At 38.2% G+C, this 144,179-nt stretch overlaps 1 protein-coding gene across 2 annotated transcripts; it reads left to right on the plus strand.

Moving 5' to 3' along the window:
• Nucleotides 1-1,113: 1,113 nt before the first annotated feature.
• On the plus strand, nt 1,114-59,551 carry KCNS3 (potassium voltage-gated channel modifier subfamily S member 3). 2 transcript variants are annotated; one of them, XR_016464851.1, is made up of 2 exons: nt 1,114-1,195; nt 59,278-59,551. XR_016464851.1 is itself a non-coding variant. In XM_031611095.2 (2 exons), exon 2 carries the CDS (start codon nt 20,993-20,995, stop codon nt 22,475-22,477), a length of 1,485 nt encoding a protein of 494 aa, XP_031466955.1. In that variant the 5' UTR covers nt 1,117-1,195; nt 20,949-20,992; the 3' UTR covers nt 22,478-22,624. The 2 variants fall into 2 exon arrangements, 1 of the variants encoding a protein (XP_031466955.1); XM_031611095.2 differs by lacking the exon at nt 59,278-59,551 and adding an exon at nt 20,949-22,624 and having other exon boundaries at nt 1,117-1,195.
• Nucleotides 59,552-144,179: the final 84,628 nt, after the last annotated feature.

Consider the following 144,179-nt stretch of genomic DNA (forward strand, 5'->3'; position numbering starts at 1 on the left):
ACGCACGTTGTCTTAAGATCTCCACCCTCCTCAGTCTCAGGGGTTGGACCCCAAGAGGTCCCTTTCCAACCATTCTGTGATTCTGTGATTCACAACTGTGAGGATTCAGAATTATCACTGGGAGCACAACAGTGCTAGAGCTTGGTGAGCATTTAGGTTGACTCGACAGCAAGAGGCCATGCTTGTTAAATATCCTTGATAAGTGGAATTCTTTGGCTTAAAGCATGAAGTGAATTCCACCAAGCAAGAAGGAAAGAAGGAAGAAGGGAAGGAAAGAAGGAAGGAAGGAAGGAAGGAAGGAAGGAAGGAAGGAAGGAAGGAAGGAAGGAAGGAAGGAAGGAAGGAAGGAAGGAAGGAAGGAAGGAAGGAAGGAAGAAAAGAAAGAAAACTAAGAAAGAAAGAAACTAAGAAAGAAACTAAGAAAGAAACAGAATTTACTGCAACATTTTTATGGTTTTTTTTTCCCCCCTATTAATTAGGAAAAAAAAAATAGAAATAGTTACTTTTTTGTTGTTTTCCAAATCCTGAAATGAGTTATGATAACACAGATTTAGGGGGCTTCCTTAAGGAAAAGTTTGGAAAAGTTAATGAAAAGTACAGAAAATCGTCCTTTTTTTTTTTCTTTTCCTTTTCCATCTCCTCCTTTTTTTTTCCTTTTCCATCAACATTTGTGAGGCATAAACCTCCACAGCATTTTTCAAACCAACACTGGAATTGACAAGAGATGAAATCAGAGAACCACAGAACACCCCGTGTTGGAAGGGACCCATAAGGATCGCTGGGTCCAATTCCTTCATGCCGCTCTTTACCCAACTCTTCAAGGTCCGGGGCTGTGCCCCGCGGTTACACAGGGAGCTGCCCTCACTTCTCGCTGCCGCTGGGCTTCGGGTGAGGTAGAAATAAGACAAACTTGGTGGCACAGCACCGAGAGGAACCACTTCCCCCCGCAGCACGCGGGGACCCATCACACCTCACAGCAAAGCCGTCTATTCGCCACTTCAGCAAATGAGCGGCGGCGAATCGATAGCGGATCAATCCCGTTCGCGGTGTCACTCAGCGCGCCTTGCCGCCGCACAAAAGCGGGGAGGTGAGAGCCGAGCGCTCACTTCGCAGCGACCCGCGGCGGAGCGCGCAACCTCCGCCTCTCGCCCGGCAGCATCCCCGACCGCGGAGCTTGGGAGCGCGGGGACTGCCGGTAGGTGGGCTGCGATTGGGAGAGGCGGAACGCGCTTTTAGGACGGGACCCGCCGGGATGCGGTGCGGTACCCGCACGGACGGCGGCAGCGCGGCTCCGCCCGCCCCGCCGGGAAGGTGCCGGGGATGCCCGAGGCCGGGGTGGGGACTCTCCGGAGCCCGCCCGCCGCCTTCCCGCCCCCGGCAGCTCCCGCGGAGCGCGGCGGAGGCGGGCGGAGCGCGGCGGAGCCCCGCGGCCCCAGGTAGGCAGAGCCCCGAACGGCTCGGATCGCTTCTCTGTGCGCTTTGCGGGACGAACGGCCGGCGTGGAGAAGGAGGAGGAGGAGGAGGAGGAAGAGGGAGGCTGCAGCTCGGTGTCGGGGAGCCCCGCTTCCAGCCGAATGACGCCCGCCGCTCCCCGTCTCCCTCACGAAAGAGGCGGCCCCGGCGGTGGGCACCGCTTCGGCTCCTCGGAGGGGAGGAGGTGATGCCGGGCGGCCACTTCTAATGGGCTGTGCGGGAGCGGATCGATAGGGAACGTCTCCGAGTCTCTTTCGCATTGCAGAGCTCTGCCTTGCCTTTTAAAAATGCATTTAGATAGAAAAGTGAAGTCGTTTTGAGGAGCCGTGGATCACTAACTAGCCCTATGGGTGCAGAAATGGGAAGAAATCTCTTTACATGGCCAATGTGAGGCAGAGTTACTGAGTTGGAGATAGTTTCCCTGATTTTAGATCTAAGTGGATCTTACCATAATAAAGACTTTTCCTATGTGCTTCTGTAAGAGTGCAAATCCTCGCTGCTCCGTCTCTGGATTCTCAAGCAGTGTGAGCTAGCCTTGTGCCAGTACTCTTTTTTACCTAACTGGTTATTCTGCACTGTGAAGCACATTCAGCCAGGCAAGTTTGACCTCAGGTTCAGAGTAGTGGCAATGTATTGATTCAATTAGCAGAACTTGCAGATCTACCCTCAGATCCCTTGTAACCTAGTTGCTTTCTCAGAATTAAAGTTCTCCTCGGAGCATCCGTCTCTGGTTGAGGCCAATAGATGGCATAAGTTATTCAGACTAACATCCAAAGATCGAGGAGGTAGGAATACACTTCATACAAGAGCCTGAGTGTTTGGTGCAGTGGTGACTTTTTAACTTTGTAGGTTGTATTTGCTATCTCCTTTTGAGAAGAAGCTGCCCATCACAGTGATGTAGAGAGCAGTAATCATTTGTGATGAGAATTGACTTTGTTTTAATACAGAACTGCATCTTTCAAAACCCTCACAGTCCCTGGAGGTTTTCAAGGAAAGGGTAGACATTGTAATGAGTGATGTTGTTTAGTGGTATGGTGGTTCTACTAGTGGTCTTTCCAGCCTTTATGATTCTATGATCTTCTCCTTGTTAACTTATACTTGTCCAGTTTTCACTGTTTCAGAAAGGTTGCACTTGGGGCAATGGAAGACAATTGACAAACTGGGAAAAACATCATGGATTGTGTATCTGAACTTCTGCTGAGACAGCACTGTGGATAGGCAAAGAGAATTTTATGTTCTGAAATTGGGTAAATGATTTATATGTGTGTTGGCAGCTAAATGATGATAAAAGAGCTTTCACTGGCAATATCCATACCTTGCTTTTGGGCGGTTCATGCTTTTGAAAGCATTTACTTTTATAGAGGCACAGTATCATTAGTTCTCTGTTTTTTTGGTGGTGGTGGTGGTGGTGTTTTTTTTTTTTTTTTTTTTTTTTTCAAGAGCAGGATTTGAAGATTGGGAAGGGTCCAGAAATAATATCATAGTATCAAAGAATAGCTTGGGTTGGAAGGGACCTTAAAGACCATCCAGTTCCAATATCCAAGTTGCCTGGTTGTTTACTTTGTCTATTAAGCGTTCCCTATACTGGCTGAAAAGATTTGCTGAAATTGATCTTAAAATAAGTGAAATCTATATGTATTGACAACAGAGGATGTTACAGCTCTTTTTGAAGATACTTTCCTCCTTGAACACTGTATCTGAAAGTCTTATCAATCTTGGTGCTGAAACAACCAACCAAAATAGTAGGAACATTTCAACTTCCCATTTGTGTTTGTGGACAAAGAAGCAGATATCAATAAAAGTAGAATTGATGCAAACTTCACTGTGATCCCTAGGGAAATGCAGTCTGGATGTTTTCTTAAAATGTTCCTTATACAAACGTATTATTCATAAGTAAAACATTTCTTTGCTCACTCTCTCTAGGACCATGAGACAGGTTGAGCCTTGGAGCAAAATGAAGTTCAGCAGCGTCTGAGTTCAGCTGCAGGGAAACTCACAGGGAGATGGCTGGGCTTTCCCTGTCCTGAGCATCTGGCAAGTCCCCAGCACAGCCTGTGCTGGGCATGGTGCTGGCCCTGCACTGGGACAGCTGCCAGTGCTGCTGCCACTGCATGCTGTGTGCTGGGAGCCGGGTGCAACCCTTCCTGTGCCAGCTGAGTGCGCTGAGCCCCACATGCTCCCAGGTGTAGCAAATGCCAGCTAGCAAGGAATGCATGTGAAAGACAGATGCTCTTTGTAAACTGACCTGAGCTGGGGTTGGAGTGAGCAGCAGAGTTGGGCAGCATCTTTTCTAGCAGCCTGTCCATTCTTCTGGTTACTTGCAGGTGGGTTGTGGCTAGGTTTGCTTATTCTCCTGGAATCCCTCTCTGGCTCTGCCTAAGCTCATTTGTTTGCAGCATGCATCCTAAAGGCTCTTGGTTTAAAGAACTTGTTTACTTGCTACTGGGGCACATATATTAAAAAGCCCTGCCCAAGGCTAATGACTAGAAACAAGACTCAAGTCTCCAAACTCGCATCATTCTCTGCTTTGCAAATTTTCAGTTACGGGATCCCTGCCAAGGACACATAATAAAACAGAGCTCATGAATAAATGAAACGTATTCCACTAACCTGTGGATATTTTCTTCTAATCTTGCCATTGCCCTCTCTATATATTCTTCTTTCTTGTTCTCCTTCCATACTTTTCTATTTAGCTTCTTTCTTTTCTGGAATTTGCATTCCCCTTTGTTATTGATGAGATCATCTTATTCCCTTGCTATGTTGCCTCTTTATTTTCTGAGTGGAGAACACCTGGACAAGCTGGTGTCTGATTGCCCTTCTATGGTTCTGTGCAGAGGGACAAATCCTCAGCTGAGAGCCACCATCACTGACCTGTTGCAGTCATTGGCTCTGCACCAAGTCATCAGCTGCACCAAGACATGACCCTCTTTTGCTTCTCCATTCTCCATCATTCATTCTTTGCTATACCTGATTTCCTTCTGTGCCTGTTTCGTTTTCTATATTTTACTAATACTTCTTCTCTTTGCACTCTACTTTCCATTGTATTTGACTCTGTTCTATTTTGTTGTGTCTTCTTGTCATTCATAGCATATCTGAAGTCTGAATAGTAATGTGCCAAACTGCTGGCATCTGTTATTTGTGGATAACTAATTCATTTTTTCGTAAAAGGAATATTCTGTATATGACAGTTGCTTGTAATGGTTTTGCTTTGTTTTTCATTCTGCTCTACATTAGGTGACTGTTAAAATATTGATCTTGCTTGTCAAGGGAGGAGGTGTTGACTGTGGCTTTAATTTCTGCCAGAAGAGGTGCAGGTTCGATACTAAGAAAAATTTCCTTGCAGATTGAGTGGTGAAGATTGGAACAGACTGACCAAGGAGGTGATGGAGTCACTGTTCAAGAAACATGGAGATGTGGTACTGAGAGAAGTGGTTTGGTGGTATGGTGGTGATGAGCTGATGGTTGGACTTAATGATATTGGTGTTCTTTCCAACCTTAATAATTTTATGATTCTATGATTTTCTCTTCACAATCTTTTTATCCACAAGCTCTCCAGCTCATTTTCTCACCCTTCATAGTGAAATGCCTCACCCATTTTGCCTTCACATTTCTGGGAGGTCTGAGCTGACAGCTCCAAAGTTACCCTCTTACAGATGTGAGGAGTTGGGAGACGGCCCATGGGGAGGCCCTGATGGCTCAGCTCTTGCAGGTGCTTTCACCAGCCCTTAGGATTTCCTGCTGTTTCGAGCAACCAGCATGGGAGCTCTGGATAAGACTCTGTTGGAATAAAGGCTAATCAATGAACTTTTTTTTTTCCCCCTAGTTTTTAGAAATGTTTTGGTCTTGCCAGTCTCTTAATAAAAACAACAAAAAGAGGCACATGGGCAAAAGAGGGTGTGGCTGCTTTAAGGAGGACAGGTTGTTTATCGTGGGTTGTTTATCATTTGAAATAGAGTTTTGCTTCCCCTTTTTTTCCTCCAGTGTTGTGCATTTTTGTCCTTTGTTCATCAGTGCAGACAAGCAATTTAGATGCCAGCTGATATCTTAGAAGCTGGTTAACTATGCTATGTATTTAATCATTCCAGTGCAGTGCTGTTCTCACACCAGGCTCGGAGCTCAACCTGTGCAGTGTGTGGCTGGCCCCTCTCCTACAGTTCTCACTAAAAGCAAAGCAAAGACAGAGGCTCTGTAGCTTTGGGAATGCTGAAGTAGAACACACTGACCTGCTGTGTGACACTGAACAGGTCACCCCTCAAGTCTCATGTTCTGCTTCCAAAACGTGGAGCTGAAGGCATCTGCCTCCCAGCACTTCTAAGTTAATAAAGTTCTACGAGATTTATGAACAAAAAGTATCTTGTATGTAGTAGTCTTGTAAAACCTCATATTACCAATTTTGATGTCCCATAGAGTGGGCATTTTATGTTTCTCTGTGCTTTATTTTTATTTGAGCCTAACAAATTGATCGCTGCTGTTGATCTAACCATAGGTAGGCAGAGAACCAAGAAAAAATCTATGAACAGTTTTGATTTGCATGGAGGAGTTAAGACACAGTCTGGGTAGTTTGATGATAATTGGAGACACTTCTGATAACTCTGTGCTTCTCTTCTACCTCCTTCCCTTGAACTGATGCTGTTTCCAGCAATGCTAACTGCTGTGCAGGCTGCAGCTTGGAACCTCTCTGATGCTGGGGGAGGAGGTACTGCAGAAGTGACTCTCACTCTTGGCTTCAGTGGGAGAAGGATTGACTTCATAGTCTGTAAGATGCAACGACTGCTTTACATTATTACTTTAGTGTACAGTTGCTATCAGTTTGTGTGTGTTTGTGGCCAGCAGGGAGAGGAATTGTTCCCTTCTCCTCTGCCTGACTACTGACTACTGTGGCCAGGTCTGGGTCCTCCAGCACAGGAAGGATATGGAGTTGTTGGAGTGGGTGCAGAGAAGGGTGATGAAGACAAAGGGCTGGAACACCTCTCCTGTGAACAAAGATTGAGAGAGTTGGGCTTGTTTAGCTTGGAGAAGAGTAGGCTCTGGGGAGACCTCACTGCAACCTTCCAGTACCTGTGAAGGGAGCTTACAAGTAGAAGAGGAAGCAACTTTTTACATGGTCTGATAATGATAGGACAAGGGGAAATGGCTTTAAACTGAAAGAGGAGAGATTTAGGTTAGATGTTAGGAAGAAATTTTTTACTTAGAGGGTGGTGAGGTGCTGGCACAGGCTGCCCAGAGAAGTCGTGGATGTGGTGTTCAAGGCCAGGTCAGATAGGATCCTGGGCAGCCTGGTCTAGAGGATAGCAAACCTGCCTATGGCATGTCTCCCCCAATTAGGTTGGCCAAAAGGCCAATTAGGCCTTTCTATGATTCTGTAATTTAAATTGTGGTGCAGAGGATCAGATACGTTCCAAGGAAGACTTATTTTATAGGAGGTTTTATTGTATATTTTCTCTCTGCAGATATCTGAATCATTGCAACTGCTGTTTTAACTGGATCACAGTTCCGAAGCTGCTTTGTAATTTTATGAACTTTGTTTATTGCCAGTTGAAAGAACAAATAGAGCCATAAGTTAGGTTTTGATTTTGACGATAGCCAAGCCACTACTGCAGCCCAAATTTAGATCAGTCCTTGGCGTTTAGTGCTAGCTAATGACAAGAACTGAGTGATGGCTTCAGCATGACATTTTAGTGGCACCTTTTCCCTGAATGAGCGGCAGAATGGATGCTGCCTTGTACACCCTTCTTAAGCTAAGAAACTCGATGTACCTCCCTGTCCAGCACAATGTTGACACTGAAAAGGACAGCCAGTGTGGATCAATACTGCTATTTAATTCATCTGTGAAACTGGTAAAAGTTTGAGCTGAGCAATAAGGATAGCATGGGTCCTTGGTGATATTTTATCTCATTGCCTTCAGTCTGGAAGTTTTTATGTGTTTATGGTCACATTTTCTTGTAAAATGTTATTTTCAATGAGATATATTTTTTCTCTTACTGTTTTCTGTTATACCAGGCAAAGAACTATTTTCCCCCTCATTTTGATTAATTGGTTGGGATGACAAAAAAGTGCAAAGTGAAGGACAAGCCGGTTCCTTGAATTTCCAAGTGTATTTGACACAAGCAGTCTGTGGCATACATTGAAACCTGTGAAACTTAAAAGAGCTTAATATTCTGGCACAGGCTGCCCTGAGAAGTGATAGATGCCTTGTCCCTGGCTGCGCTTGAGACCAGGTTGGATGGGGCCCTGAGCAAACTGACAAAAGGATAGCACAAAGGGAAGTGGTTTCAAACTAAAAAAGGGGAGATTTAAAGTCTGGATATAAGAAAAAAGTTTTTTACAGTATGGTGAGGCACTGGCACTGCTTGCCTAGAGTTGTTTTGGATGCCCCATTCCTGGAGACAATCAAGGTCAGTATGGATAGGGCTCTGAGCACCTGCTGGAGCTGTAGACGTCCCTGTTCACTGCAGGGGAGTTGGATTGGAAGCCTTTAAGGTCCCTTCCAACTCAAACGATTCTATTATTCCATGATCTGCTCTTGATTTAGTGGCTGGCAACACTGCCATGGCAGGGTATTTGGAACTAGATGCTCTTTGAGATCCCTTCCAATCCAAGCCATTCTATGATTCTATAATTCCGTGAATGTGCAAGCACATGAGATTCCTCTGGCATCTCGGATGGTTGCTGGCCCTGGACTCATGACTTGGATCTCAGAGGCATTCAGGCATTTTTCTCTCAGCAATAAATCCTAGTGATTACAGCTGGTAGCAAGTGTTTATGTATTCAGATTCAAAGTCTGAACGTTACAGGTTTTGTTTTCATCTGAGGTAGTGTTAATAGAGTTAAAAACTCTATTGAGTACATGGTGAAGTGCTTCATTCAAATGTCAGCCACAAGAAAGGTAATGTCATTTGCCTTCTTCCTTCTAGTGAATTGTACATTTGTTCCGCTGCTAAAGCCAAAAAAACCAAAGGGTTTTGCTTAAAGTGGTGCTTGGTGGTGCTTTGCTTTAAGCAGCAGCCTATAAAGGGAAACTATCAACTGAAAACAAATGTGTATTGTTCTTAGTTTCTTCTGATGCACTGAATGTGCTTAATTAAATTTAATTCTTGCTCTGAAGCTATTCTCTACTTCAAGACTTCTACTTCAAGGAAAATCTCTGAAATATGAGTTCTTTCAGCTTACCCTGAAAATGGAAGGCACTGATCTCACAAATGTTTGTGTCTGCTTGTACTCATGGATGTGGGTAGTGAAGCAGGAACATAACACTGCTCAATTTAACACAAAAATTGTGGTAAGCAAAACACTGATGGAAGATTTATCTCCTTTTTGGGAGATATGTAGTCTGGTTCTCAGATCTTTTTCTGGATTTGTTGGTAAGGAGCTGCCACCCTGACATGGCTCCTTTGAAATCCTTGGGGCTCTTTGTGGGAGGCTATGAATCTGTCTAGCTAAAGTGTAACCCAGGCAAAAACCTGAGAAATCCCTTGTCTTTTTGCAGTCTTCAACAAAACCTCTGCTGATTAAGGATTTTGTTTAGCCATTTGTATGGGTTATCCTAAGCATTAGAAAACCATGTTTGTAGAAATAGGGCAGGAGTAGGCAGACAGGGAAGGGATGCTTCTGTCTTCTGAAATTCCTTCCGATTTGGTTTGTTGTCCAAAAAGTTGTCCAGAAAGTTGTTCCAAACTTTCTGCCATTGAATGGCAATGGTAAAAATTTCCTGAGTAACTTCAAAGGGCTCAACATTGAGTCCTAGGTTGAGTAGATGGTGATGCTCCTACGAGCTGTGTAAACACATTTGTTAGTGTTGCTAGAATGAAGCCCATTCACACAGTGCTTCTAGTATCTCACAAGTGGTGCAATGTCAGATATAATTTTTCATAAGTAAATCCAAGTGTTAGTAGCTACTCAACACTTCCTTTAAAAAAAAAAAAAAAAAGATGGATAGTAATACTGACAGCTGCTGAGATGGATTGCACTCATAGGCTAATGCTTATTCAGAGAAAAACTTATTTGCTGGCTATCCTGTTTTTTTGCATGCAGGAACAATGTCTCAGCTATTTCTCTGAATAGTCAATTGAACACTTGTGCAGTGATGCAGTTTTATATCTTAGCCTGTGATATACCTGCTTTGTACCTTTTCTGGCAAATATTTTTGCTTGTTAAATGCTATGTGAGGACAACCAAGTTGAAGTAATCAGGACTGAAATGGATAATACTACACCTATATGCTGAAAGGATGCTGTTAAAAGGAATTTCAGCTGCCTGGAGAAATTCCATCCAGGCTTCAATAATCCCATGCAGCAGTACAGTCTAGGGCACAACCAATGTACCCAAGTTGGAAAGAAAGAGCTTCTGGTTAGACAATAGGGAAAAAAAAAGTCATTATAGGAGGAATCATACATCGGCACAATGTATGCCCATCAAGTTTGAGAATTCTCTGTCCCTGGAGATATTCAAAATGCAGTTGGCCTTGTGCAGCTTGCTATAACTGGACTTGCTCTGAACATTGGGTTGGACAAGATAGCCTCCAAAGGACGACTTCAAAGCAGATTACTTTGTGGTACTACTTGGAAAGTCTAGGAGAAGGGGAAAAAGTGCTGTCCAGTAGCAGAGTGGTGGACTAGAATCCACGATCCTCTGGATATTCCTTATCATAGAATATTAAATAAACATCTGTTAAAAATTGTTTAGGAATATCTGATCCTATCTTGAGGGATGGGAGGATTTGAATTAGGTAGCTCTTCAAGATTCATTCCTGTCCGAATTTCTGTAACTGCTGGTATATTATTAACACAACTATTTATTCATAAATAAAAAAGCTACATACTCACAGAAATATTGTAAAGAGAGACTATTTAAAATACTTTATCCCAAAGCTAGAACTTAGAATAGAATAAAACTAACATGGATTCAAAGGTTACAGGTAGTCAGTTCAGTAGTTGATTGCAATGCCATCCACAGCTGAGCTGTCCTTTTTGGTATTTTGATGGCTGTGGGTGATGCACTGATGCTTCACCTAGTGAAAGTGTTATTGCTAGCTCAGGCAGGACTTACTGCAGATGTCTCATAAGAGGTTTTCTTTCTTTTATGATGTCCTGCAACACGGTCTTGGGTTTTATGCTCATGTTTGCCTCTTCCCAGCATAAGGTGGGAAAATCTTGTTTTATGGGGTGCATGCTTTATGGTGTATGCATCAGTACAGGTTAGGGGGGATGATCTGCTGGAATGGAGCTTTGCAGAGAAAAACCTGAGGGTTCTGATGGACAGCAGGTTGGCCATGAGCCAGCAGCGTGGTCTTGTGGCCAAGAAGGCCAATGGTATCCTGGGGTGCATTAAAAAGAATGTGCCAGCATGCCGAGGGACATGATTCTCCCCATCTACTCTACTCTGATAAGGACCCTGACAGAGTGATGTAGCACTGGAACAGGATGCCCAGAGAGGTTGTGGAGTCTCCTATGGAGATATTCAAGATCCATCTGGATGCTTCCCTGTGTGACCTGCTGTTGGGAACCTGCTTTACCATGGGGTTGGACTCAATCTCTAGAGGTCCCTTCCAGTCCTTACAATTCTGTGATTCTATGCATAGATTTGTCATTGTTTAGAACAACTGACTGTTGCAATTTGACTTTGTGCACTTTAGAAACATTGTCTTGCTTCTGAAAAATAGAAGATTAGGAAGAGTTAATCTCACAAAGCATAAATGATCAACAGTCCTGTGGTGTCAGAAGTCATCCACACTAGAAAGCAGAGGACAATTCCTGAGACTTCAAAATGAGGAAAAATATAAGTTTTTCCTTACAATTACAAAATCTAGGGTAGACTAACAAGTGGATATTTTGAATATCAAGGTCTTCCTTGTTTTGCAGTGAATTGAATCTTATTTTTAACTCTCTGTTCCCCTTCTATGAGAGGTAAAAATAATCTGAACTTCACCAAACTCCTATTTCCTTTCTTAACATAGGAGAATTATAATAGCTGATTGAAGGTGTAACTTGCCTCGGTACAGAGGCTTGTGAGCAACTGATATGCAGATTGGAAACTCAGGAGAGTCTTAAGTGGTGCATGGACCTCTGTATTAGAGAAAGAGAAAATATGTCTAGTTGCTTACGCCTTTATGTCAGGCCTAAGAGGTTGCAGTGGTTGGACAGATGTGCAGTTTCTCACCTCTGCCAACACACTGCACTGCACTATGAATGTACGAGTAATATTTACATTTTCTACTGTAGCTAAATGTGTTTGGTTATTTTCTTTTTTTTTTTTTGTTAAGTTTATTTATTTATTTCCCCACTTGGCTATTTGCATCATCTTATTTACTCAGGTAATAACCTTTCAAAGCTCAACTATCTTTATGAGTGAAATACCATGAAAATGAAGCATTATTTGTAAGAAATATACCAATGTACCTTTATTCCATGAATTTTTTCCTTTGTGGAAAAGTATCCGATGCTGGGATCATGTATCAGAAGTTTTTGACCTTTAATGGTAACATAAACTACCAATGTATTTTTATTGTACTTGTTGGAAAAGTTCTTGAATGGGAACAATGTAGGACTCTGTAGAAAATGAAATATGGAATATTGATTTTAAGGAAGGGAAACCTATAGAAATTGTGCTCCTTGCAGAGGTGCTTTGACCTAGAAGTTACAATGTTGTGTTCAAATAGTACTTCTCGTTTTGAATCACAGAATGGCCAGGGTTGGAAGGGACGTCAAGGATTATGAATCTCCAACCCCCTGCCACATGCTCGGCCACCAACTCCTCATTTAATACTAGACCAGGCTGCCCAGGGCCCCATCCAATCTGGCCTTGAACACTTCCAGGGACGGGGCATCCACAACCTCTCTGGGCAGCCTGTTCCAGTACCTCACCACTCTCTCCGTAAAGAATTTCCCCCTGACGTCCAACCTAAATCTCCCTTCCCTCAGCTTAAAACCATTTCCCCTTGTCCTGCTGTCACTCACCCTTTCAAAGAGTTGATTCCCCTCCTGTTTGTAGGCTCCCTTTAGGTACTGAAAGGCTGCAATGAGGTCACCCTGCAGCCTTCTTTTCTCCAGGCTGAACAAGCCCAGCTCCCTCAGCCTGTCCTCATAGGGGAGGTGCTCCAGTCCCCTGATCATCTTCGTGGCCCTCCTCTGGACCCTCTCCAACAGCTCCCTGTCTTTTTTGTACTGGGGGCTCCAGACTTGGACACAGTACTCCAGATGGGGCCTCACAGGAGCAGAGTAGAGGGGAACAATCACCTCTCTGTCCCTGCTGGCCACCCCTCTTTTGATGGAGCCCAGGATACCATTTGCCTTCTGAGCTGCAAGGGCACACTGCTGGCTCATGTTAAGTTTTTCATCCATCATGACCCCCAGGTCCTTCTCCACAGGGCTGCTCTCAAGGACTGCTCCTTCCAGTCTGTAGGGATGCCTGGGATTCCTCCGGCCCAAGTGCAAAACTTTGCACTTTGCTGTGTTGAACCTCATCAGGTTCACCCGGGCTCACCTTTCAAGCCTCTCGAGGTCCCTCTGAATGGCATCCCTTCCTTCAACTGTGTCGACCGCACCACTCAGCTTGGTGTCGTCAGCAAACTTGCTGAGGGTGCACTCAATTCCATCATCAATGTCATTGATAAAGATGTTAAAGAGCACCGGTCCCAAGACAGATCCCTGGGGGACGCCGCTCGTTACCGGCCTCCACCTGGACATGGAGCCATTGATGACCACCCTCTGTCTGCGGCCTTTCAACCAGTTTCTTATCCATCGAGTGGTCCACCCATCAAATCCACATCCCTCCAGTTTGGAGATAAGGATGTGGTGGGGGACCATGTCAAAGGCCTTGCTCAAGGCCAGGTAAATGACATCGGTCGCCTTTCCCTTGTCCACCGATGCCGTCACTCCATCATAAAAGGCCACCATCTGTACTTCTGATGGAAGCAGGATGCCAAGAATATGATGTATCACAGAAAATTACTGTCCAAAAGTTAATCTGGAGAGAGTTTCTTTTATCACCAAACTATAGCAATGTTGACTTGGTTCTAGTAATGCCATGTGCATCTTCTCATCTTAAATTCTTCTGTGAACTTCAGCAATTAGGATAATATAGCTCAAGGAAATTATTAATATCTTCTGCTCACTGTGAAAACTGACAGGTGTCATAATACAACATTGTGACTGCTTAATTGGTGGAGATGTACAGTTAGATTTTCAAGCAAACACATTTTAATCTGTCGATTCCACATAGTTAAGGTGGATAATGGTCTTTTAATTTTAACTGAGCAGACTATAAATTGCTGAGCTGTTGGGAACATAGAAAGTTGTCAGACTTGTTAAATGTCAGAATTCATGTTATCCCCAGGAACTTTTCAGGTTAGGATGAGGATTCCTTTTTCTTTTTCTGTCCTTTTTTTTTTTTTTTTTTTTTTTATATTTAGTATCATTTTACAAGATGACAGTCTGATAAATGGAATTCTTTTTATGTAAAACAGTTCAGACCACAAACCATGTTTCCAAGGAAGTTTATGTTTTGTTGATGTTACAGCTGGCAGCTTTCACTTGCTCCTTTCTTATGCCTGCCCCTTGGCTTATACTCAGTCCTTGCCAGCATTCTCACAGTGATAAACAGCCAAATTTCACTTTTTGGGAGGATTGATTTTACCTAATGCTAGCCATACCCAAGTCAGACATCTTACAAGTCATCTGTGCTGCTTATCTAGTTAATATACAGAAAATTACTTTTCTAACAGGTGATTCACCATGCCTGAAAGTATGTGCATAAGATCTGTGGGATAAACCATAGTCTGGAATGGCATATTCCTGTATTGTTGCTTATGTTCTTTCATTTTGAGTTGCAATAGTTCCATTTCTTCCTTGCAATGCAGTCTTGTGAGAGAGGTGACTTTTTAAAATGAAAACAATGAAAACTTTGTTTTGAAGACTGTTTTTCCACAGGTACAGATGTTGAAATGATTTTACATTTTATTGCCAGTGGTGCTCTTAGCAGCTGCTGTTCTTTCTTTCTGTTTTCCATTTCATTGCAACGATGAACAGGCATATGGTGCAAGTTCAATTTCTGAAAATCTGTTGACATAACAAAATCGAACCAAGGATGAATTTGGCCAAGTAGGTTTACATGGTAGTAACTTCAGAACAGCATTGGGCCCTGGAGATTTCAGTGCAAACTTCATTTACCTAAGGTCTTCTGGGAGGCTGAACTTAATCCATTTCAAGAGAAATGTAGCTGCATGACTCAATTATTTTCAGTGCATTTTACTGTAATATTCTAGATAAAGGTTGTCACCGCTAATCGAATATATGAAATAAATTACAACTAAGCAAATAATTTAGCTGATGAATTTATCCTCGCTGCCTCACAGTGCATCCATAACCACAGAATGGTTTCTTTGGATGTTTGTGCTGTGTGTGCTAAATGACTTATTTTCTTGTAGATTCACTTCTGCCTTCACAGATTCCAAATGATTTTTGCAGTGAACTTTCCAGAATCAAATATTACAAAATGGAGTTGGGTACAGCTAATATCACAATGAGAGAGGTTGCACCAAGTAATATTGTATCTTTTCAGACTTAATCATGTGTGTTGAAGCAGTTATGACTATCCAGCTGACAGGCATTAACTTAAGTCATATTAAATGGATTTCAATTCAAACTTTAACTGTGATTGATTAAGTAAACACACTTAGCTGTTCTACTGTGTTCAGTGGGTCAGAAAGCATACATGGCACTTTTAGGTGGTGTATTATGCAAGTATTTGCTCTACTTAGCGTGGTTCTAAATCCAAGCTCTTCCAAATCTGGTTAAAGTTTTGATTCTGAACTGAAGTTTTCTAGGGTCATATACCTAGTTTTTAAAAGTAGTTTGATGTCTATAGATGCACATATGTGGCTACAGTGTTTTGTCAGGAAATCAACAGAAATCAGAACCTGTGTAGTTGGTTTGCCTCCTTCATGAAGAGGCAAAATCTGTTTCCTGGTGATAACCAGGTGCCCAAATAAGGCACTTTAGAATGAATTTCTCAAAGCTCAGTTGTCTGAACTTAAAACCCTAAAATAGAAATCCTATAAGATTATTAGATTCTTTGAGGGGAAAAACATTCCCTGAGCTCTGTGCAGAGTTTTTAGAGTTATACGGATTTCCCTGTACTCTAATTTCAGGTTGGTATTATAACCCTCTGACTTCCATGTGAGCAGTTCTTGAACCTTCTGTATTTGTAACCTTTATTCTTAGAGAAAAACATTATGAAATGTGTTTTTTACTCTTGAAAGTTTTATGAAGTGCTGCTTTGTTTCAAGATGGAGGTGAGGCTATAGGCAATTTAGCCATGACATAAACTGGTAGAAAATACGCAGAGATGAGCAGTCTGTAAGTGTTTTATGTAGTGAAGTACAGCATAGTCTATCCCACCATGAGTCAGTTCAACTTCCTTTCCTTTGTGCCTGGATAATCACAGACAGATTAGTGCTAACAAAAGCAGAAGTTGTCCCAATTTGGAATTACCAGTAGCTGAGACACTAGCATAGTTAGATGTGCAGTATGTCATAAAAGCTTTCATGTGGGACCTCTGACTACAGGGACTTTTTGTAAAGAGTGTGTGAAAGAAAACTTAGAAAGAGAAACTTTCCTAACTAATAAATTTGTGATATGGGGTTTACATCCTCACTAAAAACCTTTAAGGGATTTGATCTCAAAGAGGTTGAAAACCACAGCCCTTCACTCCAAGTTGTACATCTGTGGTGTAGCAATCTCAAAGGGACCTTGTATATAGACTTTGTCCTTGTTGCTCTTCTTTTGTAGGCTTTAGGGATTTCACAGCATGCTACAACCCCAGAAATGTGCTATCCCTTTCCAAGCCAGACAATGGGTCTGTGGCCTCACCAACAATGTACTACTGCAGAAGCGCTGGCTAAAGCCCATCTCCATATTGGATTGGGAAGAGCTGAATCCTGTTGCTTTGTTTTTTATTCTAATGTTTATAGCCTTTTCACACTGCTTTCCTTATGACTGGTTTTTATTTGGCCCTCGAGCTTAACATTTGGAACTTCTATTGCATGGTTTTGTTGGTTGGTTTTTTTTTTCTTTTTTAGCTTCTCAGAGAATAATGTTGATTGTTGCAATAAGCATCTTTCTTTCGTGTTTCATTTCATTTTCTATTCTATATGAGTTCTTACCCAGTAGCTCATCAAAACAACTGAATCAATTAAAGCAACCAAGTAACTAACATCTGCTATGTGTTTGCTTCCTCTCTAAGACTCTCTAGGGCAAGAAGTGTGTGCTTTGGAACGGTTAGCAGTTTATTATGTTATATATGAACACTTGTTTACAGAAGGTCAGATCAAAGAAGTTGATGATGTTTTTGAAGTGGAGAGCTGCAAAGTTTGTGGTAGCTCTGTGTTCTTAGGAGGATCGTGATGCAGGCTTTTGCACTCCAGGAAAGCATTGTTTCAAGCGGAGCACAGTTTTATCCTTGGATAAAAAGATGAGTGAGTAAAGGACTCCCTTGAGTAGAGAGCATGTTGTGCTGGGAGAGAAGTTGCCGTCTGTGGTCTTTGCCCCAGAGCTGCTTGGGGCAAAAACTTGCTTTCTTTTTGTTATAGTTATCACTCACTCCCAATAATTTTAAATCTTGCCTTTTTTTACAGCATTAGCTTACATTCTAGTGCTCTCCTCTTAATGAATTGCTGAAAGTGGAGTTTTACTCACTGAAATTAATCAATGAATAGAGTCAGCATGGTATTGAATCTACTTTGACCTCCAGTTACCCCAGACCCTGAGAAATGTTGGGAGAAATTTATACTGATGTAAAATCACAGCTTGGCTCTTGATCCTGATTGAAGCTAATTATCAGCTGATAATATCCTTCTGCCCTTCATCTCTGAGTGGAAATCAGTGCTTTTATTTTATGTCTTAATCATTTGTAAAAGCTGAGCCTTGGGAAGCACTTGGAGCAACTGTGTTTTACAGTCATACTGTTAGCTAGTAAATACCTGTCTTCAAACTACATTTTAAGTTGTAAAATCACTTTTATGTACCTAGTTTATCATCCTGTAAAAACTGACTGCTCTCTGTCTTGCTTAGTTGGAAAGCAGTGTGTCTCATACATTTTTCTTTCAAGAACTTTATCTTGACTGCATGATAGTCTATGCATAGTAAAATTTATGATGTTTCCAACTAATCTGGATTTAAGAAAAGTTTAAAGGGGCTTGCAGTGTGGTTAAAAAAAAAAAAAAGTGCTGTTTTTCAGTTTTCAAAATAACTTTCACTACAGAAATAATGATTACTCTGGATACAAACATGATTTTTCAGAATTAATTTCCAGAGTAGATATTTACCTGCAGCATCTTATGTGCTTGGTTTTTGAAGTCTTATAGGTGTCAGTAGTTGTTGTTATACACAAGAAGAATGTCACAAGGTTTGCAGTAGCTTTGGTTTGACTGAGACCTGTGAACAGATTAAAAAGATTAGGAAATACATGCTTTTAGCATTAGACCCCACGCTCCTACTTACATAAGGAACTGTGGAAAAACAATACAATGAAAGTACTGGAAAGAGAACAGTACTGAACAGATCTCTAACAATGTTTGTGGCAGTCCTAAAAACAAACCCTTGCATGTGAAGATGCTAAAGGTGAAGGGAATGAGAAGCTCATGGCTTGGAATATCCTTTGGAACCTTCCTCTAAACACAAACTTGAATCTGTCTTAAATCATTCTTTGAAATGCTGCCACTGTAAGATCCTGGTGATCTATTTTCTCTGTTATTCCTCTGTCTGGAGTGGCAAGCAAACAAAAAAAGTCCTTTCCTTCATGGAAGTTGCAGGGATCATACAATCACCGAGGTTGGAAAACACCTCCAAGATCATCCAGTCCAACCCTCCACCTATCACTAGAATTTCCTAATAAACCATCTCCCTCAGTACAACATCTAAACATTTTTTGAACACCTCCAGGGATGGTGACTCCACCACCTCCCTGGGCAGCCTATTCCAGCACCTGACCACTATCAGAGAAGAAGAATGGATTTGCTGCTCTCCGAAATAACAGGTGTTCTCCGTCCACCACAGAGAAGAAGAAATGATTGCACTTTACAGGTACTGCAAGATAGTCTCTGTTGGAGAGATTCAACTTCTGGTTGATAAGACTCTTCTGGGCACTTTAGTTCTTTTTCACTCAGAATGATCTAAATCTCAATTTCCTTCTTCTATTGGCATTTAGTAGAAAGTTTGAATCCCGTTTTGTTGAGTTTTCCCATTTCATCTTTTTGCTGTAATCAAAATATGATAAGGCCCACATTGCACATGAGACTTGACCCTACAATGAGACAGGATGGTATTACCTTAATACAGGTCCTTCTACTGTAGGATGGAGAAGTTCTGTAGTTCTGTGGAACCTTTCCTCCAAGGCAAGCAGCCTTTTTGGATCCTCTTACATGGTATGACAGACTTAGGGTCACTGGAGCGTGGTTCCATCTCCATAATGCATCCAGTTCAAAGTCAATTTTTTTTTTAATATAAGAGAGAAGTCAGTTTTGCACTAGATGGAAATGCCTATGAAATCGCAAAGCAAATTACTTTGGGTGACTGACAAGGCTGTGGCTGGCAGTGGTGTAGATGCAGACTTATCCCTGTTCAGGGTAGTCACAGTTGATTCATACCAAGAGGACTGTTCATCTCAGTCAAACCTTCACCACAAGACTCCATGGATTTCATCTTTTATGTAAAGCTACAGCAGTAAAACACAATATCTTTACAGATTGATGCAGTGGGTCTAGATGTGTCAGAGGAACTCATCTATTAAGACAAGTACCCAAGGCAGAATGAATGTTAAATTCTTTTAGCTGACAATGAATAAAGGTTGTAGATTTTTTTTTTTATTATTATTTTTTTCTTTTTTTCTCTTGATTCCTACTTGTTCTGGTGGTATAAGGTGGGACTCATCCTTGAGATCCGATGTCTGAATCATCCACTTTGGCACTTACTAAAGACCAGGAGTGATTTCTATTTGAAGAAAGTGCCCAGGTTTCTTTAACATAGAGAAGATGTTCCTGTCTAATGTTTATGTACAGTGTGGTTGCAGACATGGTGCACACACCATGAATGAGGAAATAGATACAACCTTCCATAGATATAAATTTAATGACCTTCTTAACTGAGTCAGGAGACCTCAAGGAGCAGCAGAAAATATTCAGACTCAAATCAAAACAGATCTCACATCTGAATAATAATTGAGACTAGCGCAGGAGGACTGAAAAATAGACAGGTATAGGAATTGTGAGTTCACTGAGTAGCTTTTCCATGTCATTATAGAGCAGCAGAACAATATTTTTGCATGATATGAATCCATCAGTTAGCACTGGAGAATTATAGTGCTTTCTTGTCATAATTAAAATTAATTGTCTTCCCTATTAAATTGAAATAAATTAGCTTAGTACACATTAATTAATATATAAGTGTCAGAGGTCAACATTTTTTTTAGCTCCTGATGATCAGAAGTTATATACAATCTCATGACAAGTATAAGAACTGCAAGCTTTTGCCTGAAGACTATGGTTTCTTAAAAGGAAAGCAAGAGGTAAACTCTTCTGGAGAATTTAACATGTTTTCTAGTAACTATAACTGCATTTTTTAAATGCTATCTGCAGATATTCATGTATGTGCTGAGGTAAATTTTTTGTGGAAGTTCTATCTCTGGAAGTTTGTTTCCAGAAATGGCATTTCAGCACCAGCTTCCCAGCATTACCATAGTGGCTGTATCCGTACTGTGGCAGAATGTGAAGAGCTTCTGGAGCTGACCAAGGTTGTAAGATTTGGGACATTCCAGGTGAATAAGAACACAGAGAACAAAATGCAGTGAGGGAGTGCAGACACCCAGATATGGGCATGACAAAACTCTGAAGTCAGGGATCAGGAAGCTTCAAATACACGTTTGATATGTTTTCATGAACACAGAATGCTCTTCTGTGGATGACTCCAGAAGGAAATGAATTGGTATTACAACAGAAGTAATTGCAGTTCATGCTCATGTGGATAATGCTGAAAGTAGTGGATTATGAATTGCCAGTTCATTTAAATCAATACAGCTCTACTGACACCATAATTGAGATGCCTGCTCTTAAGCTTTGCCCTAAGTGTTTTGATGGATTGTCAAGTTTTCTTTCTTTTAACCAAAGATTTCCAGCTGCATTGCAGTAAATCTATGTCAATGTGATAGTAATACAGAGACTGATTTACTAATAAATTAGGCATTCTTCCACCACACTAGAAAAGTTTGAGTGTTAAACTTGAATCCATGGCTTTCAAATTTTGTAAAAGCTGAGTTAAATCATCAAACTAAACCCACTTCTGTGAAATGCTTAATAATGGTATTCATCATTTTTGTCTTGTTTCATTTTGTTTTATTACAGAATTTCATAGTAGTTGGAGAGGAAAAAAAGAATGTCACAAGAACAAAACTGAACTAAATTATCTAATAATATTTTATGTTCTTTTTAGGTTCAATGTAATCTTATTGGGCACCAGCAGTGGAACTGTTCAAAATGGTTTATGGTGAATTTTTCCGCAGACCTGGCAAAGATGCAGAACTTATCAATTTGAATGTGGGTGGCTTTAAGCAATCAGTGGATCAAAGCACTTTGCTCCGATTTCCTCATACCAGACTTGGGAAACTTCTCAAATGCCATTCAGAAGAGGCTATTCTAGAACTATGTGATGATTACAGTGTTGCAGATAAGGAATACTATTTTGACAGAAATCCCTCCCTGTTCCAATATGTTCTGAACTTTTACTACACCGGCAAACTTCATGTCATGGAGGAACTTTGTGTCTTTTCCTTCTGCCAGGAAATAGAGTACTGGGGGATAAATGAGCTGTTTATTGATTCCTGTTGCAGCAATCGGTACCAGGAGAGGAAAGAAGAAGGTCCTGAAAAAGACTGGGATCAGAAAAGCAATGACAGAAGCTTTGACTCCTCTAATGAAGAATCATCCATATTTGATAAGGAGCTGGAAAAGTTTGATAATCTGTGCTTCGGTGAAATAAGAAAGAAGATCTGGGTCAGAATGGAAAATCCTGCATACTGCTTGTCTGCCAAGTTAATTGCTGTGTCCTCCCTGAGTGTTGTCCTGGCATCAATCGTGGCCATGTGCATTCACAGCATGCCCGAATTTCAAAGGCTGGATGCCAATGACAGAGAGATTGAAGATCCTGTGCTGGAAGCTGTGGAGATTGCATGCATCATCTGGTTCACTGCTGAGCTAGTGATCAGGCTCATCACTGCTCCAAGTCAAAAGAAGTTCTGGAAGAAACCACTGAATATCATTGATTTTGTCTCTATTATCCCATTTTATGCCACCTTGGCTGTGGACACAAAGGAAGAAGAAAGTGAAGACATTGAAAACATGGGGAAAGTGGTCCAGATCTTGCGGTTAATGAGGATATTTCGCATCCTGAAACTGGCCAGGCACTCTGTAGGACTGCGGTCTTTAGGCGCTACTTTGAGACATAGCTACCAGGAAGTTGGACTTCTCCTTTTGTTTTTGTCTGTTGGGATTTCTATTTTTTCAGTTCTTGTCTACTCAGTGGAGAAGGATGATGACTCATCAGAACTGCACAGCATCCCTGTTTGCTGGTGGTGGGCAACCATCAGCATGACTACCGTTGGTTATGGGGACACTTACCCAGTTACACTTGCTGGAAAGCTTCTCGGCACCTTATGCATTATCTGTGGGATACTAGTGGTAGCACTTCCAATCACCATTATTTTCAATAAGTTCTCTAAGTACTACCAAAAGCAAAAAGATATTGACCCAGACCAATGCAACAATGATCGCAAAGAGAAATGTAATGATCTACCTTATTTTAACATTAGAGATATTTATGCAAAAAAGATGCACTCATTCATTTCAAGCCTTTCCTCAGTAGGAATCGTAGTCAGTGACCAAGACTCAACAGATGCCTCCAGCATCCAAGACATGGAGGATGTTTATCACACAACTACTTTAGATAATGGTGCAGGAAAATGAGTGGAATCACTTTCTCTTTCCCTTATTTTTCTTTTCTGAGTCCTGGTAAACATGGACTTAAAGACTTCAGTGAATTTATTAAGTGCATTTAATTCTCAGGGTACTTAACTCTTAGCCATATTTGGACATTCTTTGCTCTGAGGATGCCATACGAGCTTCGTCGGTTATAAGAGGCTTTAAAATACGCCTCATGTGGTAGTTTGGTTTTTACACAACTAATGATATGTATTTTCTTTGAGGAAAAAAGTCAGGAAAACAGTTTTAAATGTGAGGTCATTGTTTCCTGCAGCAATATGATAGCTTACACAGAATCTTGCTGCTGTTCGAGTAGATGTATATTGCAAACATATTAAACCTATGGCACATCAGTGGAGTTTGTACTGAAAATATATCAGAAGAAAGAAGGAATTATCTACATGTAAAGCAGTGCTCACTAACACATTTGTGTAATCCTGGAGTTGGGAACCAACTTGGGACAGAAAATGTATTGGTACATAGTGTTCTTACTCCATGGAAGCATAATATTTATGAATTTCTTTCCAAAAGCACAATGCATTCTTATTTTGTTAAAATAAATTAATCCCATTGTGCCTATATTTTTCCCAGTGTCCCACCTCTAGCATGGACAAGCTCTGGCAAGTCCTGAAGGTTCTAAACCTCGTGCAACAGGATGAAACTTGAGGCCTAAGGCCAGCCAGGAGTTTATTGTACCTTTTAGCCACCATCTCTGCCATTGCGAACCTGAGCTGTTTTAGAGCCTGGAGAGGATCCTGCTGTGATTAAGACCACCCCAGTGGCTTCCTTTGCTTTGTGGGTACTGAAGTGAACTGCCACAGTGGACTTTAGAAGTTACTGCTGCATGCTGTCAGCTCTGCTCCTTTGCTGGAGGATGCTGCCTCAGTGGGTAAAAGCAAACATGAGCAGCATCTTTGCTGCAGTGGTTCCCAGTCTAGGGCTGTAATGCCAAGCATTGGAGATGTGTGGAAATGCTCTCCTCTACCATATATTGCCCCTCAGAAGTAGAGTATGAACTGCATGTGGGCACCCATATGTTAACCTATTGCAGCTCATTTTCTGAAGCTCATCTGTTGGGGATGGCAGCTGTCCTGGATTGTTCTATGGGCTGGGGCAGTGCTCACGGCCTGGCAGAGCTCTGCAGCACTGTGTGTTCCCCTCCTCTCCAGGGATTTCTTATGCAGCCAGCTAATCCTGCTGTGGTTCAGACTGCACTTTCCAGGGGTATCTGAAAGGAAAGCTGGCACTGGAAGCCCCCTACCAAGGAGTGCGTAAGAAACTTGGGAACCTCAGAAGTCAGTAATACTTCTGAACACTCTTTTTTTTTTTTTTTAAATAGATGCTGGGCAGTGAAGAATCCAAGCTACTGTGATGTTTTGCTTAAAGAAAGACTTCACTGTTTTTTTGTTGTTATTATTATTTTTTTTTTAAATCATTTAATCTCTAATGGGCTGAATCCTGGTAGCCCTTAGTCAGTTTCTATGCAGGCAGATCAAACACAGTAGGAGCTGACTTCAAGACTGAGTAAACCCAGACGGGAACCTATTTCTAGCCTCTGCAGAGTAGCTCAGAGGGCTGTTTTTTCAGGTGTGTATCACGATTTCTGTTGTAAAGTACATTGAGTAAGCAGCTGAGTTGCACTGATACTTGCTGAGGCACAGAGCTCCAACCTCTTTGCAGATCAGTGAAACAAAAGAGAACTGGATGGACCAACCTATACCTTGGAAAGAGGTGTTCTTCAGGACGGTTGTGCACCAGTGTAGTAATGTGAGACTAGGGAACACTCTGAGTTTTGGAAAAACTTCAGAAATTGGCTTATTACTTGCTGTGTCTCATAAGGGTATGTGATGCTTCACAGGTAATCAAAATTAATTCTTCCCATTGTAAATGCAGGAAAACCAAAAGGGAAAGTTAGCCTACATGTGTTTTGTTCTTAGTGAACAGTTAGCATTACAAAGATGCAGTGATATAAAATAATAAATATGTATGTGCATATGAATGTAATAGGAACCAGCAGAATAACAATATAAAAATTGCTCTGTCCAAAGAAACTCTCTCGGTATGCTCCGTATATAGATCATGTTGTTGAAATTTAAAAGCAATGAAAAATATTGTAATGCAACAAAAATGACAAGAAATTTGTATTAAACAGCTGAAAAAATCTAGTATTGAAAAATCTCTTTTTGTATATTAAGCATTACACAGAAATGATACTGAATATTAATTTGTCATAAATTGAATGGTCACATATGGATGTGGCACAAAGTTTCTCTGACTCTTTCCACATAAATTGATCTTGCAATGCAGTGAGGCATGTCTTTTAGACTGTGTAATAAGAGGGAACCCTTGTGCCATGCAAAGTGCTATTTTGATATCTGGGATGACACCAGAGCTGTGTTCAAATCAGCTGTGTTGTTCAAAAAAGGCTTTGTTGTAATCTTTTTCCTTTGCTGGAATATTTCCAGCACCTTGCTTTCCCATAAAGGGTGTGAGCCAAAAGGTGCTGCTCTCAGAGCAGAACGTCAAGTCCTGTAATGTGCACTGGTATGAGAAAATGACACATATCTTGAGTGCCATAAAAAGCAGATGAGAGTAAATACAGAGATGCTGCATGCTCTTTCTGCTAGTGGAACAGAAGAATTTTCTATAAAAAATTGAACATAAGAGGGGACTTGTTTCCTATTAATGTCCTTTTTGTCTTGTGTATTATCAAGAAATAGCATCAGTGGAAGGCAGATTATCTTTAATGCTTTTCTTATTCCTGTACCTTTTTCCTGTATGCTTTTCTTTGTAAAAATGCTGCTTAAATTCTCTCCATCCAGCTGCTGTTTCAGATGAAAAAGCACAGAAGAGGTTATGTTCGGATACGTGTCCCATTTTGCATGGGAGGGAATTGCTGGTCTTTATACAAAACAGCTTCCTGGCACATCATTAGTTTCTTTGTCTTGATGGCAAACACCGCCTTTTGCTATTCAGTTTTTCCACAGCAGTGTCCATCCTTGTGTAGTTCTGTCCCAATGCACTGTAGGAAGGGTTATGGCCCGTCATGCCCCAGCTCATGCTGAGAGCAGCTCTGCACTGCCACTGCTCTGGTGTGTATTACAGGAGCTGAATGGCAGATGTGGAGGTGTAAGAAGGAAAGCTTTCTGAGTCCAGAAGGACATCTCTCATTCATCTGGCTGGCAGCAGGTAAAGCTTAGCTGAGGTGAAATGAGCAAACAATCTTGCTGTATATATCAGCACCCTTTGGGGTTGTGCTTTTTTTTTTTTTTGAAGAAGAAAAAGTCACATAAATCAGCGTGGCATAAATCAGTGGCAGAACCTAAACACCAGCTAAATAAATGATAGCACATCTGTGCTAAGCAAAATAACAAAATATCTGCTACTTGTTAAGTATAATTAGTGTCAGGCACCACAATGCAAAATATTAACTATTTAAAAATCAAAGAATGCTGAAAGTGTCAGGCAGGTCTGTCTGGTAAGTGCAACATGTAGTCTCATCTGGGCTGGGATTTTGTGTATTAATGCATTTATTAATTTCCACACATCGTTAATGAGCAGAGCAAGTGACAGAAAGACACTAAGCTGCAGAGAGCTTTTCTAATGTTTTTTGATTAGCTGACAGTGTTTGTGAAGCTGCTAATACCTCTTCATCCACAAAAGGACAATTCTCAAACAAAATGAAAATAACCCTGTGCTAGAAGTGCAATTTGTGTTTGATAGCAGTAGCTCAGCTGCAGTTGGTAAATACTGCTGTCTGGTGCTCTATAGCTGCAGTGCTGCTGCTCGTATTGCTGAGATGTTTATGCTCTGTCAATCAGGAGACAGCAGATGCCATTAAACCGTCTCAGCACTTTCCCACTGCACCATAATTGCAGTATCTCTTCTAAGCATAGCAAAGATTCACAACTTGCTGAGACTTCTTTTTTAATTTCTGTAAAGCTGTAGTTAATCTTTCATGATGGGCCTATGGTCCAAATATGATCTAGCAGAAGAAGTCACTGTGTGCCTCTAGATAGAATCACAGAATATCCCAATTTGGAAAGGATCCATAAGGATCACTGAGTCCAACTCCTGGCTCCACACACTACCATCCAAAAATCAGACCCTATGCCTGAGATTATTATCCAAATGCTCCTTAAACTTTGACAGCTCAGCCCTGGGGAGCCTGTTCCACTGCCTATGCCAAGGTCTGGCAATCAGTGGATACTGCACCTACACATTCATTCTTACTTTTTTGGTATTGGGGTGCTAGTTTATTTCAGGCTTCTGAATGTCACACACAGAGATAGTCACAAAACATGTACAAATGTGCTTTTCAGAGTTCTCCTTTGTATGCACACTAGAAGCATGTGTAGGAATGCCTGGCTCATTGAGTAACTGGAAGTGCTTGGTATAGGTTACAAGATTTTGCTATTTATTTCCAATCTGGATGTTACACTCCCACCCAGCTGGAAAAGGACAAACAGCAGTAATTCTTAGTTAAGGAATAAAAAGCAAAGCTCCTTTGGCTTGTTCAGTATAATTAGATTAAATATCAAACATGACTGCTTCCTTGAGGAACAACCTACATGTCATTTCTTTTTAATTAATGTATTGGAGAGGGAAGTTTTTGCTTGGGATATTGGAAGAAATGCAGATCAAGGGCTCCTTCATCTATGTACACATCAATTTCCAAAACCTCATACACCAGTGGGACAGGTAGACTTTACAGGACCCCTGACAGGCCCAAACCTGCAGGCCAAAGACATGCTGAGGGCTGGTTGTGGAGGAGAACTCATCTCTGGCTCTGGCTTCAACATTGTGCCAGGAATGAGCAGTCTTAACCAATTCTGTGTTCTGCTGATTAAAAGCAATACCACGTGGTGACATACTGACGTAATCTGCTTTCACTGTTTCTTTAAGACTTTTCACAAAAGGACCAAAGAATGTGAATTGCAATGTAATAGCATTACCATGGTTTCGTCTCTAGTTATTCTCTACTATTTAATAGCATATGTACTGAGTTTCCTAGTTATTTTATGACATGCATTGCTGTTTCCACTGCACAGCTTGTTATAACTAGCACACAACTGTGCTGGAGATTGTTATGGCCTGATTTAGTGTCATTGTTCTAGGAGCTCTTTTGAGTCAGCACAGACAAGGGCACCCTGGGCTGCATTCGCTTCCCCCAACTTCAGCTATTGTGTGGCTGGTCCTTTGGGCTTCCTTTGCCAACAGACAAAAACAGGCCTCCTCAGGAGACAGCACATTTGGTGTGTTCAAAGGTCCTGTCTGAAAATGGAAGAAATGTCTCTGTTGGATATGCAGTAAGAAAGCAAAGCAATGGCCTCAAGTTGTATCTGGGGAGGTTTGGATTGTATATTAGAAAAAATTTCTTAGAAGGAGCAGTGAGGCACTGGCACAGACTGCCCAGGGAGGTGGTGGAGTCACCATCCCTGGAAGTGTTCAAGGACCGTGGAGATGTGGCACTGAGGGATGTGGGTAGTGGGCATGGTGGGGATGGGTTGGAGTAGATAATCTTACTGGTCTTTTCCAACCCTGATGATTTTATGACTCTGTGATTCTGTAAGGATATACGATTTTGTTAGGCTAGATGTCTGGCCTTTAAGTACCTAAAGGTAGATGTGGTGCATTCTAGACCACTGGACTATCTACTAGTGCTAGACCACCACTGATGCTGCTGTCCTCCTCTGAGCATTGTGTGTGTATGAAGGACTGTGTTTCTGATATAAATCTCTGAACCTGGGTGACATAGAGACAGACACAGGAATTTATCCTGAAGTCTGAAAGCTGCTCAGTGCTAGCAGCTCAGTAAGCATTAATCCAGTGTAGCATTTCTGAAGCCAGCTTCCACTGCAAGAATCTTTTCCCCCAAATCTTTGCTAGCTATCTGTTAGACTGGAATAACCTGCAAGTTGAAGTTCAGCCTCCTGTAGTAATTAAAAAAATAGACATAATAAAATACCAGAGAGAGCAAACTTGTGTTGGCAGAGGCAGGCACAATATGCTGACAGTACTTTTGCAACTCAAATTTGCATTATTTCTTGGCTTCCTGTAAGCTACATAAAATATTCTGACTGCGCCATGTGTTATAAAGTCTATCCCTGTGCACTAATATAAGTATAATAATGGAGCCAAATCCCAGTATTGCAGCTGTGAAGCCAGAAAAAAAATTCTGAGCTTGGAGAAACTGCTGAAATATTGCTTGGCTACAACTGCTAAGGTTGTAGCTGTCTCAGTGGTGGGGAAAACAAGGGGCTGTGCACAGGTGTCAATAGGTGGGCCTCCCTTTTCCTTCTTTGCGTATTCAGTTCTGAGCTCTTGATGGTGCTGAGGGAGCTGTGTGGCACTGGGGACCACTTCTGGGGCTGTTAAGTTTGTGGCTGTCTGTGCCTAGGAAGGGGTGGGTATCAGTCAGAGAATTAGAAGGTCTGCATGAAATAAATAGCACTTTGGAAGATAGACTATTATCACTGAATTCAATGTCTGTCCTCCCTCCCTCTTCTCCCTCCTCCCCCCCCCTTGTACCCCTATGAAGCAACCTGGGAGAGAAAGCAGAAATGAGCTCAGGGCAGTAGTATTTAGTTGCAGCCATTTGGAGGCTATTTGTTGGGTAATCCAAGTACTTTTGGGGAGTCACAGGTAGAGGTTTGTACACAGAGTTAAAGCCATTCCATTAGCTGCAAGAATATATTTTGTGTTGCAGGCACAATAATTCTCGAGGGTAGTTTCTGGATGTGATTCTGTATCTGCTTTTCATGTTGACTGGAGTTTGTACTGTTCTGAAGCGTTAACATGTGGGTTGATGGTTGGACCAGATGATCTTATTGGTCTTTTCAACCTTAATGATTCTATGATTCTATGATTCTACATGCTATAAATCATCATTGCAGATTCTACCTCATTTCATAGAAATCTAGAAACTGTGAGCATGAGGGGGTTCCGTCAGTTTCTCTAGTCCAGCATTACTTTTGACAGCACAAAAAATGTGTATTTCAGAGGAAGGGATTCTTATTGATAGTGAATGGTTATAGGACAAGAGGACATGGTTTCAAGCTAAAAGAGGGGAGATTTAGACAGGATATAAGGAAGAAGTTTTTACAGTAAAGGTAATGAAACACTAGCACAGGTTGCCCAGAGATGTGGTGGATGCCCCATCCCTGGAGGCATTCAAAGTCAGGCTGAATGGGACTCTGAGCACCAATGGAGCTGTTCAGTACATGGGGGTTGGACTAGGTGGTGTTTAAGGGTTCCTTTCAACACAAATGATTCTACAATTCTGTGACTTCAGCCTGCTTTTTATCAGTTATTTAAAGACCAACTTTGGCCGTTCAGCAGGCATATAGATATGTCTGGCATTTAATTCTGGGTGGCATAACCCCAACTATAAAAATAGCTATCCATCTCTTTTTTGTTTGTTTGTTTGTTTGTTGTCGTTGCTTTGAAAATGAGTTTGCAATCTTGCATATTTGGGTTGTGGGAAAAAGTGTGGTGAGTAAATAGCTCACTGTGCAAAGAGCCAGCTTAGTGCTTGGAAGTGTGTGCAGGAATTCTGTGTGAAGCAGGAGGGTGCTGGTGTTTGGGGGCATGGCTTCATGAAGGCTTGTTTTTGTTTTGTTTTGTTTTCTTCCTCTAAGTAGGTTAGGAGGATATGGAGAAACAGTCTCTCTGTGCTGTGGTAATAGGGTTGAATGAGATGATGGGCGCACTGAAGTTAAGGCTGTTAAAAACTAACACCAATTTTTTAAGTAAGCACCCCCAATCCCCTGGGACAATCAGTTTTTATGCACCATTCCAACTTTTTTGATCACTGTTCCAAGTTTTATTTCAAGCACAAAAACAACATACCAAAAGCACAGCAATCTTTTTCTTTGCTAGTTATTTTGAAGATTAAATTAGCTGTAGTGATAGGTGTGGAAAGGGAAATGGCTGGTGGGCAGGACGTGGGGGGAGGTTGAATATTTAGAAATCATTTTGAAATTCTGCGCTTTTGCCTTTGGCATCGCACACTTCTTCATTCTTATTTGTTTTCCATAGTGACTGAAGAATCAAAATAAATAACAGAAAATTAATATATATATTTTTTTGGAGATTCTTTTTAGACAATTGAGCCTGAAGGAGAAAATAGAGCACATGTTATATAGTGTAGTCAGCAGGAAACAGAGTTGCCAGTAGGAGCAGGCATGTGATCCTTCCCCTGTACTCAGCTCTGCTGAGGCTGTGCTGCATGTAATGTGTTCAGTTTGGGCTCCTCACTGCAAGGAAGACATGGAGGGCCTGGAGTGTGTTCAGAGAAGGGCAGTAAAGCTGTGAGGGGCCTGGAGAACTGGTCTGATGAGGAGGGGTTGAGAGGGCTGGAATTGTTCAGTCCGGAGAAGAGGAGGATCAGGGGAGACATTATTGCTCTCTATAACTACCTGAAGGGAGATTGTGGAGTGGTGGGGGTCGGCCTCTTCTCATGTGTAACAGTGATAGAAGTTGAGGGAATGGCCTTAAGTTGTGCTAGAAGAGCTTTAGGTTGGATATTAGGAAAAGCTTCTTCTCAAAAAGAGTGATGATGCACTGGAACGGGCTGCCCAGGGATGTGGTATGGTCACCATCACTGGAGGTCTTACTGTGGAGATGTGGCTGTGATGGGCTGACAGATGGACTAGATGACCTTGGTGGTCTTTTCCAACCATGACAATTATATGATTCTGTGGTATATTATTACACGTTTTGGGGATGAGTTACAGTCTCATGAGAAGCATTTCTAGCCAACATATAGATTCATGTAGTTATGTATACTTAATATATCTTAAGTCACAAAACTTAAGTTCTGGCAGTATTTGATGAACAAAAGGTTAATAGAAGGGATGAATCTAGTTCTGTTCTAGCAGCTTTTGGTGAAGTCACGTGCTTTTTGCTTTTAGACTGCCTTTGTAAATGGGAGGCTAGTGATTTGAGTCTTTTGTATATCTAGATGTATACACACTGATTGGACAGCTGTCAAAGCATTATTATGCTTTTAGAAATCTGGCAGTGAAGGTAACCTCTGCTTGCCTACCATGCTGGCACTTGCTGAGGAGCTGCTGCATTACAGTGGTGTGTGGTGCATGCAAAGCGATCCCATTACACAACACAGTGTAAAGGCAGAATGTGGGCCTTTGCCAAGGATACTCTGAGCTGGAAGTCAGTTTTTGAGAGTTTGTTTTCATGGTATTGTCACCTGCTGAAAATCTCTGTGTGCACCTCTTAATAAGTTTTAAGTCCTCCCAGTACATTCTGGGATATCCAGAAAGTGCTCTGAAAATATGAAGTTTCATTGAAATCAAATACTGCTATGAGAGAGAAGAGTTTCCTCAAAGACTTTTTTTTCCTAGCTTACATATTCTGTTAGTAAAACTTCGTAAAGTGGTATTTTAAAAAGAAAAAGCCAGTTAAAGTCCATTTCATAAAAACCCTCAATATTTACATTTATTCTTCTGAAAAGCCATGTACCAGTCACAGAGCTACAGTTATCACAAAACAGCATGTATGTATAAAAACAAAACAGGAGACTGTGTTTCACACTGCTATGAAGACTTGGGTAAGAAATGAAAGAGCTCATAAACATGAATGATGATATGTACTCAGTTTTCACCTTGAGTGTCAAACTGACACTGAAAGTCAAAGGCAAAATTCAGAAACATTAAAAAAGCCATTTTAAAAAACATCAAATAACTGTTCTAAGTTCTCTGTTGTGAAAGACATTGAATTGAATTACATCTAGGAAAAGCAAAATGGTTACTTTTTACAACAAAAAGACATTCAGGGATAGAGTGCTAAGAAGGTGAATCTCAAGTTATCCTTTTTATGCTTTTAATCTTTATTTTAGATTATGTTTGCAAATATTTAACATTTTATTTGATTTTGTACACACAGTTATAATGCATGTATGTTCCGTGCTTACTTATAATCATAGAACCATAGACTGGCCTGAGTTGAAAAGGGCCACAATGATCATCTAGTTCCAACCCCCTGCTATGTGCAGGGTTGCCAACCAGCAGACCAGGCTGCCCAGAGCCACATCCAGCCTGGCCTTGAATGCCTCCAGGGATGGGGCATCCACAACCTCCTTGGGCAACCTGTTCCAGTGTGTCACCACCCTCTGTGTGAAAAACTTCCTCCTAATAGCTAACCTGTCCCTTGTCTCAGTTTAAAACCATTCTCCCCCTGAGGCTCAAGGGTTTTGGTAATACAGTACCCCCCCTTTGGCACACCATGCATTAAGAAATACAGTCCATGCAATGTTCACAGCAACTCAGCAAACTAAAATAAAGAGTAAAGGCAATGAGGTCAGGAATAAATGCTTTACATTCTGTTATCCCATATGTATTTTCAGCATTTGGTTCCTTTAAAATGCAGGTGGCTTCACCATTACAAATGTAATTTAGCAAACAAGGTCACTGCAATAAACCTTGCATGGGATGATGATTTTTTTTTTTTTTTTTTTTTACTTTTGGATGGAGGAGAAAAGGGAACTGCATAGTGTGGTGAGAAAAAAAAAAAAAAAAGAAATATTTGAATAATAACTCTCATGGCAAAATATTTCCAGTTACTGGAGTGTGATCTTTGTTGGACTAAGTAATCAAAAATAAACTATATATAATGAGCATTAAAAAAAAATCTCTTTCACAGAGATTGAGATACCTCTTTGGCTAGTCAGATGATGAATCACTTCTTAATTAAGTGTTCAGAAAAGTAGCTGAAAAAGGAATTTGGGATCCGAGAGAGCCTAACATGGAGGAAGCCAATCCTGTAAAGTTGTGACACTTTAATTAAGAGAGATCTTTGTCAGTGTGATGGAAACTCAGGTGCTGGCAGAGTGTGCATGCAGAGAAGCTTTCAGTTACCATAATTGCTACAGTGTTGGAGGGATCAGAAGCCAATCCTGCTTCCATTGGGAAGCCCAGATTGCAGATATTTCCACAGAAGCAGGCATAGACTGGGAGGCGCAGACTGGGGCTGGCTCAGGCACATTGCTGTCATGGTGAAGAGCAGCAGCTTTGGGCTGCAAAGGATTGGGATCTTCCCTTGTGGCTCCAGTTGGTGTTTCATGTGATCCTATGCCAGCCATTCTGTCATCCGGCACTTCTGGATTCCATCGTTTCTTTTGCCTCTCTTTTCTGATATTTGAACTATGTAGGACAGCAGTTTCTGCATCCTATACAATCCTTTCTGAGGAGGAGTGTGATGATCAAAAAGGGGGTGGTGGTGTTGCATAAGACCTCACGTTACTGTAAAAATGATGACTTCATAACTTCAGCTGTGGAAAAGTGGAAAAAAGTTGAGGTCTTGTTGAAAACAACTGATTTTTCTTTTGGCCAAGCTCTTTGAAACAATCTGTCTTTAATGAAATGTCTTTAATGAAAAAAATCATACCCTGTGCTGTCCTGTCATAGTTATATAAAAAAGTAGTATATTTTAGTAAAGAGAACAATAGATTTTTGTTTTGTTGCTGAACCAAATTGTTCAAAAGATCCATAATTTAAGACTCCTTGAACTTTTTTTTCATGTTTCATTTGATTGTGAGGGGTTAATTCTTTTTGCATCTAATTAAATTTAGGCTGGTTTAAAATTTTACAAAAGTTTCACAATGAAAGGAGGTTTTTTTGTTCTTTTTTTTGTTTGTTTGTTTTTAAGAATATGTTGAAATGCAACATTTCAGCATCTCTGGAAACAAGATGCTCTTAGAAAATTTGACAATGAATTGTGCACTGTTCCAAAATCCCTCCTGCCTTTTTTGTTTTGTTTTTGTTTGGGTTGTTTGCTTTGTGGAAAATTCCCACCAGCCATAGGCTGGATTCAGAAATAAAGTTAGTCTCCCTGTCACAGCCTTTTTCAATGAATTCTCTATTCACAAAAAAAAAAAAAAAAAAAAAAGAAAAAAAGAAAAAAAAAAGTGTTCATCCTGTTTCAGTTGTATTCTTTTGAAAATGCTTATGTTCCTTAGAGAATTCAGATAGAGCAAAAAATCCATGTCGCTTCTGTGGTTGCTGTAGATCATTCATTGCCTTCTGCTGTTGTTGATGATGTTCAGTTGGGGGTTAGTAAGGAGAAATGAGTGGTCTAGTTTCGTTGAGATGGAAGGTAAAAAGCTGATACAAGAAAATCATACTTTAAGAAAGGAAATGAGCCATTTTTTTTTTTTAACAAATTTATGAGTGAGAGCTTCATTATTAAGCATACTTAAAAAAACCAAAACAACAAACCAAAACATGAAAAGCCTGGTGGACCTCAGCTATTCACCCGGTCCTTTAATGGGAATCTAACTGTGAAATCTGATCGGAAAGAAAATTATTTGTTTTAAGTAGTAGTTACAAATGGGGATGTACGTTCCTCTGGAATAATTGGTGAATGCATTACAAAAAGGGCTCTTTCCAGTAAATAAACTAACATCAACCAGTAACTGCTTGGTGGCTGGTAAGCAGAAGTAAAACACTGAAGTAGATAGACGGGCTCAAGAGAGAAATTGTTCTAATATTATTATTTAATGTTCATGCTTTTTAGTCTATAGAAGAGGAGACTTTTAGTCTATAGAAGAGGAGACTTTGACAGATATAACATTCTTAATATATGTGAAATTGTGAAAGGCTTATTTTTTCCTGCACTATTTAGGGAGTTAGGGAGCTGAGCTCAAGCCAGCAATAGCAAAGATGAAGGGTTGGTGATAAAAGCGGCTTAAGGATTCCTCCTGCTCCCTTGTGGCACCTTGCTCAGCCCCAGACCCAGCTCATTATTATCTCAGTCACAATGACTGAGTTAATAAATTTGTGTCGAGATAAAGGAGATTCCAAAAATGACCCAGGTTTAAAAAAAATAAAATAATTCTCTGCTGAGTCACGAAAATCTGAGTAGTTGGAAGGGTGATCTGCCTGAGAAGTTGGAAAGCCCCTGGATCATCATCTTCTTGGCAGAGACCCAACTCTTTCCAGTGACTCCATTGTTGTGGCAATAAGCCAACAAAGTATAATTTGTCAGTTTTCTGGGAATGGGCAGATTTCCTCTACTGAGGGCCTTAATCAGAGGCTTTACTACGAATTTACTGGGCTAGATGCTTGCACCACAAAGGCCTGAGTACTGAGGTATGAAAGGAAGACATATAGGAGATGTGACCCAACTTTGTACATTTGAATTTCAGTTGTAACAGTGTCTTGGGCTTAAGTGGAGAAGTTGATATCCTCTGTGGTGCCAACTAATATTTCCCATGAAGGGCCTTCAGGGATGAAATTGGGAATACATGTCAAAAATACTGAAATGTCTTCCTAGGCAGTAAATTGATTCTTTAGGACATGAGTGGGGTACTGTCACAGTCTGCCAGGAGCAAAATTCCAGGGCTACTCTTGATTTTTTGCATATTTGCCTATTTTTTTCTTGGTAGGGCTCATTTGACAATGTGAGCACTATACAGACCTGATTTATCTTCCCTGAACAACATTTTAAATGAAGTGCTAATATTTCCATTTCATGTCTGATTTTAAAAGTTAAAGCATGAAGCAGAAATATTTAATCTTCTCTGTGATCAGTTTGTTTTGTTGGAAACACCTTTGTATGTAGTGGTGAAAAAGTTTTTCTTGTGTGTTAAGTATAAATGTTATGGCATAGTTATGAATATTTTGATGATATAAACAGAAGTGAACTGAATTATCGAAAAGAAATCCTGATCCTTACCTACATAAAAACATGTCATCTACAAGAAGTAACATGTTTTAGTGGCTCTAAATTAATAGTTTTCCCTAAAAACTTTCTTCCAAAGGAAATTTCAAAATCTCAGCCTTTCATTGTGATTGGGAATGGTTTTTGGTTTTGTTTCAATTTCCATGGCAACAGGAAATTTTGTTTTCTTACAGGCTTTGCGCACATAAATCTGATTTCTCTGCTCTCTTTTGAATACATCAGCTTGCATTTTTATCTCTGCTAGTACTTCAAACCTCTATCCTTAACCCTTTAACTCTGTTCAGTTTGTTGAAACCCTATCTCCTTAAGCAAAACAGGTTTTCCATAATTTATTAATGTTTTCAGATATCATTTGTTTCAGTCTATCGATATCAGAAATATAACCACATTTGGAATAGAAATTGTATTCTTTCCTAATAGGAGCATTGATATATTTCAAATGAGTTCTAGGAACTAAATTTACTCCAGATTCAAGATTGTGAAATAAAATCTTTGGACTATATCACTGTAAATTCAGGACCTAGTTTTCTTTACCATGTTTTGTTTCCATTAATGTATGCTATTGTGTTTGATGTACTGATCAGCCATTCCACACGTGTTCTTGAAGAATGCCTTATGCATAATACGATTGCTTCACAATCATTGAACTTTGTACCAAATTTCCTGCAGTTTTGAACCAAATATTTCAATTGATTTCTGAAAGACGTCAGAATTCTATGTTTCTGAAACTTTGTTGTTCATGGAACAAATGATGAAATCTCATTGTATTTGTAGTGCCAATCTGAGACCAGCCAAATTCCTTGCTTGGTTCCTCTCTGGCTTGGATGCATGCATTCCCTTCACTAGAGGGAAGAATTTTTTCCCCAAAGCATCTCCAATTGTTTGGCCCTTTGTCATATACCAAAATAAGGCAGCACTCACAGCAACTGGACATGCAGATGTGCAGTCCTTCTCGTTGGTTAAGGAGAGAGCCAGCACTCCTGATATGTGAGTGATTGGCAGCGTGATAAAGCTCTGAATGAATTAGTGTAGGAGGTCAAACCTTTGAGCCCTGCTTTACCACCACAGTTTTTTGAGAACTTTACAGAGGAATAGAAAAAGATTATGTTCTGAGGATTGCAGCTTCTGCGGATGGCATCTTCAGAGAGTGTTTGATAGACTCCACAGGTGGTTCCAGCTGTTTCTTAACTTTATAGGGAATGGATAGGAGTTAACTTAATGGCCTTAATGCATTAATAAGCTGTAGTGTCCAGCACATTCAGGCAGTTATCTGCAGTCTTTTTCATTTATAGGTTTATTCTATATCTATCCATGTCTTTGGTGCAGTTGTTTCCCATTATGAACATAGATACATTATATATAGGCTTTGTTGATGCTGATATAATTGAGTTTTCCATTGATGTTGAGGTCTGAGTTTAATTATGACTTTGCAAACCTGTTTGCAAGTAAACAGTAAATGCAGTAAAACTGATCTGCATTTATTTTTGCTGTCAATGAAATATATCTCGCTTGTATTCATTGTTAGCATCTATATTTATATATCTATATCTGACTCAGGTTTTTTTAGCTGTTGGATCTCATTGCTTTACTTGCATGAATTATCTGAGAAAACTGCATAGGCTCTGTACTGTGGGAAGATTCTGTCTTCATATACTTGTGCGTGCCAAGAAAACCTGTGATGTTGCTCTGCTGGTCTGAGAGTTGTTTTTATTTCAGATGAATATTTTGGAGATTGTATCTATTTATGACTTTAGCCTCTTGTGAATGGTTACTGCAGGTCCTCTCTTGGCTGGTACAGAAATAATTGTTAATCATACAGGAAAGAGAGAATGAGTGAAACTTGATGATTTCTTCCTGTGGGAAAGCAAGCAATAATTTTTGTTCATTTTGAGCTCATAAATTAGTTCACTAGAAGCTACATTTCAGCCTATGTCTTTGTAAATAGCCTTGTAAATATTTGAAATTACATTTCTGAATTCTAAGGCTGTAAAACAAGATTCCAGCACTTATTCCTAACTTAGCTCAAAAGATGTTCTCTTTAATGAAAATAAGAAAATCACTTTCAATATAAAATATCAGCAGTGTCCCATATCTAAAGTTCATCTTTAATGAATACTGTGGGCCTTGGAATAATTGAGAATAACTTGTATCACAACATCTTTATTTCTTCTGGACCCTCCCATAAAAGCACTGTTAGGAACAGGGGCAAATCAAAGGAGAACATGCAGTGTTCTCTGTGCCATCTCTGCTCTGTGAGTTTTAGCAATCCCTGAAGAACACCTTCCTCTACTCCTCCTGTTTTTGGTTCACATGAATGGGTGGGAGACGTTTATTTTACATAAACTTGGTTTTGGATAGGTCCCATGTTCAAGGTTATTATTTCTGCAACTTATCTGTGCAGAGAAGTACATTAAAGGTAGCCCATGGGGCACTCTGGCCTTTCCAGGGATGGGAGCAATAGCTTTCTTTCATTCTGTCTAGAAAACAGATCTACTCAGTCTCTGTCTCCCTTTTTTACTGAATTTTTTCTCCAAAGTCCTCCCTCACTGTTTATTTTTCCTAAGACATCATGGGATAGCAGGACTCTGTTCAGTGCTAGCAAAAAGCTATTGTCTTTTATTCTGTTACTGTGTGACTGTTGGTTTTGACAAAATCAGGGATTTGTTTTGCATGCTCAACTAATGATTTCCATACATCTGTAGCACCAGTAAACTACCTGAATCTTGGAAATGCTTCTGGTCCCAGTTTCAGATTGAACTAGCTCATTTTACTGGACACAAATGCATGTGGACACTTGGATCATAATTCCATTGCTGTGCATCACAACCCAACAAGAGATCTGTCACCCCTGCCTCCCAATCCTCTCCCAACCCCAAATCAAATGCTCATACTTCTCTAATATAGCTGTCTGTCATAAGTTTTCCAGAGGCTATGTGCAGTGTGGAAGAAGCATGCATACCTGAACTTTCCTTGGGAATGCTGAAGATCAATTGCATTACTGATATTAACAAACCTCTCTTTATGCCCATTATCTGAGGGACATAGTTAATGGCATAGTGCTGATGATTGATGGTTGAACTAGATGATGCTAGTGGTCTTTTCCAACCTTAATGATTCTTTGATTCTATTCTGTGATTCGTTGTGAGGTCCTTTTGGCATAGTAGATATTAGTAGAAGGAAGATTTTAAACAAGAGTCAGATGAAGCAGCCATTTTCATTAGTTAACTCTCGTACTTTACAAGCTTAGCAGATGTTCCTAGCAGTGGTCAAACTAAGCTGTGGAGTGAACACAGATTAGAAAATACCTGTGTTGGACATCTCTCTGAACATGAAGGTAACACAAAGCCCAGAAGTGTTTGTATGTTAGACAACATAATTGTAGCCTAATGATTCTCTTTTGCCTTCAAAACAGTGTGGAGAGCTCTAGCTGAGATCCACTGGAGGTGAGAGATGGGATGCAGAAAAGCAGCCAGTTGCAGACAGCTGCTAAGCAAATAAACTTTGTTCTGTGCTAGTCCCTGTCTGAGTTTGCACAAGGCAGTGGCAGCTAAGGAACTGCTGAACTGCCAGGTCTGTGCATCATGTCCTAGGCTTACCAGCATTTATCAGCCTTTCTAGCCATTTTGTTTCATTACAGCACAAAGAATTTACTTTAACTTTGACAAGTGTTATTGCTGGTAGAATGACTGAGAGTCTGAATTTATCATTAACTGATAAATTGGCTTGGGAATGATTTATTTGCATAAATATGAAATACAAGATTCAGCATGGACTAACGGGTAATCCTTTCAACTCCTCTTGATCTGACATATTTCTAGCCTATGAAAGAAGAAGTAGAATAGAAAAAGGATAAGTTAAGAGATCTGGTGACTTTGGTGATTATAAATGAATTAGACAATAATATGATTTCTGTCTTTTCTTGGGGACAGATGATAGCAATTAGCTTGTCCATAGCCCATAAGTGTAAGCAGTAAAAAATACTATTACTTGGGACTTTGAGGCTTAATTAAACAGATGGTTTGATTTAACCATGTTGTTTTACTTGATAACATTTCCTCACAAAATAGATTGGAATAAACAGTTTCTCTTCTCTGGTTCCTTACTTCTGTACTGTAGATTGAAATTCTTTAAACCACCTCACTGGAAGTGGAGATTTAAAACTCAATGAATTAACGTGATTTCTGCAAGAGATTTTGGGCAGTGTTTTTCTAGTCTATGAAAGATAATATTATTTTGTGAAAAGATGTTTAAAATAACTAGAATGTTTGCTATTCCTCTGAGGCATGCAGGCTTTCTCCTGCTGATCTGTTTAAGTTTAGAAGATGTCATAAATCAGGTTATTAATAGCATGATCCAGAGGGTCAGTGTTCATCAGTAGGCAAAAAATAGATAAAAAAGTAATTTGAAGTATTTGAAGATGGGTTAATATATCTCAAACTTGTAATGAAGATCTGTGTATTGAACCTAGACACCTTTTAATGTTTTCCTTTGGATTATTGAATAGGAGTAGACTGTCAGAGATGATAGCTAAAACTTTTGAACACTTTCTACAAAAGTGGTGTTTTACAAATGATTTCTTGCCGTGTGTGGCCATCAAAAGGATTTTCCTCAGCAGTCTATGTGTTACTACTCATAGCTATGGCATTCAGTAACATTTGTTTCTTGGTGCTGAATGAAGCAAGACATCATAAAGTGAAAATTCAAAACTTCTAACTGTAGTATCAGGTATTTGGAATACAACTTGTCCTTCACTATACTGGGAAGAAGCTGGACAAAGTAACTAATTCATCCGGCTTCAAAACTGAATAGATTCTCCCAGAAGATGGCAGTGCACCTATGAGTAGTGTTCTCCTGCCAGCTTTGCAAGCCACAACATTTCTAGCTATTTTTTTTCAATATTTTGTGCAGTAACAAAACCAAGTATTGAAAGTTGGGTGTGGACCCAAATGGCAGTTTTGATCCTGAAATTGGAAGTGGACAGTGTTGTTCCACAAAGCTCCTGTGTGCTGCATGGATGAGTGGGCTGGACACTATGGAGCAGGCTGGCAAATTGCTTAGCATTTTGCTACACCCAGCAGCATGCTGAAGATCCCCTTTCCCCTGGAATCCTTCAAATAATCCCTATCCAAAGCCCACATTCATAACTTTAAAATGTGTGTCAGATCTTAAAATGTCATTGCTCACAGAAGAAAATTAGGACAACAGTAAGAAACGCGGGAAATTACAACATTTAAAACTTTGGCCAAGTTACTCTTCTGCTTCCCTGATTCTCAATGAAAAATTTCTTTAATCAGATAGGGATCAGTAGCATATGTTCAGAAATACCAAGATCAACTACTTCTGTATCAGCTCTAGTCTAAGAACAATCAGTAAGTGCTGTAAGTGTAGGGATATTTCCAGTTTGGTTAGTATGGCAGTAGCTGAAGTGTAGATTTTCAAAGCAGAACTATTTAATCTTTCAGAAATGTATCTACTCCTTATCATTTTATTTATTTCAGAATATTCAGTACGGAATGCTAATATCTTTTTTAAAATAATCCATATTCATCTGTAGCTATAATTTGCAGAAAACAAACAAACAAATAAAAAAATAACCAAAACATTAGCTCCTCTTTTATGAACTGTTTATGTGAGTCTTTACATGTATGGACAAGCTCTTTTCGTGGTGTACCTGAATGAGGAGATGTTTGTAAAGAGCAGAGGGGGAACTGAAGGGGCTTTAGAAAAGCAGCAATGCTTACAGGTAAATTTTGGATCTCAACTTTGCCACTCATGTCACATATAGTTAGAGAACACGGAAATATTTATTCGTGGCAGCTTAGCCTGAAAAAAGTTCTGATGTGACTCATTTGTAACATTTATTTAGTTTTCCAAGCAGCAGAAATGCATTGACAGTGGAGGAAAAAAAAAAAAAAAAAAAAAAAAAGTAAAAATTGCAGCTGTTTCTGTAATGTAAAGAGGAGATGAAAACCAATTGTGTGTTCTTGTCCTGCAGTCAAATCTAATTGCATACTCTTGTTTTACTGTTTAGAAACTGTGGGTGCTGATTTTACTAAGCTAACATGAGCTGCACCATTTCCTTTGCCAAAATTAAGCAAGAAATTTTGTTGTTGTTGTTTCGCTTTCCTCCTGCAGTAATTCATGTGAGCTGTGAGACACATTAAGTTTTGAATTTCTAGATGTCAGCCCTCTGTTTAAAAGTGCATTTGTTTTCCTCATGATATCACCATCCTTAGCCTCTTGGAGGACTCCTCTGTGATTGGATCCCTCCTGAGTGAGCATAAACTCAATCGGACAAAATCAGCCTTAGCACTGCATCTTCCTGTTGAAGTAGCCAACAGACCTGTCTATCACATCCTTAATGGACAAAATCACAATCCTTAAATTCAATAAAGGGGACGGTGAAAGATTTGATCCTGTCACTCACTCACCAGTAGATACTATTTTGCCGGTTCTCATTTCACCACCCCTGTATCTACTGGCAGCCATCCTTCCCTTTTGTCAGAAGAGGGCTTACATTAAATCTAACACTCTCTCCTTTTTAATACTCACCTTTTTAACACAATTCCTCTGATGCCTGCACGACTCGCACTACTTGTGTGACTGACTAAGCTTTGGGGTTCTATGCAACTGCTCCATACTGTGTGTTGGCATTTGCTGCTGCCACTGTGTAACCTGGATATGCTGTGATGTGTATATGATACTGCTTGCTATTTCCTTGCTCCTTCTGTGTGAAATATTAATAAAAGTGAGAATTATCACTAGTCAAACTGTGCAGATATCTTGGCTGACTATTCCGCAATAAGGCAAGCTACCTCAGCACCAATAAAATGTTGACATTACTCTTTATTTGTGTATTTTTTTCACAGTAGTATTTTTTAGTGAATTTTCCATCTGTAACCACACTGCTTAATGTAAAAGCGGCCATATGATTTGGTCCAGCACAATGCAAATTCTGTGACCCTTAAGCTAGAAAATATTTATATTATAGGCAAAAAATGTATTGCTAAAAACGGACAGATCAGGATATGTGGTTTATTGTACAGTCAGTGGTTGATGGAGTATTTTTATTTTCCTTTCCAATGTGCATGTGAATTATAAATAAAATTGCTGTGTTTTCTATAATTAAGGCATTAAATTCAACCTCTGTCAAAGGGTATTGTGATTAAAATTGTGTGATTCAGGTTCTTACGGTACTGAAATTGACCTACTTCTTTCTTCTACTGGAATTTCATTTATCTTTTGGGAGCTGAAAGGAACTTCATACACAGCCACAATTTTGTCTGCTTTGTGCTTAATATGGATCATTCTGTCTTTGCTAAAAGCTTTTCATTTCACGGGATATACTTAAAATACTTGAAATACATTGACTTCATTCTGAAAGCTCAGTCATGTCTTTGCTGTTAAGATAGAAAAATGGTGAAAGCTGGTTGCAGACTTCAAGTGATAATTGACTGCAACTAATAGTTTAAAGCTTACAGAGCTCCCCTAGGAAACAGGAGAGCCAAGTCCGAATTACCCTTCAGCCAAAGTGGGTTCAAATATGCCTCTCCCAGGCCAGTTCTCACCTGAAACTCATCCCTTTGATGTAATCATGTCCATGGACAGAAATTAGCAAGGAATAGTTTGCTGAGACGGGTCACGCAGGCATCCTACAGACACAGATAGCATTTGACTAATTTGCACTGACTTGTCCACAGTCTTCCTACAGCCCCTGATGGTGCTGTAGTCTCACAGTCTGCTGCTTTTCAGTATCTAAAGGGGGGGCTGTAGGAAGGAAGGGGACAGACTTTTTAGCAGGATCTGTTATGATAGAACAAGGGGAAATGGTTTCAAATTAAATGAGGGGAGATTTAGACTGGATATGAGGAAAAAGCTTCTTATGATAAGTGTAGTGAAGCATTGGCACAGGTTGTCCAGAGAGGTGGTGGATACTCCATCCCTGCAGACACTTAAGGTAAGGCTGGGTGGGGCTCTGAGAACCTGATAGAGCTGTAGCTGTCCCTGTTCATCACAGGGCAGTTGGACTAAATGGATTTAAGGGTCCCTTCTGATTCAAATGATTCTATTATTTCTATCCCAATGCTGAACATTCTTAAGCATCTCACTACTTTGAATGTCTTGCAAACCAATCTTTTTATTACTGGTGAAATTCTAATATCAGTCTGGGTAGCCTGAAGATCATACTAGAAAATACTAGATTCATACTAGAAAAAGAAAAAAAAAAAAAATAATCCCAAACTGGTCCTGAAGGATGTTGTGGGGCTGCACGTATTTCATTTGGAATCTGAAAACAGTTCATTGAAAACAGCTAATCCATGAACATGGGTATTGATTTTGCTGATGGCTGAAGCAGAATTAAGAAGGTAGACCAGTCATACCACGTATCTTGAGTATAGTCTCAGACTGCAAGTACAACATTATCATTAACAATCAGAACTTATACTGTCTAGTGTTTACAAAGGACCTGGTTATGTTTGGGAATTGTCACAACTCTTCTCTCATTACCCATTTCATAAGCTTCTCCATCTCTCTTTTTAATTTAAGGTGCAGACATACATCCATTGTGTCATCTAACCTTGGAATATATGCACTTTCATGAGTAGTTCCTATCCAATAGACACCACACCTCCAGTAGAGATCTGAATTTGTGCCTTTTCCTGACAAGTCCATGTCCCAGGCAGGCAGGATAAGCTATTACCACTAGGTGCTGACATTTCCTGAATACAGTGTATGCATCACAAAGGTAAGATGTCAATAATTACTATTGTCAGTGAAGTTTAAGGAATACTCAGGTCTTTTTGAGGCTTTCAATATACTTCAATTTCTCTACTACCACAGAAGGAATGCAAATGTTTCCAATGGAAGTAATCACACTGCAATATTTTTAGATCTATGTAGCTCAGTCCTTTGGCTGTTTTAGGTTCTTAAGATCACTTTGAGTTTGGCCCTAAATTTTTAGGGTTATAAATAATTCTCAGGTCAAGACAATTTATTCTTTTTTCCTAGTGAATCACCTTCAGATTTGAATGAAATACAGTTACACAGCAGGAGAAGGGAACATTGCATTGTAGATAGAGCATTTTTTGTCTGAATTTCTGTGTCAGGGCATGCATTAAATTACTAATAGTGGCAATGCCATCTCTGGAACCAAAAGTGCTGAGTAAGATTTGCAATTGAAAAGGAATGCAATTCTAATTCTCCTCTTCGAGCTGAAAACACAAAGTTTCCGAAAGCCAGTACATCAGGTTATTCTGACTGGAATAGTCACCATAAAAACAATGATGATGTTTACTTACTGTAGTTTACTTTTAATTTGATTATACGTATGCACATATACATTATATAAACATAAAATCTGTGTATTTGTTTATGAGTATCAGTGTGTTTAACTAACTCTTTCAGTACATGCACATAATATCATTGATTCTCACGCACTCTTTTGGTTTTCAATTTTCTGCAAATGGTTTGATAACAGAGAGTTTTCAGAAAATCCTTGTCTCAGTATGAAATGTAAAACTCAGAATGTCATATCCATGACAGCCTTCTTTCACAATACCCATTTTTTTATATGTTGTGGCTATAACGATAGACACTGGACCTAAAGCACCTTGCATTGTATTGGCAATTTTCATCAGCTTCTGATATGACATTGATAATATTGAAAGGAGTTATTTGGGAAAAGAGGAGTTAAGAGAGGGACAGAATTTTTTTCATAATCTAAGAGGAGTTCTGCTGCAGAGCCAGTAGCAAACGTGGTGAGGGTTGGGTTCCAAAAGAGTTTACAGGTCTTTTTTTTTTTTTCCAAATCCATTTTTTTAAAATATATTTTTTTCTCTCATGGCTTTGTATACTTTAAGAAATGGGGAGTAAGACTCTCGTACATTTACAATAGATCTTAATAGTTGCAAAAGATGTGTGCCAGTTGTCCAGAGCTGGTTTGATTATCAAGAAAGATACGTGACAACCTGAGACAACTCTCTACATATAATTAGGCTGTTGATACAGTGTCTGTGAACTATTTTGGCCATGAGGCAAATATTTTATTTTCAAAAGGGATTTGTTTAAAATCACTATCCTAAGAAACATCTTATCTCTTCCCAGAATTCTGGGTTCTAGAGTTCAGAGTTCTTCCCAGAGCTTGCAGATGTGGTTGCCAAGCCACTCTCCATCATATTTGAAGAGTTGTGGCTGTCAGGCAAAGTCTCCAGAGAGTAGAAAAAGGGAAACTTTCATTTACAGGAAAAGGAGGAAGGAGGAGCCAAAGAACTACAGCCCGGTGAGCCTCACCTATTTACCTGGGAATGTTGTAGAACAGATCCTCCTGGAAGAGTCTTGGGTCATATCAACCATTGGCTACTAGCAATGTTCAAAAGATTTTGTAAGTATACAAAAGTATTTTTTCTATCCCATTCTTGGAAGGCAGGAAAATGAGACAGAGAAGATGCCGCAGAAACTCTTGTTGTTTCAGGAGGGAATCCTTAGCCCTGGGAGGATCATTTGTTAACTCATAAAATAACTCCCAACTGTGACCTCAGATAGCAGCTGGAACATAAGAACCTGCTATTTAATGAGGTGAATCACATGCAATCTTTTGGCTTTTCCCTGAGAAGTTGCCTGGGAGGAGCTAACACCAGAAGATAAGCACATGACTAAGTAGTAATTTCAGGTGCATCAAGAATTTAGAGGCTGTTTTTCCAGTCTCCTTTCCCTGTTTTCCTGCACCACCCAAAGCAGAAGGTAAAAGAGGGTAGGTGGGGGGGAAGGTGTTTTTAGTTTGTTTTTAGTTTTCACTGCTCTCATCTATTCATAATAAGCAATAAATTGTATTAACTTTCCCACACTGAGTCTGTTTTGCCCATGACAGTAATTGATAAGTAATCTCCCTGTCTTTATCTCAACCTGTCAGCTTTTTCTTCATTAAATTTTCTCCTCCTTTCCTTCTAAAGAGAGGAGTGAGAGAGCAGCATGGTGGAGCTGAGCTGCCCACCCATATTAAAACCCTGTACACATGAACATAGGTTCATGTGGGAGCATGAACTATGACCTATGGGAAGCCCACATGGGATCAGTTCAGGAAAGACAGCATCTCATGGAGGAAGGACCCCATGCTGGAACAGAGACAGAGTGATGATGAAGGAGCAGAAGAGACAAAGCATTAGGGACTGGCTGCAGCCCCCATTCCCTGTTCCCCTGCACTGCTTTTAGTTCTTAGTGCTCTTATTTGTTATTAGTAGGCAATAAATTACAATTTTCTCACTTGTTCTCAGTATGTTTGCCTGTGACAGAGATTGGCTAATGATATCCTTTTATTTATCTTAACCCATGAGCATTTGTTTCATTACATTTTTCCTCTTGCTTACTTCAGGAGGGGAAGTGAGGGAGCAGCTGTGTGGTGCTTAGCTGCCTACTAGTGTGAAACCACCACAGCATCATCCCGCACTGGTTGTTTGCTAGGCACTCCTTTCACCAGAATTTTGAAAACCTTGCATTAGTTTAGAGGAAAATGGTATCTGATACATATAACCATGTCAGCAAATTCAGTGAGTGCACCATATTTGGATAGCAGCAGGAAGACTGTAACCAAATCTGTATTGGAATACAGCCATAGCCTTCTTGGGATAATGCCTTTTCTGTTGCACAGGATTTAGTTCCCTCTGTAACACATCTTGCCTCTGTTAGCACCACCCTTCTGTTGGCCTTTGGTGTTGATTGCATACTCAGATTACACAGCAGTTGAAAGTGTCTGAAATTGATTTCAATTAAGATGCTACAAAATAGGGTGGAGAAGGTTTAGCAACAACATTTAATGAAATTTTTTTTTTGGAGTTAGCTCAAGGATTCAGAGTCATGACTATTGTATCCTACATCTGGTTTCTCAATGGTCATTTTTCGAACAACAACTCAAGCACCTAGAAAGTGTTCATCCCTGCTACCTATTCTGCCAGGCTGCTGCATTCAATTTTGTATAAGAAGTAAGTGATGGAACCAGTAAGTAATTTGTAGCATAACTAAAGTGATGCACTTCTGACTTCCTTCAAAACCTCAGAGGACAATAGCATTTTCTTATCTTTATCTTACGGTTCCAGCATATGATATTAATTGCAATAAAAGATGCTGAGTTCCGCTGATTAAGAGTTCAGTATAGATGAAGGATAATTAATTAGCTTTTATAAAGTGCTTTGAAATCCTAGTGTGATTCAGTGGTGATATTTAGAAGTATGTGTTTGCTTCTTTCTCCAAGTAATGTTTCCTTCTGTGTATTTTGTTGTTTCTGCAAATCTTTACGCACACACTTACTGTTAAGCACATAAGCTGTTTCTTTCAAGTTAATTGGACTATATGCATTTGTGGAAATAGAATTCCCTTTAGATACTCAGTAAATATCACCACTTTTTGTATAGTTATTTAATAACATGTATTTATTAAATCAAATCAATACAATTAGCTATTTATTACTTAAAAGAAGCTAAATTTTAAGAATGTTTGCAATTATCTTCATTATCATATCCCACTTTCCTCATGCACGTATCAATTTTCCACTGAAAGCTTTAGCACAAAAAAACCTAGGCTATTCCAAGACATGAGCATTATTTATATTTGTTTATATTACAAAAGATCCTGAAGGTCTGGCTTACAGACAAAAAGCTCTTTAAATTAAGCAAATATAATGTCAGAACAAGTTGCATTCCCTGCTCTTGAGTGCTTCATAGGCAAGTTAAAAAAAGAACCAAAACTGTTCATTCTTGGATAGAAGGGGGGAAGCAAGGATGGGTAGCCCTGGGAGGAATGCAGAGACATTGCCTTGATATAATTAATACCAGACAGGGACACCAAGGGCAAGAAGAAAATCTTCTTTAGGAATTTCAGTAAAAAAAGGAAAACTATGGAAAATATGAGCCCTCTCTGGAAGGAAATGAGAGACCAGGTTACCTGAGGAATAGAGAAGGCTGAGATACTCAATGACCTTTTGCCTCAGTCTTCACCGACAAGTGCTTTAGTCACACTGCCCAAATCACAGTAGGCTAAAGCAGGGGTTAAGATGATGAAGAACCACTCACTGTGGGGTAAGATCAGTTTTGAAACCATCTAAGGGACCTCAAGGTGTACAAATCAATGGGAAGTAATAAAACTCCTGATGGAACTGGTGAAAGAATTTGTTAAGCCACTACCCATCATATTTGAAAGTCATGGCAGTCTGGTAAAGTTGCCACTGACTGGAAAAGGGAAAACATTATCTCAATTTCCAAAAAGGGAAAAAGGAAGACTTGGGGAACTACAGGGTGGTCAGTCTCATCTCTGTGCACAGAAATATTGTGAGCAGATATTTCTACTCCTAGAAACTAAGGAGTTTCTAAGCAGTTGCTAAGGCGTATGTGATGAGTGATGGGCAATAGAGCGTCACTTAGGGCAAAGTGTGTGTGTGAGACAAATTTGATGGCCTTTTATGTTGGGGTCACAGCACTGTTGGATAAGGTAGAGGCAACTGCTATCATCTACCTGGACTTGTGTGAAGCATTTGATATCGTCTCTCATGACATCCTTGTCTCTAAACTGAGGAGACATGAATTTGATGTATGGACCTCTTGGCAGATAAGGATTTGGCTGGATAGCAGAACTCAGAGTTGTGGCCAATGTCTTGATGTCTAAGTAGACACCAATCACAGAATAACTGAGGTTGGAAAAGACCTTCAAGATCATCCAGTCCAACCATCCACCTATCACCAATAATACTCACTAAACCATGTCCCTTAACAAAATCCAAGTTTGGATTCTAATTCCAGTGCCTGACCACTCTTTCAGAAAAGTAGTATTTCTGAATGTCCAGCCTAAATCTCCCCTAGCACAGCTTGAAGCCATTCCCTCTAGTTCTATCACTAGTTTCACAAGAGAAGAGGCCAACCCCCAGCTCAGTACAACCTCCCTTTGGGTAGTTATAGAGAGCAGTAAGATCTCCCCTGAGCCTCCTCTTCTCCAGACTGAACAATCCCATCTCCTTCAGCCGCTCCTCATAAGGTTTGTCGCCCTTCTTCAAACCCACTCCAGGGCCTCAATATCTTTCTTGCAGTGAGGGGCCCAAAACTGCACACAGTACTCAAGGTGTGGCCTCACCAGAGCTGAGTACAAGGGAACAATCATTTCCCTGTTTCTGCTGGCAGCACCATTCCTGATGCAAGCCAGGATGCCATTGGCCCTCTTGGCCATCCGGGCACACTGCTGACTCATGTTCAGCCAAGCATCAATCAATACCCCCAGGTCCATTTCTTCTGTGCAGTCTTCCAGCCACTCTACCTGTAATGTTGCTTGGGGTTGTTGTGGCCAAAGTGCAGGACCTGGCATTTGGCCTTGTTGAACCTCATCCCACTGGCTTCAGCTCAGCTATTCAGCCTATCCAGATCCCTCTGTAGGGCCTCACTACCCCCAGCAGATCAACACTTCCAGCCAACTTGGTGTCATCCGCAAACTTACTGAGGATACACTCAATGCTCTCATCCAGGTCATCAATAAAGACATTTTAGAGGACAGGCCCCAGCACCGACACCCAGGGAACACCACTCGTGACAGGTTGCTAGTTGGATTTAGCTCCATTCACTACCACTCTCTGGGCCCGGCCCTCCAGCCAGTTCCTTATCCAGCCAAGAACATACCTGTCCAAGCCATGGACTGCCAGCTTCTGCAGGAGAATACTGTGGGAGACAGTGTCAAAGGCCTTGCTGAAGTCTAGGTAGACTACATCAACAGCCATTCCCTCGTCAAACAGACGGTTCACTAGATCATAGAATGATCAATGATGATCTGTCATGGCATGCTTGGTAGCAGTCATGGTCAATGTTTAGGCACTGTTATGGGAGTGACTCTGTTTAACATCTTTGTCAGTGATGTGAACAGTGGGATTGAATGCACTTTCAGCAAGTTTGCCAGTAACACCAAAATGATTGATGTGAGCAATATGCTAGAATGAAGGGATGCTAGCCAGAGAGACCCTGACAGATTTGTGAGGCGAGACCATGAATACCTCATGAAATTCAACAGGGCCAAGTGGAAGGTCCTGAACCTGGCCTAGGGCAGTCCTGAACTCAAATACAGGCTGCCAGAGGATGGGTTGAGAGCAGCTCTGGTTGATGAGAAGCTAAATATAACCTGGCACTGTGCACTTCTAGCCCAACCATATTCTGGTCTCCATCCAAAGAAGCATGGTGAGGTGAAGGAGGTGTCTGACTGTCCCTCTCTAAGTCCACTCTTGTGAGGCTCTACCTGATGATCGGAGGACTGGAGCACCTCTCCTATGAAGACAAACTGAGGGAACTGAGCTGCTTCTGTCTGAGAAGAGAAAGCTCTGGGAAGACATTATAGCAGTCCTTCTAAATAAAGGAAAGCTACCAGAAAACTGGAGGAGTGTAGTGATGGGACAAGGGGTAATGTCTTTAAAAGTGGGAGATTTAGGTTAGATATAAGGAGGAAGTTCTTCACCCTGTGGGTGCTGAGGCACCAGAAAGTATCTCAGAGAAATTGCCTCATCACTGGACATGTTCAAAGCCAGGTTCAGTGGGGCTTTGAGAAATCCAGTCTAGTAGGAACTGTTCCTGCCCACGACAGTGGGGCTGGAACAAGGTGGTCTTTAAGATCCCTTCCAAATCAAAGCATTCTATGATTCTGTGATCCCAAACTCACAGTCAACATGTGAAAAGAAGGTAAAAGGCAGAAATTCTGCAGGCAAACATAAAGAAGCTTAAAAGACGAAAGCAATCAGTTTCGATTTATGCCTTCACTGTTAAGGGAAATTTGCCATTGACACCAGTTCTGTAGAGACTTTATCTTCGAATCTGAAGAGTGTGCTTAGCATATTCACTTATATTTACATACTACTTTCATTTTCATAGCCTGAGATAATATAGAGACCTCAATATTTTGATTATAGAAGTAGCTGTGGAATTACATTAGAAAGATAACACTACATTTATCTGATGCTAGATGCCAACAGCTATAACTCATCTCATCGAAGTATTCTGAAATTTTACATCAAGTCTCAAAAGATTTTGCTATTTTTTTCTACAGTGGGATGCACGTTTTATCACCAGCCCCCACCTAGCCCCCACCTTTAAAATAGCATTTTAGTTTTAAAATAAGAACCATCCAGCTCATGAACCATTGGCAAATAACATTTCTTCTTGATTGATTCTGCAACATAACCTCAGTTAAGTGTAGCATGACCAGTTAATTGAAAACTGCTTTCCATTTAGAATTCACTCTCTGCTAGTCAATGATAAATAATTATTTCATCTGGCTCATTTCACATAATAAACTTTAAACACTCAAGCCTGTCACTGACTTTAAAAAAGCAAAGCTATTATTCTGTATTCCACAGCTTTCCAGTACTCTTTATTTTATGTTTCATTCTCCTCTTTTGTGACACTTTTTTACTTTTAAATTGCACTTATTCAGACAAATGGGTAAGACAGCATATTTCATCTGTGCTTCCTTATTTCCCTGAAGATTGTTCCTTACTTGAAATATATTAAAAAAGCTGAGTGAACTCTTTGACACAGCTATTGCGGTGCAGGTGCTATAAACCTGCAAGGGTACATTTTGTTTTCAGAACTGAAATGATCACGTTAGTGTCTGGGAATGAATAGAAATGAACTATGCAAAACAATCAAATTGAGAAACAGATGTTGAAAAAATGTGTATTTTGTATTATCACCTTCAATGCTTCATGCCGGCCTAGAGCAATTTTCAAGTCATCTGAGACCAACTTAGAGCCATATAAAATACCCCGTTAACATAGAAATGAGAAGATGCAGTTCTTTAGATTGTATTTCACTTTGAGACTTCAGATTTTCTTCAGTACTCAGTGAGAAGGTACAGGGTGACATCTACTTTCCGAACTTATCAAAGTTACCAAGTCTTCATTCTGGAAGTGTTCTTCCTGTTCGTATTTCTATGATTAATGACTATGCTATAGGTGACATTTAAATATTTAAATGCATGACTGCAAAATTTTTATGTCTTATTTCTTTGCTTTTTGCATGTTAAATTGATTTGTTCTTTTTTCTTAAGTTTGCAGTGCAAGCATTTTAGAGACTTACCTTCAATTGACATTCACTCTCCAAGTAGCTTTATGGCACTATTGAAATTACTTACAATAACATGCAATCACATATTGAGGTACTGGTTTTGTTTTACATTCACCTTGTTGCTGACAATTGGCAGATCAGCATGCAAAACAGGAATCTCAGCTCAACTACTTGATTTAAGCTAAGTTGAATTTATGCCTCAAGAAAGAAAATAAAATCTAAAATTCTTGTTTCTTAAGCCGTCTCAGATGATTTATTGCAATATATAGAAAAAGAGAGACTTTAAACTGTAATATGGTTAGTGATTTGCATTTAATGGGAAGAGATAATAGCTGAAGAGCTCAATGGAGTGATATTCACATCATCCATTACATCCCCTTCTCATCCAATGTAATCAAAGCCCTATGTAAATTGATTCATTACTGGGAATGTTATGACATTAAAGGTTGAAAAGAAAGAATGCTAAGCCCCTTTTCTCAGACGTGGCATACTTCTGTTTTGAGCAAAATGTTTAGCTTTCTTTTTTATTTAGGTACATCATCAAGTTTGTCTTCCATACAGAAAGAGGACCTTCTGACATTCAGGTGGAACAGATTAAAAAAAAAATAAAAAAAATGTCACAGTAACAACAAATTTAAACTATCAAGCTACCAGATATGATAAAATATTTTGGTAAGTAGATCTCATATAGTTCTACATAGAACATTAGAAGTCTACACTAGGTGTCAGATTCTCCATACTGTTGTACCTGTCATAAACTAAAGGAAATTTCCATAAATGATCTTGAGCTATCACAGTCAGGAGCCACTCATACTGCTAGAAATATTTCTCTTCCTCATAACAGTAATTATTTTATTAGAGGAAAAGAAGTATGATAATTTTCTTTTTATAATCTTGAAACACTTTCATTTGCAACTTTTAATGAAATCCCTGGCTACAAAACAAGAATTTTGGGACAGATGCCGTTATGATAAAAATCATGATCCTGAAGATTTTTAACTGGAACCCTGCAAATAGAGTAAAAGTGTGCATCAGTATATAAGAGGCATAAAAATACCTAAAATAATTTTAAAATATTCAGGAAAGATACATTTCTTGTTAATTCTACTGGTGCTAGAACCAGTAAAGAGTAACTTCTAGCATGATTCTTATTTTCTGTTAATCTTACCATTCCTACAGTGAGAAAAGAATGCTCTCCTAGAAGATCAGAGCAGGGTTCAGATTGCTTCCTTCTGCAAACTTTTTATTACTGAAGAAAACTAGCTATTCTGTTTTCCTTTCTGCATGATGTACTCTGCCCAAGGATTTTGAAAGCCAGTATTTGTGACAGAAATCTCATATCTAACTGACTGCATATGAGGATTGTGTTAAACAGATTTAAATAGAAAGAAACATAACCAAATGTGTATTCATACTTCAGTAATGCATAGACGCCCCTATGCTTAACCAGGCTTGCTCTGTGTTAAGTGCTTATAAACCTACAGACCACAGCTGTAACATGGCACATATATAACACTATAACATGGATATCCCAGATGGGGTGAAAAAAAACCGATGTGGGGTGTGTGATCTCTGAGTTTGATTTGGTCACCGACTTTCCTTGGGGAAGACACCTCGCATCTGCTTCTCTTCTGTTCTTTTCCTCACCAATCTACTTCTCTAGATAGGAAGCAGTTTGTCACAGAGGCTGTCATCGGCTTATCTCAAGCAGTGCTACCTTATACCTCTGTTTTACTCTTTACTCTGCCACATACTGTGTGGCAAGCTGGATCTCATTTGTCATCAGGATTCCTCCTCTATAGGTGACCTAAGACTGATAATTAGCATATTTAACTATTAGTGTAGAACTATACTTGTTTTATACTTGTTTTAATAAGCGGTATTTTGATGTGTTCTAGCCAACCATTCATCTTTTGCATCTATTAGCTCACCTCCTTTAAAAGTTACTCCAGAGATCATGGTCTAATGGATAAGTCCAACATCACAAGTGCTTGGAGAGAGCTCAAAAGGAAACCTAACACCAGTTTCTCATCCAATATAGTAAATGTTTTAGACATCCCATACTTTCCACTCAGCTCATCCCAGGAGACTGTGGTTAAATAGCAGCAGAATAAGTGTTCCTAGATTAACTGTCTCCATTTTCAGACTGCAATCACATTTACAGGATTCACAAATTCAACCATTAGTCAAGAAAACAATGAAAGATTAGGGTTTTAAAAAGAAATCACTTCAGTGTCGACATGAGAACCTGGAACAGGGCAGAGAGTTACGTGGTCGCCTATGACCAAGTATGAAAATGAACTGCAAAAACTTTAAAAGGTCTGGCAGATCTAAGGGACAAATTGTAATTCCTGTAGAAATAGATATGTCAAAACACATAAATAATGTCAAAACAGGAGCAGAAATTCAGAGTATCTTAACAAAGATGTCTGGGCTGTAAGTCTATAAAACAGACTTCAACCCTCTTTGTATATTAGTGACAGAGTATGAATGTAATGTGTTCAAATGTTGCTACAACATTATTAAAATTGCAATAAATGAAGTAAAGCAGTTCTATTTTCTTCTTCATCTCAAGTCACTAACGTGAATGTGATTCTTCACAGTACTTTCAGCAGAAATTTATGTCCTTTCAGTGAAGAATCATAAATCATCTTGTGCACTAGAGCTCAGGTACACGTCACAGATGTTTTTGATATTCTAGATATTTCTAATATACTAAATATTTTGGTCACATATAGTAAAGGTCATATAAAAAATCTTTCACCCTCCCTATCTAGGTATTATAATATTACTCATTATCTAGATATTATAATATCTAAATAGATAGATATTATAATGATTAAAGGATTTTCTCTGGATAGATAGATAGACAAATCTGGATGACATAACCTCAAATCAAAACCCAGCTAGGATAGGTATTTATTCAGCAATCAGTACATCCATTTTAATTTATTTGCATCTACAGAGATCATTAAAAGACTGGCATTCTAACGGCACTAATTATTCAAGTTGTTTTCACTGTGCAAGCTTGTCTATTTCTTTATGCTTATAGTCAGGAAGAAGTGTCAGATAAGTAGTATTCATAATCAGATATTCTCTGCAGACAGTCTTATGTCTATCATATTTTATAATAAGTATTACTTGCACACAAATACTAGATAAAGCTCATCTTCCCACTTCAGAACATTGAGTAAGAATGGTTAAGAATGGAAAAGAATATTTTATTTTACCTCTGGAATTTCAATCATAAACATATGGTTGCCCTTATGTTAATCGTTGGTGACTTTAATACAGTTTTTTTAAATTTTTTTTAGAATGTTGGGGAGTCAATGGGAAATGAAGAAACCCCAAATCTAGTTCTTGTCCGTAAAGAATTCATTTGTTACATGATATTGCACTTGGCATGTGTGCAAGCAAGAAATACTGCAGAAACAAGCATTGGTCTTTGACTTTTCAACTTTGCTTGCGTACTTGACTGTTTATTCTGCTATTTATATCTCAAAGTATGGCAGAAATACACAGTAAAATAACTTAAATCAGATACACTGTCTTTCAGCCTTCTTTACTTAAAAAGGGGAAAGAATCCCAGAAGTAATATAAATTGGAGAAGAACACATCTTTATTTTGCCTAACCCAGAATGCTTCAGTCCAGCTTTGGCCTCTCTGATGCCCTCAACAGGCCATGATATTTTACATTGCTCCCAGAATACAATCAAAATTTTGCAGTAGAATTGCTTATGAAACTAAAACCTTTTTTTAACAAGCAAAATTTCTAAGGGTGTGGAAGAAACAAAATATTAGTCTAATGAACTCACTAGGACTAGCCAAAAGATAGCTTAGAAGAGACTTTTCCTTCAGATCATTATTAACGCAGTATGCCTTCCACAAGAAAGCTCAAAATGACTGTGCTCAAATGTTTTGTTGTTGTTGTTTGTTTATTTAGTTGTTTGTTTATTTATTTATCCAAATGGAGAACCTAAGCATCATTCTTAATTTCAGGTCCTCAAAATCTGCTTTCATTGATCACCCGGGCAGAATGAGTTGGAAGAAATTGCTTTCAGATCCTGCCAGCATACTCTCAATACTAAGGACTAAGATATTGTGAAGGTGGTCTCTTATGGATGGTTACTACCTTTGTTTTCTTAGTTTAACCTAAACATACTCAACATAAACACTGTGCATTCTGAATCTTGCATTTCTTTCAGTTTGTCATTTCAATGCAGTAACTAAGATGTCATTACACATCCAATCAAAATTTAGGACCCCTCTTTAAGTGGCACCATACAAATGTAAGTTTTGCACAAAACTACTTTTTACCATTTATTCAAATATAATTCATAATAATGAGTTATAACCTACCTGTGTGCTTCTGAAATCTGAAGGACAAAGTTGTCCCTTCCCATTTCTTCCTCTACTTTAATCTTCTACATTCTTCCTTGTCTTTGGCTGTATTTCCTAGCCTTTTTCCTTCTTGACTGAAGGATATCTTCATTCTCCCATTCAGTCTCGTTGCTGACATTGAACTAACTTAATGACAGAAGCAGTCAACCTTCAGCAATCATGAGGAAAACTACATCCAAGGATGTCTTCAATAGCGGAAGAAAAACTTCCTAATTTTCAGTAGCTGTTCTTAAAACCCCATCCATAAGTAGACAACTAGTGCTAGCTATATGCAACATGAAAAAGTGATGCAGAGACTGTGGGATAACTGAAGTGTGTAGTCACCTCAAGTGAATTCTGAAAATGAATACTGTTAGAATTTAAGATGTCAGCTGAAGAAGAAAAATGAGAATCTGAAAACCTCAGTTCCTCGCATGCCTTGTTATCACTGATGAAACTGCAAGTGTGCCTAAGGCTCTGCTCTGCATATGCTTCTTTCTGTGACTGTCTTACCTGGATCCAAACTGGGACTCTTTCATTAACCTTCCTACTTAGATAAGACTTGATCCAAATGTATCCAAAATGTACCTATGATGTATCTATGGGAATGAAAACAACAGCTTTTATAAGATTAACTAATTGATTCACTGGAAGGAGAAGCAATAATCACTTAATTTGTAGTCCACCCAATCACACTACCCAATCTAGGGTATTGTGAGTAATTCACATTGGGAATAGAGAACACCGCCCATGAGCTTGTATGCTGAAAAGTTTCAAAAACATCTATTGGAAAACATCTGAATTAGAGACAATCTTAGGATCTGTCAGATGTTTCCCATCTTCCTTGAAGCTTCCTTGCTCTGCAGCAAAGCACTGAAGAGTCATTGGACTAAACAGAACATGCAAGAATAAGCACAAGATTTTAATCCTGTTATCAGGAAACTTGCCCAAAAAGGATGAACTGTGGATTCCTTTTCTTGTTCCAAGCAGTGTTTATGTATTAAATGTTAAACAGTTAGTGAATAAAATAAACAAACATGGTTCAGAGCTGGGACTGGAACCTGGTACTTAATCTCCAAGAGAGCTTTGCCATCACTTGCTGCGTTAGGTTATGGAGGCATTTTACTGTAGAAATTCAGAGCAGCCACAAACAGAAATGAATTCTAGCTTGTTGTCCAAGACTTTGCTGGGAAATGTGTGATAACTTTTAACTCAGGTTGATAACTCTTCCCAGGCATGCTACAAAGGGTTTGTGTGCCCAGCTCAAGGCTGAACCTAGCTCATGGAGAGCCAAGGATATTTTTTTCAGAATATAGTGCCTTCAGCACCCGAATATAGTGCCTATAGCAAAACTGCCTGTTGGGAATTCCCACAGGCCTATACTGTCTTTCAAAGCAGAAACCATCTGGGTGACTTTCAGTGCCAGTTTGGGTCATTTTAACAGTTTCACCATGTAAGTCAAACTCCTGTGCTTGGGAACATTCCTTCATGCTGTTTAATTTATTCTTTTAAGCATAGCCAAAGTGATCTATCAAAGTCAAGCAGGAAGCATCCTGTCCTTTCACTAATCTGTTTTTTTTTATTCCACTAATCTTTTTGTGTTTGTATTTTTTTCCCCTCTGGCTGCAGGCAGTGGCCCTTGGTGGTTTCTACAGGAATAACTGTTGTTCATGGAGCATTTGTTGGATGCAGAAGCTGAATGACCTGCACAGTTCAGTGTGTGGACTTTCAGGAGCTTCTCTGCAATACGGAAGCAGGAAAACGTTCAAGAGAAAGAAATTGTGTGAAGGCATCTGTGAAGCAAATTGCTTTTATTGTGTACAACATTGAGGTGCAAGTCTTCTCTTAAATTACAAGCTGTTTTTCTGTGCGTTGGCTGCTTCATAAATATAATTAATGCTACATTATTCCCAAGGGGTACCTGATTGACCACTGTAAGTGATAAATTTTTTCATAAAATTGTCACTGATCATTGAAACTTGCTTTTGTTTTCAGCACTGAATGGAAAAGATCTGCCTGGGCATTCCTGGTCCCTCTACCAGTTCCAGCTGCATGAAATCCTTTTTAATATAAACTTAGTTAACAATTGAAGTACCCTAAAATAGCTGGAAAGTCTATTTCTAGTTTTGGATACCAAAATGCACTAACAAATCTTCAAATGTTCTTTGGCTTATTTTGAACTGCTTGAGGTAAAATGGCCCCAGGATATTAAGCTATTTAGATTATAATAGCCTAGACATTTAAGCACTGACATTTTAGATCTTTGGAGCCTGTATGCCAATGAAGCAATTTACGTAACACATCGTAAACCATGGCTTTGTGTCATAGTGCAGAGGCACCAAGTCTGAAAGTGAAAATTCACCCTTCATTATGCTCAGTGCTGGGTTAACAGCAGGACCTAGTAAGTCATGGAGTGGTGCTCATGCATGCTTGAGTTAAGAGTGAGATAGGGCATTCTGGCCCAGCACTGACTATTGTTACCAGCTTCTTGTAGGTACTCTAAATCAGGGCAGTATCACCTCATTATTGCTTTTAATAAATATTAATTCTCACTGAGTCAGCTACGTGAGCTGGGCTTATCCGACATGCTGCAGAGCTGTCATGTGTTCTGAACAGCAAATGGAACAGATCTTTCTTAAGGAAAAATTAATACTCTTATACTGCTATTCATTTGGATGTTATGTACAAGAAGAAAACATCTGTCAAAGAATAAGTTATTAACAACTTATTGCATTTCTCTACATGTCAACCACCATCTTACTGTTGAGAAGATATATACAGCTTATGGGTAAATCTTATGGATCACCTGTTTGACAGGTGTGACAGTGGAAGTTTATAAGTCCCTCAGTCTTAGTAGAGCTCAATTATTTACATAAATAAAAGAGTATTTTTGAAGTTCATGCTTTTTTGGCTATATTCTACAGATTACAGATCCCAGCTATACTGAGTTATGTATTAACAGCAATAACATGAACCTAGCACTTAAAAAAAAAAGAAAAATAATCTAACAGCATTTTGGAAGTATACTTAAAATGAAATTAGAATTATAGTTAACACTTATGTACCTACTACGTGAGAGCAACTTAGTCTCAAGCTTTAATGTGCCTTGCTATTCTAACTAGTATGTTAGTATCTAACACCGATGTGCCTTGTTGTAGGCAGAACATAGAGCCTTTGTCTATGTTCAGTAGAAAGGTAGCTGCTACCTCAGATCAGACAGTGAGCTTAGATATGAATGCCTTTCTCAGAACTGTCTCTCCTTCAGAACCTACAATGCTGTGTTTCATCTTTGTGCTCCACTGCCAGTTTTCATGAGACTTACATAAAAAGTCATCATCTTGCTGTCTCAGTTCTCGGAGTGAAGGGCTGGCAGGCATGCAGCTTTGCATAAAGCTTTTCTCCATATTAAACTGGAAACTCCTGTTTTCTCCCTTCCCCTAGAACTCTTCCATTTAAAAAATAGTTTCTTGATGTGCATGTGCAGAGCAAACAAGAAGCGTTTTCTTTAAAAAAGTACAGTTGTGTGAATTTGAGCAATATGAGTTATTTTAGTCTGGTAGCTTTTATTTTCCCAGAAACACACATGGTGGGAAGCCCTGTCGGTTATGGATTGCTAGATGTTCCATTTTGTTTTCTTGAGTATCATTCTTAGCAAATCTTTAGTCAAGCCTAAAAAAAAAAAAAAAAAAAAAAAAAAAAATTAGATAGAAAGTGCTTTTTAAAGACCAAAACTACAAATTTATGAGAAATAGGTGAAGACATTTCTAATATTACATTATATCATACTGTGCATTTGCTATAACACGTCTTAAAATGGCTTAACATGGACAGAAAACAACACAACATTATTGATATGGTGGAAAAAGCTATCAGAATATTTACAGCTTCTTCCAAGTCCTTCGTGTGCTTGCATTGGCCATATTAGTTTCTCAGGGATGTTTGTCATGGATGTCCTATGTTACTTTCCTTTTGGATATGACAACTGCATTGTGATTTTTTGTGGACTATTTGTAACACACAAATAGTTTTTTTGTTGGATAGTTTTTCTAAGGATGCAGCAGTTCTTAGAAGTAGCACAAAATCCTCTTTTACATTTAACTTCAGAGTTGCTTAACTTCATCATCCAAGATCAGGACCCGAATTTTAAACTCATATAGAGAATTATAAAGTTAACTTCCTATTATAAAACACATTTAAATTCAGAGAAAGAGCTTGAATTTACTAGCTAGGGAAATTACAGCAAAGCTATAAGCTAATTCTCCCGTACAGTATTTTATAGCTTTGGAAAATCATAGAAGATATCAAGGAAATTTGTCACTTCTGACATTCAGAATACATCTCTCTTTGAAAGCTTTGTCATTCTGTATATATTGTCGTAGGCACATAAGGTGTTTGAGCAGTAGCTTACAGGCAACAGGCCAATCTCTCCTGAGATAACCTGAGAGACAGCGTTATCTCGTTGGTGGATGAAGCCATTTCATATTTACTAGTGCCATCTTCAATTATGTCTACTCAAATCCCATGTCAGTGTGTGTCATAAAGAAAACTGAGCCTTCAGTAAAAGGATTTTTTCACTTAAATTTATAATTATAATTTTACATTAAAAGTAGCTTGCTGATAAATGGCTCAAACATTTTGATAACTTGAAATTTATCAAAAAAAGATTCTGTCAACAAACTATTTTGCAAATTTTATCTGCTCTCTCAATTTCACTACATTATTTTAAATTCACACAGTGTCAATTAACAGCAACATTGCTAATTGAAGATAAATCCACTTTAAATAGACATTGACAAATCAAATATAGAGGATGCATAAAAGTATTATAAAAACTTTAAAAGATAAACCATGAGGATATTAATTTATTTTCTTTAGCAAAAAGAATGTTCTTCACAGTTTCCATGTTTGGAGAATGTGGTTACAAAGGAAACAGTGATGGATTGTTCTCTGTGTCTCGTGTCGCTAGAAGAAAACAGGAATTGGATATGTTTGCAGCAAAGATTTATGCTGGGTATTAAACTTACATTTATCCTTAAGATTTTCTATGAAGCTGTGGTAGAACAGCTACCTATAAAAGTCATGATATCAATTTTCCTTGATGTATTTAAGTAGCTAACAAAAATGTATGGGATCAGCAACCCGTAGCGTTATGCTAAGGCTGTATGTTGGAAATCTTTTGATGGTAAAAATGCAAGGTGAATGCAGGGCTATGAGCAGCAGTCCCTTAGCTTTTGCCATATTCGGAAGAAAACACAGCAGCAGAACTCACTATCTGAACTCTCAACCACCATGGTGCATTTGTGCTGGATGGACTTCAGGAGTGAATTTGGAATTAGAGTCAGGTAGGAAAAGGATTATTCACTGAAGTCAAAGCAAACTGAAGAGAGAACGATTTGAGAATTAGCATCCAGAAGTTCTGTGACACCTTGAGCAAGCTACTGCAGATTTTACAAGCTAGTTAGGCAATGAACCAGCCAACAGGACCCTGGTGGAATTTTCAAAAGCATGTAGACACACAGTGTCTAAATTTTCAAAGGAAATTAGAATATGAGGTGCTTTAAAGATCACACCTGGGGCTATGTGTGTCTACTGTAGTCACAGTGTTACCTTAAAAATATGGCCTCTCTGCAGCCCACTTTCCAACTCTAAAATTGAAATAATAGCCATAACGATAGTATGGTTTTCTTGCAGTGTGGTGGTGAGAGTAACTTTGTTAAAAAAAGACTCAAATTCTCAGGTAGAGCAGAAGAACTAGAACCATCACTCTCCATGCTGATGCTCACATTCAAGGGTGGGCCCCAAACTTCAGCTAGCAAGCCATAGAGGCAACTGCAGGATAGTCAGGGAGGGTGACCCTACAGTCACTTCACAGATAGCACCAGCATGCAAACAGTTGCCTGTGTGTTCATTTTCTTTCTTATCTAAGTGAAGAATTATTTCCTTCTGCTATCGTCATCAGTAGGATTAAGTCAGTCAAATTAAATGGGTATTTCAGCTGAAAGACTCGATACACACGGCTACAGTTGATCCCAACATATTTAAAACAGAATCTGAGGTGAAGTTCTTGCTGTAGTCTCTGATTTTGCACTTCTATATAATTGGGATAAAATTTAGCTTCAGAACAGCACACCTGATTTCAGATGGTTTCCTGTTGGTGCTTGCATGCATGCTAGTATTGAGTAGTCATTGGAGACAGGCTCTGCTACCTCTAAGGGATCCATTGGAGCCTGGATGTCTGTCCGTCTCACCCCGAATAAGAAAGCTATCTGAACTTAGGTACCTACTGCCATTTGAGTTGTCTTTGGGCTTCCAAAACATCTGTTAAGAGCTGGCAGAAATGTGCATGGAAGTTGCATTCCCTAGATACACTGGTGTTGCCTAATGCTATTCAAATACGTCTAATCAACTGGACCCCACCTTTATCTTTGGTCAAATTAATTTATCCACAGTGGCTGTGCTGGGAGCCTAAATGTCTCTTGACATGGCAAAATCCACACTGCAGACCATCATTTCAAAGTCTTATTTTTACATGGGCATCTAGCTGTGGTACAGTAAAAGATATTATATCTTATTGCAAAATGGGACTTTCTTGCCTAATTATATTTCGGTTACATAATCGCATCATGGTTTCAGCTACAATAGTTACTACTGATCCACAGATTGGAGCATAATTTAATAAAAGCATACACTTCTCAAAAGACAGCTCCCACCCCATGCAGGAACATTTAATTTCAGTTTGTTTTGGCTTCTTTCCCTGACTGACAGAAGATAAAATCCTTTTCTACACTATGACTCCCTGATCAGTACAAGGTACTTCTTCATTCCCTGTGTATTATCAGCCCTCTTCTAGCTTGAGAGCACAGCTGAAGTTAAGTTGAAAAACTGAATGCATGTATTGGTTATTAAGACTTGGCAAACCTGTGATCTTTACTGTGACTTCTGCTCCTAACAGAAGCACTTAAAATGTCAGATACCATATACTGAAACACACAATAAGCAATTTAGGGCAACTGTTTATTAGTTTTTCCTCTGCGTTATTTTCTTTGCTGATATAATCTGATTTCCAGGGACAGGAAAGAGCAGAGTCTTTAATTGGCATAACTGTCATGCAGCACCGGTTAGTGAGTAGTAATGTGCCCACTTCTAATTTTCTCCTTTTTATCAGAAGTATTTCAAATCTCCATCAAATGTACTCTATCTTACTGCCTGCTCTTGCTCATATATCAAAGGAAAACCATGCCATTTTGATCCATTCCCACACATCTGCAGGGAAACATTTTGGTGCTTAACAGACTCTCTCACTCTAAACATCCCTTATTCCCCATAGTTTGGCCTCTTTCATTTTCCATAAACATTTCTCTCAGGCTGCAGAAGCAGCAGTCAGCTCGCCTTGGATATATGCACAACCATTAGAGACCCTTTCAAGAAAGATGCTCAGGAAGATACCCTTGTTTGACCCTTTTGGTCTGCATTTATTCCCTCATGAGTGCTATGATTTGGGATACTTTACTGCACAGTAAAAGGTTTTTCTTTATTCCTTTTTCTCTGTAGTTGTTTTTCTTTTTTTCCAGGCCTGATTCAAAGTAATTCTCTAACAGACATACTTGTTCCTAGTACTAAGATAGACATACCAAACTGACATATTTGGTGGCACTTGGTGGTTGATTAATTTGTTTGCTGTAAAACAAGATTATTGTGTTTATACTGAAGTTTTAGTATCTCAGCTTTCCCCAGGGAAAAAAAGTAAGGAACAAGGGGGAAAAAGTGGCAGTAAATCACACAAGGTCACTTATAGTTTCAAATCTTTGTGTCAGTAAGCCACAAACACTCATTCTTGGGGCAGGAAAGGCAGGCTGCCCCAGGGAACACTTAATAAAACATGCCTTTCTGGAGCAGGTCTGGCATACAGTAGTTTGTCTCCATGCACACGTCCTAGCTCCACAGAAAGGTTCAACATTAAGAAATTTTAGTGAAAACCTTAAGCGAAAACTTAAGGCTGAAGATGCAGAGAAGGGCATGTCTGAGGACTAGAAAGCAGAGGCTGTTTTAGAGCATAATGCAAATAATTTTTATCCTTAGTAGAGTCTTTCATAAAGCCTTAATTAAACATGACTGTTTTACCTTTAAGAGAACTGCTGGTTTTTGGTAGAATCTCAGACATGTAGTTGTGTCAGAGGTAGGGCACAGTCATCATCACACAACAGACACACTGTCTTTTGAGATGATGGTGGAGAGGGACAACATGGTTGGTGTTTCTCAGAGGAAACATCAGCTTAGAATGCAAGTATTCTTTGATATTTAGTGTCCCTGTGGAACAGATAACATCACATTCTCCTTCAAAGTTCTCTACAGAGAGGTCTGATTTGTAAAATTATATTGTGCCTATCTTGTATGAATTCATCTGTTCTTTTCTGGAATTTAAATGTGCCAAGCACTTTGCTGAACACCACTGTTACTGAGCCCTTTTCCTCATGTAAACTGTCTACAGGCCTTGCAAAATGAGATCTTCCATCTGCTTGATATGAAAGAACAAAGATCATAATGTCAACTGCTATTGCTGATGCTACAGCATGAAAGGCTTGAGTTTTTGTGGACGTGTTAGATTTAGTGGCCAGGCCAACATCTTAACCATCCTGTCTTAGGCATTCTTCTTTGAGGCAGCCTTCATCTTTGAGTTGATGAATGCCATTTTCAGTTATTAAAAAAAAAACAACAAAACACACAAAAAAAACCATAGAAGTGTCTGTCAAGCTAATACATCCTATTTAAGGGAAAAGCAATGGAAAAGAAGGTATTGAGGAACAACCTGCAAGTAACATCAGCTGTATTCCAGGCTGCATAAAAGAAGCATGGCCAGCAGGGCAAGGGAGGAGGTTGTTCCTCTCCAGTCTGCTTTCATTGTACTCCACCTGCAGTACTGCATTCAGTTCAGGGGAAATAACGTTATTCAAACGCTCAACATCTTGCAGCAGTGGAGATGAACTAGTGTTTTAATGATGGAAATCTTTAGAATTAGTCCTAAGCTAAAGACAGGATCAAAAGGGCAATCATTATCCTGTAGCTCTTAGCTTTAATTCCAAAGTAAGGGCATATTTCCAGACTGCAGATAACACTGTGTAACAATCAATGATAAATTATGACAATTTAATAGTAACTGCCTTAAATAGACCACCAAAGCCAAAATATTCATAAATGTATCAAATGAATAGCGTCTGTCAGAAATATGTCAGCCATCTATTAAACTTCTGTTACAGTTCCAGCGCTGCCAGAGAGCCTGTGAGAATTCTCAAAAAAAGACAGTGCAGTCCCTCATGTTCTTCCTGAAATGGCTGATCCATCTTACTGAAAACATTTTAAAATTAACTTCAGGATACAAATAATTGCTACCATTGCCCTAGCAGCAACACTTAGAATAGCCTCGAGGAATTCAGCATGATAAACCCTTAAGACTGCTTGGAAAATTTTAATCATGAAGGATTTTCAGTGGAATAAAGGAATAGTTTTCCTTCAAAAATGGAATACAAACAAGTTTGCCAGCCTGGTCTGTAATACATAGTTGTTGCCAGTGAGTAGCATCTATGATCAGGTCACCCATTATGATAAATTCTGCCTGGAGCAAGATGATCTTTAAGGACACATTTAACCTAAGCCATTCTGTGATTCTATGACACTATGATGATATTCAGTCTTCACACTGATATGACAAAGATTTCTTTTCAAGTCTAGGGTCAAGTTGTGGTCTAATAGCTTATGCTTTCTCTATCAGTATTTAAAAATCTGATTTAATTCCATCAATTCTGTTTTCACTGATTAAAAAAGCCCAGGCTATTCATCTCATACTCAAGTCAAAACCCTTAAATGCTGAAAAGCATGCCTTCAATTTTGATATCCTTTTTAAGTTAGAAGATTAAGTTGGGGATAAACATATTGTCTGTGATACATAAAACATTATTTGCACTAGTGCAAAAATACTTGAATATGTTTACTACTTGATTAGTACTTCAAAATGAGAACAGCCATGTGGACAGAAAAGAACTGCAGTTTCGGTCATCAATTTTAATCTGTTTTGGTATTCTAGGAAGTATTAAAACTAGTATTGGCTTTATCTCAAATGTTAAACCAATTTGGGATCACGATCTATGCTATCTCTCAGAACCCTGACTAATAATATTTAGGTATTGTGAGTCTCAGGAAATATGACAGCCTTTTCTAGATTAATATTCCTTTTAATCTGAAGGTGAACAAGTCCTTGGTATTTGATGAGATTAATCCACAGGTTCTGAGGGAACTGGTAGATGAAGTTCCCAGGCCACTATCCATCATATTTGAAAGGTTATGGCAGTCTGGTGAAGTTCCCACTGACTGGAAAAGGGAAACATAACCCCCATTTTCAAGAAGGGAAAAAAAGAAGATCCAGGGAACTATAGGCCAGTTAGTCTCACCTCTGTGCCTGCCAAGATCATAGAGCAGATCCTCCCAAAGGCCCTACTCGGGCACATGAAAAATAAAGATGAGGTGGTTTGTGGTATCCAACATGGCTTCACCAAGGGCAAGTCATGCCTGACAAATTTGGTGGCCTTTTACAGTGGATGATGGATAGCATCAGTGGATAAAGGAAGAGCAACTAATGTCATCTGCCTGGACTTGTGCAAACTATTTGACGCTGTCCCACATGACATCCTGGTTGCCAAATTGGAGAAAAATAGATTTAATAGATGGACAACTCACTGGATAAGGAACTGGCTGGATGGTTGCACGAATAGCTTGAGAGCAGCCCTGAGAAGAAGGATTTGGGGATGTCAGCTGATGAAAGACTCAACATGAGCCAGCAATGAGTTGCATCAAGAGAAGTGTGATCAGCAGGTCAAGAGAGTTGATTCTGCCCTTTTACATTGCTCTTGTGAGAACATCACCTGGTATATTATGTCCAGTTCAGGAGCCCCCAACACAAGAAGGACATGGAGCTGTTGGAGTGAGTCCAGAGGAGTACAGTGAAGATGATCAGAGGGCTGGAGCACCTCCTCTACAAGGACAGGCTGAGAGAGCTGGGGCTCTTCAGCCTGGAAAAGAGATGACTCCAGGGAGATCTTATAGTGATCTTCCAGTACCTGAAGGGGCCTACATGGAAAAATGGTTAGGAACTTTTTAGAAGGGCATGTAGTGACAGGACGAGGGAAATGGCTTTGAACTGGAAGAGGGTAGATTTTAGACTAGATATTTGGAAAAAGTTCTTTACTCTGAGGATAGTATAACATTGGAACAGGTTGCCAGTGAGGTTGTGGAAGCCCCCACCCTAGAGGCATTCAAGGTCAGGCTGGACAGTCAGCAACATGGTCTAGTGGGGGGTGACCCTGCCTATAGCAGAGAGTTGGAACTAGGTGATCTTAAGGGTCCCTTCCAACCCAAACCATTCTATGATTCTATGATTAAGACTTGCCTAATTTGGAATCCTGAACTGCATTATGCAGCATATTTCATCCAGGATGTTTTAGAAAATATGAATTTTGGAAGGCATGCAAATTGTTTGGAAAAAGTACAGAATGCTGACTTCTCATTAATATCAATGAGCTTCAGTTTTTCTATTACAAAAAAGACAAGGTCTGGAACACAGAGTAATAAGATGACACATACATAACATTTAGACAGTGTTAAATTTATTGGTGAAATATTTCATAATCTTTGGTAAACAGTCTTAGTGAAAGAGAAACTGCACATCGAATGGCTACCTTTAAAGAAGGCAGTGAAAATAAACCTCAGAGATTCTTGTACATCAAATGTACTTTAGAAGGTTATACAGTACCCTACAGGGAAAGGGATGCAGACTATGAAATGATAGCAATGAAAAATTAGGAGACAGGGGATGTTCTATAATGCTAAATAAAAAACATGTATTTAGAGTAATGAGTATTCTATGATGAGAGATTTCACCACTGTCTATTTAATGGCTTTAAAATATTAAAATGCAATAAAACTAGGAAGGGCAAAAGTATTTTAAACATAAACCTATTGATTATAAACCTAAATGCTAAGGTATTGTGCAGTCAGTCCAGAAGCAGAAAAGGATATGGAAGAAGAACATAGAGGTCTTTAAAAATGATTGCTTTTGATCGAAGCACTTAACAAGAAATATGGGAACTTACAGATAGTTTCAGTTTTTTAGGATAATTCTTTGATGCTGATTGGGAAAAAAAAAAAAAGCTCTTTTGAATGCAATGTGAATGAAACAATAGACAGCATCTTGATTCACTCCTATAGGATTTTTTAATTATTTCAGCCAACAGAACCAAACACCAATCTGGGTAAGTTACATTCCCATCCTCATCATTAGACACCCAAAAATCACATGAAAAATATTTTGAGTTTTCAGTTATTCCTTCAAAAAAACAAAGAAGAAAGTGCTTATACAAGAGAGGTGAAGTTGCAAAATGATCTAAAAGGCCTAAGGCTGGTGTGAAAAGTACCAGGCCAGGAGAAGTAAAGCAGGCAGCTGGGGAGACTTCACTCATCCTTCCTTTCACAGTGCCACCATTTTCACAGTACAGTGAATCCTTTGGAAACTGCATCTTTCTATTATGTATCAACAGGAAAGTTAGAGAGCATTTTTATCAGCAATATGTCTCAGTGAATTTTTAGTTAATGCTTGTCTCCATATCACCCCTTCTTTTTATTTTGTAAGAGGCAGTTCCTCGGTCTTGTTCAGATTGTGATTTTAATTTTGATTATTATTATTATTATTTTTAATTTGCTATTTGTTTAATACCATATCAGACTGGGAAACATTTTGACTTGCATGGATTCTGTTCCTCTTTGGTCTGCAGGCTTATATAGAGAAACCTTTGCTGTTTCTGATAAAACAAAACCAGTAAATTGCAACCTCCTCTATGTTAAACAAAGCAGAAAAGTACTGTTTTCAGCAGTTTGCAATAGGTTTTTCCAACTCATCATGCTATTACAAGCTTTGAATACTGGTTTATTTATTGAAGTGGCTCTCCCATACTGCCTAGGGTTTGGTGTGTTTTTGTGTGTTTTTAATTTTTTCCCACTAGAAGTGCATCATTCACAGTCAATGCAAAAAATGAAAATGTGAAACTTTTTTTGTCTGATAGGTGAATGATAGACTTTTCAAGGGTAGAGGGATACTTGATGCTTTCTATTTCAAACATTGTCAAACACAATGGATTTCTAGACCTACAATGTAATAAATCTAGGATGTGGCAAGTAGAATTTAACCATGTATTTAGAGGCAAGCACATGGTTGAATGCTCTGCTAACCCAGAGCTCAAGATGTTTGTAGAGTAAAACATACTGTGCTTAAAAAAAAAAAAGGAATAGACTATTTGTTTTTCAAATGTTTGTACAGTTTGAAAAGTGTTATTGCATTAGTCCTGTCAGCATGACTTTACTGACTAGTCTGCTCTGTATTACTTTTGCTTCTGTTTGCAGTCTGTTCATGCCCTAAAATAACTTACAGAGTAAATATAACACTAATTTTATGCCAATTATTTCTAATTTCAAGCATTTTCTTACCTGATTGATGTCTGGTTGGCCCATGCAGCATCCTATGCGCTCTTAATGCTGAACTGATGCAAAATACCAATGATTGATTGTGATACATGAAAACTGTAATAATGAGTGAAACTCAAATCTGTCTGCAAATCTTTGTGCAGAAATTACATTTCCTACCATAAGCAATGATGTGATCCCTTTAGCTGTAGCAGTAAAATTGGTCTAATATGTATCATTGTGTTTCCAACAGATCTGGTCCTTAGCTGTGCAATATGTGCTCCATTCCAGCAATCTATGAAGATGAGACTGAGTGGCACGATCCACTGGAGTGTCTTGATTTGTTTTGTGAGAAATTCAGATGTATGAACTGGGAGAAGATGATGGACTTTTCTAATAACTCTATTGTTCTGATCAGGGCTCTGGAGATGTTACATCTCTGGTGTCCGTGTTGTTTGGAGAACTTCATAACTGAAGGTGCTCAATCAGGTACAGATATCAGCACAGTTGTGGATGTACTGAAATCACATCAGGGCTTATATTCCACCTTGTGTACTTTGAGCTCCAGAAATTTAAATGATGCCAAGCTGGTCGAGGCTGGCTCAGACAGACCTGACTACAGGCTGCAGTCATGGCATCACACACCTAATCAGAGTGCCTAGGCTTGAAGACCTAGAATAATGGCCTGACACTATCAAAGTCAATGAGATATTGCCATTACTTCTATATGTCTTCATAGCCAGAAATCTTTCTAATTTTACCCCCATTAATGCTAATGTCAATGCAAAAAACTTGGAGAAACTGCCTGTTTGCAGCACTACATTAAATCTTTTGCAATGTTTGTTTCTTCACTCTACTGGTGTTCTTTAAGTTATGCCCACTGTTTAAAGTGTCGTATTGGAATACAATTAGAGATTCTAATAAAGTAACTCAGAAGTATTTATTTGTTTTCTTAATTTTTTTTTTTCAATAAAAGAAACAGCTAATCAAAAATCGTTACTTGATGCTTCAATAACTAATGTAATACTAGACACAATTGGGAGAATTTCTTGAGCAGACTTTACAGCTTATAAGCACATAAACTGTGTAGTTATTTTTGGGAAGAAAAGATCCAGTAGACTTTAATCAACTGAAATGCTGTTCACTTTTATGAAAAAAAACAAATGTCTTAGGCATTAGCTTTATCTTGTAGGCTGTTACATATCTGATATGCATATAAAGAGGGGGTGAAAGAAAAGAATAGGGATTGTACACATTGCTTCCTGCTTAGACATAATGTCCTTGGAAATTGCTCATTTAGAAAGCTGACTATCTTCCCAAAATAAAACTCGGAAGATAATACACCTTTCAGACTTTTTTAGACAGTATCAAATTACACTGATAATGTAAATTTTGTACATGCAGAGACAACATCTTGTTTGACCAAAGAAAGGCTGGAAATTAATGAAGACTCTGTGTATGGTTTCCCCGGTGGTCTGAGTCGGTAACCTCGTTAACAGTGTTTAATCTTTTAAAAGTAGAACAAAGAAGCAAAAATTCCTATTCCAAACATGAAGCACCAGAGCCTTCATCATTCACATCACTCTGTAATAACAGCAACTAAGGCAGCAGCAGTGTGTGAATGTTAACCTGGGACCTATGAATCACAGCTCTCAACTTTTTCAGCTTGTGCTTTCAAAACTTGGTCTTTTTTAAAGTACCTTCTGTATGTGGTTGCTTTGTGAGTTCAACCATTTCTCTTTATCCTTTGAAAAAACACTTATTTCTCCATGGGAAATTCTCCCTTTGAAAGAGTACATAGTAGCATTCAACCAAATCAAACTTTTTTTTTCCTCATTTTTTTGATCAAACACTAGTTGAAGACAGTTACAATGCAAATACTTTAAGTCTTGTTTCCATCTTTGCAGTCAGAACATTCTTAAAAACAGCTCCAGCTCCAGGGAAACAAGCTCATTTCTCTTTATTCCTTATCTTGAATCTCAAATGAAAGATAAACAAAGTAATAGCTTACTTAGGAAGAAATTGAAACACATGTAATAAGCAGAAATGTTCATATTCCACAAGATAATTCACATTCTCGTATCTAAGATAAATATTTGCTTATGTCATCGTGGAGAAGAATAGCAGATAAAATGCCAACAAGCTCAAAATTATTTTATAATCAATACTCAAATCAAGTAATTTAATAATTAAATTACAAATGAGCCCATGTTTGAGGGAATACTCAAGGCTGTGCAGCCATAGTGGTTCTTGCACAACGTTATAACGTAAGAGAAGGGCTGCTGGGAATCAAGTTTGATCTTTTTATTGGCAGCACCAGAATTCAGCCTCTCCATTCTGAAAGCTGGTACTTATAGGCTTGTAGAAACGTTATCAATTCTGGGAACTCTGCTGAAAGAAGGATGTTAGCACTGCAGTGGTTAAGCCTACATCTGTCAAATAGCAACAGAGCTGCCCATTTGGCCATTTAATTACAGCCTGACCATGAAGATGGAAAGTCCAGGAGAAACTAGATGTACTAAATGTGCAGCCCAGATCCAGCTCCCTGCAGGAAACAATTTTTACAGTTAGTCATTCATTTTTTATATCAAGTTTGAGTGTTGTTTTTTGGTTTGTTTGTCTGGAAAATATTGCATTTTCTGTCAGTAAGTATAAATTCTATTTTCTTCAAGAATTCTTTTTTTCCATTGATCACATTAGAAGTGACCACCCCATCCTTTAGCTGTTTCACTTTTGATCACTTTCATTCAGATCAATATTCCCTTCTTCCCTTTGGTCCCAACGCAGTGATTGCTACTATATCATACTTTGGCAGATTTTAAGCAGTCTGTCAGGACTCCCAGATCTGTATTCAGATCAGTTTTACTTTGGGCTTTAGCTAGACTCCTGTTTATTCCAACATCTCAACTGCAGCTTTGAAATGCAGCATATTTTCTAAAAAATTTCCTGTGTATCCAGCAGTTTCATGAGAAAATTCTGAAGCAAAGCAGAGTGAAGGATGTCTGAGATCTCACACTCCACTACACTTTTATTTTTTAATTTTCAAGGTACTGATCCATAGCACTTCATAGAGAGACTTCAGATATTACAGCTCTGAAGTATCACTCTATACAATTGCCTCCAGAATGAGATTTACCACTACTGATCTTCTATTGTCCTGAACCATGAACACATTTCAGAAATACATGTCTTAGTCTTCAGACAAAGTGACTGCTGGATGATGAGATTTCATGTTGCTGGAAGAGAGTGTTTCACATGCATGTCTCTTTTTGGACAATTGCCTTCATGCCATTTCTCTTTATTCTAGAAGACTGATATACATGCTGAAAATCCATAGCAGCATGTTAGTATTCCCCCTGTGATACTATACTTAAAAATAAAGATATTGTAGAGTACCAGACAGAATAAAACAGAACTTTTGTCTGTTTTTTTTCTTTTCTTCAAGCAGGAAGTCCAGAACTCTCAGTGAATCATCGCTTCTGTTCTAAAAGTTATGTGTAACATTTGTTTTTTTATCACGTCTTAAATGTACATTTGGTAGTAAATTTTTTTGTGTGTGTTTCTTTTAAATAGAAACACTAAAATATATACTTTTGGATTTCCTTTATCTAAAATTCCAGTCCTATATATTACAAGCTTAAAACAAAAACAAAAACAAAAAAACCCAACATTAATTCAGTTAAGTAGAAAACATATCTTGAAATAACCTGTGTATTTCTAGATGAAAAAGACTTGCTAAGCTGAGCACTGTACAGGAAGATTTACTGGATGTTAATTTAAAACCAGAAGTTCAGATCACAAAGCAAGAATTTCTAAATATTCATTATAGCCCTCTAAATTGCACTCCTTCCATCAAGGTTACACAGTTTATTAAATATTTATAAAACAGAATACCAAAAAAAAATTCTAATTGCAAATAAGTGCAATTGATGTAGATTGCATTATTTATGATTCCATTTGTTAAACTAAGACAATAGAAATTGATGAAAGACATTAAGTGGGCCAAAATCTAAGGCAAATTTGGTACAGAATCAGGTTTTTTTCCTCTCTCAGTTTTGAGTTGTTTTTTTTTTTTTTTTTTGATTGATAGAACTTTTTGTCTATAACAATAAATGTCAAAAAGACTGATTATTTCTGTCTGTCTTAATGAAATCATCATTCACATATGATATAATGCCACTACAAATACACAATAATTTGTGATTAATTATTATTAAGCTTTAAGTGTCATTAGAAAAAAGTTAATAAACGGCTTTCCTGTATTTAGGGAGAAGCTCTCAACATCAGGCAACAAAGACTTTATTACACCGAAAAGCAGAGTTTGAGCAGTTGTGTCTCCTCTGCATGCTGGGAAGAGAGAAAACATCCTCCTTACTGAGTCACAAGTGACCTCCAACTAACCACAGTTTAGTGACATCTGGTAAGAGTGATGTGGGGACAAGATACTCAGTTCATCTGGGTAAACCAAATAATGATCAACACTTCTGGATGCTCTGCTCAGACCTGTGGCATGCACCTACTCTCCTATTCCAGCAGCTGTGTTGTACAAGACATTTTGCCGTGGTTGGATTGAGTGACATTCCATCAGAAAAATGCAGAGGGGAATATGATCAGATGTCCACATGACATGAAAGATACAAATCCATCATTTCTGTTAGGAAATTACTGATGTGTAGAGCTGTGGAAGGCCAAGTTCTTTCCTGCAGCAGGAGCCAAACTTCTTCTGCTACATGGAGTATGTCATGGTCATGACTCAGCCCTCTGTATAAGTTATCTTGTCAACAAAAAGGGGTCCAATCTTCCACCAGAACCCTTTGTATTGGGCGATTTTCTCTTCTTGACAGCCCTATGACCTCACAGTTTGAAATTCAGCTCCTTATTAAAGTTCTGCACAAGGGCAGAAAGATTCCTAATTGTTTAAGCGGACTGTCTTTCTTAGCTCCACTGGGTGATTAAATATCCTTTCTCTTGCACTCTGATTTTTTCTTGCTTGCTTATCCACAGCTAATTCTGAGTTTCCTGTATGATGTACAGTACACTATTATCTACTTAATGCTAGACCAAGACTATAACTTCCAGTTTCCTATTCCAGCAAGGAGCATGTAAATTAATAGCACAATATTTCTTTTCTTTTTGTTACCTTTTAATTCCCATGACTAAAATGTTTAAGAATTTCTAATTAAGAAAGATAATATACTCACTGAAACTAATGAGGAATTCTGCCATGGGCTGCTACAGAGATAACAGCAGAACTGAAGCTCTAAAAGAATATTAATTTGTCCTATGATATGAAGATTGAACTTTTCTATCATGCAGTATTTATTGACCCATGCAATTATCAAAGAAATTGTTGAGATTATGTGTCCTGAGTGTTACGTGTCCTCACATTCTATTAGGCTCCGTGCAGACCTCTCCACCTCATAGTGTGTCTCATAAGACACAGGCTGGCTTTTGCTTTTCATATGCGTTAATGAATGCAGCTTTGACATGACTAGAAATTAATTATCATGATGATACTACAACCTCATACAAGTGGGAAAAGTTTGAACTGAAAGAATGAAAAAGGAAAAGAACAGAAACTACTTTTTATGTTGTGTGTTTAGGAGAATCTGAGACACAGGGACAGAACAGAAAAGACTTCAGGATACATGAAGGCTAAGGAGCTTCTTTGCAGCAAAGTGCCTTCAAATTAGATGCTGTCTTATTATGTTCCATGTATATATTTAGAGAAATGCCAGCTGAGAATACTTCACTTAGATCTGCAGTTTAATCATCTTTCTGGCTTCTGCAATGTTGTTATAAAAAACTGCTAGTGGGAGTCAGTTATCCACAGCAGCACATCCCTTCTCTCCTGACAGCAAGCTGTCTGGGGATTCAGAGCATGGCACCTGCTTAAATAAAATTCTGGATGATGGGACAGAGCAGTTTTGTCTTAAAAGATAAAGCCAGTATGTTAGTGGTAGCAATACAGTATCAAAACACACATCCAGATCCTTTATTCAGGATGGATTCTAGGTGAAAATTCTGTATTTCTTTATCTCAACTGTTTAAGTTTATAATGTATTACAGAGGGAGTTATAACCTCTTACACTGCTCCAGGACTTTGAAATTTGTAGAATTCACAATCCCTTTTTAAACTGTTGCAAAACACTTTTAAACCATACAAATGCAAAACAACATTTTCAGGACAGCTCTGGGTTATCTAAGTCGCAGAAGTGTGCAACAGTCAGCCTTGTCTTGGGTAAAAAAGAACCATAAACCAAATGGAATATCAAGCACAGATGAGGATTTCTTTAAGGTAAAGCTGAATCCTGAAGAAGGTAAATGTTTTCGTTTTGGATAAGTGAATGCCTGTGTGTATTTTTAATTGCAGCTGTACTTGTCAGAGAATTATTGACTCTCAAAGTAGCAGCATAGAACTTACTTAATCAAGCACAGCTAAGTTTAGGTTGCTATTGTCAATTACTCAGATGGAAATTCAGTACTTAGACAGAGTAATGCTTAATCTCTGATACAACTGAAATTTCAGAGAAACATGATAGCTTTCTCGTTATTTTTCTGTCTGAGAAGAGGAGCTCTCTTACTTCTACCAGAATGGCCTATTTCCCTATCAGGGAAAATAGGTGCCATGTAATTTACTAAGGGGAAACCTGTACTACTCTGAAATATATCTCACAACATTGGCCAAAAGTGTCAAAGCTTCATCCAACTCTGTTTAATAATCAGTGCTTTTTCCCCAACAGTGCTGTAAGGCTTCTGAAATTAAAAAATAGTACATAAGCACGTAGTTAAAAACCATTATTTTCTTCTCCCTAATTTATCTGAAAGTGCTGCTGAAAAATAAAGAAAAATAGGGAGTTCTGAGGATGCCAACAAGGACCAAGTTTCTAAGTGTATTTGTTAAGAACGATAGAATTTTTGACCTTCTGAAAATAGTAAAAAGATATAACAACAACAACAAGCAACAACAAACAACAAATAGTTCATGAAGACAAAAATTACTCAGGTCTGTAGTAAGTTTTAGATGTTTTAAACTTCAGTATTTGCTACATTTTTTTCTCATAGCACACAGAGAAAAGCATGAAGACTGATATTTTTACACTTTCTGCCTGTCAGTCATTTTTTTTTAGATTCAAACAAGAGGTGTGTTGGCTCCCGAGTCCTCAGAAAACTTTGCTTTTCTTGGCAAAATCATCAGGCTGCTCATTGGTAACTGCATTTTCCCCAGGAATTCAGAAACAGATTTAAACTCTGAGTAAACACCAACATATGGGGATTTTAAATCCCCATACATTTCCAAATACATTTCCAGTCCTTATTTTTAAAACAGTAGTGAAAGGTGAAGGAGATAAGGAACTGAAATAAAGCAGGTAAGAAGGTGGCTGAGCTCATGTTGAGTCATACTCAGTGGAAAAAGGAAGGAGAAAGGAGTACATGTTCATTTAATGAATGAATGCATTTTTTTTCTACTTACTGTAAAATACAAAGACTGCAGACTCATGTGAGACACTCCAACAACTTTCTGTTCTGTGACTTGTATTAGGTTGGTAGCGTAGCAGCAAATCTTCAACAAGATGGGTCAAAAACCAGTACCATGCATCATATACAAATATACATGGCTAAGATACTCAATAGAAACAGGTGAAATAAACTTTTTGAAGGAGTTATCTAAATGTAAAGTGGAGGAGGATCTACGTGGAAAGTGTAGTTGATGACCTGGAATCCCTGGGCATGCAGAGCTGTTCTCTTGCTGACCTAGTGCCAAATACTTTTGATTTGTATGGAAAGCATGTCCATCTAGGAGTTGCTTGGAGGGCTCAGGAAATCTTTCTGATGAAGAAGAGCTGATGATTTGCACTCAACAGTGGAAATGCAGATTCCTGGAGGATTCAGAGTGATGAAGAGTACTGACTATGTAACTGCCTCCACAACGGGACTCCAAATGGATTTTGGTGTCTGAAAAGGCAGTGAGATGATTAAGAGGAAGCCTATTTGTCTCTTCTCTTCTGTAATGTGGAGAATAAATCTGAAAGCTTTTCATTAGTGGTAGAAAGTGCTGCAGTTATGATGATGAATGGAATATTCTCAAGATTCACAAGGCTTGCATAACTAAATCGGAGCCCAAATCAAAGGTTTGGTACATACAAATATTTTTCTATACCTGCAACTTTTATAAGAAGTGTAATTTGACTCAAAGTATTGCACTGCTTTCCAGATAAGAGTATTTTGATTTACATTCCTTTCTCTCACCTTCAGTTTTTTCAATTGTTGATCAGTAAAGAATGGTAGCACTCCAAGAATGGACTGGTGAAAGCTGATAATTGCTTTCCTGTTGAGAAAAAACACATATAACATTAAAGGTAATCTCTGAAGTTTGGGAAGTTCTGACTTCACTGGGATGAATCCATGGTTTAAAGTAATAAAGTCAATTTGGGTCTTCATTGAGACAGGGAGCCCTAATGCAGATATGTTGCTCACTGCCTGTTATCTCTAGTCAGCTGGGTGTTTAGACTGTGAAAAAAGTTCAGTTTTCATGTTAATGTGGGGTTGGGGGTAAAATTCACATTGAAAGATGTAATGGTTTAAATATAAATGAGAAGAAGAATCAGTTTTATACTGATCATCGGTGTGGTGAATAATGCTTCCGGCAGTTATCCCAAGAACTTCTCTGTTTGCTGTCTGCTTCTTTCTTCTTTTTTATGGCAGTACAAATGTTACACTTTTCTTAGCACTCCTGCAGTGAATAATGCTGAAGAAGACATTTGGCAGTAAACAGTTTACCCTTCAACCATTTCCCCCATCCTGGGTGGAACATGTACATTACTTTTCCTTTTTTTAAAGGGATTAAAATTTTATGAATAGTTGAGTGATAGCAATTTAAACCAAGTAGTTTAAGACTAATTTTATTAGTGCTTCTCTTTCTCTGCATCTACTTTAATATTCATCTATTCATCTAGTAAAATACCTCTTGGGAATATTTCCTAACAATGCAACCTTCCAGACTGCTTCCCAGAATTATATGAAGTAGAGTTTCTTAATTATGTGGCCAATTATGCGAATTTCAGAATATGGATGACCAACTCCCAGCACCTGGAATTAGAATCATGGAATTGTCGAATCACCAAGGTTGGAAAAGTCCTCTAAGATCATCCAGTCCAACTGTCCATCTATCACAAGTATTTCCCATTAAACCATGTCCCTCAGTACAACATCTAAATGTTTTTTGAATACTTCCAGGGACCGTGACACCACCACCTCCCTGGGCTGCCCATTCCAGCACCTGACCAATCTTTTGGAGAAGTCTTTCCTAATGTCCAACCTGAACGTCCCTTGGTGCAACGTGAGGCCATTCCCTCTAGTCCTATTACTAGTTACATGGAGTAAGAGGCCTACCCCCACCTTGCCATGACTGCCTTCAGGTATTTGTAAAGAGCAATAAGATCTCCCCTGAGCTTCCTCATCTCCAGACTAAACAATCCCAGTTCCCTCAGCTGCTCACCACAAAGCCTGTGCTTCAGACCCTTCACCAGTTTTGCTGCCTTTCTCTGTACAAAATCCAGGGCCTCAATGTCTTTCTTGCATTGAGAGGCACAAAACTGAACACAGTACTCAAGATGCAGCCTCACCAGAGCTGAGTACAGGGGGACAATCACCTCCCTGCTCCTGCTAGCAACACTATTTCTGATACAAGCCAGGATGCCATTGGCCTTCTTGGCCACCTAGGCACATTGCTGGCTCACATTCAACTGAGCGTCAACCAACAACCCCAGGTTCGTTTCTCTACACAGTCTTCCAGCAACTCTGCCACAAGCCTGTAGCATTGCTTGGGGTTGTTGTGGCCAAAGTGCAGGACCCTGCATTTGTCTTGTCGAACCTCATCCTCTTGGCTTCAGCCCAGCAATCCAGCCTATCCAGATCCCTCTGTAGGGCCTTCCTACCCCCAGAGAGATTGACACTTCTTGCCAACTTGTTGTCATCTGCAAACTTATTGAGAGCACTCTCACTGCCCTCATCTGAATCATCAAAAAAAATATTAAGCAGGACAGGCCCCACTACCAACCCCTGGGGAATACCACTCTTGACCATCTCGATTTAACTCCGTTCACCAACACTCATTGGGCCTGGCCCTCCAGCTAGTTGTTTACCCAGCAAAGAGTGCACCTGTCCAAGCCATGGGCTGCCAGCTTCTCCAGGATAATACTGTGGGAGACAGTGTTAAAGGCTTTGCTGTAGACTATGTCACCAGGCTTTCCATCAACTGCCAGGTGGGTCACTTGATCATAGTCTTGCTGCTTATCATGATTTATTTAGTTTTGCATATACCATGCAGTACATTACTTAAGTCCAGATCTTCGAGATCTGGAAGAGAACTCTATCCATATTCCAAAAGAAATTTATGAAATACATATGGGCAATAACATCAAGTCGTCTTATCTGGAAATATAAATGGAAGTCAGGATTTACAAGAGCAACTGTAATGCAATTAATAGTAATGTTACCCTGAAGGGCTGTCCTTGCTAAGAAAAACTTATAAACATGTGTTCTTGATGAGATCTAACACTGTATTATAGACCCATTGGTAACAGGAGCAAGTCTGATGGTTGCTGTGGTGTGACATGAACTCTGAGGGTCACGACACCAACCTCTTTATGCCATTTGTTTTTCCATGGAAGGGCTATGTTGTTATTGTTTTTATTTCAAGGGTGAGTTTGTGAAGCCATTACAGAAATTCTGGGAAACAGCATTGTGACTTGATAACACAGTCCTTAAAGAATGATAGTAGAACTTTTCTTCCATACATGAAACCATGAAATATGAGGAATAAGGAAATAGGAAAATGCAGGTAAAAGGGAAGACACACATAATTCTGTCTGTGCATAAGTGAGAATAAACCTCTAGAATTTCTCCTTTTATGTTACTCATTAATAAATTGTATCCTAATGTAGCTACCAAAGCAGATATTGCATGGGATTCTTCTATCCCACCCAGATCCAGTGGGCTTTTCTATAGGAACACCATCTGACCTGAACCCATTATTGTGATCGTTGCTGTTATTTTCATTATTGCTGGAAGTATACTAGACTGAAAAATAATGTTATTGTACTCGAAATATAACTGAAACCAACATTTCCAAAATAAGCTGCCTGAAATAGCATGAGCTGCTATCTGCATCTTTCAGAGAGAAGCCAGGAAGCCAAAATCTGAAGTGTCTAGGTTGCCAAAGAAGATAATTGCCCAGTTCTTTTAAAATGTGGGCTAGATGGAGAAATGCATAAATAATTGTTATGGCCCTTTCTTCTTTCTGCCTTGCTAAGCAGAAATATTCCACACAGTCATGGAATACTCTTTTCTTTCCTTTTTTTTTTTTTTTTTTTTTTTAATGAACCTATTCATGTTTGTATTCTGAATAGACTTCAAGGAAAGTTATGTAAACTTTCAATGACACTGAAAGCCTATGGCTGTCATTTTGATTCATCCCTTAGCTAAAAATATAACAATGAATATGGAAAAATACATTAAAATGGACCGTTTTGACCAGAAAAAGTAACTTGTCAAACTCTAAACTTACCATGAGAGCGTGTTCATTTCATTCAAATGTGGAAAGGAAAAATAGTGTTTAAAATATATGAAGGAAATTATTTAAACTTTTAAACAGTTTTCATTCAAATTTGAAACTACTGAAATGAGAACTGATTTTTTGTTGGATCTGAAAAATTCTTTTTTTTTTTTTTTCTATGATGAATATTTTATATATATGTTAAAATTTATCATTAAATTTTAATGTATATTAAACTTCTTACATTTTTTCTCTGACATACAGTGAAAAGTAACTTTGGCATTTTCTGAAGAGTAAGTTTTCTGAAGTCTCAGCTGCTGCAGAGCTCAGAGTACAGGTGCTGCAGAGCACTGTGCCTGACCAGCTGAGGCCATGCTGCATCTCTTTCCTTTGGAGAGTGCACAGCTGGGATTACTCATGTGGGTAAATGCTTATGAAGTGAATAAAGATTGCCCAGCCTTAGCCCTTTTTGTATTCTCCACTCTAAGTCAATCAAATTAAAATAAAACTTATAGATCTTTTCTACATGACAGAATTGCATGAGAATTGTTTACATAAACAGTTTTCCATGGGGATGATTGAAGAGTTATGATTAGAAGAAGATTTCAGAACCAGTGTATTAATAAATAAATGGCAGGAGCCTTCTCCTGTTCAAATCACTGGAAATGACAGTTTTTCTTTCTTTCTGTGACTGTACCAACAAGTAATTGTGTTCAACTGCTGTTAATATGCTGGTGAAAGGAACCATATGCAACTCCTGCAGACAAACAGATTTACCCGGTAAGCCCATGCAAACAAGTCAAGTGTTTTATTGCAATTCCTGAGCCTTCATGAAAGATTCAGGGGCTTTGTGCAAAACGAAGAAAGCCCTGGAAATAGTGTATGTCTGTGACGTGTACATCTTTGGAAAATTTGTATATTCCAGTGTAATCAGAGTATACACACTTTATATATTGATTCCTCAGAACAACCTTTCCTGATGTCACAGAGAACGTTTCTGATGAGGTGGACACCAGCCTGATTCAGCACACAGGTCACACTTTTTGCAATCCCTTTATGTTGGCAAAGCCTCCTAATACACCAGCTGGTCTGGCTGATGCTCACAGAACTGCTAAATCTGTTACAATGAAAGAAGAAAGAGCAGGTGGCAGGGACTGGAGAAGACAATGACCTTATCATCAGCAACCTGCAAGAAGCATGGTTTCAGGACTGGATCTTGTTTAGCTTGGAGAAGTATCTGGGGAGACCTCATTGTGGCCTTTCAATATTTGAAGGGAGCATATAAACAGGAGGGAGTACGACTGTTTACATGGGTAGATAGTGATAAGACAAGGGGGGAATGGTTTTAAACTGAGACAGGGAAGGTTTAGGTTAGATATTAGGAAGAAGTTCTTCACACAAAGGGTGGTGACACACTGGAACAGGTTGCCCAAGGAGGCTGTGGATGCCCCATCCCTGGAGGCATTCAGGACCAGGCTGGATGTGGCTCTGGGCAGCCTGGTCTGCTGGTTGGTGACCCTGATCATAGCAGAGGGGGTTGAAACTAGATGATTGTTGTGGTCCTTTTCAACCCAGGCCATTCTATGATTCTGTGATTCCATGATTCTGTGATTCCATAAGTCCTACGTTTAGGAAGCTTGAAGAAAACTGCTTTTTATGGCCGATATTTCCATTTGTCCCACAGATTCGGGGACATTCGCTTTTTAAACACTTATATGATAATTATCCCTAATACCAAAAACTTTATAAATAAATATTTTATAATATATTGATAAATAAAACTTGATAAATAAAAAAACTTGATAAGTAAAACTAACAATATTTCATTTATCTTCACCTTAAATGGAAAATATTGATGCTCAGCTAGCAAAAAAAAACTTACGGATAGTTGAGTTCTTCTACTTGCTGAGGATACTTTTTTGCTACAAAGATCTGATTTATTCTACGGGCCTACAGGCAGGGATATTCATTTCTTTAAACATGAAGAGAATGCCACAAGTGATGACAGCATTCAAAAACCCTACCTAGTTTGTTAATACCTTTGTCACTTCCCGCAGTGTATGTGCCATGTCTTTTCACTGCCTGCCATGAAACACTGCTGTCACCTGATGAAGTGTTTGGGTGACTGTTGAACTGATGTTTTATGAGCTAAAAAGACAACCTGCACCAGCAATTCCATGTTGCAGGTCAAACCAGCAAGTGGTCCAGCATCTGCAGTGTAAATGGGCTATCTTTTTAGCATTCCAAAGAGCCTTCTACATTTCATAAGGCAGAAAATGTAAAAGGCCGTACAAATCTGGCTTAAATGAAATATTTTAATAACCAGAATAGAAATGAAGCACAACTATGCTTAATAGTGCATGGAGCTTTCTGCAGAGCACAGAGATCATTTTTCTGTTTGAAAAAATATCTGTAGAACTGAAGTTTCACAATCATGAAGTCACAGAGATGACGAACATTAAAATGATGTAGCATTATATGTTAGATCATCTAAATCATAAAACAGCATCAGTTGTTGATCTTAATAAAAGCAGTGGAAGCACAGAGGAAGATATAAGCCTAAAAGAGTGAGAGCTGGGTGTGAAGGGTGCTGGTAGGGCTGACATACTGCTTCTGCATTTCAAGGGCCATTAACTTATTATTGAATATAACGTGGCACCTGCCTTGACATCTGGCTTTTCAAATTTATCTCTAATGACCAGGGAAATTGAATTTAAATTCTGCAGCTACTGACAGGTGCTCTTGCTGAAGGATAAACCTTAAGGTTATTTATCATATGGGTGAAAAAACAAGGCTGTGTTTTTGTTTTCTTGACCTGCTCCTCCATCCACTTAGAACTTACTGTTAAAGAGCTACCTTTGTAATTCAACCTGCCAGTAAGTTTTTTTTTTTTGTTTTGTTTTGTTTTTTTTTTAAATCTGAAATCAAAGGACTGTTTGTGGACAAGAGTAAATTCTAGTAGAGACAAAAACTGTAATCCTGCTGCATGATATAGTACAGGAACCTTTTCAGAATCTCTTCCTGGTTTTCCTCACAGTTTGAAAATAGTTTATTTTGAAAAGTGTAATAACTCAATTAATAAATACTCTTTCATGAAAAGGAGAGGGAAAGGGAAAGGGGAAGAGTAAAGGACAGGGAGAAGGAAAGGGGAAGAGGAAGAGAAACAGAAAGGGAAAAGGAGGGATGGACAGTCCTGATGGCCATCAAAAAAGTCAGATTATTAGAAGACATGTAAAATAATGCTCTTCATCTTTCAAGATGCAGACAACTTCACATCAGCTAGCCTTAATTTCAGTAAATTATAGAACTAAAATTTCTAAACAGTAATATGTCAGAATGTCTGATTTAGATAATTAACATGGGCATAAATTCAAAATAGAGTAAAGGGATAAAATCGTATGTCTTTGAAAGCTGGAAAGAAGATTTTATCTTCCTATCTTAAATTTAATCAAGCAATCTGATTCAATCTTTAAACTTTCTGGGAGACCTCACTGTGGCCTTTCAGCTCTTGAAGAGAGCTTACAAGCAGGAGTGGGGCTGACTTTTTACATGGTCTGAAAGCAATAGAACAAGGGGAATGGATTTAAACTAAAAAAAGGGGAGGTTTAAATTAGATATCAGGAAAAAATCTTTTACTCTGACTGATGAGGCACTGGCAAAGGCTGCCCAGAGAGGTTGTGGGCCCCCCATCCCTGAAGATGTTCAAGGCCAGATTAGATGGGATTCTGGGCACCCTCATCTGGTGGATGGCAACCCAACCCGTAGTAATGAGTTGGGAGTAGATGATCTTTAAGTTCCCTTCCAACATAAGCCTTTCTATGATTCTCTAATTCTTTGGTCAGTGCAGTCTATGCCTCTAAGGCCAATGCCCAGTGAAAACCATGCACACAAAATCTGGCTAGGTGTGTGAGCTGTGTGACAGTTTCACACTTGATTATTAGATGCTGGCACAATCTAGAGCAGCCTCACCCTCATCTGTTGGATTCATGAAAGTTTCCTCAAGGCAGTAGTAAATATGAATGCAAGAATGCATATCTGAACCTGAAAGAGATGAATGTGGTCAGAGCATGATTTATTTCCCTCAGCTGACAATTTGTGAAAAATAGTACTTGGTAAACATCGAATATGCATAGAATTTCTCTGTGGCCGTGTCATGTGTGAATGTTAAATGTGTGTCACTTAATTATTCCAAAAGGAGATTATATTTTTACTTTCTCATCCACAGATACTGCTAGATAACAATACAATACTACTGGCATAGCACTTTTTTGTGTTCTTTCTCTTTCTTGCTCTATTTTTATCTTGTTTCATAGAAGAATGTTTCCAATAGTGATGAATTTTGAAGTGGAACATAATTAGTGTGCAATGTTTTGTTATTACATATAAAATTTCACATCTAAATTGCATAAGTTACAATTGCACCGGCATTCTAATTGCATGGTGCACTAGGCTCCAATATCCTGCAGCACAAAGCATTAGTCAGCATGGAAAAATGTGAGTACCTTCAACTGCAAAATGTAAAACTAAGAATACAGTCAATAAAGTGTATTAAATGATGCGCTCCCTGCAAATGGATGAATGTGAGGTTTTACTGCGGACCATAAAGTTTCTCTACGTTTTGTATCACAGAACATGTCTTTTTAATATGGAAGATCATTTCCGAGGTTTAATGTGTTGAGAATAATGCCATTTTATTATGTGACTGCAGCCTCTTTTATTTTTTTGATGGACCTAAGCCATTCAAATGAATATCTCACTAAAGACAAACATAGACTGCTGCGTCCTTCATGCCTTGCTTATGGCAAAGTAATTATACTCAGCACAATACAGATTACACTACATCTGATAGTTTCCAAGTTTCAATTGCACATTGGTAGCAATAATTATATATTTATTTTTTTCCATAGATTCAATTTCTGGCTTGCTGCTTTTTCCACAGCATTTAATCATACTATTCAAGGTGATTTTGATGGAAGGAGAGATCCTAAACTCACCTAAAAATATGGGAGGCATCTAGCAAACTTTAGATGATACATGTCTATGCCAGAGCACATTAGCCACATTTCCTTATGTACTGTAGACTTTATCCTCTAAAACATTTTAGACACTAAAAGACACTCAAAACAAATTTTAACTCAATTTCAAGACAGAAAAGAACAACAATTTGCTCAAAATTAACATTCTCAAACTGAAATCTCAAACTGTAAACTATAAAACCATTAGATGCACTAATTGATACAAATGGATGCAAACATTTCACCAACATCCCCTGATTTACTAAAATGATGGACAGAAGCAATGATTTGTCAGAAGTGCTCTGTGCTCTTCTTTATGGGCAAGGAGGTGTAAAGTTATCCTGGCTGTATCAAAACCTATATGAAACTTCAAATTGAACTCATGTTTACACGTAGCAGCTCAGAAACAGCTCTGCCTGTTGTTCTGCTGTTTCTGGACTCGATTGATCAGTTCTTACTGCCCGTACTGTTCTGTCTGGGTCTATTTTGATTTACTGGATTTGATTCTTTTCAAATATAGGCTTTCTGCATCGTCAGAACCAAGTCGTCTTTAATAGCTTTTCTGATTAACTGGACAAGAGTTTTAAAAGACAGATTTATGGTTTTGGGATAGCACAGACATTCAAAGTTCACTCTGTTCACGACATCTGCCAATCTTTTCACATGCTAGGCATTTCTCTACATAACTGGCTACATGATACTTAGCCCCATTTTTAATTGTATTACTTTTATTCATATTCAGAAGTGGCAAATTCAAGACTATGCAAATAAAGTCAGTGAAAAATGTATTAGAAAGAAACTATTCATGTATGAAAAGAGAGACTGAAAGATCATCTCCTAGATATCATCTAGAAGAAGGGCTGATTATCCTCAGTTATCATAAGCTATAAGCACACAGAAAATACAGCATCTTTTCTTTTATGCTAATGTCTATACATGATTGGGCCTATGGCAGATTACAAAATGAAATAATCTCATTTGCATTCACTCTTCATTTCAGTACAGGAGATGGTGTCTATATTCAATGCATGTCCACTTAGTGAAGTTCCAGAAAGAGCAGTGCCATAGGCCATGAGAATACTTGTGCTGACAGAAGGGATAAGCTAGGCAGCCTCTGCTTGCGCTGTTAGTCTATGCTGTCTTGAAGGAATCACAAAATTATGACCTTAGATTTAGGTGACTACATAGAAAAGCTCTCTCTATAGGTCCAGGATACAGAAGAAGTTTCCACTTTAGAGTAGTGGTTGCTTAATTTTTCAATGTTTTTATATCTTCCTAAAATCACAACTGGATTTAATGGTATGTGCATTTCTAGGTCTGTATGGCCTTCTTGAAAATGTCTCTTTTGATAGAATCTTCAGTAAAACAAACATACATTTAAACAGTCTCCAAGAAAAAAATAAAATTAAAAAAAAAAAAATATAGCAATTTGATGTGAGTTTGAATTCCTGGGACTGCAAAAATATTTTTTTCTGATTTCTGTTGTCATCTGTTCTCATAGTGATCTGTAAGAAATGAGAGATGCAATTAGCCAAGCATGGGGAAAATCAAATTGCCATAATCAGAAACCAATCCTGAATGTTGCAACTGTTCCAGACAGCAATCAAATGAACATAAAGGGTATAGACAAAAGAAGTTCAGTTGTTAAAAAGGAGCAGAGTAAACTAATGTAGGTGAATTTGTCAGTTGTTCACTGCAGTCATGCCAAATAGAAATACATTCTTTTTAACTCTGAACTCTCCAATATTCTGCTTGTTACTGATTATGAGGAATAACTGCATGGTGAACAATTCATATGTAGAAATACAAATGTCTGATTAGTTTCAGTGAGTTTTGTGTGGGCCCAAAGGCTGTGTTCCTTAGAAGAATGTACAGCATGCACTGATCAAAGCAGGAGGAACATAAGCTTTGTTCTACTCAGTTGTATTTGAGTTTGGTGTCAAAGGGTTCTGCAGAGGTTCTGCAAGCAGGTTACTCATTTCATTAGGGGAAGTGAAAGATGATAACATTTTGCTTAGGCAAATTATCAAGGCTGAATTATGTCTTGATGAAAGAGGGAACTTACTGTTTCATTTAGAGCAGATTTCTCTCCCCATTCCAGAAGTAGGATAGTAGGACAGTGATAGTAGGATTTTAGATACAGAGAGGGTTATTAATTCTCACCTCTTACATTTGTGCACAACAACTACTAGAATCTTTTTTTTTAAATCAAGTATCTGTGATTGAAGTGGAATTTATGTAGAAAAGTGTATCAATCTTTAACATAAGTTTCATTAAAGTTTCATGGAAGACTGGGTAAGTCTTCCATGTCCCTTTGTAAGTTGGTTAATATCCTCACTCCTAAAGCATGACTGAACTTACCCAGTGTCAGGCAAGCAAATTCAGCAGTATTTGCTTGGTGCTTTCTGAATGGGTGGCTCTTTTGTAACCACATTTCTTTTTCCGCTCTTGGAACTTTACATGGCAAAGATGCTACATTTGTTGTTAATCATGAATCCAAATGACTCTTAAACATTCTTGAATTTCTCAACTTTCTGCTTAAAGCTGAAGATATAAGGTATGTAAAGCAAGTATTTCAGTGAGTATTCAGTCATAGCTGTGACTGTCTCTAAAATAGAGTGATGCTCTGCTTGCTACTTCCTCTTCATATTTTCCTACTCTTACCAGCAAGACCGTATTAAGTCTGCTCTCATCCTTGGCAAATGGTTGAGGCTCACTCAATCTTCAACAAAAGATAAATCCATACTGTTGGTAAAGTTTAAATTATAAATGCCTTCACAGATGACCTTTATGTGCCTCACCGAAAAGTGATTGTTAAGCAGTCAGTGTGCCTTCTACATTATTTACTTCTCTATCTCACAGGTCTTATCAGTAATTATTTTTTATTTCTTCCTGGCTAATGATGAAAATGTATAATCAGCTTAGGTCAAGATCCCGTCCTTGTGGGAAAGCCCTAGAAATGCAGTTAGCTATGGATAATTTCATTTACAGTTATACAATGAAAGTCACCTGCTAACTAAATTACTTCATGCATAATATAGATTTAATATGGCTTTATGCTTAAATACTAAATATTGTGTGGTAACAGTGCCTTGTTTGCTGGTAAACAAGAATTATATATTTTTTGTAACCTTCTTTAATAAATATGTTACTCTAAGCATGTTATTGCCATCAAGCTTGTTGCCAAAAGGTCCTAGAGGAACTCTTTTATTCTCCTATCAATATTGGTGAAAGACTATTTTAGTCACATTAATAACTTTATCTGTGTGAACTACTGATTATATATATATAAAGAAATTTGTTTTATAAGCACTAAATACCTAAACCAGAAAGGAACAAAAGCAGATCTTTCCAAAGAACCAGATGTTTGTTAACATGGTTGGCATGCAGTTCTCCAACCTGAGCTTTGTGCATAGTGACAAGGGAGCCTGGGACACCTCTGACTGTCCAAATATCCAAACAACCAAACTCCAGTATTTTATTATGATTTCATGACACGTAAGTATGCTCTTCTTCCCCTCAATTTGTTAGTGTACAATATGCATTATTAAATTCTGGTCTGAAAAAGCTGTAAGCCACTTTCTTTTCATTCTCTTTGTTTCCTATCTGTTTGCTATTCTTCTTCTCCATCGTGTCCCTATGGGAATCCCTTCACTTGAATCATCTGAAGGAAAGGAAGAGTTGGTAGCTCACAGTACAAGTAATGAGAGCCACTGCTTTACCATAGAATCATAGAATCATAGAATGGCCTGGGTTGAAAAGGACCACAATGATCATCTAGTTCCAACCTCCTGCTATGTGCAGGGTCGCCAACCAGCAGACCAGGCTGCTCAGAGCCACATCCAGCCTGGCCTTGGATGCCTCCAGGGATGGGGCATCCACAACCTCCTTGGGCAACCTGTTCCAGTGTGTCACCACCCTGTGTGTGAAAAACTTCATCCTATTATTTTGTTATATAATGTATAATTCGAATCAGCAACTAAATAGAAACATCCTTGGCATGATGGAATAGGTGAGTGTGGAACTCCCTGAGGCAGAGATTATGTTGACTGCCCTGAGGTTCCCCAGGAGGTTACACAGATCAGGATGGATATTGTTTTCCTCCTGATTTGCTTTTCTTTCTGTCAGTCTATTCTACAAAAAAATGACAAGAGATGCTAAACTAATGCAAATCCAGCAATTAAATCCCCAATTAGAGAAAAAACTTGTTTCATTAAGTAATTGCACCTTTCAGACAAGATAGCTTGTTGTGGGTTTTCTAGGTTTCGCACAAAAAGAAGATTAATGACCTTACACAATATTTAAGACTATATAACGTGAATATAGTATTATGCTAGTAGTATTACATAGTGGCTTCTCTGAATCAGTATGAAGAATGGGATTCATCTACCTTGCTTGGACTAACATTTATTTAACCGATCTGAATAAATCCCTTGATCTTTTATCCACTATCATTAGTAAGGGACACATATTTCCAGAAGGAAATTCCTCTGACCCATCAGATGGGTTTTAGGATGTGACAAATCATTATCAAAATGTACACATTTATTTCTGTTTAATACAGAGGGACTTCAGGCAACTTAATTAAATACTAAACTTTGGATGCTAAAATAAGTGAGAGCAAAGGCCAACAATAATATTAAGCAATTTCTTAGAATAGTAATAATCTTACTTAGAATAATAATCTTTTCTTAGATTAGTAATAATCTTTGCTATAAGACTTTTAAAAAGTTAAAATTTCTATGATCTGATTTTCTTTTAATTAAATTTTGCTGACTTAAAAAATACAAATAAATTAGAGCTGTAGCTTCTAGGATGTGCTGCTACCAAAGCCCTGGCATGCTGAGTGTTCCATTATGGCCCCATATGTTAAAGTTACATTTATAGTTTTGGTGAGGTAATACTTTTAGGCTGAATGGAATCACAACTTGTTTTCATGCACAACTTCTGTATACCTGCATGTTTATCACAATTCAAATCAAATTGTAATTCATAGGCCAAATCTGCAGCCTACTAAAATTGTAATGGTAATTACTCCTGGAGTGATATTTGCTTCAACTTTGAACTTAAGCTATCTTGAATAACAATCTCTGTACCTTCAGTCTCTGTGCCTTCAGTCTCACAAAATGAGTTGTAACTCATGGCTTCCCCATTTGTCAGGGAAATGTTTACAGTACTAAAGAACAAGAAATTGCGCTATTACCAGGGATGCTCAGATATTTTGGAGCAATATATTTGATCAGAAAGTATTAACCGACAGAAATAAAAATTACACCCAAGAAAGGATCAGTTTTAACAACACATTTTTCAACATTCTGTTTCCCTGTTGTGTAAGAAGTTAATGGACAGATCTATACACTCTATTCCATTGAATTAAACTATTAATTAGGGCACTGACAGGCCTGCGGTCCATATAAGCAAGTAGTCTTGCAGATAAACATAGGTTTATTAAATTACTTAGTTTGCAAGAGGCCTCTGGATACCATCTTTTCCAATATGCTGCTCAGAGTAGATTGTTCCTTAACTATGGCTCATCTCCTAGCATGCTCTGGGGATGAGGATCATCTAAGAGTAAGATAATTCAGCCAACTTCTTGAGAAGTTAAAACAATTTAGTGATACAGATACAAACCATCTATGTCAGGTTGCCTCAAAGTCAGAAGGCAGTCCCTAAAGTATTTAATTTGCAAAGTATATTTCTTCTTTCAGCTAATTTTTTAAAAACTTCAGTAAAGAAAGATGCGTGCATTCAAAAGATATCTCATGTCACATGCTGTAGACAAATACCTTAGAGCAGTTTCTGCCTTGCATTCTTTGTTTTCCCCCCTGGGAAAAAAACAATCCCCCCCTGGGATACCGAATGGATTTGATTTGAGTGCCAAGGAAGAGTAAGGGGTAAGTTGCCTCTTCAGGACAGATCACTTTTCCTAATATCTATGTTCATGCCTTCATTGAGCATTGGCACTTCATTACAGTTATGAATAATGGCCCAGGAAGTAACTATGCTCCTCCTGAAAAGTGTACCTTCTGGTGAGATCTCTCTTAGGCCCTGTCTAACCAAAACACTTACAGGACACTAGGATAACACATAAACCAAAATACTCCACAAAACATTTCAGGAATTGCATATGACAACCCTTAGCATCCAAGGACATACTTATGATATAAAGACTGTTCTGAGTAGATTTTCCCCAAGTAACCTTTTCCCCTGTAGCTTATCAACAGAAAAATAATTTTGTTTCTGTTCCAACAACACTTTTAAAATTTTCTCCTTTTACAGTCTGTTTGTCTTTCAGCAAGATGCCATTAGATCAGAAATATGAGAAAGGAAAAAAGGCTTATAAATCAAAATATTACCCAAACATAAAAGTGTATCTTTGCATAACTGATCAACAAACATGCAGTGAATACACTGTTCTGTTCTTACTGAGCTATAAAAAAGAAATCACATTTCTTTCAATATTGGAAAACATACCATAAAGAAATAAATCAGGTACATAGAGCACATTCCCCAAAGGGAAGTTCTTCAGGAGAGAGAATCATCAAAAGTTTGCATTAACAAAAGAAACAACACAGTTACATTAAAATTGTCACTATAGATAATGTATTTCCCTGACTTGTAGATAATACTGATATTATTATATGTACATAGTAAAAGAGAACAAAAAAGGAAAATACTGTTATTTCCTTAAGCTTTGGTATACAGAGCAGTAAGGGGGCTGGACCAGGCCCTGAGCACCTGATGGAACTGTAGGTGTCCCTGTTTGTTGTAGGGGGCTTGGACTAGATGGCCTTTAAGAGTCTCTTCCAATCCAAATGATCTATGATTCTGTGATCTTGTGCCTGAAAGTACGAACTTTCTATGAATGCTGGAAGGTGACTATGCATTGTAGCAACCTCTACACCAACCAATAAAGGAAACCAGGACTAGATTTTCTGGCATGATGTGACAGTATTTGGGCTACAAAACAAAGATACGAAGATGCTGAATGTAAACTGTCTGTGGAAATTATTCCTGGTCCACATTAACCTTGATCTGTTCCCATGCATCGCCTGGGGGAAATGGGTGACCCTGGACAGAGGGTCATTGAGGCCAATCCAACAACATGGTAGTGCCAGGAGCAAGGTACACTGTTAGTATCTGCACCATCTTTCCATTTAATGTCATTCTACAAACATATAATCATGGAGTTCTGCAGGTCTGCTATGTTTGGTAAGGCTTGGAAGTAATGATAAGGTGCTTCCACCAAAGTCCATGGATTCATTCTAAGTGAATCATGAACTGATTTGAAACAAGAGTTGATGCAAAAAATATAGATTACCTGTTAACCTTTTTATACGCCGTCAGAGCAGAAATGATCACATGCCAATCTTTTCATTTTCCTCTTCTTTTTTTTTTTTTTTTTGAGCTGCAGTTAAGCAGTTCTTGACTATCAATTATTATGAAGATAGAAGAAGATGAGGTAGATAATTGAATATGCATTATTACAGAGATTGAACTATACTGTGGTTGCTACAGTGGGCTGATTCTGTAAGTTAAATTGCTTGATAGCTTTTTGCAGCTAATGATTAATGATAGGAACCTCTTACAGGATTTCATTTGTGGAAGCATTAGGGACTGTTATGTTTTAGCAATACTAAAAGTTGTTCCTGTGAAGCAGTGGCTGAGAATTCTTACAGGAAACATCAAACAATTTCCTTTGTTCAATACTACTAGCACACAATAATTGTTCTGTGAGTAGTTCCAAGTATTCTGTAATTCTTAATTTACTGCTTTGCTCTTAGAGAAATTGATTCCAAGCTATAATTTATTTAAACTACATGTGCTTTTATGCATTTAATGATCTCTTTTCCTCTTTTTTTTTTTTTTTTTTGTATTTTAACAAGCAATTTATAGTTTCTCATTTGTTTCCTACCTGCAAAATAGAAGGCCAACAAAAGGGCAGGGGAACAATGAGGGCTCATCCTTGTGTGTTGGCACTGCAGCTACGGGTAAGCAGATTTGCTGCTAGGCAGCTCCATTAAGGGAAAGACAGAATACTCCAAACTCAAGTGAAAGATGTTCCTAAAGGTCAAGGGAAGCAGAGGATGATTGACATTAAAACATTCTCATGGCTGTGGCTAGCTTAGATAAATCATTCACGTCAGTCTTAGACACATTTTTCAGATACAGTGACTTAAGAAGGTTATTTTATAAAGCTATAAATAAATATGTTTTGGCATAATTCTTGGAATATTAAAGACATGAAAGACAAATGCCACATATAATTGGACAAATTTGTTGCTATTAAAAATGTAGAACTGTAAAAAGATTTAAGAAAATACCTCCACAATGACAGTATGACAAATGAAAAATAATGGACAGCAAATTCTGCTAAAATAAATTAAAAGGCAGGTCCAAAAAATGTATTGCTGGGGGAAAAAAATAAAAATAAAAGAATTCTGTGCTAGCGAGGGTTACTTCTAGATCAACTACATCATTCACTAGTATCAAGAAACAGACTGAAGAGTACAGAATTTAGGGGGACAAAACATCAACTGTGAGGAGGCTTTTAGTTAATTTGAACAGTTGCATCCTCCCCTCCAGATTGATCCATCTTGTTGGATAGGATTACAATAATTTAACAGCCTGGCTGGAAAAGAACAATGAACAGGCTGTGGCTGTTTTTTATTTACTAGGAGGCATGGTTATCTTGGCATCAGTAAGAGCTCCTGACTTACTCATTATGTGTGATTAAATATGTTTGCAGATATTAACACTAGTAGTTCTGAGGCATTCTCCATTGCAATGAGCAGAGCAAGGTACAAAGCAGTAGGGCAAGATGTAGTGGTCTCCATACATTGGTATTGCACTCAGTGCTGTGGTTGTACCTGGTGTAGACATATCTGAGCAAGTTCTACTCTGGTGAGCACTGGTAATAATTGTGATAAAAATGAAATAGTTGTGAATTTTAATAAAGCTCAGAAACCTGAAGAAACATTTGGAGTCCCCTGTACCATGGTACATTGCTGAATGTTTTTTGTTATTCTCACCAAAGCTGGTTAGGGTATATCTAAGACAGCAATCAATTTTTTTCTGTAGATAAAGTTATATAAGACATGAGTATCTCTTGCATTAGGTTAACATTTCTGTGCATGTGGGGAAAGGGTAATATATTTCTTTATGAATTCACATATGGTGTTCAAGAAACATTTTGGTGTGGTAGTGAATGACATGATTTAGTGGGGTTATATTGGTGGTAGGTGGATGGCTGGAGTGGACAGTCTTGTAAGTCTTCTCCAGTCTTGGTGATTCTGTGATTCCCATTTCTTTATGACAAGTTGCAAGAAATGTTATGTTGAATCTTTGGATCTGAGTACAGCAAAAATACCGCATTAAGATAACTGGCAATTTTCAAAAGGTCATCACAGCACATTTATTACTAACAGCTGCTACGTACTTGCTAAGCTGAACTTTCTAAGTATTCCTCAGTTTGTTTCCTAAGAGCTGACTTAACATTTTTTCTATTATCTAGTTGTATAACCCTACAGAATGTTTGCTGAGAAGTAGAAAAAATCAGACTCAGTACATTCATGCTCTGCATAATAAGTTCACTATTCACTGCAGAATAATAATATTCTGGTTGTGTATCTCACTTTTTTTCTAGAAAAGAACGCAGTGAACCAAAAGTCTGGTAATGAAGGAGGAACTGAAGAGGCATACATCTGCTGTCAGTGACACAATGATTATGATGAGAGTAGGATATCTCTGCTGCAGTAGCAACTGCAGCCTGTAATCAAGATTGAGACATTTTATACCTAAATATTAGAGAAATATAGACATACATACATTTTCATAAAAGGAGTATAACATTCTCTTCTCTAAATCATAGACTTATCAATCCGAGCACTATCTGAGCTGTTTTTCTTCTCCCTTTCTGATGTTCAGCATCAGTAACTTGCTTGGTTTGTAAGGTAAAATAGCTCTTGGAAACTGTGTAAAACTTTGACTTTATTCCATTGGTTTCAGTGGATATTGGATTTTGATAGTGAGTACTGAATAAATAGCCTGGGAAAGGAAGTTTAGAAAAATAAACAGTGTTAATATTTTGTGTTTGAATATGTAATATATGAAATAATAGAATTTTAAATGAAGCATAAGGTGTTGAGAAGCCAAACAGGATGTCATGAGAAGTACAATCAGCCACAAGAAAAAAAAAAAGAGAGAGAAAAAAAAGGGAAAAAAAAAACATTGCATGAAGTGAGATGTAAAAAAAAATAGAGAAGATGGTTATTAGTACAAAAGATTGTACATAATTGATATTATGGGAAAAAATGAAAAACTGCTACTTTTCTTCATTACTTCAAGTGAAGGAACACAAAACTAAAAACTACAGAATTCCAAAGCTTCTATTCTATTTTTCATAACTCATTTGAAAAATACCTATGTTGTGGCTTCTTATGACTTACAAATATTGATTTTTACATTTTAAAAACAAGAAAATATACCTGAACAATGATTATTCCATCTGGTCAATTCTTAGTAACCTATTGCACTAGACGATTTTTAGAGTAGCTTGCACAACATGTACTAACCATTTGAAATCTGTGCACCTAATCATCAAGTCTATTTGAAATGAAATTAATGTGGTTTCATTTTCATCTTTGATCCCATCTCCATGTATTTTTAAAGCTAGATTTTTAATGAAAATTTATTTTTTTAATTGAGCTTTGATTCTGAATGATTTTTTCCAGCTACTTTATTACTATTAGCAAGTGCACATTTGTTTAATGTGCTACAAATTGTACAGTTACAAGACATTATGAATTATAACGAAGTACATAATTATTATTACAAAGGCTTCTTTCCTTTAGATACTTCAAGGAAAAGTACCGCTATACTTTTGTTGGGAGATAAAGGGAAGGGGAGGGAAGAAGGACAATCAATACTTAACATTCAACCCTGACCTACTGCAAAATTGGGATCAATCTCATTGATATCAATGAAGTGCTAGAGGTTTTTTTTTAAACTGCAATTTATGTAAAAATGGAAATGGCATTCCCTTTTAATATAGAAATACATATTATATCTATAATATACATGCATCTATTCAGTGCAATGTTGTTGTTTCTGCAGCAAGCCTCCCTGTGCTCTGCAGCTTTGAAAAAACAGATCTTCCCCAGTATATTGCATTGCTTTTTGTATGTTTACATAATAAGCACAACTGAAAGAAGCTCACAACTAAATTGAAGTCATAGGCCTTTTTGCACATGTGTAAATAGAGTTTGAAGCAGAGTGCAGCCATCAATACTTATGCAATATGAATTCAGACAGGAATAATTCTGCCAATATATCAAGTAGATGTGCAAAAGGAGGGAATGAAGTAGTATACCCACTACTCAGTTATTAACTGCAGAACCAATAACACAATTTTAAACCTTGGCACAGGATTTGGAAGTACAGCTGATGTGAAAGGAGTGTAGGACAAAAAATTGAACTTTGCAATGGAATTTTTTGCTTTGTAAGAGCAGGCTTGCTCTGCATTTCAAGTACAACTAGACCAACACGAAATGTTTTAGCTTCCTGTCAGTGATTTTGCTGAACCAGAAGAAGAATCCGGGCTTTGCTGTGCAAGGTACACACTCATAACAAAAGCATTGCCATCATCACAGAGTTTGCAATCTGAGGCTGGGGAGCTGCAGGAAAACATTGCTATGACAAAGGCAGCCACCAAGAGCATAATCCATAGGTGAAAAATGGAAGGTACCACACATCTGACCAACAATTTTTCATAAAATCATAGAATATCCTGAGTTGGAAGGGACCCAGAAGGATCACTGAATTCAATTCCTGGCTCAGAATGGGACGACCCAAAATGCAAATCCTATGTCTGTGACTGTTGCCCAAACACTCCCTGAACTCTGGTGCAGACCCTGTCCGTCACCCCCAGCTGCCCCTCCCCTGACACAGCTCCATGCCGTTCCCTCGGGCCCTGTCGCTGTCACACAGAGCAGAGCTCAGCGCTGCCCTCCGCTCCCCGAGAGGAGCTGCGACCACCATCAGGCCTCCTGTCAGCTCCTCTGCTCTGTGCCGAGCAAACCAATGGACCTCAGCCACTCCTCATACCCTCTAGAGTCTCCACCATCTTTTTAATGGAGCAGCTTCCAGGAAGGATCTGAAGTGACAACAGGCTAAGGAACATGGAGCTCTTCTTTGACCTTTGACCTGCCACTTCACTTTAATTTGAATTACAGATCTGAATTCCCACACCACTTATTCACAGCAGCAGCAATGGGCTGTGATTACTGACCATTTCAGCAAACCTAAATGTGCTACTTATTCTGCACACCTACTGGAGATCCAGTGTGGAAAGGAATAGCCAGCCACTGGGGTGAGATGGTGACTGCCCAGCACAGACTAGAGACAGACATAAAACAGTTAATGTGAAAGGATGTTATTGCTTATAGAAGCCTTGAAATACAGCCTTGGTCTCAACAGCCAAGAGTTTCGTAACATCCTTGATGCAGGAAAGGTCCTGTCATGCGTTTTTATAGAGTTGAGCACAATAGGTTCAGAATCTTGACAGGGTTTTTGAACATCAAGATAAAAGCAGGAATTTGTGCTTGGACTCTAACCACAAAAACACAACAAAGCTTTTCCTTGACTGATGTACAAAGCAGCTCTTGACTACTGAAACTGCAGAGGCAATGAATTACAAGCTGAAAATGGACTGACAGATTTACACGAGAAGTTCCTACTGTTTTGTAAGCTTTAATCTTAGTGTTAGGTATTACTCAGTGACTAAAACACACTCCATCTCTCTTCCCTTAAAATTCTGGTAGAATCTTCTTTCTTTTTCCCAGTAGCCCAAAGGTCAGAACACTTGTTCATATAAACCTTCTGCTGCCTGATGGAGTCTGAAGCCATATTATATTTTAGGACAGAAGCAATAAGTTTTATGTGGATTTACAGAAATGGATGCTCTCATTCTCCCAGGGGCAGTGTTTTACGTGCCATAAATCAGCAAGTGCTCCCTGGAGCCAGGCTGCACTATTGAATTCTTTGCTTCAGGTGGAATGTTTGCTATCAAACTCTTGTTCTCTACAACTTAAATGTTTTGCTAAATGTGGAAATACTCAAGAGGAATTCTGAGTGCAGAAAGCAATCCTCCAATATGACTTCCATGAGACTTCTATATCATGCTTTGTCCAAGAATTTTGTTAGAAGATGGAGGAAATTCCTTAGATTGATAAAGTCACTTAACGACACAACTTGCTGGAAAGTAGGAGAGCATACTGGTGAAACTTAACCACCTAGCTGCCCTGTTTTTCATCCGACTTCTTAAACATCCTTGTCCATGCTCACAGACATGACCTTCAGCTTGATGAATGAAATTGTTATACTTAGTGTAACATAGAATTGTTTATGTAAAATAAATATTATTCAAAGCTGCATTGAAAAAATGGCTCATATTAAAGTATCAGCATTAATAAATATAATCTTAATTGGCTCATGACATTTTGGGCAAAAAATACAGCTAACAAATATATCTGTATGTATATGTATATGCATATGTATAGGTATAGGTATATGTATATGTGTTCATACTTTTCTTTCTGCTGATTGATACTATTGTTAGAAATAAAAAAATATATATATCTGCTATGTCATTTTAGTACTTGATTCTCCTAGGTCAGTATCTGATTTGGTATAGAACACGTGGTAATCTCATATGGTTATTATAGTGCATGTGCAAAGCATTTCTAAACTACTGTATTTGTTAAGTCCAGCATCACCTGGACATGTTAGATTCATTATATATAATGTTACATTTATTTGCATATATAGAATGACATGTAGCCAGGAATAAAATGTGCTGAATCATCTGGATAGGGAAAATCACTGAATTGTATAATCACCACGGTTGAAAAGACCTCCAAAATCATCCAGTTCAATTGTTTACCTATCACCATTGTCTCCCCACTAAACCATATCCCTCAGTACAACATTTAAACTTTTCTTGAACACTTCCAGGGATGGTGACTCCACCACCTCTCTGGGCAGCCCGTTCCAGCACCTGACCAATATTTTTGAGAAGTTTTTCCTAATGTCCAACCTGAACCTCCCCTGGTGCAACTTCAGGCGATTATCTCTCACCCTATCACTAGTTATGCATGAGAAGAGGCCGACCCCCATGTCATCACAACCTCCCTTCAGGTAGTAGGTCTCCCCAGCAGTAAGGTCTCCCATGAGCCTTCTCTTCTCCAGACTAAACAATCCCAGTTCCCTCAACCACTCCCTATGAGACATATGCTTCAGGCCCTTAATAGCTTTGTCACATTTCCCTGGACATGCTCCAGGGGGTCCTCAATGTCCTTATTGTAGTGAGGCACAAAACTGAACACGGTATTTGAGGTGCAGCCTCACCAGATCACTATTTCTGATACAAGCCAGGATGCCACTGGCCTTTATGGACACCTGGGCACACTGCTGGCTCATGTTTAGCTGAGCATTGACCAGCACCCCCAGGTCCATTTCCTCTACAGAGGATTCCAGCCACTCTGCCACAAGCCTGTAGCATTGCCTGGGGTTGTTGTAGCCAAAGTGTGGGAACCCAGCACTTGGTCATGTTGAACTTCATCCCATTGGCCTCAGCCCAGCAATCCAGCCTGTCCAGCCTGTCTGTAGAGCCTTCCTACCCCGAGGCCAGATAGACAATTCTTGCCAACCTGGTGTCATCTGCAAAATTCCTGAGGGTGCACTCAATGACCTCATCTGGGTCATCAATAAGGATACTAAGCAGCAGGCCCACAGGGGAAAGCCACTGAAAAATAGGGTCATGATGGGGACTTTCATGGTACACACATTGGATATCTCTATGTTTTGTCTACCACAAGCTTAAACAGAAAGATATGGTTGTCTACCTGTATGAGTTATGAGTCACCTTTACATCTCTTTCTATTGACTACTAGTCTGTGTCTTGGAACTAATGTGGGAGGCATGTTTGCTCTTCCAGTTCATTTCAGGTAGTGATCTAAAGAGTGAAATTAACACAAACCAAACTAATTCAATAATTGGGATTAAATCCACCAAATTTGTTCTCTTTCAGTTGAACAACTAAATCTAAGCTCTCTGGTTAGCTGAAAATTTGCATAGTAGTAGAGGAAAATATATTCTTTCATAGAGGAAGAGTACAATAAAGCTAAAATGGAAAACACTTAATGATTTAAATTTGTGTGTGCTCAAGTAGAGAAAAAAGCTAGATGACTCCTTAGATTAGATACACTGACTTCCAGACATCAATGCTGAGTGAAATGAATTTATTATAAGCAGAAAATAATTTCGGTTAGCAATTCCAGGGGAAGCCAATACTTTCTACATTATATGTTCTACAAAGTGTGTATCTAAAATATAAATTCTAATAAAATCCAATGCAAAATCGAACTTGCTGCCCACAATTCTTTGACATGAATCAACTCTGTAAATGTATGCAAAGCAATATTTTCTGGTTTCAAAATTTACTTCGCACACTGGGATTTTGTAACAGAACTATAATAATTTGCATTTTGTTGTACATATTATAGATTTTTCGTGAGTTGTGAGAGCATTTTAGCCAGAGCATTTTAGCCAATTAGGATATTTCCCAGTAGCATTAAGTAAAAGTGAAGTTTTGTTGATTTTAATGGCATTTATTTTGACTTCTCTGTGTTATAAAAAAGATAAAGCTTTTCTTTTTTTTCCAATAAAAAGTTCTAAAAAAATGAAGCCATTATTTACATTGAATTTTCTTCTAAAAGATTATTTACTGGTAAACTTTATGAAAACCATGAGTAAACATGAATACAAATTTTTACAGCGCTTTTGAAATGAAATGATATGAATGCTAAATTACATTTGGTGTTGGTAGTCTACTTTTGCTGTGGGAGTTTCATAGGCTTGGAAAAATGTAACTGATCATTGCATACTGCACAGTATCATGAATAGCTCACATACATTGCCATTTCTCCATTTCTGATGTGGGTTTCAGGATATATCACAGAATGAGGTTAGTTGAGAGTATGTTAATATATTCTATGCCCAGGTATGCAAACAGACTATGAAGAAGGTAGCCAGCTACCTGAAGTCCTACGGCTCTTCTACAGCAGTACATTACTGCAATGAGGTGTCAGCGAGTAGAAATGTAGTCTCTATTTGCACTTCATGTTGTTCTTATTTTTCATTTATCCAGGAGTTGCTTTTTCTTCATCTTTTTTTTTTTTTTTTTTTTGAAGCAATAATAAATGCAAAATAAGCACCTCCCATTTAACATTTTCATGGTGCTAACTAGTTTATCATTGTCTAATGTCATCCGTATAGCAACAAGTGCAGTATACAGACACATTAAATTGCTGAGGACAAGTCTGTGACAGAATGCAATAACTCACTGTCAGTTTTCTCCTTGTCTGTACCTGTTTGTCTTTTGCTGTCACAATGTGCTGTGGATTGGTGGGGAACAGGACTCCACCTCTGCCATTCACGTGAATAGAAGACTTTCTGATTGCTTGGAAAACTGGACAGTCACTTCTTCCTTTTTTTTTTTTTCTTCCCCCATAATTCTGTTTCATAGAAACAGAAGCCTGTATGTTGGTATTCAAGTTTTGCTTGTCAGCACAGATAACCCACAACATCAATCACTCTGCTGCTGTGCTATCTACCCTTTCCCTACCTTGTGCTTGAAAACACTGTTGGATAGAAATGTTTACTTCTTCAAGGGAATGTGACTTATAGAGAGTCAGTAAGCATCCCGTAAGAAAAATGACTGATAACAATGACCACACTGCTAGCTCCAGGTATCTCCCCAGTTAAAGCAGAAGTAAACATAAACACCACAATACAAAGTACATCTTTAGTGCAGTAGGACAGCTTAGGCATTGATGATACTATTTCCATTTGAATTAATGACTTTGAGGCACTAACGAAATTGAAAAGAGTTGCTGCAGATGAAAATCTGATATAAACATCTTCACTACTGTTCACTGCATGAAATTAAATTTCCAGTGGCATAAACTGGCACAACTCCAGCACTGAGATGGAATTGGACCAAGTGACATAAGCTGAGAACCCGAGCCCTTTTACTTTCCTTGTTTTGTGCATTACACAGTCTTTTTAGCACACACTTTACCAGTGGGTCAGCAACTGAAGCTAACATACTCTGCAGTCTAAAACAGGATAAAAATTATCTGCACTGGCTGCTTTATAGCTATGTTTTTTATCTGGATATTTTGGCTGTTTAGTTCTATTCTGGAAAAATCTCGAAAGCTTAATGATCACTTATCTGCAACTTTTCAGTTTCAGAGACAAAGTCAAGTTTTAGTTCAAATATGAAAAAAAACCTCATATATTACTTCACTCTGGAAAAACAAAACAAAACAAAACAAAACAACTTTTGCTTTCATCATAGGGATAAAAAGTGAATTAAGAGTCTATGACAACTTGTATATCAAGTTTGAGCTGATGCAGACTTAAATGGCTGAGTTATTGACCTCTGAAAAATGGAGTTTGTAATGGAAATACTGACAGACTATAAACTATAGCTCTGATATTGGAGAGGGAAGAGAAGGAAAATTCTGTAATTACTAGTACATAAAAATTGTTCTACTATTGCTTTGATGGATTAAAACCAGACAAATCAAATGCAAACATGTCATTTCAAAAGCCAAAGCTACAGTCAAGTTTGTGGATATCATGAGGTGTATTTTTAGTCTTGCTTTGTACCCTTTCTTGTCACACCCTTATGACTTCCCTGAAATGCTTAAGCAGAGTACAGTAGCCAGCAGATTTCTAAAGCCATTGAGGTTTGTGGAAATTTGTATTTGGCTCCCCTAAAATTGTATGGCACTGAGTACAGCAGTGAAAAGAAAAAGACAGAAGTGCTGCATGTGGGAAAGAAAAGCATAATAGGAATGAACAAGCAAAATGATTGGAAGAGGAAGAAAAAGGATTGGGAATGAGGCTGTGAAGGAAACAGTGGAAGTGACTAAGAAGCTCAGAACAGTGAAATGATGGAGATGAATTACTGGGAGTTAGACTAATTAGTAGAGGACAAATGATGCAGCAGATTCAAAAATAACAATTTGAACTGCTATTTCCCACAGTGTTCTGTATATAAATAGGGACACTAAGAGAAGGTAAGGACCTCTTCAATTCAGAACTGCCACCATGAGGAAAATTTTCCTTCGAACAACTGGTGGGAATATTGATTTCCTCTTGAAATCCACATTAACTCATTTGAGTAGAGGAGAAAAAGACTAGTACCCATAACACAGCATATTCTGGTGACTATGGATGGGATACATCTTAAAAGTAGCCATTGCAACCATGATGAAATGTGCTGAAAAGGGATTGGATTGACAAATCACTGTTCAGTATGAGAAGATCTTTTGTAAGTAGTTGATCATTATTAATCTTAGATTCCAGAACCTAGACTTGAGAAAACCTGCGAAAATATAAACTTTGAGTTAGAAAAAGCATGCCATTTGACTTGTGCCATTTAATGGACCTTTATGCATAAGGAGTCTACCCCAAGAGAAAAAGAAGTCATTTCAAGTTGAAAAATTCTTTTGAATACTCATAGGGATTTTTTTTTTCTTTTAAGGATTTTTTTTCCCCACATTCTTCTAGTTTTTTTTAGGCAAGCAATAAAAACAGAAATAAAGAAAATTCTAGAAATAAAGAATTACTTCAACAGTATCCATTCTTTTGCAGTAAATTTCTGGTCAGCTGATTTCACACAACTCTGAAAACTCCCAATGCTTGTGAATACAAAGACTTCACCTCTGCTCGAAGAACTCTTCAAGACACAAACCACTGGAGAATCAAACTTATTCTCTGAAGAAACCATCAGATACTTGCCCTGTTCTTAAATTTTCCTTTATGCTTCCACCTCCTGAGTAGGTAATTACAGTCTAACCAAAAATAGCTGTTCTGTGTTATGATGTTGACAAGGTTTCAGAGAAGCAGGATTTTTTTTTTTTTTTAACTCTTGTCTATAAGTAGCATGTTGTCTTCTCTGTTGCACTAGTACAGATATTTTAGGAAAAAAAATATTAAAAACAAAACAAAAAAAGCCGTAATCATAATATCAATAATAAGAGTAGCAAAAAAGGAGGCAGTTTACATGAACAGATTCACGTGTAATTTCTAAGGATGAACACTGGCTTTAGGTAAGCCATATTCCTCCAGTGTACAGCAGCTACATGTGGGTCAAGGATCAAAAGGGACTTCACTGCCTTGGGAAAATGTATGAAGGAACTGAATTCACAGATCAACTTTTCTTCTTTGCCTCCTGCATTAGGTAAGGACATGGAAAGAAACCAAAGGATCTTTAATATTTAAATACCCGACTTTGTGTCTGGTGCTGTTGCCAGAACAAAAAAAACCTGTTTTTTTTAGACAGCCGAATGGCCTACATGGCATCGAGTTTGTGGGCACTGGACGAGGTTTGCCTTTCTCAAAAGGGGAGAAGGATCCTTGGGGAAAAGCTTGCGGGGCTTGGAGGGAGGGCTTTGAACTACATCTGAAGGGGGATGCTGGAGACAGTGAGTTCTCCAATTGCCATTGCTACCACAAGCTACTAAAACATGTCTCATAGCTCCTCATCCAGACACCTCTTGAATACTGCCAGGCATGGCAACTCCACCATCTCCCTGGGCAGGCCGTTCCAGTGCCTGACCACTCTCTGAGAAAAAAAGGTTTTTCCTTACGTCTAATCTAAATCTCCCCTGGTGCAACTTATGGCCATTTCCTTGGGTCCTGTTTGTTGCCTGGGAGAAGGGGCCAAACTCTTCATCAACAACCTCCCTTCAGAAAGTTGTGACGATGAGGCAGTGACTGCTGGGGCAATAAGAGAAGGCAATGGAGAAAATCAAGGGAACTACTTAAAAGGAATTAAAAAGTTATCTTTTAAGTAACAAGATCAACTGCCCATCTGAACTGCCTCTACGCCAATGCACGAAGCGTGGAAAACAAACAGGAGGAGGTGGAAGCACATGTCCTACTAGAAAACCACAATATAGTTGTCATCATTGAAACCTGATGAGATGATTCCTATGACTGGAGTGTGGCCATTGACGGTTACAAGCTGTTCAGAAGGGATAGACAAGGAAGGAGGGGAGGGGGCATTGCTATCTACATCAGGAAGGGAATAGAATGTGAACAGCTGTCCCTAAAGAACAGTCATGAGCAAATTGAAAGCCTGTAGATGACAGAGATAAAGGCAGCAAAGGGAGACTTGTGATCAGTGTCTCCTACAGGCCACCAGATCAGACTGTCAATGAGACCTCCAGCTACAGGAGGCACCCTGATCAAAATGGCCTGTCCTGCTGGGGGACTTCAACCACTCAGACATCAGCTGGAAAAGTAGCACGGAGAGCTGTAGGAAATCCAGGAGGCTCCTGGAATGCACTGAGGATAACTTCCTGAGCCGGGTAATTGATGGCCCGACCAGGGGGAATGCAGTACAATTGAGTTCATGCTCTGGAGGAATATGAAACAGGCAAAGAGTAAATTTTATGAAAGTTAATTTCAGCTCTTCAGGGAGTTAGTCAGCAAAACAACCTGGGAAACTGTCCTCATGTGTTAAGAGGCTGAGCAGAGCTGGCAGATCTTTGAGGAGTCTTTCCACAGGGTGCAAGAGCTCTCCATCCCTAGGTGTAGCAACTCAGAAAAGGAAGGTAAGAGAGAGGTGTGGCTGAATTGGGGCGAGTTGGTCAAGAAGAAGATGCACTGGCAGTGGAAACAGGGATAGGTACCATGGGAAGAGTATAAGGAAGCTGCTAGATTGTGTAGGAATGAGGTCAGGAAAGCCAAAGCCCAGCCCGAACTAAGCTTGGCTAGGGATGTCAAAAAGAACAAGAAAGATCTATTTTCACCCACCAGCACCCCTAAGTCCTTCTCAGTGCTGCTCCCAGTTCATTCTCCACCCAACCTGCATTTGTGCTTGGGATTGTCCCAGCCCAGCTGCAGAACCTTGCACTTGGATACAGGACCTTCTAGCCCCAGGAAACCTTCTATTTAGACATATGCAGATTCATCCATGGAGGACCTTGGTATTCTTGTTCGACAAAGAAAGGATTTCTGCCCCTGAACAAACACGTTTCATTTTGTGCATTCTGTGCATTCATCGATATGGCATTATCTCACTGAGGAACGTATGATGTCTTGTGATGAGTCTTCCCCCTAGTCTGTTATTAACCCCCTTATTTTGGCAGAAAATACAGAAAGGAAATTTCTAATTTAATTATCGATTTAGAGTTTCCACATAGTTGTAATCATTAGTTATGGGGCAGGGTATCTGTCACAAGGACAGCTGTTCAGCTTTAGTGAAAAAAGAAGGCTTGGGAAGTTCCACTGTTTGGCAATACTGGTTTAAACTTTCTGAATTCTAGGGTCCCATTAAAGACTGGAGTAATTCAGAGCAGCCCCAAGACAAGAATATGTGAGGCCTATTTTGGCTGGTAATTTGTTTTGTCTTTTCTCTGATTCTTTTAGGGTCGCAGCTGAGGTTTTGAAGTCTTAAAGTTTGGCCAAAGCAATTGTTCCTGCAACTGTGTGTTTGCAAGGTTTCAATAAATGGTATCATCAGTGGTGCAGGTGGAAATTTGAGAGTGAAATTCATCTAAAGCCAGGACTTTGGCTTTTCAAGTGAAAATCCTTACAGGTTTTGCTGTTTTGTTTGCAATTTTTGATACTCTGAGCAAAAACAAACAAAAAACTCGCTCATCCCTTGCTTTGATTTTTTAAAGGCCTCCATAAAGACCCATGCATCCACAAGAAAATCCAATTTTACTCAAAGTGAAGGAATTTCAGGCAATCTATCAAAAATTTAATTCCCTTTTCCTACATACATATCATTATTACAGTTCTCCTAGAACCTTCCAAGCCTTTCTCACCAGAAAAAAATGAGTTTTGTAGCATGTCCTGGTGAATACTGCATCTGCAATCCTTGATTTCATAGACAGAAGAAAATTCCAAGGCTATGGCATTCCTGCATGGAAACTTTTGCTATATGTGACAGTTTTTCATCTGAGTTTTTCAAATATCCAGGAGAACTTATCATGAGAAAGCACATTTTTATTCTGTGTTGCAGATATTGATTTGCCCTGTTACTGAATTTTCCTCTTACTCCTAATCATCAGCCTGCATAGAACTTGGTTATAAGCTTTGGTGTAATTGTAAAAAAGAGCATTTTCAACCTTTAACACTGCAGAAAATGCACGAAAATTTGAAAGATGCTGAATGATGAGAAGGCATTTCATAATGGTGATACCAATATCTGTACCTAGGAAATATCATTTATTCTACTTTTGAAATGAATCTGATAAAAAATTTACATTTGCACTCAATATTATTTTCAACTTGCAATATATTTCACCTAGTTACTGGAAAAGTACTTCTTCATTGACATCCTCTGTGAGTTGAAGCAGAACTAATCAATCGAGTATAATAACAAAAAAGATTTATCAGTTCATTTTACTCAGCTGGAGTGATTTGTGGTTAGGACAGAAAAGTTTTAAATGAAAAAAAGTTTATTATGGCTATGTTCTGAACTAGACTAGAGGTGTAAAAGTTTCTGACAATTTGTCGATCTGTGAACTGCGGCATCTAATTCACTGGAACTGCATTTAGACCTTGATTTATTAAAAATGTATAAGTAAGGGTTGCTTTTCATGGTGGAGTTGGCAACAGGAGTATTTCCTCTGGAGAAATCCTGAGGCCTTACACCTTGCTGTGCAATCTGGGAGATAATTCCAATCTTTAGAGATCCATGAGAATCTTTCCATTGATGTAAGAGGTGTAACTCCCATCAGCTCCTTAAATCAGTGCTGAGTATGAGAACCTGCTTCTAAAGTTCAAAGTGAAGTCAGCACAAATAAAACCAGAAGATGATGGCAGTAGTTACTTTTGGACCATGCTGCAAGTTTGACAGGATAGAGAAATCTTCTGAACATGCTTGATTCAAGACTTGTAATTCATGAGCAGAGTGGTAACGAGAGTTCCATTTCTTCTTGTAGACAAGAACAGTGTTAGTACATGCTTTCTGCTTCTGTGGGCAGAGGTGATACAGTCATATATTTATTGACTGTTCTGGTACCCAGGACAAAATGGCTGCAAGCACATTGCCACTAGGAGTGGTCTTTCATCTCTGCCAGTTTCCAAGTTGTATATCTGGGGTTAATGTGGAACACTGCCCATATCAAAATGTTGCATGAACTGCTCTATCAGTGTAAAAATAAAATAACCGAATTGCAACTCTCAGACCTCTGCCCCTTCTCTGTTTAGTTTATTAATGGAGATTAACTAAGAGAGCCTGAGGAGCTGCCTTATAGGAGCAGCTGTACGCAAAATCTTTGTCCTTATTTTACATCTCCATGGAAAGAAATGTGCCATGTTAGGGTGACAGCATGGACGCACCACTGAGCTGTGATGTGGAACCATGTTGCTTCCAGAGATGGCTAATCTGGAGCGTAGGCAAAGCAAATCCAGGATCACTCAACCTGGCTTTCTGTAGGCATGTCCCTAGAGAAGAAGAACCAAATGAAAGATGTTTGTGCCCATGAAGTTGTTAGGGGTGGAGCTGTTTGTACCTAAAGCAATAGCACACACAATTGAGATGACATGTCTCCCAGCTGAGATCAGTGGAATTATTTCTGCTTGACAGTGGTGTGACTGAGTTCAGACATTGGCTTAATGTAGAGTTGAGAGCCAGGAGAAAGTTGCAAAATGCCCCTAGAGATTAATGGGCAGCCTAAATTCTAACAGTGTCCCCAAATCCTTAAGAGGATGGTTATCATAGAAACCAGAATTCACTGCAAACAACAGCATTGTATTTATTGTATTAAAGACAAAGAAACACTAAATTTAAACATCATTCTCCTTATTAACTTGAACTGTAGTCATCAACTTTCTTTGGGTGTCTTGTTTCAAGATACTAGGTTGTGGATTGTGGATACTACTTCATTTCCTTGGTAAGGATCAAATTAAAACAAAAAATTAGAGTGCCAATATTTCATCTTAAAGTAGATATGCATGCAAAGCAGCAAGATTTGTAATGTACTTATTCCACACACCTTTTGGCAGATTTAAGAAAGAAAATCATGAATATGAATATATATGTGCATATATAGTCCTACATTGTAATTACACTCTGTGATGCATTGGTCTACCATGGGCAGTGTTCTTCATGGAAATCTGTACTTGAATTTGAGAGCACAATATGCATTAATTGCAAAATGTGCCTTTCACTGAAGATAGTTTTTCATCCGTTTTCAAGCTGGGTATCTGAATTTCCTTAAGAGATTTTACTCTTTCAGAAAGTACAAGCATGAAAGAAGAAATGAAAGCATACTTACAGATTTCTGGTGTTTACTCAGTAATTTTTATTTAGGATCCAAGACACAATGGTCTGTGATCCTCTGATCATATTAACAGCAGTTGATTCTGCTTTCACTGAGTCCAAGTGACGTGAATTAATAGGGAAAGACAATATATCCATGTGCTTAAGACTCACACTAAATATTCAGCACATCTGTCAAAAACAGCAATACTAGATATGAAACCCTCTTTAAGAAGGGGAAAATTACAGTGGACTGAGGTGCAAACCACTTAGAGTTAATTGGCAATATTAAGTGGAAATCAGTAATACTAATTAAAAATATACTATTCACCTTTTAATGTGGAAAAGGGAAAGAACTGCATTAGATGTCTAAAAGAATTTATACGATGCAGGACTACTTTTCTGTTTAATACCAGGACCCAGGTAGTATCCAAATGAGGGATCTGTGGATCACAAATGTGGACATTTGCTCAGCATCTTTCTACCTGCTCAGGGCATAACATAACTTTAAGCACCTAAATAGCATTTAAGAGCTATTTAGAGGGAACAAGTGAATTCAAAGTACTGATTCAAAAATACCGTTTTATGGCCCTCCTTCCATTTGCCATCTTAAGCCACTAAACACTCCCATCTTCTCACTTTTTGCTAAAGTTTGATTTCCTAATGAAGCAGAACCAAACATAGCATCTTCACTTTCATGAAAGGTTTGATGTCGTAGTTTTTATCTGTTTACAAACAAGCACCACCAATGGTATAATCACATATATTCAAAACAGAACTTCGTTTGTAGAAGATCCATCAAAGGACGGAAGTTCAAACTATACCTGATCTCTGTTTCTGAGGAGAACTTCCCAAATGTTGAGCAGTTAAGTACTTATAGAATCATATAATCATAGAATCCTTAGAGTTGGAAGGAACCTTCAAAGGTCATCTAGTCCAGCTTCCCTGCAACGAACAGGAACACCACAGCTAGATCAGGCTGCCCAGGGCCGGATCCAGCCTCACTTTGAAAGTCTCCTGGGACGGGGCATCAATGACATCACTGGAAAACTTGTTCCAGTGTCTCATCACCCTAATTGTAAAAGATTTTTTACTTATATCTAACCTAAATTCCACTCTTTGAGCTTGAAACGATTTCCTCTTGTTCTATCACCACTACTAGGTTAGAAAGATTAAAAAAAACACAGTATATTTAAGAACAATATGCAGAATTAAAGAATCTGAATGTCCCATAAAATCAAAAATAAAACTATTATAAAATTATATGGGCATAAAAATAACCCTAAACTATACATTTTATTGTTAATATCATCACATTGTCCCATAAACATTTGTTCTGAAGATAAAATGTGATGACCTTGACCTTACCAAGACTAAAATTGGTAAGTTGATAAGTATGAAAAAGGGGTTAAAGATTGTTCCCATCCAGTGGGAAACAAAATCATACATAAAATACATGATAATATATTGACATGTTTTGATTATGTACATATGCAATTGTAAGCATTATGTAAAATATAAAATGCAAAATATAATTGTTTAACTATAAAAAACTGAATGTAGAGGTAGTGTATTGTTGCTCTGGTATATCTTTATTCCTTTTTCTATCCTTTCGCAAGTGTGTATCAAATTAAAGCTAACTAAAATTAATCATATTTCAAAACTCATTAAAAGTCAAATGTTCTACAATGTTTCCAGGAGTCATTTAAACCAATTATTGGAGTGATATTCATCGTGTGTTTGTCTCCAATTATACTTGTGTTATTTTAAGCTTGAAAACAATAATAAAAGAAATATTTTGGCAGAGTCAAACATAAGGTGAAGACTATCCTTAGGATTTATTATTGTGACAAAAAGCTCAAATTAAAACTACTTGACAGTTTTAGAAGGAAGTTCTAAAAATTATTCAAGTCAATGTAAGGCGAGTCCATTAAACTCTCCAATAAATTATCCTATGACACTCTCAGTACCCAGTGCAAAAGCCTTGCCAATGCACTGTGGGATAATTTAGTATCTGATCAGTGAATTAAGTGTTCTTATTGCTATTGAAAGACTGCTTATGCATAGTATAGATGGAAGAAAAGTATAATAGCTCCCATAGCAAAACTTAGAATCTAGCTAGGTCTTGCTATTTGTTACGTCCCAATGGTCGTCTCTCAGCCTGGTATAGCTCAGCTTATTTTTGCAAAGCAGAATTGCTGGAACAGATGATATTTTACTGTGGAATCGACAGATACAGTCTCCTGGTAAGTAGAAAACACAAATTTGCATTCTCTTTATTCCAAAGAGTCATGAAGCCCAAGTATAAAAATTCATTTGGAGGAAATGTTTTAGCCAGTGAATAACTGAAATACAAACATCCTCACAGCTGCCAAATAAGAGTAGCTCTCACCTCTCTTTGGAAAGGTAAAACTTAGAAACCTAAATACAAGAAAATATCATGAATCCTGATCTCCTGTCTGACACCTGCTTTTCTTTAAATCAAGTTTAGCACCTGCATTCATTCTATGTTCATAATGATCCCACGTAGCTTAATATGAAATGCAATAAACACTACAGATTCAGCAGTTTTTCTCACCTATATGTTAAGGTTAAGTAACAGTATCACCATATGAGTTCAATTCAGCATATGTTTCATTTGCATAGCATGCCTGTATCTTTGTCTCCTCACAAAGGTAAGAGTATCTTGGATGGGATTCAGGCACCTCACTGGACATGCCTGTATACACTAGAATGTCCTGCTGGGCCTCCAGGTAAATTTGTGGAGGGGTGAGTCTCCTCTGGGATCTCTGATACTTCTGCCAAGGATCTAGGATATTCTAAATAACACTACACCATTTTTATGTACGTAAGTAGTCCTCTGCTGTGGATATTTTTGAAGGGTTAATAATACCTAGTAAATTCATATAGCAGATGTGATAAATTTGCTAGGACTGAGTATTATTTTTGTCTAAAATTGGCATGGGGACATATTTATCTTTCCTTCCCTGAATGAGAGATGAGAAAGAGAAACTCAGAAAAAGGATTTAAGATTTTTCCTATCCTGTACAGTGAGAAGAACACAGCCAGCTTTTGCTAGTTGGTGGAAACCAACCAATCAACAACAACACACACATTCAACTCATTAATCAAAAACAAAACCGAAGATGTCATGTAAAACACTTGAGCATCACTTCTCTCCCAGGATGTTTTTATCAGGCTGTCTACACTCTGTACACTTACAATTCTGGACTGCCTTCATCTCCTACTAATTCAGCTTCAAGGGAGTACTGACCCTTGGGATGTTAAGAATTATTATGCAGTTTTTTAATAGAAAACAATGCATCACAGAATTAATGCAGGGGAAAGTCTTTGTTGCTGCAGTAAAACTCACACAAGAGAGAACTTTTCACCACTGTTTCCTTCAGATATTTTTTTCACAAAATGAAGCATTTATTTCTCCACATAGGATTGCTGGATGAGCTGGCCACGCAGATTGCAATTGTTTGCTCTGCTTGGGCATGAGGGACACAGCCCTGTAGTTGTGCTCTGGCTGAACTCTAAGTGCCTCTCTGGCATTTTTCCCAGCAGTGTTGCTCCAGCTAAGCTCTCAGGACCTGACCTTGTGGAACAGCCTTGTTAAACTTTTGGGGAATCAATGGAGGAAGCATCTTTGCTTTTTAACTCCCTATGAATGAAAAGCTGGCATAATGCATTTTCCCTAGATTGTTTACTTCAAATCCACATCAAATCCATTAGGCCTGCCACTCCCTATTTGCCACCTGATTTTGGGATGAGACAAATGATTTCTATGGAATCAGTACAAATGGCAAAACCATGGAAGTTGATGCCAAGCTTGAAGAGGGAGGAACCTTCCTTTGCTTCCTGACAAAACAGCAAAAACCCTTTGGATAACCCATGATGACCTCATTTGTGCCTCTATCTATGCACATATATATGTGTAAAATACTTACAGGCAAATATTTTCTGGCTACCTGAATCTGTATGCTAACTGCATGTCAAGAGGAGTCATTTAGGCTGCTACAGAGACAACTTTTATCCTTATATTCTGAAGAATAAACAACCTGCAGTTCTTTATGAATATATCTACCAATTATCTGTCTTGGGAAGAAAAAATAAACTTCTAAAAAATTTGTATGCAATGCCACTAAATAAGATTAAGCTACAGGTGGAGGTAGCACAAGGTACGACTGCAGAATGTAATGCTTCCCAGCCCTCTGTAGGCTGTTGTACCTCCTCCAGAGTAAGGTACTGAAACAAAAAGTAACCTTTCCCTCACCCCCATCTGCTGGCAAGCGGCATAATGAGTGGAAGTACTCTGAAAGATGTAATTAATCTTGTAATGTGATGTTCTACATTCCCATTCTGCCAGTGCTTAACTCTTGTTATCTTATGTACATACACTTCTGATACATGCAGTCCAAAACTGTGATTTTTAAACCTTTTATTAATGGAAGGAAAGCACCAAGTTAAGTGAAAAATCTGCTTTTTCCTCATTTCCAGTGTTGAAAAAATGTGTTTCCTATTCACATACTCAGGATGAAGCCCACCCTTTAAATCATTTTCTTTCTTCAATAAAACTCCTTGAAGATATGCTATGAGATTCAGATTCACATTATGTGCCTCTCAGGATTGACATTATAGGCAAACTCAGCTCACTGGAACTTATTTTTACCTTTATATTCTGAAGTTTGAGAATTCATTTCTGTCACTGCTTCACTTGTAACATATAAGGGTTCACTTGTGAAAATGAGTGAAGTTTAAATTGCTAAAATCTGATCTCACATCAAATTCATTTAACATAAGATAATACAGCAACAATATTATCACAGAGCAATACTGGATTATTGATAATGAAAAGGAAGATTTTTGATTCTAGGCTGGTTGGTGGTAATCCACGTGTGCTTTAGATGGAACACTGAATTCAGGCAGCTGTGCTGTTAATGAGTCTGCAGTGCTTCTCTCTAAAACCCTCTTGAATTTCAGTGAGTCTATTCATGCAGTCTTTTTATTTTAATCATGAATGGAGTGAAGAATCTAGCTCTTAAATTAATTATCAATTTTATTAAGTTTTTCATATGCTAAGCCTGGGGGGACTGTCAACACCTTAGCAAAACAGTAATCACAATAAGGAAATTGCTCAGAAAAACATTTATGTGCAGGCTTTGGTTCGATTTCGGAAATAAATGCAACTAATTCAGTTCCCTATCATTCCTAGTTGGTGACTCCTTTGCATTTGAACGAGGAATATATGGATTCATCTTCAATTAAGATCTCACACAGCAAAATACTTGATACTGTAAGGCAGGAATTGTCATGGAAAACATAACTGACTGGTGCCTGCTATATTACCATTGGCAATGATTTCCAATTTAATTTTAAATTCTCTCTCTCCATGTAGGAACAACTAGATGTCTGGAATGGAGAAAAAAGGTTAATACTAAAGAATTGTCCATTAGGACTCACATAAATAAAGCAATAATAATAATAAAATAACAAAATTACATTATGAATACATAATAATAACATTCACATCTGTTTATTAACATGAGTCCCAAGCACTGTTCTATATATGGGCTTGGGAACTTTCCTAGGTACAGTTTGAATTCATAGAATCACATATGATCACCAAGGCTGGAAAAGACCTCCAAGGTCATCCAGTCCAACCATCCATCCATCACCAATATATCCCACTAAACCACATCTCTCAGTACAACATCTAAACTATTATTGAACATCTTGAGGGTTGGTGTCTCTGCCACCTCCCTGGACAACTCTTATGTTCTTTATTAAATGAATCAAGTTAAAAACATATTACTTCCTTTGAGATAAGTTCAGAACAGCAAGGGGAACATCATTTGAATCTGCTGAAGTCAACAAGCTGAACTTCAACTTTTTCTTTTGGTGAGAATAGTAATTAGCAGCACTCTGGGCCATTCATCTCAGCAAAATTATTGCAGTTCAGTAACAGCAAGTAAGTACCTGCACTCACCGCACATGCCATAAAAATGATTTTTACCTTTGATAATGGAGAGGAAGTTTCAAGTAAATTACTCACCAGTAGAACTACCAGGAACTTGGTTATTTAGCAATTGATCACAATTAAATTGATCTCCAAAAACAGTACTGATGCTAAAAAAAAAAAACAAAAAAAAACAACAAACCAAAAACATGTAAAAGTGTCATTTCAAAATGAACATAATATAAATCATATTTGGCATATCTCAGCCTAAAATGCTTTGACTGATGAGAATATCTGACTGTATTTTAAATTTCGATAAGGAAATACTTTTTTACAATACCCTGACTAATTTCATATACGTTTACCTTTATAGGCCAATATAGGTTTTATAACAGTAGGATACCATTTAGACATGATGATCAATCAGTAGTATTTAACATAAGCACAAAGAATTTGACAGCTAAGAGTTTATGGTACCATATTCCAAAAACAAGAATAAAACCCTGAAACTTTTATTTTGCCTCAATTCTGCATTATTCTGTGTGACATAACTTCAAGAATGTAGCTATTGCTCTGTAGATATTTTGTCTCTTGTGAAACAAATGTCATTAAAGACAGAGAGCTTCAATTTAGAAATTCTCAAAACAAGCAGTTGAGATATGTGACAGATTCTATGCTGCCTGTAAAACTGAATGCAGTTCAATATCAGAAAATCCCATGGATTCCTTCAACATTTAAACTAAACATAACCTTTCCTCCACATCAGTACTTAAAATGGAGAAAGATTTCTACTTAGAGCTAAATATTATCCTTGTTTTTGTTGGCAAATTGTGCATGTGTCAACAAGGCAAACTGGCAAAAATATCTGGGAATCTAGGAAGAGTTTGATTACACTATGCCCTCAGTTTATTTTGCTTTTAGTTCTCACTATAGTCTGTTAGCAATAGGCAATAAATTATATTAACCTTCCTACCCATGACAGTAATTGGTGAGTGATCTCTCTGTCCTTGTCTCAACCCATGAGCATTTCTTCTTTAGATTTTCTCCTCCTTCCCTTCTAAGAAGGGAAGTGAGGGAGCAGCATGGTGGAGCAGGTATAGATTCAACTCTGACATTGCTGGAGCAGAGCATTTCAATTTTTAGGTTAGGGCATTATCAGTGCCATCTAGAGCATGTAGGCTCTTTTTTCCTCTAACTCAATGAGGAAGTTAGTTTATTTACAATTTTCAAATGATTTAATAAAAGCTACAAATTGTTTGACAGTTTAAGCTATGAAAGCTAAATGAATGTTCAGTGCAATCCTGATTAAATCCAGGAGTCTCATTTTTCATTAAAGCTTTATATGGTATTGTTCAAGAGTTGGTAAAGTTCCATATCTACTTTGTGTCTAGAATGTTCTCTAACACTCCTTCAGACAGTATATTGTGTGGTCTGCAGAAATCTGATGGCAGTAAATGCATATTCACAGTTTCTGTATTTTGTAACATTCCAAGTCAATGTCAGCACTCTGTCCATCAAATTCTTCCCGAAATACTCGGAAAAGCAAAACACTAATGACAATACCCTTCAGTCCCTTTATACAGAAAGGTCAGCTGAGTGAACATTACATCTTGTAGTCATTATTTCACGTCCTTAAAGAAAAAAAAAAAAAAAAAGCTAGATAAAGCTAAGTATTTCAATGTCACTGCCTGTATTTACGTTTGGTGGTTTTGTCATACTGTTAGCTTTTATAGCACACTTGTCCTCCACACAGTCCTTTATGTAAGAGGTGAATTGTATTATCCCAGTTTTGCAGTAAGATGAGGGAAAGGACAGAGAAGTGGCCTGTTCAAGGCTATTTCTCACATCACAGAAGTGCCCCTATACTTTCCAAATGCAAACCTTTAGACAGTACTTTCTCACTGTAACACAATTCACTGCATTGTTCTCTTCTGCTTTTCATCTGTTCCCAGTGAAGTTAAATGTGAAAGTTCTCTTGTAAGAAGGGAAGGGAAGGGGAAAATACCTAAATTCCAAACAGACAACTAAAGAACCTGGTTCATAATCTTTCAGACACCTTGTGAAGAGATCCTACATCTCTTCCTTAGGTTAATATTTGGCTTAAAACATTTAATTTCGGAATTTATGAGACTTCTCAAAAGGTTTTTTGTTTTTTTTTTTCTTTTAGCTTAATTTGGCAAGGAAGAACAATTCTTATAACATTCAAGTGATTTATTCATGATCTAACATGGCTTAGTATGACAGAAAACTAGAGTTCAGCAGTCCAAATGATTGAAAAATCTTTTTAAATAAATTTACCTTCAATTTGCAGTACTCTTGTATGACACATTTTTTTTTTAATTGAAGTTTCAGTCTTACAAGATGGATCTAAGACTACTGGATTTTAAAATTAGAAGATGCCTAGGAATTGTCAGACATCTTGGGACCATAGGTGGAAACCACTGACACCCCCCTTCATTCTTGAACTATAACTTTCTGAAAAACAAATGGATTGTTTCCCTGAGGGCACTTGAATTGTCCAGTCTGGAGAAGGCCAAGAAGTGACCTCACTGCTCTCTGCAGTTCTATGAGGAGGAGAAGCACGGGGAGGTGCTCCTGTGAACCGACGGGAGGACGGGAACAGCACAGAGCTGCACCAGGGGATGGTCAAACTGGGCACTGGGAAACACTTCTTTTCAAAGGTGGTCAAACACTGGTAGATGCTTCCTAGTGAGCTTATTGGTTCCCCATGCCTGTCAGTGTTCAAGAGGCACGTGGTTAATGTCCTCAATAACATGCTTTAACTTTTGGATGGCCCTGAAGTGAGTCAGACAGTTGGACTTGATGATCTTTGTTGGTCCCAGCTGAACTAGTCTATAAATTAAGGTTTGACATTAGGGAAAGCTTTTCCACTGGGAGCCCTGGAACCAATATCCCAAATGGTCTGTGAAGTCTTTAACTTTGGAAGTTTTTCAAGACTTTGATAGACAGAGCCATAATTGACCTGTTCTAATGTCGTCACTAGTCCTGCCTCCAGAGGAAGGCTGATCTATACAACCTCTGTGATTCCATAAATAAGACAAATGGTTGTTTCTTTTTCACTGTTGTTTTTTTTTTCTATAGCATACTTGTATTTGATTTTCTTTAAAATGTCTGAATATATTTTTGCCAGAGAAAAAATAGTTGGAATTCTTGAAAGAGCAATGAGGTGTATGAATAAAAACATAAACCATAACTATGTAGTATTAGCAGACTTCAACTTGGGAAGCAATCTGACTCTCATTGAAGTCTATGTTATAGTTCTTACTGACTTCTCTGCTGCATCTGAGCAAAAGTAGAAGGACTTAACACATTAAAAATCACCCTAAATAGACATGTAGGTAATAGAATTTGTCCTCTGAGAACACTGTGGAAATATATTTAATTATTTGCTATGCCATCTAGTGAATTCCTGACTAGCTATGGAACATAAGCAGTGAAAGCCTTCCAGGGAGCACAGCCTATACTGATGTGAGACCAACCTATCTGTGAGTGGCCTTCAGTAAACCAGCCACTACACAGTTCAGCCTTACTTGTGCCAGGGTCATAAAAACATTTAATAAGCATTTGTTTTAATTGGACATATAGGTATTTTATGATCCTTGCATATATTGAAACTGTAATTGTGTTACTGGGGGAATGCCAGGTAATTATATTAATTTTTACATGAAGCACACAGTAAACTCTGTAGTTCATGAAATCCCACTCATGGCCCAAACCAACATGTCCATACTCTATTAGCTTTGTCTCTAAATTAATTCTGTTTACATCCCACTCCCATAAAGCTTTCTCAGCCCAGATTTTTTTATGGAAATATTTATAAACTGTAATATTGACTGGTCAGTGGAACTACAATTACTTTTCAAAATGTATTTGAAGTTAGTTTGATTGATATTGGCAAGTTATTCTTACTCTGCAAACACATAAACAGTTTTAATTTGAGGATTTTAACTTACCAAACAAAACAAAACAAACCGTAACAAAATAGAACCTTTTGGTCCAGGCCAAATAATGGTTTTGAGCATTGAGGCATCTAACTTTTAGGCCCATCACTTGTATAGCACTTGAATAGCAGAGTTGGCTGCCTGCAGAATGAGAACTGAGTTGCAGTTCAGCTCCTCACACTGAGTAAGAACTAGCAGTCTTGAACCCTATGCAAAAAAACAGGAATCATCTGCTAGCTCGAAGTGAAGAATGAGCACAAGGACACGGCTGCAGTCCTGTTCATCCTTCTGTCTAGGAGTTTGAGTTAAGCCCTACGGGAATAACACCAACAGACTGTTAGCAACATCACTGCAAAATAAAGTGTTAGCTATTTCCTAAGCTAAAATGGATAAATTTTATGACTTCAGTTGCATAGATTATTTTGGCATGAAGTTCTCAATTAATTATGTTATGTTGTATTGGCAACAGAACTGGCAACAAAGCATTCATATCTGTTTTCTGAAAATAAGTCACTTGAGTTTGAAACATAGTAGAAATGGAGACTGGAGACTAGACTGTCATGCAGAGACCCTTGATTCATGTTCTTTGCCAGGTGCCTAATGTACTGAGCTGTAAAGCTGAATGGCATCTGTTGAACCTTATATGGTGATATGTTTAACTTCAACTTCTCTGCTTATATTATATGCTTAATATAAAACACTTCCCATCTTCTTTAACCGTGTATCAGAGAGAAAATAATCTATGCTGACATCGAGTATTGGGTCTGAAAGACACATCAACTACAACCTTATCTCCATGAGGCTGTAGTTATATAGATCCATAAGTCTTGTCCCTCGAGTTAAGTTAAAATATTAAAGGCTCTTTTCCAAGACTTGCACTTCATTTGGGGTCTCTGGTGCATCTATGGCCTCTATGCTGTATCCTATGGCTTTGGTATATATATTTTTTTGCCTACTCGATACCTTCATGGAAGGGAGAATAGCTTTAATGACCTTTAAGCACAGCTTAATTGATACTCAGCTCTCATTTTCCATGTCATATTTATATAGCTGATCATGCTTACATAGTTATTCAGTACTTTATCACTGGAATGGTACTGGAATTCATCCAAGGATTTTCATGACAAATTCAGGTGTAAAAGTCCATCAAAAAGTATATGAGAACAGGCTGTTACTGTTGAGGATGCAAGATTGTACTTTAATAAACTCGTGAAGTAAATACCTAAGTGCTTATTCATAATAAAGCACTATTTTTAAAGTGCCTAATAGCACACTAAATGTAGCTTAATAAACTGCTTGACATTTATAGGTCTCTTCTGAGGAGTCATATATAAATGTCTTAACTAAGGTCATCAGTCAAATACACTTGCATCTGCATGTGAAAGAGCATATAAAAATAGATAATCTTTTCAATTTATAAAGCATAAAAATTACATGCTCGTTGTTTACCCAGACCAAATGCTTAAGGCCACATCAGAACAAAACTAGAATATTCACGTTCAATACTTCCTTTTAAATGTTCTCAGAATTCATTATAATTACAGTGTAAAATGTGAGAACTCCAAAATTTGTGATGTTGATCTGATATTCTGACAACCCAGAATGCTTTTCAAAACGTGAAGCTGATGCAGCCTCCATCTGAATGCCTGTTCAAGGAGGTAGCATTAACTCATCACTCAAAATGTACAGTTAGGACGAACATTTGGGAAGAGAAAAAGGCCAAGGACATCCAAGTAGCACTCACAGTACTAAAAGATCTCAAATGTCGTAGGAAAGCGTGTCAGGCCTTGATATGGTGATGTCTTTTTGGGTAGTACCGCTCACTGGAAGCAGATTTGCCCCCATGTCTGCACATCCTTCTCCCAATTCATTAATTTATTCCTCTCTATGCAAAACACTTCCATTTCCCCTTGATATGAAACAAAGACTGCACCAGAGCGTATTGTTCATTAAAGTATCTATGTGCTTAAGTCTTGATCCTACAAGAACTGCCTATAAAACATCCGTGTAATGTGCTGAATGGAAATTAACCATCCTAATATCTTAAAGAGTTCATCTGTAACCTTCTGTTCATAGTATCAGAGAAGATATTTTTTACAGTTGCTAGCTAGGTCAGCTATTTCTGTGTGTTTTTTTCTTCAGCCTTTGTGTCTGAATCTATCTATTTTTCAAACTCTATTCAAGTTAGTCACAAATCTTAATAGTGAAACTGCATTTTCACTGCATTTTTTCATTTAAATCTGCATCAAAGAGCTATAGTGACATGTTTTAAGAGTCCCATGACCCAGAAGAGGGTGTACTTAATTTAAAGAATATGCAACTGTCATAGTTAACATATATAAACCCAATATTAATTCTCATACAGACTTCATAAACAGTAAAGTATTATCAAATATACTTTTCACATCTCCTCGTTTTCCATCTAGCTATACAGTGCATTAACTGAAGCCATGAATAATTCATGTATAGTCTCAAGAAAGAAAAATAAGAATTGTATAACATGTATTTCCTCAGAAATTAGCATTTCTCTGCCATTTGCTAAACAGTATAAAGTGGGGAAAAAAAAAAAAAAAAAAAAAAAAGGCATACTTTTTCATATAAACCTATCAAGTATTTAAAGAAAAAAACTTGTGATTTCATAGCTGAAGAACTTTGGACCAAGTATGACTTAGTTTTTTAATTTTATATTGTCATCACACATTTAGCAGACTAGCAAATTACAGAATTGCAAACAGGCTCTTTTTCTTTGTAGTTTAAAGGAGCACACTATCAGGATTTAAGAAAAGACTGTCCGATAAGATTTGGCAAAAAATGTTGTATTGATGCAATCACACATTAAGAAGAAAGTAATCACAAAGAAACACATGGAAAGAGAAGCAGAGCTCAAGCTTCACTATTATTATTACTTCAATATCAGAGGAAATTGGGAGACTATGAACAGGAGGGGAGTCAACAGAAGGGTAGATAATGGCAGGACAATGGGAAATGGTTTTAAGTTGAGAGAGGGAAGATTTAGGTTGGCCGTCAGGGGGAAGTTCTTTACTATGAGAATGGTGAGGTGCTGGAACAGGCTGCCCAGAGAGGCTGTGGATGCCCCATCCCTGGAAGTGTCCAAGACCAGGTTGGATGAGGCCCTGGGCAGCCTGGTTTAGTATTAAATGGGGAGGTTGGTGACCCTGCCTGTGGCAAGGGGGTTGAAGATTCGTGATCCTTGAGGTCCCTTCCAACCCGGGCCATTCTATGATTCTATGATTACTAAGGGTATTTTTTCATTAGTGAGATAAATTAAAATACCTGGTAATGTGATCAAAGGAATTTTTCTTCAACTGTTATATTTTGCTCTGCATTCAACATCATAAAAGAATGCCAGCAACGTGACATTTATGATTGCCAACCAACCCAAGATTTTCTGAAGTTCTTTGATTACTTAGCATTTATTTGACAGTTAGGATCAATATTTTCCAGACAAGAGGATTTGTATCTTATTCTTTGTAACCATGATTTACTATAAACTTTATTGCGGATGACTACAGGAGCATTATTATTATTATTAGAAAATGTATCATTGTTCACAAGGCTCATGAGCCCAGCTCACTGGCTTCTCCAGTGATTTCCTGTGGGGAGAAAGTCTAAATGCCACATGCATGAAGATAGGAAGCTCACAAGGCATTTTTGGCAGATGTATAAGCATAGGTCAAACTTGAAAGGAGCTGTAAAGAAAGTCAAAGTCAGAAATCAAACTGTTACTGAACGTGAAATGAACTCTTCAATGAATTTGCTGAAAAAAGAGAAAGGAATTATGTAACTGTAATTTAGTATTGTCTTTCACATGCATACTATTATTATCGTGTTTCTGATTTTTCTAAAAAGAAACTACCTCTCTTACCAGTGAAGGAGGAACATTTCTCAATTATGCAACTTTCACTTGAAAGTTAGCCATAATCAATAGGTTTACCAGAAAAATATTGGTTCCTATAAAAAGCAGTTTTGCTATTTGTACTTGCCCAATTCCTTCTGGGCATCCAATTTTCAAGTATCTTTCACAATACTCTCCAACCACATCTCACCATTTGAGAAGGAAATGCAACAAAAAAGAGAATTCATTTGTCTTTATTTGTTTTTCCACTCCACATTATTTCCAAAACACTGAAACTTAGAAAATGAAAGAAGGTTGACATCAAGACAGAGGAAAAAACGGAGTCTTTCTTTGCATTCATTTTGTAATACAGATTTTGAAAGCAAGAAAACAGTAAAGAATGTGCAAAAATAAAAAGTTTTAGTTTTATAATTAATTTTCATTTTTCATTCTTGCATTGTTGGAGTTTCATTCTTTCCTTCATTTTACACTAATTCATAGGAAAAATTTCTATCAATGAAAAAAAAAACAGAGCTGTACCAGACACTTTCTGCAAAAAAGTCTTCATTCTTTAAAAGGTCAAAAATGCATTATTTAAAATGTCACTGATTTATCAAGTTACTAAGTTAGAGAATATGCCTTCCCACAAATTTTAATGTTCAGCATTCAGTATAAACTGCCAGAATATCTATCATCTGAAACCACAACTATGAAAGCTAGAATTTAAAAGCAAGATGTGGAATATTTTAGAATGACCCCCAAAACAGAACAGATAGATAGTTACACGAAGTATTGGGAAATCAAGAACATTGGTTTGTCACTTGATAGGGTTTATTTTTCCAACTGGCAGCTTGCATACTGGAACAATTTATCCTGGCCTTTGCTGTGAATACTGAAATTTAAAAGGGGAAAACATGCCTGCATATCTAAGAAAAGTGGCTCTAAAAATCTTGTTTGTTTCGTCATTATTTATGTTTTTGCTCAAAAGTAAGTGAAATATGTGAAAGTTTATGAGAACCCACAAAACTAGAAAAAGTAACAATGAACACATATCTACCCCATATTTAATTTACCCCACTGCAACAATAGCTTGAATATATGGAAACTTTCTACATCTATGCTATCCTTGTAATTGATCTTATTCTGCAAATTCAAAGAAGTTTTGCTGTCAGTAACACATTGTTTGCCTTTTGAAGAGGTTGCTGAATTCACACACATTTATCAGCAGTAAAACACATGCTCTGAGACTGCTGATTTAAAAAGAAACTTTAACTGTATATGTATTCATTTGCAGTTATTCCTTTTTCTCAATCCTCTGTGGTCTGTGAGCTGGGCAGTACCTGCACTGGCAGGATTTAGCATCCCGTCTATCAGTGTGCTGGTTTTGTGATGAGATCCTTGCACAGAAGGACAAAGAGATGGAGAGAGTGCATGAGGAATGGCTTTAGCTCCCATCCCAAATTCACACCAGTGTAATTCCACTGTTCCTGTGAACAAAGCGTGAGTTTTCACACTTTGATGAAAACTTCCTATGAGAAGAACAAGAAGCTACCCTAAGTGTGAAATTCATCACCTTGTAGTACGACGGACTGTGGAATATCTTACATATCTCTACAGTGTAGCTTAATTCTTATTTTGAGTATCTACTTTTATATTTCCAGTTTCCAGCATGAATTTGTATGGTTCGCTTTGTAAAAAAATACTTATTTTTATATACATCAATTCTGCTTTTACCTTTTTTCGTTTTTTTTCGCCTTCAGCTGTTTCCAGAATTGCTCCAACTTTTTCAGTCCTTCTCTTTCACATTCCTGTAGAAGTCATCAGGGTACACTGTCTCACATCACACAGGTGGAAGTGCACTGAACTTTTAAAAATCTGTTGGTTTCTTTTAGAGTCATTCTCCATTTAGCTTTACTGTTTGTCCAGAAGTATAGAAAATATAAGATTTTCTGATCTTTTTTCAGCATTTAGTGACCTTAGTGTGTGTGTGTGTGCATGTGCATACCATATATTTACCCTTTTTTATCCACTTAGATTTATGGTTTCTGTTTTTCTAATCAAATTAAGGCACAATTTCAATTAGTAATTTTTCAGCTTAATGTACAACAGATGGGATAAAATTAAAGCAAGCCTCAGAGTGCCTAACATATCATGTATGCTGGACTTGAATAATGCTGTATTTCTCTAAGGTGTTAATCTTTTTTAACAGTGGACAAGAAATTCTGCAAGTTACTGTTTAGCTGCATTAAGGCATCCAAAATGCATTTTAAATCTACATTCAGCCCTTTGTATTTTCAAACATGTCAAATGAAGAGAGGGATGATGAATGAAAGCAGCAACACAAGTTTCCCCAACGCATTTTATGCAACATGTATTCCCTCACTGAAATTAATTTTTGACCACAGGATGGACAGACAGTGCAATGCTATTTTCAGGCGGACTTAATTTCCCTGTTCACTTATACGAAAGGAAATACTAGCATGAAAACAGAACTCTTGCTCTCTCTTGGGAGAGAACTATCTCCACAGTCCAAATAGGTGATTGGACAAAACAAATATCACATGATCTCTCACCATATGAACTTAGAAGTTGATAAAGAGTCAAGGAGAAATAACAGGACTGGGCTCTCCTTTTTCTCCAATCACGCATCTCTTTCTCCAGTAACAGCCCTTTCCCACTTTCATGATGTACCAACAAATGATGTTTCTCTCTCCATCCATTCCTGTATCCTTGCCGCTTTCCTTAAGCACTGGAATCCTTGTACAGCAGTTCTTTAGTCTGATTTTTGGACAAGGTGATAGAATGCATCTGCACTTGTGCAGATTTTCTGGCAATTTATATTGAATGCTGAACATTAAAAATAGCTGGGAAGCAAATTTCTTGACTGGGGCTCCAATTATGTTGTGATTTTGTCATTGTGTTATCAGTACTCACTTGGCAAAACATGGAACATGTTGGAAAAAGGCTGGACAACATGCATTCTATGCGGTAACTATCTCTAAATGTAAATACTTTTAATCCTTTATGCTCAAAGAACTGTCAAAAGTGTGGTGAGAAGGTTGCAGAAATATACTGTGCAACTACCCAAACTTCCTTAGTTTTTACTTTACCGTCACTTACAGCTTTTCAAAATGTGGACTGTAGACACAGGAACTGTTAAAAAATAAAGATGATGCATTATAAATGCAACTGTAATGTCAAAACAGGTAACATCTTTATTTCTGTAGGGCTTTTTTTCTTTTTTTTCCATGTTACATTTAAAGAGAATTACTGTTTTCACAAATATAATGTTTCTTTGCAAGCATCTAATAAAAATATCTCCTCCTCTTGTTTTGTCACCTTCCTGTGCACTGCTAGGAAGAAAAAGCATAAAACGGAATTATTTATGAGACTTTATAGGGATCTTTACTGAATTGCTTGTTTTTCTAAGCCTTATTTTCAGCCTTTGAAGAGTGACTAGAGTAGAAGGAAGCTCTTAGGATGTGGACAACCAAAAGTGTAAAATACATGAAGACAGATCTTCAGGAGGATCACAAGGATACTTTTGCAAATAAAACCTATGAAAGCCTCTGATATCATCCTGTTGAACTAAATAACACAGACCTATTGTCTTAAAAAAGGAAGCATTACTTTGTGTTTAGACGATTAGCAGTGGCACCAGAAAAACAGACTTCCATGGGCAAAGCCTGGACAGTAAAATTTCCTTCTGTCTCAAATTAATGCAAGAGAATTAGTGCTAATTTAATTGCACCTGACATGTTAGTTGCTATGGGTTGATCAAGTGCAGATATCTCAACACAAAGTGTTTGTGCTACTGAAATCTGCATCCTACTTAGAATGAGAACAAAGAGTAAAACTGAAAAAAAATATGAGGTACAAATATTTCTGTACACTCCTTTTTTTTTGAAAAATCAGCTAACAAACACCATGAGGAGAATTTTTTTCATTAGTGTTCTGGTAGACATAATTAGATTAGTAAATACACAGGAGATTAGATCAGGTAATGTCTGTTTTTAATGATGATAAATTAACTTTCTATAGTTTACTCTTTAAAAATATTTATCTATTTTGATAACTATCCATGACAAAAACTCATTTCAATTTAAAATCCCTTCATCCCTTTGCACCAATGGTAGCAAGAAAATGTTGTTTTTTTTTTTCTAGAACTATCAAGATATATTGCAAGGATTGCGCATACATCATAAATTATTTTAGTCCATTACCCAGCCAGTATGCATCCTGATAAGAAAATACATTGTGGCCAAAAAATAACAGGCAGCTTGAGTTTTGCATCAGTTGTGAGAATTATTTTTCACTTGCTGTGTCAAGCTCTTATAGCTTTGCTGGATGCTATCACAATGTTGGCAAAATGAAGATACAACCATAGTAAAATTGCCAAGAAATGTGGTGGAAAACAAATGTTTTATATTAAAGCAGTTTGTATATTTTGAAAAAGTCTTTTGGGCGCAAAACACTTCTCAGATGTGAAGCAGAAATAAACTTCAAGCCTTAAAAGATTCATTCATCAATGCTAAGGGAAGATTTTTTTTTTTGCTGAAAGAAACACCAACATTTTTTCCAGTACCTGGTGTATACAGTCTAGAGTAGTTTTACCTTTCTTGCAGACTTGTCTTGAAAGTAGACTTAAATTATCCATTTTACATGCCGTAATACTGCTTTTTCTATTGTAACTTAAGTGGTGGCATATTGACATAGCAGTTCTACCAAGGTGTTAGAACTTAAATGCTCTCTTAATGAAGAAATTTACATCAAAGAATAAAGAAATTTGACACAAGAGGAGAGGGCTGCTAGCAGGAGGAAATGGTACTCATAGCTTAGCACTGCCAAAGCAAAAAAGAAAAAGCAGATTTTTATAAAGTATACAAATTTATCAGGTAATCACAGTTCTTTAATCTGCGAATGGCAGTTGTCATTTCATTGAAAAGTAGAAACTCTGCTGCATGAATTATTTGTACATTACATAAGATACTGAGATACACAGGTCTACTTTTACATGATTTACATCCTTCTCTAATTTTGGTACTTTAAGTGGGGGAAAAAAAAGAGTTTATCTAAACATATCTGAAATTATGACTAGCTTCAACTAAAACCTAAATTATTTGTAAAAGGGAAGAAAATTAGTACAGTAACAACTTATAAAAAATGTTTTTTACTTTCAATTTTGAAAGATCATGTATTTTTCCTTTCAGATGCATCTTTTTGAGGGGTTTTTTGAGGATTGCAGATAAACAGAAAAAAAATTAATGATTTTCACATAATTATAGGCATTGTTTGAATATGACTTGATCTAGATGTTTTTTTCTTTTCATAGAATCATAGAATCATTTGAGTTGGAAGACCTGTAAGTCCAACTTTCCTGCAATGAACAGAGATACCTACAGCTCCATCAAATGCTCAGAGCCCCGTCCAGCCTGACCTTGAGTGTATTCAGGGATGGGGCATCCACTATTTCCCTGGGCAACATGTGCCAGTGCCTCAGCATCCTGACAGTGAAAAACTTCATTTTTATATCCAATCTAAATCTCCCTCTTTTACTTTGAAACCGTTTCCCCTTGTCATGTCATAGCAGATCCTGCTGAAGAGTCTGTTCCCTTCTTTTTTACAGCCCCCCATGTCACTGTTAGGTCTCCCTGGAGCCTTCTCCAGGCTGAACAGCCCTCACTCTCTCAGCCTCTCCTCCTAGGGAAGGTGTTCCATCCCTTGGATCACTTTTTGGCCCTCCTCTGGATGCACCCCATCAGGTCCACATCTCTCCTGAGGACTCCACATCTGGATCCATTACTCCAGGTGAGGCCTCAGCAGCACCAGAGTAGAGGGGCAGGATCACCTGTCTTGACCTGCTCGCCACACCTTTGATTCAGTTCAGGACACAGCTGGCTTTCTGGGCTATGAGGGCACACTGCAGGTTCAATATCCAGCTTGCCATCCACCAATAATCCCAAGTCCTTTTGACAAATCTGTACTCCATCCTTACACTCTCCCAGCTTCTACTGACAGTGGTGGTTGCCACAAACATAGATGCAAAACCTCACACTTGGATTTACTGAACTTCATGAGGTTCACCTGGGCCCACTATTTGAGCATGTTCCAGTCTTTCTGGATGGCATTCCATCCCTTGGGCATGTCAACTGTACCACACAGCTTGGTGTCATCTGCAAACTTTCTGAGGGTGCACATGCCCTACTGTTGACATCACTGATTAAGATATTAAAGAGCTCTAGTCCAAGTCTTGACTCCTGAAGGACACCACTCATCACTGATCTCCATCCAGACATTGAGGCATTGACTACCACTCCCTGAGTATGATCTCACAACCTTGTCCATCAAACACTCAACCTGTCAAATTCATATCTTTCTAATTTAGAGAGAAGTATGCTATGGGGGACCGTGCCAAATGCTTTACTGAAGTCCAGATAGATGACATCAGTTGCTCTTCTCTTGTCCATTGATACAATTATGCCATCATAAAAAGCAACAGGGTTGGTCAGAAAGGACAGGCACTTGCTGAAGCCATGCTAGTTGTCCCATATCATCTTCTTCTCTTCTATGTGCCTTAGCATAACTTCCAGGAGGATCTGCTCCATGATCTTCCCCAGCACTAAGGTGAGGCTTACAGGTCGGTAGTTCCCTGGATTGTCCTTTCTACCCCTGTTAAAAATATAGTTTTCTCTTTTTATTGAAAAAACATTGTTCACTTATCTTACCTCTCTCCTTCCTCTATTTTTTTTTTTTTTTAATCCTGAATAAAAATTATATTACTGACTAGTCTGAAATCTTACTTTATGTCTGTGTTTCTACCTCTTCTGACAGAATCTCATCTGGATTATTCACATTGCATTTTAAAATGTGCTGCTATGTGTGTGAGACCTTAGCAGTCAGTCTCTGGTTTAAGAGGTGTAATACTCATCTGCATGAGGTAAACAACAAGCTCCATCAGGGCAATGACATAAATTTCAGTGGAACACCTAGCCAACAAAGTTATCAAATACTCCTACCTTATTAGCTTACCTAAAATGCACAGCAATTTGTCTTAGCTCAGTGATGAGGTAAAGTAATAACAGCAAAGGGAGGCTCATGGCTATGTAAATAGATTCTCTTCTGAAAGCCTGTTTACCCAAGGTGAACTTCTGGCCTCAGTGAAAGTGACAGCAGAATTCCCATCAACCTTATCTGTAAAAAAAGCAGAGTTTGAAAAATGTTTATTTGCCATTGTAAGTTATGGAGCTGCATTTTTCCCAGGGCAGACTCAGTGTGAGCACTTTCAACATTACATTCATTAGATTTAGAACACTGAAATTCTGGCACTTTGTTAGGATTAAACCAGAACAGCTCTCTCATCATTGATTTTAATGAAATTTAAGCAAGTTTAGCTTGTTCCAATGTTAGAAAAAGGGGTGCAATACACTAGAATAAAATGTTTTTATACTGATACTCCTTCTACATTTCAAGTATATACATACCAAGGTGTAGAAAGAATGGAACTGGAACTGGAATTGTGTTGTTTTGGTAGATCTATCTTCCAGCAAACCGCATATACAAATGTGAAAACAGTGATGGCCAAATTAAATATTAAATGGGACCATTTAAACACATACCTGGCTAGATGAATCTTAGCCATAAAAACAGCAAATATGAAAGCAGTGTTCTGAGTTCTCAGTAGTAAATCTTTGCTGCCCATGATTGTACACTGCCATATGTAAACTGTCTGCTTTCGAAGGCAGGCTGGGAGCAGAAGAAAAGCTAAAGGTCAGTGCAAGTTGAGTAGTAATGGAAAAAATTCCACTGTAGTGTAGACAGCCTGTGCCACCCACTTCCTCATCAAAACAAATCTTCAGCAGCACAGATGTTTGCAGTCGGGTGACTTGAGATAACGTGTTCGTGGATTTTATTTAGTTTCACATATATAAAGAGAGGGAAAAGAAAAAGCCATGTTTAAATAATCAGGATATCTGTCATTGCTACTTGCAGTAAAAGAAAGATTCTTCGATGGCCTGTGAGCTTTTAAGTATAAAGTTTTACAAAGCCCAGTGAATAGTTCTGAAGTAATGATCCAAAGATGAATAATTATGAATTTTAGTGGTGACCCACTAAGACCAGTGGTGGCCTTGGTCTTATGCGTGACTGAGTCAGATGATCGTCTGTCACTGTGTAATCTCAAAGGTAAAACAGTTTACTTCCAAGAATATATATATTCTCCTCTGAAAAACCAGTCAAAGTTAAAAACTAATGGGGGTGAGTGGGGAGAGGGGGGGTTGCAGGGGAGAATTGAGTTTGAACACGGGACTAGAAATCAGGAAGTAATGTCTTGACTTAAGTCTTCTCTAAGATCTCAGGGGAACAGACAACGATTCCAGGGTATTTTATATTGAGTGATTATATGCATGGTTATTTGCTTAGTGTCTCTGTGATTTAGTTTTCTACTTCTAAATTGAGAAGAGCTAAAGAGAATGTTATGTCTTTTTATCCATGTAGCTCATCTATGCTATTTGTCATAAACAACTTGTGCATTAAGGTTAAACACATCTGCACTGCATGCTGAACTAGCATATTAAAAGCTTAATGCAAGATTGAGCATGCTAAATTTCTGGACTCCCTGAGGTATTTCTTTACTAATTTGTTTATATCATAATATATTTTTACCTTATTATAGAGTTATTACATATTCTGTTAGTAAAACTTTGTAAAGTGGTATTTTAAAAAGAAAAAGCCAGTAAAAGTCCATTTCATAAAAACCCTCAATATTTACATTTATTCTTCTGAAAAGCCATGTACCAGTCACAGAGCTACAGTTATCACAAAACAGCATGTATGTATAAAAACAAAACAGGAGACTGTGTTTCACACTGCTATGAAGACTTGGGTAAGAAATGAAAGAGCTCATAAACATGAATGATGATATGTACTCAGTTTTCACCTTGAGTGTCAAACTGACAGTTACTGAAAGTCAAAGGCAAAATTCAGAAGACATTAAAAAAGCCATTTTAAAAACATCAAATAACTGTTCTAAGTTCTCTGTTGTGAAAGACATTGAATTGAATTACATCTAGGAAAAGCAAAATGATTACTTTTTACAACAGAAAGATATTCAGAGACAGAGTGCTAAGAAAGTGAATCTCAAGTTATCCTTTTTATGATTTTAAATCTTTATTTTAGATTATGTTTGCAAATATTTAACATTTTATTTGATTTTGTACACACAGTTATAATACATGTATGTTCCGTGCTTACTTATAATCATAGAACCACAGAATGGCCTGAGTTGAAAAGGACCACAATGATCATCTAGTTCCAACCCCCTGCTATGTGCAGGGTCGCCAACCAGCAGACCAGGCTGCCCAGAGCCACATCCAGCCTGGCCTTGGATGCCTCCAGGGATGGGGCATCCACAACCTCCTTGGGCAACCTGTTCCAGTGTGTCACCACCCTCTGTGTGAAAAACTTCCTCCTAATACCCAACCTAATATCCAAACCTCCCCTGTCCCAGTTTAAAACCATTCCCCCCTGTCCTATCACTGTCCACCCTTGTAAACAGCTGTTCCCCTCCTGTTTATACGCTCCCTTTAAATACCGGAAGGCCACAATGAGGTCTCCCTGGAGCCTTCCCTTCTCCAAGCTAAACAAGCCCAGTTCCCTCAACCTTTCCTCATAAGAGAGGTGCTCCAGCCCTCTAATCCTCTCAATGGCCCTCCTCTGGACTCATTCCAAGAGCTCCGTGACTTTCTTGTACTGGGGGCCCCAGGCCTGGATGCAGTACTGCAGATGGGGCCTCACAAAAGCTGAGTAGAGGGTGAATGTTCAGATTAGTGAGGCAGGACCTGCCGTTGGTGAAGCTATGCTGGTTATAAGGTCACCTCTCTCTGTTCCATATGCTTTAGCATAGCTTCAAGGAGGATCGTTCCCCAATACAGAGGTGAGGCTGACAGGTCACAAAATTGTAAATGTTTGGAAGCGATCTATAGAAATTATTGAGTCCAACTCCTTTGCTAAGGAGGTTCCCTACAGTTGGTTGCATAGGAAAGTGTCTGAATAGGTCCTCCATAGAAGCAGGCTCCACAACCTCCCTGGGCAGTTTGTTCCAGTGCTCTGACACACTCACAGTAAAGAAATTCTTCCTCTGTTTGTATGGAACTTCCTGCATTCCAATTTCTGCCCATTGCCCTTGCTCTATCTCCGCACAGCACTGAAAATTGTCTGTCCCCATCAATTTGACTCCCACAGTTAAGGTATTTATAAACACTGATGAGATCCCCTCTCAGCCTCCTCTTCTCCAGACTGAACAGTACCAGCTCTCTTAGTGGTTCCTCATACGTGAGACACTCTGGGCCCCTAATAATCTTTGTGGCCCTCCGCTAGACTCTCTCTAGAAGATTGCTGTCATTTTTGAACTGAGGAACCCAGAACTGATCACAGTGCTTCAGTTGAGGCCTCATTAGGCCAGAGAAGAGTTAGAGGATCACCTCCTTTGATCTCATGGCATCACTGTTCTTGATGCACCCCAAGGGTACACATCTGGCTTATGGCCAACCTGTTATCCTGCAGGATTTCTACGCCCTCCTCAGAGCTCATTTAATGCAGAACATCCCCTAACCTGTACTGGTGCATGTAATTATTCCTCCCCAGGTGCGGGATCCTATACTTGCTCACGTTGAAGTAGAACAGATTCATCTCTGCCTAACACTCCAGCCTATCCAAGTCTTGCTGAATCTGGTGTGTCAGCTGCTCCTGCCAGATTCATAAAATCAGCAAACACGCAGAGGGTGGACTCTATTCCTTCATCATCCAGAACCATCTGGATCCTGAGGTACTCATCACTCCTAGAGAACAAGGAGGCCTTTGAGGAGCTGCTGGCTCCTGCTGCCATGTTGGAAGTGAGGGTTGTAAAAATCTGCATGGACATCCAGCACATGGATTGTCTTTCACATTGCTATTGCCTCTGCAGAAACATACCACCCACTGCCCCAGTGTGCTCACACCCACTATTTGATCTCCATACATGTTCAGCAAGCACTGATGAATGTCAGTGGGTGCCATTTTTTTCTGCACGGAGGAATTCAATAACACACTTCTGCTTCATCCATACTTCAAAGTCACGTGCCATTTTTTCAGACTGCATCACTGCTGCCATCTGTCACACACAATGAAATGTAATTTATAATTCATGGGAACTTTCAGCCTCTACTGCCATACCACCAACATTAGCATCTGATATTCTGCACCACCAAAAAGAAAAAATGAAATAAAAAAAAAATAGGAAGCACTACTTTCAGATCAACCCTTATAGTAAATGTAAAATCAAATATAGATGTATGTGTGACTATTCAGAAAATTATCACTCTCTTATCCTGAGGGACATAAAATTTTAATGAAGGCTAAAGTTTTCTAAATGTTGGTTGGATGACTGAGAGAAAATAACAGTGCAGAACAGGACAGATTTGTCAGATATGCTCAAATATTGAACCATATTTTGAAGATGTGCAAAGGTAAGTGCTGAGTGTTTCTAGCTTTGTGCTAAGATTGATGACTATCTGGTAAGTGCTAGGAATTAATCTATACCATAAGATAAAATCAAGGTCAAGGTGCATTATTGTTAAGCATCAATTCAGTACTTAGCATTGTGAATGCAGCTGTATTTAGCTTGTTCTATAAATATTATCCTTAGATAACTTTCCACAGAACTTACTTTAGCTATCCCTTGAGATATATATTATGTGAAAAGTAATCCACCTATCAGGGAAGAAATAAGCTATTTTTGTCATTAATAGAGAACTTCAATGAAATCTTCCTAGATAAGTTACCAGTATGTTAACATCTCTGATTGCATAGTACAGAGAATATATGGCATTAATTTGATACTGTCAGTAATTGTTCTCTGATTTCTCTTCTATTACTACCTGATGAAGTCTCAAAAATGCATTCTTTATGTAAGTGAGTAAAATTTGCCTTTCTGGTCAAGACTTATCCTTAGTTTTATTTACAGAAATGTATATTATCTGCTCTAGAGTAATGGATGCACCCAGATATTAGTGAACCAAAAGACTTGGCAGATGTTTTGTTTCTCAAGGCAGAACATTGCTGCGGTAATTTCACCACCACAAAAAAAAAAAAAAAAAAAAAAAAAAAAAAAAAAAAGGAAAAAAATATGAATCCATTAATGATATAGGCTTTTAAAAACTTACGAATTTTTCTGCACCAGCTCTTAAGGCTTTCTAAGTTAATAATCTGAAAGCAATGAAGAGTAGAAATAAATGCTGTAATGTTTTATAATCTTTCTCTTAGCAGCTTGTAATTATGTTCCTTCATTGCTTCAAGTAAATTTTGAACACTTTCTATGGCTAGTACAAAGGAACCATTTTTTTTCCTCACATAAAACTCTAAACTAAAGCTAATTCAATTCACTTTGGAAAGCAAAGAGCATAAAACTAAATAATTGGATGAAAAATCAGGGACTGTTGAGTGATGAGTTCCTCCTTGCATTAGCATCCATTTTCTGGCTTGTAAATTCTTTCCTCTTTCAGTCTTGTAATTTTATTGGAGTTATTCAGGTTTGGTAATCAGGTTTTTGAATATCACTTTGTATATTGATCTTCAAATCAAAATAGATTTTTAGCATGTTAGCTACCCAGTGTGATTTTGAGTGATTTTTGGATACAAGTATTTGTAAAAAGCTGCCACTTAAAAAGCTAATTTGAGAGTATTACCTCTAAATTCCTTAGAATTTGTATTCTCTCAATTCAGTGAAACATAAAACTAAACGTGGATTTTCCCAATCATAAAAAATTAAAAATGATCAAAATTTTGCTAATGAAGGCCTGTTCTTGAGTCAGAAGTTGATCCAGAATTACAATACTCTGGTTTCCCAGAAGTTTCCTTCGGACATCCCCTTAGGGAGTATGTGAAGGAGGGTTGAGAATGAGATTAAAATATATAAGCATATTGTTAGATTTAGATACAGGTACTGTAGATGCATTTTAGAATATCGTCCAAGTCACTCACCCAATCTTTTTATGAGTACAAAGTACTGGGTTTTTTTGGTAAAAGATGCATTTAAACTACTGTATATTTACAATGGTGTTGATACATTGAGTTTCCATACAATCTGTGATGTAGTCACTCTTTTATATATTCATTTTGCACATGTTCATGAGGAAAATCTAATGAATAAAATTTGTTTCAAGAGATCCTTACAATGTTTTGATTATTTCACAGATGCTTTAATAAATGAAGCATCTTAATACTTATTCTTTCTTGCTGAGATTTTTTGGTGTACAAAGACAATTCCTTCACCATTTTTGAGCGTGCTTTACAAAAGTTTGTTTTTCTGATTCTGAGCCATAATGCAATGGAGTACAACATTAATTAGAAACAGGGATGTTGTACTATTCCTTGGCACAGAAAGATCTTTTTTAATATAGCGATGATATCATCACTATGTTTCAGTACCAAAACTGATTATTGCTTCCCTGTTTTGATGTTTCCTCTTTCCAAGCTGGAGATGTATTTTGTCTGTTGAATATCATATTGTATAGAATCATAGAAACCTTAGAGTTGGAAGGAACCATTAAAGGTCACCTATTCCAACTCCCATGCTATGAACAGATACACCTACAGCTACATCAGGGTGCTCAGAGTCCCATCCAGACTGAGTTTGAATGTCTCAAAAGATTCCCACATCTCTGGGCAACTTGTTCCAGTGATTCACTATTTTCTCATGAAAAACTTTTTTCTTATATCCTGTCTGAATCTTCCCTGTTTATGTTTGAAACCATTTCCCCTTGTCCTATCCCAACAGACTCTATTAATGAGTCTGTCCCCTTCTTTCTCATAGTCCCCGTTTATATACTGAAAAGCTTCTAGCAGGTCTCTTGGAGCCTTCTCTTCTCCAGGTTGAACAGCCCCAGCTCTCTCATCCTGTGCTCACAGGGGAGGAGTTCCATCCCTTGGATCATTTCTCTGGATGCACTTTAGTAGGTGTACATCTCTCCTGTACTGGGGTCTCCACATCTGGATGGATTACTTCAGGTGAAGTCTCACCAGTGCAGCGTAGAGGGACATGATCACCTCCCTCGAGGAATTCTGGACTTCTGGCTCAGGGGAGACATTATTGATCTCCACAGTTACCTGAGAGAAGGTAGAGAGAAGGCAGTGGTGACCTTTTTCCCAGGTAACAGTGATAGGACAAGAGGGAATGGCCTTATGTTGTGTCAGGGGAGGTTCAGGTTGGATATTAGGAAGCATTTCTTCTCAGAAGGAATAGTGAGGAATTGGCACAGGCTGCCCAGGGAGGTGGTGGAATCACCATCCTTGGAGATGTTCAAGAAAGGTGGAGATGTAGCACTGAGGGACGTGGGTAGTGGGCATGGTGGGGGTTGGTTGACAGTTGAGTGGTTGAGCTAGAGGATATCACTGGTCTATGATTCTATGATATTTTATGTCTGAGGAGATGTTGCCAGGTACTGCTGAAAAATAAGCTGTAGACAATTTCTTTCAGTGGATTTTAATTTTTCAGTCATATGCACTGAAACATAGGGCAAAGCATGTGGTCATGTTACACATCCAATTCTTAGAGAAGAAAGATTTTCTTCAACTTAAACAATGTTCTTTATAAATACTGTCATCTAACGGATGGTTTGTATTGCAGTAGCAATGCCGTGTGGTTTATGTTTAAATAAAAATCATACTCATCATTTAATTGCATACAGTTAATGAAGTTATTGCTTGTAGTTCCATAATTGTCCAAATCTTGGAAAATGGGGGTGACAGTCTGGAAGACAATCAAGTAGTGTTTTGGTCATTTCAAGGCATAGTTCTTGAGCCTTTTGTAACAAAGGTCTTGTTTCTGAAGAACTGCAAAAGATAGAAATGCCCTATCTCATCAGATATCTGATATCTGTTTATCCAGCATATCATCACTATTTAGAGGTTTTACTCATAACACAGCTAAAACTCTTCAGCTGCAGTTTAAACTTTAAATACAGTTTTGTCTGGCATTATTTGCTTTTTGTGAATCTATTTTTTTTTAACAACTTAGTGGTTTCTTTTTGGGAGATTTTCATTATTTTTTCTTTATTTTTTACAGTATTTTTATTTTACCATTGGAAGTTATACTGTATTATTTATAATTCTCCTATTATGTATCATTTTAAAATCAGGGACTGTATTAACTTCTTTTAAGGTGTTTGAAGCCTTGATTATTTACCTAGGACCTTCAAAAACAATTATCAACATCACAGAGATCCATTTGTTGTGTGCTAGGTACTATGCTAACGCAGGTACCAAGTCTAACCATGAAATGCACTAAAACAGTTGGGAGAGTGCAAATATCAAATGCTTTTGTGAGATTTTAATATCAATTATTTCATCATAAATTAGGTTAGATCAGGTGTTACAAAAGATATGCATAAAACATAAAACTGTATTAAACACTGCTTTGTGGTTGTAGGCTACTGAAGGAAATTACCTATTCCAATAATGTATACAATGCAGAACGACTTCATGTGTGGCTTATACTTGCCATTAGTCTTTGTTTATTTTAACACTGTAATCTTGGCCAGTAGTTAAATAAAAACTATTACAAATTATCTGTTTTTTTTTTTCTTTTTTATTATTTTTATTTTGTAACTATTATTTTGTTTGGAAAATAGAATGAAAAATAGAGATTATTTCACATCAGTATTTGCAGGCAATTTTTTGACTAGTCAGCTTTACATAGAATTGCAGTGTAGGCTTCACAGGTGCATATTTTACTCCAAAATTCCATGGGGAATTGAGATTGGGATTTTCCAGATGCTGCTGCTAGCTTTATAACATTTGTAGCATAATGAAATTAAATGACCTTTATTAATTGCACTCTGTGTGGAGCACACCTGGGATTTATAGAACAGAACAGGCACTGCTGAGGAACTACTTTTGGTTTTACAGCATTGAATCTGGAATAAAGGAAAGCTCTTTCATGAACTCAGCGAAAGCTATGAGGTGATTTCTGCTCCTTCCTTCAAATTCCACTGAATCTCCCGTTGTCGAGTTCACTGTTTTCAAGTCTAATTGTCTAATATGTCTAATTACTTAATACTTCATTAAATAAATGAAGGACATTCTCTTATCCTTCTGGAGCCTTTTTGAGATTCTTGTTTGCTTGTTTGTTTGCTGAAGGGTTTTTAAAATTATTTATTTTTGCTTTGGATTTTATTTTCTTTGTATGTGTGCATGTATGTGTTTCTGTTTAGGAACAGATGCAATCAAATATAGGTTTGACAAGAGTCAAATTTAGAAACAAACAACACTAACGTACTAGGAGTAAACATGAAAAATAAAACACATGAAAGACCCCACAAATAAATAGCACCAGAAAAGCAGATAAATTAATTTTCAGATATCAGAAGGACAGAATCTGGGAAAATAAGTACTTTTGTACTTTTACATCTAACTCACCTCAGAGGCTGATTTCTGGGGAAGAGTACTGCATCCAATGGCTGTGACTACATTGTTTTCTGAGCTGCATGCCCTACATAGACAAAAATTGCATCTTTTTATTGCTACAATCTAGAAGCCTTTTCTGTTTTCCTCATATTTTATGTCAAGTTTATTTATAGCCAGGTCATCATGATTGATGTATAAATTGCAGAGCATCAACACACTTGGAACATTTTGTTGTATTCCCAAAATTATAGGGATTATCAAAACTAAACATGAAAGACCAGACATTCTCAGGTATTCTGTTACAACATCTGAATATAATTTGTACTGGATATTATAATCTGAAAATATTTTAAATGTAGCAGACAATGCCAAATATATCAATGATGTTCTTAAAGTATTTGTAAGCATTGCAGAGGTATGTGGTTTTTTTCTATTTGTTTTTTATACCTCTAAAATAGTACAAAGGGCATCATAGAACTCCCTTCCTTTATAGCAACTTTACCATATTTAATTAACAAAAAGCTGTGATTATTACAATATATATTTTTTCCTTTTTCAGTTCCTCCTGCACTTCAACACTATTTTCTTTCTCTCTTAAGACAACACATATGGAATTCCCTGGATTTTCTACAGATACCTTCAGCTTACTGTTTTCTATGTATTCTGACTACTTTTTCCAAACTCTTTTCACTGTAACTGAAATATGCTGTGTATCTGTTTATTTCAAATTTTCACTTTCATTTTCTTATTAAGGATGTTTGCATTTTAGGTACACTTTATTAATTTCTTAAACCTTGTCATTTTTTCTTCCTGACTTAACTCCACTTATATGTCCCACTTTTGGTGGACATTTCTATATCCATTGCTTCCCTTTCATTAAATTTTACTTGTAATCCTCATTACCATTTGCTATATGGATAGATAGATAGATAGATAGATAGATAGATAGATAGATAGATAGATAGAACAATTGCATTCATTATTTACTTATTATATATAATATATACAATATAAATATAAAATATTATCTATTCCCCTCTCAAGCAACTATTATTAATTTCATGAGATATTATATCTGGCACTTCTGTTGTCCTTATGGTTTTTAGCAGTTATTAGCTGCCAGAAGAGATAGTTGAAAGAGGATGTCTGATCTGGACTGGTTTAAAATTGATGACTTAGGGCTAAAAAGGCACTTTCAATGACAAAGCAGCCATATGGTGCCTGAATGGAGATACACATTGCATGCATTTAACACCAATTTTTTTGCATACTGACTTCAATGTGTTTATTGCCTTCATAATCACTGTAAGAGCTTTCTTGCAAGCTGTGTTAAACACTAATGTTTTCTGAATAGATACCATGGCCAGAGGATAATGCTGGGGTTACCAAGCCCTTCTGTCATACTTGCACTCTGAATTAGGTATACAGATAAAAACAAAATCAAAAAAATCAACTTTATGTTTAAGGAGGGAATCCGTATCTTTGGTCTGGTGATATGTCTGTTGGTTTTGGGAGACCTGTAACTGCCTTGGAACACCTGCCCTGAGAATTTCCTTTGCTTATGGTATGCTTCCTTAAAACAGAATTTTGTTTGTAGATGCAGAACTCAGCCAAGTCAATAGTAAAGCAGAGACGTTCAAACAGCTTCTCAGTTGCATGATCTTTTCAGATAGCATGGTTCTTGCCTCCCTGGCACTATCTGTATGATTAATTTAATCAAAATTGAGACAACTAATCCAAATAATAAGTTTCTGAGAGGGGGAAATCTGCACACATGAAAATCTATCTCATCTTCTTGTATTCACCTTACCTTTTCAGTGGGTGTTTGCTTTTTGTAGTTCTCAGTAATTGGAAGGGTCTTGGTGTTTAGAGCAGTAAACAAAACAA

Source organism: Phasianus colchicus, chromosome 2, assembly GCF_987193195.1.
Source record: "Phasianus colchicus chromosome 2, bPhaCol1.hap1.1, whole genome shotgun sequence".
Classification (NCBI taxonomy): domain Eukaryota; kingdom Metazoa; phylum Chordata; class Aves; order Galliformes; family Phasianidae; genus Phasianus; species Phasianus colchicus.

What these genes read in the sequence shown, in the direction of transcription:
- KCNS3 (XM_031611095.2), top strand. Translation starts at nt 20,993, where the DNA reads ATGGTTTATGGTGAATTTTTCCGCAGACCTGGCAAAGATGCAGAACTT.